Here is a 144,179-nt window from a genome sequence, read left to right on the forward strand (position 1 = left end):
TTGAACTCTTTTCCATTGAGATTTGTACAAGTCTTTTGTAGTAAACTCTCCGGAAGTTGGCATACTCACATTAAACTTCTGGGTGAGGAGAGTTGAAGGGGTGAGCAGAGATAGGTCATCAGGGTCATTGGATATGGGAAACAGTGGTCTGGCGTTCATTATGGCTACTACCTCGGCCATGAAAGTTGTTAGAGTCTCATGAGTGAGCTTCGAAGGACCAAGTTGCAGAAAGATGGAATCGAGGATTCTGCGAGCGATGCCGATCATGCGCTCCCACACGCCTCCCATATGAGATGAGTGCGGTGGGTTAAAGGTCCACGTACAACCTAGTTCTGAAAGATGTCTTTCTACTTGGTTAATGTCCAGATTCGAGGGAATCTTTAGTTCACCACATGCTCCTACAAAGTTAGATCCTCTGTCAGAGCGTATATGCTTTACATGTCCTCTGAGAGAAATGAATCGTCTGAAGGCATTTATGAAGCTGGATGTGTCCATTGTCTCAATGACTTCTATGTGTACGGCTCTAATTCTCAAACATGTGAACAAGACAGCCCAGCGCTTGCTGTTTGCATGTCCTCCCCTAGTCTGACATGTGACAACTGACCAGGGACCAAACACGTCGAGGCCCACGTTGGTAAAAGAAGGTTCGGTACTCAAACGGTCTGCTGGTAGGTCTGCCACTTTTTGGGATTGAGATGAACCATGGAGTTTCCTGCAGAAGATACATTTGAAGATGACTCTACTCACAAGTCGCTTAACTCCTGTTATCCAGAATCCCGCTTCTTGTAAGGCTCCTTCAGTTATCAAGCATCCTTGATGTCTAACCTGTGCGTGATAATACTCAACCAGCAGGAAGCAACATGGCCGTGAGGAACAATGATTGGAGTACACTCGTTATTTTCAAGCTTTGCATTTGAAATTCGTCCCCCGACTCTCAGCAATCCTTGAGTATCTACAAACGGGTCCAGTATTTTAAGGAAACTATCTTTTGGGACACCTCTGTGGTTCTGGAGGGACTCTAGAGTCTGGGTATACGCTTCATGCTGTACACAACAGATGATTGCGTGTTTGGCTTGCGTGAGCTCTTCCACTGAGTAAGCTTTATGACAACGATGCCAGCCTTTTCATGGAGCTGGTCTCGACTGTCTGTTTTTAAAGGATCTAATGACATGGATCAGGCAAGTCAAGGCTCTGTAGGCCGATCTCCAGGTAGAGAATCTGAGGAAGCGGCTTAAATCAAGGTGTCTGTTGGTGATCGTTGTGCTAAGTGTGGAAACTTGAGGCCGTATCTCTACATCTGATTCGTGTTCGAAGAGTTCATGTGTATGTGTCTCGTGAGCAGTGGGTACTGGTTGACACAGAAGTGCAGGTCCGACTAGCCAGTTAGTGTCTTTGAGGCGTGATGCCGGTACCGCACTGGTCACATGGTCTGCAGGATTTTGGTCGGTTGGTACAGATCTCCACTGAGAAGGCTGTGAAGACTTCCTAATTCTAAGTACTCGGTTATTTACGTATACATAGAATCTCCTAGTGTCATTATGAATGTAGCCCAATACTACTTTGCTATCGGTGAAGAATTCTGCATCTTCAAGCTGTAGATCGAGTTCTGATGTGATAAGTTCCGCTAGTTCTGTGGCAAGAACAGCAGCGCAGAGTTCCAGTCTGGGTATTGTGGATTCTGGACATGGAGTCAACTTGGCCTTTCCCATGACGAACCCTATGTGGACATTACCCGTGACATCTATTGTTTTCAAATAGGCGGCTGCGGCTATGGCTTTAACTGAGGAGTCGCTGTATATGCACAGCTTCCTAGAGAGAACTTTCTCTGAGGGAATACACGTGTATGGCCTGTGTATATGCAGGTCAGATAATGTCTTTAGAGAGTCCCTCCAGGTTACCCATGCAATTTCTTTCCCAGGAGAAAGTGGGGTGTCCCAATCAACAGAGCCTACCATTAATTCTCTTAGCAAGGTCTTACTTTGGATGGTCACCGGTGCAGCCAATCCGAGGGGGTCATACAGACTGTTGATTGTGGACAAGACTCCTCGTCGTGTGAAGGATTTTTGCTCTAGGTCGACCTTAAATGTGAAGGTATCAGACTTTAAGTCCCAATTGAGCCCTAGACTGCGTTGTACAGGAAGAGAGTCTGTGGATAAGTCTAGGTCTTTCAGATCGGTGGCATAGTCTTCAGCAGAAAAGGCTTCCATCACTGTTTTGCTATTAGAAGCTATCTTATGCAATCTGAGATTAGAACAAGCAAGAGCATTCTGAGTTCTCTTGAGTAGGCTGACTGCAGCCTGAGGCGATGGAAGAGACTTTAGGCCGTCATCTACGTAGAAGTCTCTTTCAATGAACTGTTTAACATCGTCATCAAAGTATTTGGGGATGGGCTATTGCCAAAAACATGCACCTTCATATGATACTCTACAATGTCTTTAGTAGGTTCGTTATCTCTGAACCAAAGGAACCGTAGGAAGTCTCTATGTTCCTCATCGACTAAAAAGTAATGAAACATTTGTTGTATATCTGCAGTGATGGCAACTGCTTCTTTCTGAAATTTGATGAGCACACCAATGAGCGAATTGTTGAGGTCGGGACCTGTCAAAAGGACATCATTCAAGGAGAGTCCTTGGTATCTTAAGCTGGAGTCGAACACTATGCATATCTGTCCAGGCTTTTTGGGGTGATATACACCAAACATCGGGAGATACCAGCATTCATTGTTCTCTTTCAGAGGTGGAGCTACCTCTGCGTGACCATTTTTGAATATTTTGTCCATGAAAGCAAAGAAATGTACCTCCATTTCTGGCTTCTTTGAGAAACTGCGCTTTAAGTAGGTAAGGCGCTTTAGTGACAGCTCTTTGTTGTTAGGAAGACGGGGACTCTGTGGCTTGAATGGTAGTGGAGCCACCCAGCTGTCGTTTTCATCCTTGTGAAATCCTTGATCCATTATCTCCAGGAATGTCTCATCTTCAATGGAATGGGCTAGTTTATAATCTTCTTTGGTCTTTTGAAAGATAGCGCACCCTAGATGATCTTTGTCTCCGTCGCACAATTCATCCATGGCGTATCTGTCTTTCCCACCATTTAAGTATGCTGAATTGGTGAGATTCTCCTTCACTAGGAATTTGTTGGGACAGGGTAGGAAAAAGGATGGACGGCCACTCCACAATGTGTTCATGTAGAGAGAGTGGACGTTGTTCGGCTTGTGAGCATTTCCGAGGCAGACGTCCCCTATAACTACCCATCCTAGATCTAGCTTCTGAGTGTAGGGCGAGTTATGAGGACTGTTTATCTGTTTCCTCACCTTGTGAACTCTGATAATGTCTCTCCCCAGCAAAAGGACCAACTTGGCTTGAGAATTAAGTGCAGGAATGAGATGCGCTATGTTTCTCAAATGGGGACGGTGTAGTGCCGCTTCTGGAGTGGGTATTTCTTCTCTATTGTTCGGGATGGAATTGCACTCGATTAATGTAGGGATGGGTAAGGATGTCTTCCCATCTAGGGATTCGATTTGATAACCTGTCAGATTCTTCACTCACTCCTGTACATGTTTTCAGTGAGTAGGAGCAGCTAAGTCCCTTGATTCCAAAGATGTCAAAGAAAGCTGAACTAGCGAGTGATCTATTACTCTGATCGTCGAGTATAGCATAGAGTTTAACCGCTTTTTCTCTATAGCCTATAGGGTAAACTGTAACCAGACAGATCTTTGAGCAGGATTTGTTAGCAAGACCTTCTCCACAAACTTGAGTGCACTGGGGTGACACTTCAGGAGGTATACTGTCTGTCTCCTCCCCGCCGTGCTCTGTAAGTCGGTCTATGTTCGTAGGGTTCTGTGGGTTTGGCTCTGGGTGTAGAGCTGTGCTGTGCTCTTGACTATTACACTCCGAACAAGTGATACTGGCTTTGCAGTCTCTAGCTAAATGAGATGTGGATGCACAACATCTGTAACATATGTTTTCTCTGAGGAAGATTCTACGGTCTTTAAGAGATTTTCCTCTAAAACTCCTGCACTGTTGCAGTGGGTGAGGCCTTTTGTGTAGGGGGCACTCTTTGTCTGGGTCAAGGTCAATTGTTAGTGACCCTTCAGGTTCTGTTGTACTGTGGGTCTTGCGTTATGAATCTGTAGCAAACACATTCGTTTTGTGTACAGTGATAGGAGCCTCGAGGGTTGCGGACTGGAGCAGGCTTACCTGTTCGTGGGTTGATGGGATCTGCGGTGGAAAGGTCAAAGCTGGGATCATTCCTGATCTTGGCTTGCTGGCGTACAAAATCTACGAAGACGTGGAATGGAGGAAACGGAACGTTGTGACGTTGTTTGTAATCTGAAATCCGGTTCAACCATTTCTCTTGCAGATTGTAAGGCAGTTTATTCACTATGGGTTTAATACCTCTGGCTGTATCTAAGGATGCGAGGCCTGGCAGGTCTCCTTCAAACTTGGCGACTACCAAGAGGTCGCTCAATTCTCTTAGCATGTGAAAGCTCTTATTAGAGATCTTGGGAAAGTCCTCCAATCTTTTGAAGAGGGATTCTTCTATCCTCTCTGAAGAGCCATGGCACTCTTCAAGTCTCTCCCATAACAGGCACAAACCTTTGCTCGGGTGGTTGATGCTGATATCCCTGATGCGTTTTGCATGTTCTACTGATTCGTTTCCTAGCCACTTGACCAAGAGATCGATCTCTTCATTGGCAGAGATGTCCAGGCCGGCCGTGGCGTTTCTGCAGGAAGCTCTCCATGCTCTGTAACTTTCAGGACGGTCGTTAAACTTTAAGAGACCTTTGGTGAGTAACTCACGGTGTGCGAAGAACTTGAGGAAAGCTGGTAGCTCTTGATTTCTGAGAGGGTGGTCCGGATACATGTCGCTATGACGTCCCAGTGAGTTATTGTTGCCGTCAAATACGTTGTCACCATGATAGTCACCATCGGGGTCCTCCATCTTGTGGCGGTTCGCTGTGTAGTAGGAATCTACAAACTTGGGTGCAGGTGGCACTGATGGTGTTAAGTGGACGGAATTACCTTCATGCTTAACGTGGGATGTTTGTTGAATGAAGGTTGATGGCTGAATGGCAGGATTAAGTCTCTCTCTTGGAGCTGAATGTAGACGGTCGTCTGATGCGGTATGCTGTAGCACGTAGTCCGAAGTGCGTTGTGAGATATCCCGATGACTAAGTTCGGGTACGAGCTTTAACCTGAAACTTTTACTGTCGCTGCGTGCTGCTTCTTCTAAAGCTTGTACTTCAGCTTCTGCTGCTTCTGTGTCTACAGCAAGTTTTGCAAGGTCGGCTTCTATACATGCTTTTTCTGTCTTTAATTTCAACTCTTGTTCAGCGAAGGCAGCTTCTAGACGTGCTTTTTCTGTCTTTAATTTCAACTCTTGTTCAGCGAAGGCAGCTCTTACTTTGGTGGCTTCCGCCTTCGCCCTGGTGGTGGCAATTGCAGCGCTGCTCACAGACTTCCTTGAAGCTGACGAGCTTACATAGGAGCGTGTTACTTAAACTTCAGATCCTCTATCTGACATGGTGTCTGTATGGAGCTTGACTGCTCTCTGATAGAAGTCGGCGTCTATGCTTCAACCCCGTTTATAGTAGTCGTTTTACTATTCTGGCACCGTCAATCTGTGCTTTGGAAGACGAGTTGACAGACAGATAAACTCTTTCCCATCAGTGCATTGACTCGGACGCTGGGGGTCCTTTACAACTTTTATTAATGAGATCAGTGTAAAACTACAAGAAATAAATGAAAATACTAAGTACAACATACAACATATCTGAGTTACATAGCATTCCATTTGATACAGGACATGCAGGTTAAATGCACCACATGGTGAATACATATTAGCTATAATGACAGAATAATACTTGCAGAACAGAGCAACTACATTATAATTTGATGAGCCCTAACCAGGGGATCATAACTCACCGACTGTGCTATGTAGAGGCAAACAAAAGGAGCAGAGATCTGGAGAGATGATCAGCATGCAAATGTCTGTGTCCATGTAACTGAAATGGCTGCTGAAGAAGAAGAAGGGGCAGAGCCCATGCAAGGTCTGATGGGTAACTACATAAGCCTTGGTGGGACAATTTTCATTGCACTCCACAAACTACTCATCTACAAAAATTCCCTTCCAGAAGTTGTACTTCTTTGTGATCTCGACAGCAAGTCAATCTGGAGTACTAAGCACATCTATGATGCCATAAATGATGATACTAAATTACACAATACTAGTTTTATGCTGAAATGGGAGAAGGATCTTAAGAAAAGTTTTACTGAAGACAATTGGTGATCTAGCCTTAAAGCGACATACTCTTCTACTCTTTCAGCAACTCTACATGAATCTTTTTATAAGATTTTGACAAAATGGCATTATACGCCACTGAGATTAAGTAAATTTGACACAAAACACTCTGATCTGTGCTGGCGAGACTGCAATGAAAAAGGTACCTTGCTCCATATTATGTGGGAATGTCCAAAAATAAGAACAATATGGAAGGAAGTAACTGATTTGATATCACGTATTACCAAATCTAAATTAGTAATCTCTCCACAAATGGTTCTATTATCTTTAGACCTCGAAGATATAAATCTATTACATAAATCAATAATGATTCATATATTCCTAACCACTAAACAACTGATCTTGGCCAACTGGAAAACCGGAAATGTTCTAACAATATCTGACGTTATTCATTCCGTATCAACTCATCACGATTATGAAAGAACACATGCCATATATAATAATCTCTTCCACTCCTGTTATAAAAGAGGGAGCACTTGGAGATCTTTTATCAACCAAGACTAATTACCTCATGTATTCCTGATTTATTGATATAAAATCACATAACTCTACTCTAACAGGTCTTCGACATTAGAAACAATGAATCACCTTCCCTTTCCCTTCGTTCTCCCTTTTCTAATTTCCTTCCCCCTCTTCTCTCCCATTAAAGTTTTTTGTTTTTTTTTGTTTTTTTCACACTTATGAACTCTTCTGTTTTTAATTACTCTGAGCTACTGTGAGTTATTACTAAGCTATTACTAATATAGCCATATTTGTTTAATAATTTTGTAATATTTTGATCAAGATGGTTCTCCTCCTACCCTTCTCTTCCCGCCCCATCTTACCTCCCTTGTTCCTATATTACCCCTAATAAGTTGCTCTTTTCCCTAATCCTATCCTTGTCCCCCAATCTTCCATACGCCACCCCCCAACACACAATTTGTTAATTGATATATTAGTTCTAATGCTTTGTTATTATTATCATTATATACACAAAATGCACAAGCTTTTGTTACAACTTGTTTACTTTCAGAGACCAATAAAACATTTTGAAAACCAGGAAGGCTTATAGGTCTAAGATGAGTGTTGGACAGCAAAGAGGGGACCTTGTCACCAAGAGGTAGAGCCAAGCTGTGGATACTGTAATAGGGATATTGGCTAAAAGTGCGGTCCTTAGGACGAAGATAAGTAACTGTATAGGAGCCAAAGCAACACACATGGACCTGTGTGGCTCTATATATCCAGAGATATGCGAGTAACCCAGCTTTCTCTCTATTTTCATTTAATTTCTGTCACCAAAAATAAAATGTTATCTGTAACTCTATGGAAGGAGCTTGTATTGTAAAGAATGTGTAACATGTCACTTCCTGCTCACCAGTCTGGCAGTACATAAAAAAGGCACTGTTTGTAAAAGTAGACTTGGTTTCCTCATCAAATGACAGAAACGGAACCGTACCACACTAAGTGCAACTGATTGAGAGATGGAGATCTCTGATCCCGAGTTACAGCAACACATTCACACCCCAAACACTTGATGTTCTGTAGCATGCCCAGGTGTGGAGAATGAAGTTCTACTGCCTACTGCCTTGGGCCAAGTTACAGTTGCATAACTTTTGGCATAAGTATTGGTAAAGACAATCGTGTGGCAGAAATACTGATTTATAATATGATGGAATGTCTTTATGGTGCCTATGTGGCGCCTAAATTACATCCCAAAAAACTCCATAAATAACTTGGACAACTTAGAAATTTGGACAACTCTGGACTTTCCCATCATTTCATATTACAAGGGGATATTTATCTCCACTTGAGAAGCAAAACTCCCATCCGGTCAAGGCATATCGCTGCCCGTGTCGCACAACATCGTTTACTCCCGTCACAGGCACTTACCTGTCCTGCGACGTCACTCTGGCCGGTGACCCGCCTCCTTCCTAAGGGGGCGAGTCATGCAGCGTCAAAGCGACGTCACACTGCAGGCAGCACAATAGAAGCAGAGGGGCAGAGATGAGCGGGACGTAAACATCCCGCCCACCTCCTTCCTTCCGCATTGCCAGTGGAGGCAGGTAAGGAGATGGTCGTCGCGGTGTCACACACAGCGATGTGTGCTGCCGCAGGAACGAGGAACAACATCGCTAATGAGAAATAAAAGATTTTTTGTTTTAGGACGACCTCTCCACGGCAAATGATTTTTGCCGCTTTTGCGATTGTTTTAGATCGCACAAAACTGTTACACACTGCGATATCGTCAATGACGCCGTATGTGTGTCACAAAGAACGTGACCCCGACGATAAAACATTAACGATATCGTAGCGTGTAAAGCCCCTTTTAGCGTTAATTAATTACCTATCTAATGCAAACAGTTTAATTTCACTGTTTAAGTCCATTAGTTTGAGAGTGTTTAATTGGAAAATCCATCGTCTTTCCTCTAGTTACATGATGTATATAATTAACCCCTCTCCAATATTTTTTTATGAGTTCTATGCCCTCAGCAGAACTGCCCTTAAAATTGCCATTATGTACATGTTTGTAATGTTTTGACAAAGTACCTGTTTTTAAATATTATAGTCGTGTTCTTTTATTCTTATTTTTAATTCACGTTTAATATGTCCGACATATATTTTCCGACACAGACATCTAATACAATAAGTGACTCCTTTACTATGGCATGTTATCTGATTCTTTGTATTAAAATGTCCTTCCATGGTTTTAAAGGTATATGTTGGATTTTGGTTACCAATGGACCTGACTTGCACATGTGGCATTTTTTCATTTGAATGGACGATCTATTTTGTTGTTAACTGTTTTACTACTATTGTGGCTATATAATTAGCTAGGTTTTTACATAGTTAGGCGGGCTTTACACGCTGCGATCTCTCTAGCGAGATCACAAGCGATCGTACCTGCCCCCATCAGTTGTGCGACACGGGCAAATCGCTGCCCGTCGCGCACCACCTCGCTTACCCCCGTCACACGGACTTACCTGTCCTGCGACGTCGCTCTGGCCGGCGATCCGCCTCCTTTCTAAGGGGGCGGGTTGTTTGGTGTCACAGCGACGTCACACGGCAGGCGTCCAATAGAAGCAGAGGGGCGGAGATGAGCGGGACGTCACATCCCGCCCACCTACTTCCTTCCACATTGCCGGTAGAGGCAGGTAAGAAGATGTTCCTCGCTCCTGCAGTGTCACACATAGCGATTTGTGCTGCCGCAGGAACGAGGAACAACATTGCTAATTAGAAAAGAACGATTTTTTGTTTTAGGACGACCTCTCCGTGGCCAACGATTTTGGCCACTTTTGCGATCGTTTTAGGTCGCACATGACTGTCACACGCTGCGATATCGTTAATGACGCCGGATGTGCGTCACAAACAACGTGACCCTGACGTTAAATCATTAATGATATCGTAGCGTGTAAAGCCCGCTTTACATAGTTACCAATTCTACATTTTGTCCCTAAGTCACTTATAACCAACAATGTTGTGTGTACTGAGGAGATCATCCAGCCCTTTTTTAAAAGCTGTTATAGTATCCGCCATTACCACCTTTTATGGTAGGGCATTCCACAGTCTGACTGCTCAAACTGTAAAGAACCCTTTCCTATTTAGCTGCCGGAATCGCTTTTCTTCCACTCGCAGTGTATGCCCCCTGGGTCCTTAGTATTGTGTTTGGAAGAAATAAGTCATGTGCCAGTCCTTTATATTGACCACACATGTATTTATACATATACATGAGATCTCCTCTGAGACGTTTTTTTTCTAAGCTAAACATAGCTAACTTTTTCAACCTGTCATCATATGGGAGGCCTTCCATTCCTTGTAGTAGTCTAGTTAGCCACCTTTGAACTGACTCTAACGTCTGAATGTCCTTTTTAAAATGTGGAGCCCAAAACTGTGTAACACCTGCCTGGATCCACAGACTCAGACAGGCTGTAATGGACAGGATAGAGGGAAGCCACTCACCAAGCAGGACCCCCAGAACCCTGAAACCCTTTAACCCTTATACAGGGATTTGGATTTACACAGGGCCCTGGAGATCACTACCTGTGGAAGGCTGCAGTCTGAGAGAGTAGTCGTCAGGGTCAAACCAGGAATTGCAGAACAGGCACAGAATCGGCAGGCAAGGACATAATCAGAAACAAGCAAAGGTCAAAACTGGATTGGGCAGCAAGGTACAAAAACAGCAAGCAGGAGAGTAGTCAGGAAATAAGCGGTAATCAGCACACAAGATCACAGGACGAAACAGGAGCCAGAATTCTCAGAACTATCTCTGGCAGGGGTTAGCAGACAGGAGGGGTATTAAAAAGGGTGTGGTATCTTCCCACAGGCTGTAGCTGAATGATGGTACTTCAGTTGGGAGACACCCACCACCTACAGTCAACCAGTGGCACTGCAGATCCCCAGGAAATCCAGACCAGTGGATGAGTGGAGCCTGTGCCCACCGCTGGCCGCTGGCATCGACTCCTCTCCCATCACGAGCACTATCCACGGCAGAAACACGGCATCGCCTGGCGATCGGAGTAGAAGTCGATGCAGCGGACTCCGGTGGTGACGTAACAAACTGGATTCCAGATGTGGCCTTACAAGTGATTTATAGAGGGGTAACAATACGTTGGGATCACGGGATTTAATCTCTCTTTTTATTCACCCTAAAATCTTGTTTGATTTAGCAGCTGCTGCTTGACATTGAGTACTGCTGCTCAGCTTATTTGTAATAAGAATACCCAAGTCCTTCTCCTGTTCTGTAGTCCCGAGTTTACTTCCATTTAATGTATACGCAGTTATAGAATTACTCCGTCCTAGGTGCATTACTTTACATTTATCAACATTAAATCTCATTTGTCAAGTATTTGCCCATTCTGACATCTTATCCAGATCTTTTTGTAATATTGTACTATCAAGGTCAGTTTTTAATATCCTACATAGTTTGGTGTCATCAGGAAAGACTGACACTTTACTATCAATCCCATCCACAGGGTCATTAATAAAGAGATTAAAAAGAATCGGTCCTAGCACAGATCCCTGCGGCACCCCACTGCTGACTATAGGGCATTTAGTTTTTCTGCACACAAAACTGGGGTTATCGGGGATAAGATCACCTATGACCTTATCCTGTTGTAAAAATAAAACTCCATTGTTAACCGACAATCCTTGGTGTACTGAGTTATAAGTTATGTACTGAGATATAATGGGAATATGAACCTATGGATAGTTCCTGATTTTCATGTTTATTTATATTGTCAATGAGTAGACCTTTACATATTGTTTCTACTTTCCTATTTCTTTCAATGTGCCTTCTCTGTATCCCCTCTGTATGATTTGTTTTTAATCATATTTTGGAATTCTTCTCTTCTAATTTGGTATAGTTTCTCCTTACACATAAAGAATGTGTCCTATGGATTCTATTAAGCCAAATAGGCAAGTGGCAACGATCTGTTAAGATATAGCTGTTGGCATCTATTTGCCATAGGATTTTGTGGCTATAGGGTCTTCATCTGGATGAAAATATCTAAAAAATTACTAGATGTACTACTAAAATTTGACAAAATGTAGATTGACATCATTTTTATTAATATTCTTAGGGCGGCTTTGCACATTGCAACATTGCACGTGCGATGTCGATGGGGTCAAATCGAAAGTGACGCACATCCGGCGTCGCAGTCGATATCGCAACGTGTAAATCCTTTTTGATACGATGAACGAGCGTAAAAGCGTCGTTATCGTATCATCGCTGCAGCCTCCGACATTTCCATAATGCCGGTGCAGCGACAGGTGCGATGTTGTTCCTCGCTCCTGCGGCAGCACACATCGCTGTGTATGAAGCCGCAGGAGCAAGGATCATCACCTTACCTGCCTCCCGGCTGCAATGAGAAGGACGGAGGTGGGCGGGATGTTTACATCCTGCTCATCTCCGCCCCTCCACTTCAATTGAGTGACGTCGCTGTGACGCCGCACGACCCGCCCCCTTAGGAAGGAGGTGGGTTGCCGGCCAGAGGGACGTCGCACGGCAGGTATGTGCGTGTGAAACTGCCGTAGCGATAATAATCGCTACGGCAGCTTTCACTAAATATTGCACATGCACGTGCGACGGGGGCGGGACTATCGCTGCAGTATCGGTAACACATTGTTACCGATGTCGCAGCGTGCAAAGCCCGCCTTAGATAATTCTAAAAGGGATTATTGGCCACCCAACCAAATTAAAAGGACATCATCTATGAAGCATTTCCAGTGGACTAGGTTCACACTATAATGGCTAGTTTTTAGGTACAATGTTCCTACCAACCAATGTATAAATTAGCAAATCTTGGTGCGAATTTTGCCCTCATTGTGGTCCCCCATGATTGTATATAAAGAAATCCTTGTACTTAAAATAATTATGGTTTAAAATATATGGTTTTAATCATAGCCTCCACATAACCACAACATGTCTCACCTCATGTCATCACCAGCATCATTCAAGCACCCACCCACAATCTCGCGCCTGCGCAATACGATCACCGATTCTCGGAATTTGAACTGTGCTCAGTCCCACGATACTGCCACTGGGCATGCACGAAACTTCAGGAGCACTGAGTAACAGGAGAGCGGCAGCGTCATCTGTCAATCAACACTGGGGGATGGCAAACAGCGGCAGGAGGTGGGATAACGGACGTGTGGCACCCCAGGACCTGGTCGCCACAACAGTATTGCCCCTCCAAAGGGTTAATGCTGAGCCTGGAGGTAATTGGGGGGTCTATTGGCCAGTAAGTTTAACATCCAACGCAGTTCTCCCTCAGACCAGCAGGGGGATCTCTGAACCTGGAGTTCCAGGGAGCATTCCCTAAATCTGGCTTGAGGGAGGAGTTAGTGGTCAGTCTGTAGAGAGAAGTCAGAGCAAGCAGACGCAGAGTAGTGCTGTCTTGTGGAACTGGGGCCTGGAGCTGGAGTAGCTTGGCCCAGTGAAGCAAGATTTGCAGAGAGGCACAGAAGAGACTCAGACATCGGAGTCTGTGGTTGCCAGGGTATAAAATCCTTCCCTGGTGGCCGAATCCGGAGGGCAGGACAGCTGCAAGCCCCCCTGGCCCAGAAGCAATTTGAAGGTACAGCTGCATCCCAAGGGCCCGGTGTGGACTCCTGCAGAGAAGCACCAGAGAGGGCCTGCGCATCCTACCACACAGAAAAAGGGACGAACCACTGGTCCCAGCAGCAAGAGGGCCATTGCTAAATTCAGAGTGCAGGGTCCTATAGAAGAAAAGGAAAGATCAGGGAGCAGGCCTCATACTCAACAGGCCAGAGAGATCACCCCCAGGCACTTCCAGGCCGGCCGGATCATCTTCACCCTCTGTGACAGTCTCCCTGGACTAAACTTCTGCCAAGTAAAAGAGGAGAAGGTAAAGAGACTACTGTTTGTGCTTGTTTCTTTCACTGCCTGTCGGCCCTGCACCGTATTATTCACACATCACACCATAGACTCTCACGAGCACCAAGAGTGCCCCGGGGTACCACTCCACCTGTGGGGAGCAGTACCACCACTGCTGCCATTTCATCACCCCGGAGGCCTCATACAGCAGCGGCGGCTTAATAGCCGCATACCACAGGTGGTGTCACGAACACAAACCCCAAGTCACCAGCCATATTTAACTGACACCCACCAGGGCCACGGAGTCGGGCCCCGCCACCACTGACTACCCCCGGACTAGTCCGGCCCGGCACCGGGTGTCCCATAGCCCTGGGGTGGGCGAGTCAGATGCATTACAGCCCGCCCTCGTGACCATAAAACCTCATTAGCATACCAAAAGGTAAGATTTTATAAAGTGTTTATTTAGGTCTGAAAGGGGAGCCAGTAGCAAGATGAACCTTTCTAGAATGCAGCCCAGGAGCTTCCAAAGGGGATTCTTTTAGTTTAATAGCGAAATTTCAGGTGACAGGTTCCCCTTAAAGAAAACCTGTCAGCAGGATTTAGCAATATAAAGAAAAGGCATGGCCATAATGGCACTGTTGTACTGATTAAATTGATACATTTAGTGAAGGAATGTGATCATATGTTCTGGATTAATCAGTGACTGAAGTTTTCTTCTGAAGGGTACTTTACATGCTGCGATATCGGTACCGACATCACTAGCGAGCGTACCCGCCCCTGTCGGCTATGCGTCATGGGCAAATCGCTGCCTGTGGCGCACAACATTGCTTACACCCGTCACACTACTTACCTGCCTTTCGACGTCGCAGTGATCGGCGAACCGCCTTCCTTTCTAAGGAGGCAGTTCGTTCTGCGTCATAGCGACGTCACTAAGTGGCTGCCCAATAGCAGAGGAGGGGCGGAGATGAGCGGGCCACACATCCCGCCCACCTCCTTCCTTCCTCATTGCCGGCGGGACGCTGGTACGGTGAGTTTCCTCGTTCCTGCGGTGTCACACATAGCGATGTGTGCTGCCGCAGGAACGACAAACAATCACGCTACTCACCTTTCAACGATTTTTGGTGTTGAAGCGACCTCTCCAATACCAACGATTTTTACCTCTTTTGAGATCGTTTTAGGTCGCTCAGAGGTGTTACATGCTGCGATGTCGCTAACGACGCCGGATGTGCGTCACAAACACCGTGACCCCGACGATATATCATTAGCGATGTTGCAGCGTGTAAAGCACCCTTAAGAATTTTTCTGTGCATTGGGGAAAGACTTTGAGTAGAGTCTTCTCAGCTTTTCAGCCTCTCTGCTTGCCTCCTGTATTTCTTTGATAAGTCACTTATTATTCAATGACTTGCCTCCTTTATGAAATTTTGCGCTGCTGCCACAGTCATTGGCATGAGTGGCGCATGCACAGTTGATTCCACAGCCAGTCTTCTCGCCTTCAATAAGATGGCGCCAGAGGTGGTACATGCGCAGATCAAGATCTTGGTTCAGTGATTAAGTGACTGTCATGTTGTGACTGTAAGATATTGAGGAACAGGGGACTCCTTTACTGTCCCTCACGCTGGGGGCCCTAGGCTATGCCTGACCTATGGATAACCCCTGAAGGTAGAGACGTCAGAGTCCATTGCCAATTCTCCTGACCAGATGTAATCTGTTACCAGGGAAGGAAGGGGCAGGAGTTTGATGGAAACACAGATTTAAGACAGACAGGGGAAAACCAAGATTTAGACACACTGCAAACTCCCAGGAATAAACAGTAAGAGACGAAGTAGAAAAGCAAAAGCAGCAAGGCAGCAACAAAAAGACAACAAGGGTAACACCACAACCACTCACAGCAGTAGTGCACAACAACCACCAGTAAGTTTGTATTACAACACCTCACCAGACCAGTATAGGTAAGCTATAGCTGGCATTATTGGAATAGTCCAGCAAGCATATGTGACGCCCCTGACTCTATCAGGGTGTCACAGGGCACTGCACTCCTTTCTCTTATGGTGCAGAACTTATCCTCCATGGTTCTGGGATCCTAACTACTGGTTTTGCTTCCATCAGCACTCAAATCCTAACCACACCTCACACCACACCCTGTCAGGCACACCAGTGGGTGACCTAGCTGGAAAAGGGCCACCCACCTAGGGGTCAGGCAGACTAGTGGGAGGGACATAGTCAGTCGAGTAGTAGCCCTCAAAGCGTGAGGAGCTGAGGGAGTTGTAGCTCCCTGGGTGACTTTGGTTGGGACGCAGACGGTGGTCTGGGACCGGAGGAGTTGGTGACCCGGTCGCAGGATATTGGAGAAGGGTGCCCAGACTTAGTTTTGGAGAATGCTTGGCAACGGAAAGTCCAGTAACCGGACCGGTACCGAGCATGGTGGGGTACAGGACCCTAGATCAGGGAGTAGCTTCATGCAACCTGGTAATTCACCTGTGGAGGATAGTCTCTTTATGAACTTTCCCCAAGAGCTCAGAGATCGAAGGCAACAACACAACGAGGGGAATAGGGCTTTCCAGCTTATGCGGCCCACTGAAATCCCAAGTGTCAGCCATCGAGAGCACAGCTCCCCTATTTAAATATAGGGAGCGGGACCCTGACCACTTCAGGACGAGGGCTCACTCAGAAACATCTATCTACATGTGCATGGAGGCAGGCTCCGGACCACTAAGCAAATCCAGCGGGGACAGATTCCCGGACGAGCTCCCCAGAGTAGCAGCGGCACCCAGAGACTTGGTGTGACGCCCTGGCAAAACCAGGTAGTCACAGAGGTTGTATAAATCTCTCAGGTACAATGCTCCATCCTCCTTGGCATACCAACACAAAAACCCACACCCAGGTACACCACACAGTCAGTAAAGCCTAGTTACCCAATCATTACAATAGGGACACACCAGTGGGCAGGACCAGGCGGATGGGAACGCCCACTTAGGGGTCCTGAGGTGTCAGGGGAGGGAACAGAGGAGTTGAGTTCTGACAGTTGACAGTGGAGGAGTGTGGAAGTCCAGTAGAGTCAGCGGTTGGGGCCCCTGGACTACCGGACTAGGTGGCAGACGGCAAGCAGGACCACAGGCGACGGAGATCTGGTCACGGGAGAACTGGAGTGGACCGGAGAAGAGTTGTAGCCCCGCTGGTGCCGACAATGGGAATCTGGTCCGGAGGCCGTACACAGTCGGGGTACCTGGACCCTAGGACGAGGACGGTTGCAAGCCCCCTTGTTAATTGACTAGCTGGGGACAAGGTTTCAGGCCTTGTTCCACAGAATCCACAGAAGCCCAGAGAGCGAAACGGCAGCCCAACGCGGGGATAGGGTGTCCGTCAGAACCAGGGTCAGACTGGGGTGTGAGGGGCCTACCAGGGAAATTGCCTCTAGGGGCCCACACTATGGCTACCATAAACGTTTTTATTTACTTGATCATTTTGGGCTTCTCTCAGTATAACGTGCGCCTTTTAGCAAACTCTACAGTGCGCAGAAGAGACCTGTGCTGTGCCCTGCATATAGCACAGGATCTCTTGTAGCCTCTTATTTATTGTAGTTAATAATGGAATCTGTTATTTACAGTCAGTCGCAGTTTTCTTACACACGGACATTCCTTGTCCTAGGAAAACCACCGAGTCCATCGGCCAAACAATAATCAAAGAGAAGCAGAATGTTATCCAGCATCTTCACATGGAAACATTTACTAACATTAATCCCCCTCTGCCGCCATCTATCTGGGAAATCCCCTGTAAGGTGCGTGCCCAGCCGTCCACGATCAGTGTTTGCAGCATGTTGGCTGTAGCATGGTTCAGCTGCATCCAAAATGCTGTGTTGTAAGTACAAGCACAGTGGATGGATTTCTAGAAATCCCGTGCGCAATGTGATTCTTTTTTTTGCAGCAAACACTGACCTGCGGATCTTCTTTCTAGACCGCAGCATGTAAATTGTTTGCTGCGTAATCGCATGCTCCTCCGTAGGGAGAACACAAGCCAGAGACCGCAGCGCACTGAAGCCTGATTGTGGGTACACACAGCTGCGGTCTTCTGCGGAGGAGACGCGCGGCCCGCAGGTCAGGAACCGCTGTGGGGAGTCCTGATCGTGGGCACATACCCTAAGGCGGGCTTTGCACGTTGCGACATCACAAGCCGATGCTGCGATGTCGCACGCGATAGTCCCCGCCCCCGTCGCAGGTACGATATCGTGTGATAGCTGGCATAGAAAAAATTATCGCTACGCCAGCTTCACATGCACTCACCTGCCCTGCGACTGTTGCTCTGGCCGGCGACCCGCCTCCTTCCTAAGGGGGCTTGTCGTGCGGCGTCATAGTGACGTTACACGGCAGGCGGCCAATAGCGGCGGAGGGGCGGAGATGAGCAGGATGTAAACATCCCGCCCACCTCCTTCCTTCCCCATATCCTACGGAAGCCGCGGTGACGCCGGTAGGAGATGTTCCTCCCTCCTGCGGCTTCACACACAGCGATGTGTGCTGCCGCAGGAGCGAGGAACAACATCGGACCGTCGCGTCAGCGTAATTATGGATTACGCCGACGCTGCACCGATGATACGATTACGACTATTTTGCGCTCGTTAATCGTATCATCTAGGCTTTACACACTACGATGTCGCATGCGATGCCGGATGTGCGTCACTTTCAATTTGACCCCACCGACATCGCACCTGCGATATCGTAGTGTTCAAAGCCCGCCTAAGAGTCAGTATGTGGTGGTGTGAAGCATTACCGCCCAATACACTTTACCATTTGGAGACTCTGGTGAATATTTGTCTTCACTATAGTTTCCAAATTAGTGTTACATGCTGGATAAACCCTTCACTAGTCCTGGGGGTACAGGATAATGACACTGACACTGGGGGTACAGGATAATGACACTGACACTGGGGTACAGGATAATGACACTGACACTGGGGTACAGGATAATGACACTGACACTGGAGTACAGGATAATGACACTGACACTGGGGGTACAGGATAATGACACTGACACTGGGGTACAGGATAATGACACTGACACTGGGGGTACAGGATAATGACACTGACACTGGGGTACAGGATAATGACACTGACACTGGAGTACAGGATAATGACACTGACACTGGGGGTACAGGATAATGACACTGGGGGTACAGGATAATGACACTGACACTGGGGGTACAGGATAATGACACTGGGGGTACAGGATAATGACACTGGGGGTACAGGATAATGACACTGACACTGGGGGTACAGGATAATGACACTGGGGGTACAGGATAATGACACTGACACTAGGGGAACAGGGTAATGACAATATCCTGTACTGGGGTACAGGATAAGACAATTGATATCAAAGAATGGGAAAGCTGAAAGCTGAGGACAAGATGGATATCTATCCGACCATAGAAAAGATGGATGATGATGAGGAAAAGAGCTTCTTTCCCTGAGCACCCAGCTTTCCCAATCCCATCCCATGCTGTGACTGCTGCTATCACTCTTTCCCTAATCTCTACTACTGATATATGGCTACTGTGTGGACTTAACTCACATCATGCAGCAGGGGCTCACACACGCCCAGCACCCCCCAAATTACACACACCATTGCTGCACCCCCCAAATCACACGGCACACACCCTTTTCCGTATAATATTATTATTATTATTATTATTATATTACCCCTCTCTCAAACACACTGAAATCGCAAGTGCCACACACCCTGTAACCCTTAACACCCCTCTGTCACAGTGTGGACCCCCATATGCCACTCACCCTGCACACACACCCACCCTCCACATGACCCACTCACCCTGCACACACACACCCCCATGTCCCACTCATCCTGCACACACCCCCTCCCCATGTCCCACTCACCCTGCACACACCCCCTCCCCATGTCCCACTCACCCTGCACACCCCCCCTCCCCATGTCCCACTCATCCTGCACACCCCCCTCCCCATGTCCCACTCATCCTGCACACCACTCCTCCCCATGTTCCACTCACCCTGCACACCCCCCATCCCCATGTCCCACTCATCCTGCACACACACCCTCCCCATGTCCCACTCACCCTGCACACCCCCCCTCCCCATGTCCCACTCATCCTGCACACCCACCCTCCCCATGTCCCACTAATCCTGTACACCCCCCCTCCCCATGTCCCACTCATCCTGCACACCCCCCTCCCCATGTCCCACTCATCCTGCACACACCCCCTCCCCCACTCATCCCCCCCTCACCGGACACTTCTTCCTCCGGCACATCATCCCTGAACGGCAGCTCCTGCCTGGCTCCTCCCACACGGTCACATGGGCATGAGTCATCGCAGGTTCTGCTGATGCACCACTAGAATGCATCTTCTTCCTCTCGGATGGATCCTGCTCTGCCCCTGCCGCGCTGCAGCTAATGACCTCCGGGTGCCTCCAGGTCAGGAGCGCCCCTCCCACGCTGTCATCTGACTGCTGCATGCAGCCTGCATACAATATTATCACCTGCGGTGGCGTCTGGCGAGCCGCGGCTGCAGGTCATAATACACCCGGCGGGGGGCTCTGCAGGCTGCCGGAGACAGCTGCGGTCTGGAAGGAGCAGCTGGACAATTTCTTTTTCTTCGGCTCCTCCTGAGCGCTTACCTTTTCTCTGCAGCCCTGCGCGTCCTCTCCTCTGCTGCTCCGGCGGCAGTGTGATGACGGCCACTGTGTCGGTGCGGGGCTGAGCACCTCCTCCGCCTCAGTCCTGTCACCGGCCGCACTGTTCACGTGTACGCGCGTCTGAAAGATGCGCGTACATTTGAATAGCGGCGCGGTCTGGGACCTCCGCAGTGCAGGATCTACGGTGATATCACATGACTGTGATGTCACCACAGGTCCTTCTGCAGCCGCACAAACTACAGCGATGGTACGGAACTTGTGCTATCGCTGCAGCTTGTGATTAAAAGGCTGGGGGCCCTCAGAGGGTGGGAGGGGGGGCCCTCAGAGCGTGGGGGCCCTTCCCAGTCTGTCGCACATAACGCCGGCCCCGAAAAACCGGCGGCACCACAGCACTATAAAGCGCCCCGCACTATGTAAGGCACAGGGGCCCACTGAGGGCCCGGGGCCTACCGGGGGATTCCCCGGTACTACAGAGGGCCAGACCGAGCCTGGTCAGAAACCACAGAAATCCCAAGGGTCAGATTTTGCGGGCCACAGTACCAGGAGTGGACTTCCCCGTTCCAAGCGGAGTTGTCCCAGTGAAGACACAAACACTGAGTGCAGGAGGAAGGGAATCCTGTTTGCTACACCCAGGTGTGGGACCCGAATACACCCGCTGGAGGCGACCGGTCACTGGCAATTTAGTTTACCACTGGACTTGTGTGCGATTCTTTGAACTGTGAGTACACCATTTACCCCCAGTCCAACCCGGCACGTCACCTCCAGCAGCCAATGCTCCCATGTACCTGGGCCCCGGAACTACACCTCCCCTGCCCGTGGAGGGGGTTCCATCCTTTTGTCCCGCTCCATCAGCCCCGGGCACCCCATCACCAGGCAGTGGCGTTGCTACCAACTCTCACCGCAACCCACGGGTGATGCCACAGACAAAACCATCCCCTGCAAATACTCCCTTCCTACAGTTGTGAGGACGGACGGCTGTGCGAGCCCGGGTCCGGCCACCACTCGAGCCGCAGTAATGAACCCGGATCCGAGCAGCCCCTGCAGCGGCCCAGCCCCCGTCCGCAACAATTGCACCAATGTCTACACCACCTGAGTGAGTACACTTCACTCCCTGTGCCCTGCTTGCCCGCATAGCCTGCACAACGCTATCCGCCACCTAAAACTCTACAGTCCCAGGGTCTCTCCTACCCGTGGATGGATCACCATCTGGCTGCCCGACTCCATCTACCCCGGGCACTCCCATCGGCAGCAGCGATACTCCCCTTACCGCGAACCACGGGTGGCGTCACAAACTATCCCTTGTAAATAACCCCCCCTTTTACATTTGAAGTGGCCGCAAGCCCCAGGTCCGGAGACCTTTGAGCCATGGCAACCCCGGACCCAAGCAATTAGTCTGCTCCATATATAGGAGGGAGCAAACATGACTAGCTCCCCCACAGCATGTGATGAAAGAGACTACCGACCAACCCAGCAGAGAATATCTCTTGCTAGCCTACCTAATTCTGTGGGTTGACGCACGTGTCTCCCTGCACTGATCACAGGCATCAGAAAAGTTAACAGGCATAGTGCCAGAATTTGTAGTTTCCACAGATCCTGGCACTGCCATGGCAGTTGGCGATGTCTGCAAAAACTCTACTTGTGACGGTGACTTGTCATGGAAACACAAGAGGCAAGCGGAGGACCAGGGAACAGAGAAAGACCTGACCCCCAGTCTCACCCCGACGCACAGAAATATCATTAGCAGACAAGTTCAGAAGCTGATTAAATACCTTCAATTTAATCAGTATGACAGTGCAATCGTGGTCATGCCGTTACTTTATATTGCTAAATCCTGCTGACAGGCTATATATAACAACATTTAACACAGCACCACATGCTGTTTTTATAAGATAATCCCTCTACAGCATAAGCCTGCAGATGCTGTATGTTCTCAACAATCACAAGTGTGCATGGCAGTATTGAAATTCTACTCTGCGACTGCATATGCGTAAAAGAATAAAACACCATTTTAGTTATACAAGTGACAAACTAAACAAAAAGCTTAAAAAGCATAATGGAAAGCTACTACCTCATGGCCTATTGAAATTTACCGAAAATTAAAAAAAATTGTAGAAGAAATGTTGTAATAGTGAAATATAAGCTATTGTTATGTTTTTATTAGAATGCAATTAAATTATTAGTTTAATTCAGTCTATTTCTCATGTTTCTCCTTCATATTTGAGGACAATATGATATGGAATTTACAGCTGAATTATCTCCTTTGTGTTTATTCCATTCATTAGTGTCAATGTATATAATCTATCAGAATTCTGCTTATTATTTCTACTATTATCATTGTTGCAGTTTTACACTCATTATGCTTCTGTAGTACATACTAATAGCGTGTTAGACAACAGCATTACTAAAACATTAGCAAAATCCTCCAAGCATTTTATTTTAGAAATCTGCATTATAAAATCAATTCATTAAAATTTAATTACATACAAGGGTCCGTGTTTGCAATCCGAACATTATCTATTTGAAAGACAACAATTAATTGTATCTTCCTTTGCGTCTTTGTAAAAAGGAACATATTGTAGATTCTTGGGTTACAAATCCAGAGGTGTCTCCAGATCAACGGTTGCCTTAGTCGTTTCACCCTTGTGACATAATTATTTAAACAAAATGCTCTAATATTCATGTCAAAGTACAGCAATATAAAAACACAAATACATCTTTCCCTATGACACCTCACATCATGGCTTTAATCACGCTGCGGCAGCGGCTGCGGAACGGCAGCATGTGCACTGGTCAATACTTGTGTCACTTTTTGTGAAGCAGGACTTGTAGAATGGGGGAGAAATGGGCTCTCGATGCATTCTGGGTAAGAGCTAATTACATTAATGTCCTGTCAATCATATTTAAATGAGGAGACCAAACTGCCGCTGTTGTGGCGTTAGACTTGGAAAACAATTGGAACTTATTTGTGTGCCATCCTTTTTCTGTACACACGAGATAGCTAATGATGATTGTTTATGGAAAGATGCCTGTCCAATTATTTTTGAAGAAACACAAGAATGCAGGATGACTGGAAGCATCAGGTTTTTGCCAGAGAATGCCTCAGGTAAGAGGAGAATGGCTAGAGGCTATAAGGAATCACAAGAGACAAGTCAGAGTTGTAAATTGGAAAACTGACATATCTCATCTAATATACTTGCTAACTAGGCCTTTAAATTCCTTGACATTTAACTAAGTTTGTGCAGAAGTTGAATATTTTCTTTATTGCTTATTGCCTGATGTATCTTATAACCATCATTCACACATTACGCTGATTATGCCTTATTATGCCTTTTGATGGAGGAAAGTGCACATTAGATGGTCACTATTCGACTCAGCCTAATGTTTAGAAAACATATTAATGAGAGAATTGGGTAACATGTATGTGCATTCATAAAATATAACATTCCTATACAATATGGACATTCCTATCAAAATAGTATATTGAAAGCGATAAACAATTACTAATTTAGCCTGGATGGAATTGCCACTAAAAACCTGTCACATGAGATTATTATTATTATTTTTTTTTATTTTCAGAATTTAGTGAAATTTCAATATTTATACTGTAAATTTATATTGACTATGATAGAACGGTTTCAATGATAGCCGTGACTATAAAACACACACAACACACAATAATATAACCAATTTGTTACTGAGGAAAACACATCCATTATGTATTATATAGGTTAAGTTATCCTCATAGTATGGTTACATTAATCATGTGGCAATGTTGTAGTAAACAGGCTTAATAATCAGTAAATACATGTATTTTAACATTATGTAATAATTATAATAATAATAATATCAAACAATAACTTATTATTTGTATAATTATTATTATTATTATTATTATTATTATTATTATTATTATTATTATTATTATTATCACATACCATTCAAAATAATAATAATAATAATAATAATAATAATAATTAGTATTTGCATTTATATTATTATTATTATTACAAGTTAAATTACGATTGGTAAACCAAACTTGTAGTCACAGCTCACTTAGAGATCAATGGCTTTTTTCCTCTCTGTGGCTTATAGGCAAATAGTGATGCCCCAGGAGATATATGTCATTCCTAAAGGAGATGACCAGTCGCTGCACTGCTTTACATTTTTAGTCATCCCTTATAATGGAGACTTTGCCCACCTTGTTGGAGCTTAGTGAATCAATCATGCTATTAGGTGACAAGCCCTGAGGCACCCAAGACCTAATGCACTTGTTTACCCATAGCTCATACATGGCTGCTTAGATTCACTTGCGCCAAAGTAGAATCCTTTACTTCTGACATTATGCAGTAAATGGAAAGTTTATGACATATTTAATGCTGTGATCCACAAAAATCACCATTAGACTTCTTTAATTTACTGGATGAATAATAAACGGCAAAGATGTGGCTTAATCCTGGACCTTAAATGAAATACCCTATAGAGAAAAGAATTTATATGTATAGTAAAGGTAATTGTCAATACTGAGTATGATATTATCAAAGTACAATCGCCTCTTATTAGCATAGCCTCACTGACATAATATATAATCCTAAACTAAATGGAGCAATGCAGAGAAATAAAATTGTATGATCTTGAATATAGATGAGCATATCTGTCGAAGGTCAGGTTTGCTGGGTTCAAAAGGACATTAGTTAAAAGTTCAGATTGGGACCAGGACTTAACCTGAACTTGACCCCAGACCCCATATATATCAATGGAGACTGAAACTCCTGTGCTCTAATATGGCCCTATTGTTAATGACCAGCTAAGGTAAAGCAGACAGCTGGGGGCTGGTATTATCAGGGTGGGAACGGTCATGGTTATTTGTCCCTTTCCGGTCTAAATAGAGCAGCCCACAGCAGCCCGAGAAGTGACGCATCCATTAGATGCACCAATTCTCGCACTTTACCCCGCTCTTCCTAATTGCCCTGGTGTGGTGGCAATCGGGGTAATACTTTTGGGGGTTAAGGTCAGCTATGAATTGACAGCTGACATCAAGTCCAGGGGTTAGTAATGAAGAGACGTCTATCAGACATCCTCATTACTAACCTGGTAAGTATAGAGTTAAAAAAAACACACAGAAAAAAAAGGTTACTTAATAAAGACTCTTCCACTCACCCTCATTCACCAGTTTATTACTTCAAAATAAATCCTAAAAGTTCCAATGAGTAATGTCTCACGACGTCCATTCATTCCTATGGTGCTTTGTTCAGAGAACTGTCTCTGAACGATGTTCCATAGGTCACTGGAATTTCTGATGATCGCGTGAAATTTCAGGCCTGCCGCTGACCAGCGGTGACCTCTGGATCCTCATTATGTGAAAGTCTTCAGAACGATTCTCCAGAGGTCACTCCCAGTCAGTAGTACGTATTGAATTTCTCTATAAATTTATTTAATAGATGCACCACTTCTGGGGTAGCTGCAGGCTGCTATTTTTAGGCTGTGAAGGGCCAAATAACCCTGGGCCTTCCCACACTGATAATACCAGCTCCCATCAGTCTGCTTTACCTTGGCTTGTTTTCAAAAATAAAGGGAACCTCAAGTTATTTTATTTTATCATTGAAAAAAATAATTAAAAAAAAAATGGCATTGTAAGCCCTCTATTTTAGATAACCAGCCAAAGTAAAGAAGACAGCTGAAGGTAGTTTTAGCCACGCTGGATTTCAAAAATAGGTGGAAGCTTATCAACAAGCTTTACTAACATTAGAACAGTACTCAAGCACTAAACTCGGATACAGTTTGTATGTTTGGTTTTTTTTATTTCTTTTTTTCTTTAAGTCAATGTTCATGTCTGGTACAACCCTGAACGTTACAGTTCGGGTTTGTTCATCCATAATTTTGAGCATAACATACCGTATTTTTTGGCTATAAGATGCACCGCACCATAAGATGCAACCTGGTTTTAGAGGAAAAAAATAGGAAAATAAAATTTTAAGCAAAAAATGTGGTCATGACACACTGCTATGGGGCGAGGATCTGCTGCTGACACTCTTATGGGAATAATGTCCCCAAATTCTCTACTAAGATACCCCATCCTGCTATATACCCCCATCCTGCTATATACCCCCACCCTGATAAATACCCCAATCCTGATAAATAACCCCATCCTGCTATATATCCCAATCCTGATAAATACCCCATCCTGCTATATACCCCCATTCTGCTATATACCCCCATCCTGCTATATACCCCATCTTGCTATATACCCCTATCCTGATAAATACCCCATCCTGATAAATACCCCCATCCTGATAAATACCCACATCCTGCTATATACCCCCACGCTGATAAATACCCCCATCCTGATAAATAACCCCATCCTGCTATATACCCCAATCCTGATAAATACCCAATCCTGCTATATACCCCCATCCTGCTATATACCCCCATCTTGCTATATACCCCATCTTGCTATATACCCCTATCCTGATAAATACCCCCATCCTGCTATATACCCCTATCCTGATAAATACCCCCATCCTGCTATATACCCCTATCCTGATAAATACCCTCATCCTGCTATGTACCCCCATCCTGGTATATAGCCTGCATCCTGTGTCACACAAAAAAATAAACGTTTATACTCACCCTTCTTCGCTCCACGGAGCATCGCTCATCTTCCTGTCTGTGCCAGCAGCAGCGCCGCTGACCTGTGTGGAGACGGTCACCGTTCCCTGCAGCATCACGAAGACCTCCTGTCTGTCTGCCCGCTGATGTGTGTGGAGAGCGATACGCACAGGGATGATGTCATCGCTGTGCGCATTGCTCTCCACACACATCAGCGGTCCGGCAGACCGGAAGACACTGCAATGCTGTAGGAAATGGTCATCAGTGAGTATACCGTACTTAATCACTGCCCCCCGCGCTGATGATTATGCACGGGGGGCAGTGAATATAGCCACACATGATCACTCCAGGCTGCAGTTGCCAGGGTTGATCACGCGGGCGGCTGTTAATTATGCGCGCATCCCCCGCCCACCATCCCGTAAACCTGTCAGCGCCGGCTTCAGGGCTGAGAGATGATAGGTGGGAGGATGCATGCATATGAAATGAGCAGGCCCACGTGGTCACGGTAGGCGCTGCTACAGCCTGCGCATGCTGCCGATGACCCGCTCCACCGCAGCACCCTCATTCCAACATTTGGGGGGAAAAAAGTGTGTCTTATAGTTCGAAAAATACGGTAGTTACTACTGCTTTTGTGAAGTCAGAACTGTTCAAGAAACAAAACGGTGATAGCTAAATGTAATATTGATTTATAAAATGTAAAGTAAGTTAAGTTACAATAAAAAAAATAATAAAACACAGTATTACATTAAGGTAGTTAAAATAACATCCAATGTCTACTGAACCCCCATATGAACCATTTATATCTTACATAAATATTATCAAATGATTAAAGGTTAGTAGGTAACATTGTTTAGGTCAAATTCCTAATTTTCGGGGGTTTAAAGTCACTTTTTTTACTTGTGGTTGTCATTGACATTTTTAAACAAAATTCATCAGAATAGCGCATGCGAATAATAATTTTTCCGCAAAGCTAAAAATTGTAATTTTTTTTCTTTCTTTAACTGTTTTTTGTGACCTCCTAGTAGGAAGAGTCACACAATTGAAAAATGTGACAAAATATTCAAAAAAATAACTGGCATATATAACATCACTTCAAGGGGAGACTGGAATAAAGTTACATTTGATGAATCTGTCTAAAATATCTGTAAGGCCTCCCTCACACGTCCGTATCTCCGGTATGTGTTTGGTCCATTTCCTCACGTGCCAGAGACACAGGCACACGTAGACCCATTAACACTAGAAGTCCCAGAGAGGGGTCATTTAACATTTCTACCTTTGGAACCCAGAGAGCTCGAAATTTCTGGGACTTCTAGTGTTAAGATCAATGGGTCTGCGCTCACGTGCGTGTTTTGCCATGGACCGTGTGTCCATGTGGATCATACGTGTGCCCGTGTGATCCACACATAGAGATGTCCGCTTTTCTCCGGCATCACGGGTGTCACATGGACCACACACGGACCGCACGGATGTGATCCGTGTGACACGCACCGGAGAAAACACACATGTCTGTGAAATAAAAAGAATTTCTATACTCAACTTCTCCAGCACTGCTGTCTCTGCCACTGCTGTCATTCGCTTCCGACCCCCACTCATTATGCTCATCGCATATTCACTCCACTGCGGGCCGGAAGCAGCAGCAGCGGAGAGTGGGCAGGACCGGAGACCAAAGATCAGCACCACGGACCGCAACGCCAGGGACAGGTGAGCATAAATTTCCTGTTCTCCATGTGATATCACGGATAACACACGTGTGCCATGAACACGGCACACGGAAGGCAATACGCAACTTTGACATGTCCGTGAAAAACATTCATGATTTTCATGGATGTGTGAAAGAGGCCTAAAAGCCACACTGACCTAAAAACTAACTAAACCACAAGACAACTTGATAAAAAGGTGCAAATTGTTTGATAAATTTGTTGCAAATTTGCAAATCAAAAAAATCACAAATTGAGAGGTAGTCACTCCAAAAAACTTGCAGAAATGCAATGATAAATCTGACCTCTTATTTTTAAATCAATATCATTACATTCTATCAATTGTTTAGTCTTTTTCGTTGTGTTCTGTTGGATTTTGAAGGCAAAAATAACATAGATGTGCCGCCCCCGCGACAGCCGACAGGCTGCTCGGATCTGGATCTGCAGTCGCTCGAGGGGTCTCCGGACCCAAGGCGGGGTCGCGCGGCCGCCCGAAATGAAAAAGGGGGCGGGAAGATATTTACAAAAGGGGTGAAAAATGAAATAATGTTCGTGATGCCACCCACGGGTCTTGGTAAAGTGGGATACCACCGCTGCCGCATTTGGGGGAGAGTGCCCGGGAGTGATTGGATGGCAGTTTGTGATGTTAACCCCTCCATGGGCAGGGGGAAGGTGTCCCGGGGCTCGGTGATGGGAGGCTGGGGACCCGTTGGGAGAAAAGGGGCACAACGTACTCACACAGTCCAGAGATTCTGACACCGACACCGGGTAAACCAAAGTCCTGAATGCCCTGTAGCCTTTGTTTGAACACGCTGGGTCCGTGCCCTTTTGGCGTTGCTGGTTGGTCTGAAGCCTTGTCCCTTGGCACTGTGTTTACTCTTTGTTGATCCCTTTTGCCTGAAACTACTCGGGTCCCACTCACCTGCGTGGCTAGCAGGGTGAGCTTTCTCTCAGGGTTCATGCTTGGGATTTTCTGGACGGTTTTGGCAAGTCCTATCCCCCTCATTGCATTAGTACCCCGATTTTGGAGCGGGTGGAGAACGGCTCGTGAAGACTCCGTCCTCGTCAGGTGAATTACTGGGCTGCATAAAGTTACTTCCCAGCCTAGGGTCCGCATACCCCGTCGTGCCCTGGCCCTGCCTGGTTGTAGCACAATTCAATAGAAATAGCTCTGGCACACTATAGTGATCAATAATGTAAGAAAGGAACTCTTGGGATGCTGAAAATTCTTTATTTGTGCAAAAGGATAATTCATCCAACGTTTCGACCTTGTTTTTAGGTCTTTATCGAGGATAAAGTTTATCTATATGGATAACAGGATGATATGTGTTCAATTGTATAGCGTCATTGCCATTAAGGTACAAATGGAAAACTTGCAATCCTTATGCACTTGAGAATTCTAGTGAGTAGATGATGAAAGCCTATTCCAGAACTGGAATCGGTAAAAAATTCTGTAACATTACGTGATAGTCACTGGTAAGTGTCACTTGACAATTCAGGTGAGAAAGGATTCCTTTATTAAAGGGTTCTCAGTCGCCTCAGGATCATGAAATACTTTATGTAGCCTAAGGAACTGACCATTAAGGCACTGGAGACATGAATAGGGGAACAAATTGTCCCAAAAGGGCTCTATAGGGAACCCTGGTATATACTGGTGGGAAACAAGGAGCAGACAGAGCGCTGTATAAGGAATCTTTCAGTGGTGATACAGGGTATAGGCCCCAGGGAGGAGTGCACTCCAGAATTTTTTACCGATTCCAGTTCTGGAATAGGCTTTCATCATCTACTCACTAGAGTGAGGTCGAAACATTGGATGAATTATCCTTTTGCACAAATAAAGAATTTTCAGCATCCCAAGAGTTCCTTTCTTACATTATTGATCACTATAGTGTGCCAGAGCTATTTCTATTGAATTGACTCTTATTTTTTCTGAGCACCTGCTATATACACAGTGAGCCAGACATATTCAATTTTTATTGGTTGTAGCACAAGGCCGCCGAACTGCCCTCTATGGCAGTACCGTACCCCCTGTCACTACTACCTGCGACCAGGGTTCCAGCTCCTTCGAGGCCAGGCCAATGTCTGGCACCTGGGACAGGTACAGGAGCCCAGCTCCGCAGCGTGACCTTTTCCTGTCACGGCTCACTGACTACTCTCTGACTACTCCTGACACTTCTGGCCCTCCTTCTACCATCCCTCCATCTGGGTGGCCCTATTCCCCTCAGGCCGCCCAATGGGTGTCTGGTGGGTGTGGTGCAGAGTGTTCCTCAGGATTTGTGTATACCTGTTCTTAGTAACACCAAAGGGACAGGACCCGTAACCAAGGAGGAGCGGGTACCATGCAGAAGGGCAGGTTGCACAGCACCCTTGTGACGACCTGATAGGCCAGGGCATCACACATAAGGTTTATCTTACCTTAAAAAAGATGAAAGCTTACAAAGCCCTTTATAAGTTACTGTAGTATGTTAGTATTTGATAAAAAAAGAAACCTTGATAATATTGGATTATAAAGGATCTGTTGTAAGGAAGCCGTGAATAGAATGTTAATATGAAACAAAAACTTAAATCACAACTCCAGCATTTTTTTATTTTACGACTGGAGCGGTGTTTTAAATGTAAGTCCCCTGCCCCCTGCCTGATACTTAACTACCGGCAGCTTCACCTGCTATCGGTTGCTCTCTGGCAATTTGTGACCTGCCGGCAGCTTTAGTGTTTCAAATCAATACAACTCTATGAGAGCCTCGTTCTGGCGTTTTTCTGGTTCTCAAAGAGATGCTTTGAGAGCTTGTGATGTAACTTCTAAATCCCAAGTCCAAAGGCCATTCAATAGTTACAGTCACAAGAGGGCACCGTGAGAAAGGAGAGGTGTTGGTAAAGACACTGGAAGGTGAGTATATGACAGGGGCTTAGATTTAAAGCGCCACTCCAGCGATGAAAAAAACCCTTGGGGTTTCCAGTACTTTTATAAAGATTGGTGGTCATCCAAAACCCAGCACCCCCACTAATCATCTCTGGTAGATGCAATTGCAGCTCTAAGCACTTAGTGGCCACAGCCAGTGACTATAGATCAGCTCCTTACCTCCTATTCTTTTCTATAGGAGTTGATCTGTAGTATATGACAATAGCACTAAACAGTGTAAGGAGCTGCAGTGATCCACTCTATCCAAAGCGGTAATAAACAAATGGCTGGCATTTTAGAGCAATTGTCTGTTTTTCACATCAGATTTTCTGAAAGTACAATGACTAACTTTGCCTAAGATTTGGGGGGCATCTGATGAAACCATGTGAACCATATTTTACATAATTTTTCAAAGCTATAAATGCATTTAATCTACTTAATCAGCAGCAATAGACCTTCGCCGGCACAAATTTGAGCAATATTTTGAGGTTGTGATGTCTGTTCTTTTTTTCACAATACCATACTTCAGTGACTGAATAACCTCCATGCTAAAGAGAAAGACATGCTATGCTCTTTTACCTGCATAGGGATAATTTTCTTATTTGAGTCCCACCGCATTTACATCATTGTGTCTGAACAAAACAATGTGTCAGAAATATTACTGCCATCAATTATATGGAAGAAAAGATGGCAACACATATTTTGTTTGTGAATATATTTGTTTTTTTCATATACAAACACAATTGGGCATTGCCGTTCACCTGGGAACCGATCTTCTTCTTCATCAGGTCAAGATAACGGGTACATACATTCCTATATTCTCATTACATATGTACATACTCATTCTCTTTGACCTAATGAAGGCAATGCTTAGGTCCCAAAAGTGTACTAATAAAAAATTAATTAGGGCTCACAGGCAATGATGTGATGTGCTTCTATTCTAACTAGTGTGTTTGAAATTGTATTATAAAGAAAAGTATACCATTTTATAATGAGACCCTTTCATAAGTGATCCCGGTATGCATTTTGAAAAATACTGAAAATTCAATGCCTCTTCTGACCTGATGGACGTTGTGTGCATGAGCTCGGCAGCACTCAGTAAGGGTCTCCCTATGCATCTCATTAGTGATAAAGCCAAGATGTGTCTGTCAGTAACAGTTTCTGTTCTGCTGCTCACTGGGTAACATCACAAATCACAAGTCCAAAGAGGCCTTGCCTCATAATGCTTGACCAACAAAAGGTTAACATAGAACATGGGAGGATCATTTACATTATGCAAAAATAGCATGGGTTAAAAAAAATGTGCCAAATGATCAAATAGGTTAAGTCACTGATCAACAAAGATTTTGTAAAATGACTACTGTTAGTTGCTCTTAAAGTATTTTTGTTTTTTTTGTGTGTGTTGATTCCGAATCTGCAATCAGAATTTTCCTATCGGGCACTAATTTTCCATAATTTCGGTTTATCAAATAAATTTAGCCTATGTTACCCCTTCATCAATTACTTTTCCTTTTTAGGTGCTGGGATTGTTATAGTTTTGCTCTGTTCTTATGAAGTCAGTCTGTTTTCATACTTTGGTAACAAACAGAGCTCCAGGTTTTTCCCAAGGTTGACTAATTTTAGGGATTTGCACGATTTGGGGTTTCACAGGTTACATACCAAAAAGCTTCATTATCTCACTGTCCTTTGTGAATATCAGTTGTATTTTTAGCCCTAAGTTTTCTTTAACATTAAACAGTTATTAGAGTAATATTAATTTTGGTGTTGCTCTTGTGATTCTGATAAATATGTCGCCCAATCGTTTAACCACCCCAACAACTTTTACTATATCGGTGACGAAGTGACCTTAAAATCACAGAGAAGCATAACGTCACTGGTGAAGAAAAGTTATATCCTGTATTTTCAGTATAAAATTGGAAATCGAGACAAACTTTGGGCCTCCATATTTGTTGCTCATCTTGTGTTACACTTCTAACAACATTGGCTCAATGATAAAGAATGGGACATTGCATTTGCTGCTCCAATGGTGTAGAGGAAGCCAAGGGGCCATTCTACAGATTGTTATTTATGTATCACAAAAATAGCTGAAATTACAAGTAAAACAAGATATTCAGTGAAATATTCAAAAATCCCTTCAGTAGTAAGACCGGTCTCACATAGCTACGAACTGCCAGTCTCCATTCCACCTATTTTCGGACCTTGGATCCAGACGAACACATAGACGCTATTTTGGATAAAGAAGATGCTGATAGAGAAGATCCTGATTTTCTTGGCCATGAGTCTGGGGAGCCTCTCAAACTAAACCAGGTTGATCTAAATGATTTAGTTTGTGATCTGAATCTATCAAAAAGTCAGGCCGAGCTTTTGGCTTCAAAGCTCAAAGGCTGGCTCTTGCTGGAGCTGGAGCACAAAATATGTTTTTTCAGCCGTAGGCAGCAGGAGCTTGAAAATTGATTTTCCATGGAAGGGGATGTCGTTTTCTACAAGAATGCAAACTCGCTGCTAAATACAATGGAACAAGAGCATGGGCCTCAAGAATGAAGGTTTTTGATAGACTTTTCAAAAACTAGTTTAAAAGCGGTACTTCTGCATAACGACAAGGAAATTCCATCTTTTCGTCTTGTTTATGAAGCAAATCTGAAAGAAAGATGAAAATATGGGCCTTCGGCTGTCACAAAAATGGTTGCAAAAACTATGAGTGGAATATTTGTGGTGATCTGAAGGTAATAGACTTGGGTAACAGCTCGGCTTTACATAGTATTATTGTTTTCTATGCAAATGAGACCACAACAACCATTTCATGAAAAACAGTGGCCACCAAAAAACAGTATGACTCTTTGAAGAAAGAATGTCCTGCATCAGCCTCTAGTAACTCCAGAAAATGTTTTCCTTCCTCCGCTACATATAAAACTTTGGCTGATGAAGAACTTTGTCAAGGTGATGGATCTTAATAAAAAATATTGCATACCTTACAAACAGGTTTCCACAAATCAGCTAGGCCAAGATCAAGGAAGTAATTTTCATGAGGTCACAAATAACAGATATAATGAAGGACACTGATTTTGACACAAAACTAAGTGAGACTGAGGTACCATCGTGGAATACATTAAAAAATATAGTGGTGAACTTCCTTGGAAAACATAAAGCACCAAACTATAGAGTTATTATAATGCTACAAAGAATTGGGACGAAATATGATCTCTCAAGATACATTTCCTGGTTTCTCATTTAGATTTTTCCAACCAGAACCTTGGAGATGTCAGTGATGAACAAACCTAAGTTGATGGAAAGGATGAACAGCCATGAGCAAATATGTAGAGTGAAGCAAGACATCCAGTGAAATGAACCTTTCATTAACCCATGCCATATTTAAGTTCCGATGAGTTTCTCTCAACATACTTGAGAAAAGCTCATTGGAGCTAAAATGTAACATGGTTAATGAAAGGTTCATTTCACTGGATGTGTTGCCTCAAGGCCCTGTCACACACAGAGATAAATCTTTGGCAGATCTATGGTTGCAGTGAAATCATGGACATACAGTTAGGTCCAGAAATATTTGGACAGTGACACAATTTTCGCGAGTTGGGCTCTGCATGCCACCACATTGGATTTGAAATGAAACCTCTACAACAGAATTCAAGTGCAGATTGTAACATTTAATTTGAAGGTTTGAACAAAATTATCTGATAGAAATTGTAGGAATTGTACACATTTCTTTACAAACACTCCACATTTTAGGAGGTCAAAAGTAATTGGACAAATAAACCAAACCCAAAAAAAATATTTTTATTTTCAATATTTTGTTGCGAATCCTTTGGAGGCAATCACTGCCTTAAGTCTGGAACCCATGGACATCACCAAACGCTAGGTTTCCTCCTTCTTAATGCTTTGCCAGGCCTTTACAGCTGCAGCCTTCAGGTCTTGCTTGTTTGTGGGTCTTTCCGTCTTAAGTCTGGATTTGAGCAAGTGAAATGCATGCTCAATTGGGTTAAGATCTGGTGATTGACTTGGCCATTGCAGAATGTTCCACTTTTTTGAACTCATGAACTCCTGGGTAGCTTTGGCTGTATGCTTGGGGTCATTGTCCATCTGTACTATGAAGCGCCGTCCGATCAACTTTGTGGCATTTGGCTGAATCTGGGCTGAAAGTATATCCCGGTACACTTCAGAATTCATCCGGCTACTCTTGTCTGCTGTTATGTCATCAATAAACACAAATGACCCAGTGCCATTGAAAGCCATGCATGCCCATGCCATCACGTTGCCTCCACCATGTTTTACAGAGGATGTGGTGTGCCTTGGATCATGTGCCGTTCCCTTTCTTCTCCAAACTTTTTTCTTCCCATCATTCTGGTACAGGTTGATCTTGGTCTCATCTGTCCATAGAATACTTTTCCAGAACTGAGCTGGCTTCATGAGGTGTTTTTCAGCAAATTTAACTCTGGCCTGTCTATTTTTGGAATTGATGAATGGTTTGCATCTAGATGTGAACCCTTTGTATTTACTTTCATGGAGTCTTCTCTTTACTGTTGACTTAGAGACAGATACACCTACTTCACTGAGAGTGTTCTGGACTTCAATTGATGTTGTGAACGGGTTCTTCTTCACCAAAGAAAGTATGCGGCGATCATCCACCACTGTTGTCATCCGTGGACGCCCAGGCCTTTTTGAGTTCCCAAGCTCACCAGTCAATTCCTTTTTTCTCAGAATGTACCCGACTGTTGATTTTGCTACTCCAAGCATGTCTGCTATCTCTCTGATGGATTTTTTCTTTTTTTTCAGCCTCAGGATGTTCTGCTTCACCTCAATTGAGAGTTCCTTAGACCGCATGTTGTCTGGTCACAGCAACAGCTTCCAAATGCAAAACCACACACCTGTAATCAACCCCAGACCTTTTAACTACTTCATTGATTACAGGTTAACGAGGGAGACGTCTTCAGAGTTAATTGCAGCCCTTAGAGTCCCTTGTCCAATTACTTTTGGTCCCTTGAAAAAGAGGAGGCTATGCATTACAGAGCTATGATTCCTAAACCCTTTCTCCGATTTGGATGTGAAAACTCTCATATTGCAGCTGGGAGTGTGCACTTTCAGCCCATATTATATATATAATTGTATTTCTGAACATGTTTTTGTAAACAGCTAAAATAACAAAACTTGTGTCACTGTCCAAATATTTCTGGACCTAACTGTATTGTTCCATTTGTACACAGCCACAAACCTGGCACTGATTTCCACAATTTCGCTGCAACCACAGATCTGCCACAGATTTATCTCTGTGTGTGACAGGGCCTTCACTCTACACAATTGTTGAGTGCTGGTGACTGCTGAATAAAGTCCATGGAAGCGTGTAATTCCTCTTTTAAATTGACAGTGCTGCTTTTTTTTTTTTTTTTAGAAACTCATAAGTTAAAACAAAACACTATAAGCCTGATCCACAAAGTTTTAACACCAGAATTCTGGCATAAAATTCTTTTGAAAAGTCACAAAATTTTTGCACAATGCAAGACTGACTGAAACTTCTCACGCCATTTTTGCCCAGTTCCAACAAAGTGGGTTGAGGTAGGGTGAGACCATGGAAATTCCCACTTGTCAAATTCATGAAGGGGTTTGTTATGCCACACATCTTACAATAGTACCAAAATGGAGTAAGATTTGTGCTGAGACACACACGGAAGCACAGACCACTTTACATAAGCACCAGATTGATTATAAGGTGTGAGCCTCTTAATGAATCAGGAGCGTCTGAATCCAGCATGCCCCATCAGGAAGACTAGCGGGAGTTTGATGAGCGGGAGTGGCCATGCCCCCGTCCTCTCCCCAGTTCTGCAAAACAGCCTCGCATTGCATTGTACCAAATTTCTACAACATTTCAAAGCAGTTTACTCTAGAACTCTGGCTCAAAAGCTTTGTTGAACCAAGTCGTTGTTTTTGAGAGTCAATGTACGCTACACATGCACAGTCCCTGCCTACCTTAATCGTGGCTGCCTCCTTCCTCCTTTCCTCAGTGCCCATATGAAGTTGAAAAAACAATGCAAATTAAATTTCCATAAGGCTAGGGCTACATTGCAAATTGTGTAATGTGGCACATTGGATGTAGTGATCTCCTGTGGTGTCACATTGCAACCTAGAGTCGCAAATGTTTTGAAATGCATTGAATTTTTCATCCCTGCACAATTTCCATAGATATAAAATCCACAATGTGTCAATTTCTCTTGTTGGTACGCTGAGTTTTATGTGCAGGTTTTCCCCATTGAACTGCATTAGATGCTGAAAATCCACAAGTAAAATGGGCATATATCCAATTTTAGTGTGTTTCTGCTATGGAAACACATGAACTAAGCATGTACTACGTACATGACTGTATCAGTAAAGTTTTGTCAAAGCCAAATACCAGAAAGTATCAAAAAGAAAGCAGGTTAACCCTAGAACGTGTCACGCTCCCCGTGTCCCAGCACCACTCCTTACCCACTGATCCAGTCCATGTGTCCACCAGTCATGGCTGCCGCTCCCGCTCTTGCTCCCCTGAGTCCTGTTCCTGGTCTCAGGAGTCTGACTGAGTCTTGGCCACATGGTTCTGTATAGGACCAGGCCGCGCCCACTCTCCTGGTCTTATAGGCCCAGCACACCTGAAGCAGGAAATGACATAGGGCTGTGCTGGGTATATAAGACTTGCCTTTCCATGTGGACGGGGCCTGATCAACGTGTCCTGAAGCTTGTCTTTTGAGCTAGGTGCTCAGGTCCCCTTGTGCTGTGTCCTGTTACCTGGAGTACTGTTTGTCTTTGCTACCTGGTACCTGTGTCTGTTTCCTGTATTGTCCTAAAGAGCTCCGTGACCCTGGTGACCTGGTTATACCTGTCCCTGCCACGCCAGTGCTCCGGCAGCCGTGTACCCTGCCCTCCGGTGGGGTGCATGGTCCAGTGGATCCACCTCCTGGGCCCACCACTCCTCCCGGCCCTGACAGATTGATCAGGCCATGGATTCCGCCGGAGCACAAACGTCTGAACTGGCTGAACTACGCCAGGAACTGGTGCAACAGCGTGACACCTTACACCGCATACTGAAGTTCCTGACGTCTGTGGACCACCGGTTGTACACGCTACAGACCGCCGCCTCATCTCCGTCGACGCAGCAGACAGCGTCTAAGACCGAACCTGTTGTCCCCTTGGCGTCGCAACTCTGCCTCGCTGCTCCGCCTCGCTATGCGGGAGATCCCAAGACCTGCAGAGGCTTCTTGAACCAGTGCTCCCTGCATTTCAAGTTGCTTCCCCATTTGTTTGTTTCAGACCAAGCTAAGGTGGCCTTTCTAATGTCCCATCTGGAAGGCGAAGCATTGGCCTGGATGAATCCTTTGTGGGAGAATGAGGACCCAGTGACCACCGACCTCCTGGAATTCCTGCAGGCCTTCCGTGATACCTTTGATGAACCGGGACGCACCACCGTGGTTACCTCCTCGCTCCTCCGGCTACGCCAAGGAACCCTGACGGTGGGCCAGTACGCCATCCAGTTCCGCACGCTTGCCTCCGAGCTAGGCTGGAACAACGAGGCATTGACAGCAGCCTTTTGGGAGGGCCTGTCGGGCCGCATTAAGGACGAACTAGCCGTCTGTGACGTTCCACGGACTTTGGACGCTTTGATATCCTTAGCCACCCGGATTGACCTCCGTTTCCAGGAGCGAACCAAAGAGGTATTCCGGGAGAAGCGACCACCCCGTCACACCTTGTCCCTGCAGAGGCCTACCGCTCCCTCGCCCTTGCCTTCCTGTGATGTGTTTCCTGAACCAATGCAAATTGACAGACTGAGCCAAGCTGAGCAACGCCGTGCAGAGCGACTCGCCCAGGGCCTGTGTTTCTATTGTGGAAGCGGTTCACATCTGCTCCGCTCATGCCCTGAGAGACCAGGAAGACCCAGAGTCCAAGGGATGGTGGGAACCGCCACCCTTGGCACCGGAATCCCCTCCGTTCCAGTTACGCAGACTGTCCAGGTGATGACGGAGAAGATTAGGTTCACAGCAGAGGCCCACATTGATTCTGGGGCAGCGGGTAATTTCATACACCAGTCTGCAGTGAACCGATACCAGGTACCGGTGATCCCGCTTGCCAAGCCCCTCTGGTTTGCCTCCGTGGATGGTAAACCACTATACGAACCTGTCCGGTTTACCACCGAACCCGTGAACCTCCAGGTTGGCGCTTCGCATACCGAGACTATAGCCTTCTATGTAATCCCAAGAATGGCTCCTGAGCTCCTGCTGGGTCTGCCCTGGCTTCAACTCCATGACCCTGCCATTAGTTGGCGCTCTGGCGCTATTTCTCGCTGGGGACCGTTGTGTCATGACCACTGCCTACAGCCTGTTCCTCAGTCCCTGTCACCTGAACCGTTGGAACCATCGACCCCTGAAGAGGTGACGACGCAGTCCAGTGCCGTACCACAACTCCTGTCACTTGTGCCTGTGGTGCCACCGGAACCAGAGGAGACGACGCACTCCAGCGTCGTTCCACCGTCCCTGACAATTGAGACTTTGATGCCACCGGCTACCGAGGATGAGACACTGTCCTGTACCCGGTCCGAGACGCCCGGTCCGGTCGTCCACGACCCCAGTCCTGCTTCTGTCTTCCCCCCGCTTCCCGTTGCCCCCGTTGCCTCTGCTGGTAGATCGGCTAAGCGTCGTGCGGCCAAGAAGGCGGTACGGGGTCAGCGGTCCTTCCCCGCCTTTGCGTTGGGTCCTGGTCTGGTGACTCGATCTGGGGTGCCCCTGGGGTACTGTGCACGGAGGGGGGGGCATAGAGGGGGGGGACTGTCATGCTCCCCGTGTCCCAGCACCACTCCTTACCCACTGATCCAGTCCATGTGTCCACCAGTCATGGCTGCCGCTCCCGCTCTTGCTCCCCTGAGTCCTGTTCCTGGTCTCAGGAGTCTGACTCTGAGTCTTGGCCACATGGTTCTGTATAGGACCAGGCCGCGCCCACTCTCCTGGTCTTATAGGCCCAGCACACCTGAAGCAGGAAATGACATAGGGCTGTGCTGGGTATATAAGACTTGCCTTCCCATGTGGACGGGGCCTGATCAACGTGTCCTGAAGCTTGTCTTTTGAGCTAGGTGCTCAGGTCCCCTTGTGCTGTGTCCTGTTACCTGGAGTACTGTTTGTCTTTGCTACCTGGTACCTGTGCCTGTTTCCTGTATTGTCCTAAAGAACTCCGTGACCCTGGTGACCTGGTTATACCTGTCCCTGCCACGCCAGTGCTCCGGCAGCCGTGTACCCTGCCCTCCGGTGGGGTGCATGGTCCAGTGGATCCACCTCCTGGGCCCACCAGTCCTCCCGGCCCTGACAGAACGCATAGCCGGGGCCTCGCAGGCCAGCTAATGCTGCTTTCACACTACGTTTTTTTAACATGCGTCCTGAACGTTTTTTTGCTGCAAAAGTGGATCCAGTACAAATGCGTTTTCATTTCAATGCATTTGCAATGGACTTGCGTCAACATGCGTTCACATGCGTTTGTGTGCAGTTTTGTCAGAATCCAGCGACTTGCAGTTTTTTAACATTGTTTAAAAACGCTACTTGTAACGTTTTTGAGCTGCGTCCAAATACTGCAAGTCGCTGGATTCTGACAAAACAGCACGCAAACGCATGTGAACGGTGGTGATAGACAGGATCCTGTTTGGTGTACTGAGCATGCCCAGAAACCACAGAGAGTGAGTTTGTTTCTTTCTTTCTCACTCTCTCTTTCTCTCTTTCTTCTCTCTTTCTCTCTCTCTCTCTTTCTCTGTCTCTCTTTTTCTCTCTTTATTTCTCTCTCTTTCTTTCTCTCTCTTTCTCTCTTTCTCCCTCTCTCTTTCTCTCTCTTTCTCTCTTTCTCTTTCTCTCTCTTTCTCCCTCTCTCTTTCTCTTTCTCTCTTTATTTCTCTCTCTCTTCCTCTCTCTCTCTTTCTCTCCCTCTTTCTCTCTTTCTTTCTCTCTTTCTTTCACTCTCTCCTCTTTTTTTTCCCCAGCGGCATCTGAATTTCCAGTCTGTCACGTTCAATTCCACTGACTCCCGATCACATGACTCCAATGCCCGCCCATAAACTTCAAGTGGCAGGATCCTGTAAAATAACACTTGCGTTTGCATGCGTTTTTCTTTAGAAAAACAGGATCCGCTTTTGCAGCAAAAAAATGTTCATAACGTATGTTAAAAAAACGTAGTGTGAAAGCAGCCTAAGTTACTTGTTTTCTATTGTAGATTTCTATGATTGAGCATTCTAGGGTTAATGACATAGTAAAAAGAGGCGAAAACCACAGCAAAATGCAGTGAAAACACATGTAAGAAAAGGCACTCAAAAATGCAATGAAAAAGCAAAAGTAATCTAATTTATTTAATAGGTGCAGAATTGCTGCAGAAAATCTGAAACATCAAAAACTCACCAAAAAGAGAGAACTTTTTTTACCTCAATACTTGTAGCCAAAACCAGGAGTGGGTAAAAAATACAGAAGTGGTACACGGGTTTCTATTATACTTTTCCTCTGATTGTCCCACTCCTAGTTTTGGATTACAAATACAGAGGCAAAATACTCACCAAATACTCAGTGTGAACATGGCCTTAGGGTTAAGCTCCCTCCATAAGTTTTTGATGCTGTTTAAAAAATTCAGCATCTTACAGTTCTATCAAAGTGGAAGTGTAAGGGCCCAGGGACAGAGGACCTCAAATGTTCTATATGTCACAGTTGCTGTTCTGGCACGAGGTTGCAGGGGCCGTGTTCCCTGGGTGGTCTACAAGGCCCTGATGTTCCCTGCTATCCACCCCCACACAGTATCCACAGCTGATGGAAAGTCCACAGTTGCTTTAATATAGCAGGAACAAAGCAAATCAATACGGAATATACTATATGTTTCAGTCTTTTGTGGGTAGGCCACGGCAAATACAGCTTGGAGTTGAATGCTGAAGTGCAATTAGGGTTCTGGAGTTTTAAGAGCACGATTTGTTTCAGATGTAATACTGGTATGCTTTTAGAAGCAGGTTCAGAGTCTCTTGAGCTTAGAGGGTAGATATAATAAGATTGTACAGACCTGGAGTCCTGCGGTTAATTTCACTGCTAGTTCAGACACGTGCAGTACTTGTAAGCAAATGTAGATAGTTGCCCAGCGCACTACGGGGACCGGATGGCTGGTGCGTGGACAATGGCATGAAAGCCACTAATATTGCAATGGGGCGGGAGACCCTCAAACTTCCCCAATCTGCGTGCAGTAGGGTCTTGTATATAATCAGTATGCCCTACTGTCTGAAGAGATGCACAGTGTATATCTGGCCAGTGAGGATTCAGGATAGGAAGCCTTCAGTATATTGGCTGTAAAAGTCAGGAAATTATGAAATTTTAGGCCTCGCAGGAGTCTTGTGGTGAAGAGAAACTCCACATAATGTCTTCCCTCAGAGGAGACTCAGCCAGAACCAGAACATTCCAGTTCTTTCCAGACAGAGGCTGGAGAATAGCTCCACCTATTGAGCCATGTGACCAAGAACTGGCCAATAGGATAACACCCAATGCACACTTCAGATTCTTACAGTTTTCACCAGTAGATGGTGTTAGAACACAACAAATGAGAAATGCTTTACTTATAACATATAGCATAATATTACATATAAGTAAAGGTACTTAAAGAAACAGACACAATCTAGACCGGGCCACTACAGATGGATCTAGAAATGTCATGCCCACTGTTCTTTGTTTAAGGTGCATAAACTGGCCTGCCACAGCAACATGTCAATTTCTCTTGTGGTTATGCTGAGCTTTGGGCCAAGTTCACACTAGCTTATAGTTTCTGATTATTTACTCATGCAAGAGCATTGGATGCGATATGTTAATGACACTTGGCTCAAACTCTGCTGCGAGCGTGAGCGGAGGGTCATTTATTGTGCTCTGATTCTCTCGCATGTGAGAATTGGAGCACAGTTGAGGAGAAGGAGAAATTAATTTCTCCAGTTTCTCTATCGTCTGTCTTGGCGTATATAGTACTGCCCTCGGATGACATGAATGGGTGAGCGATGTCTGAGACATGCTGCAATTGTTTTCTCATGTCATTTTTCATTTTCACCAGGGAAAAAAATTGCAGATCTGCACTGCACCATACTGTAGCATTATACTGAATGCTATAAAAGATTGGATAACACTCAGCTGTGTTAAACACTCATGTGAGCAAACTGGACACTTTTGACCTAGAGAAACCTCTCATCAAGCACTGTCACTTCTGCTGTACTGCCTGTGGTTTCAACCACTCCTGTCACAACCCTCTCGTGGAGTGAAGGAGAAGGGTTATTAGATCAGGGCTGTTCAGGGCAAGAAAGTTGCCCCAACCATCGACAACATTAGACCTATCTCTGGGATTAGGGACACCTAGGGTCAGTTTAGGAGCCCTCGTTCTTGGTTATCCCATCACACCCCGTGATATTATGTCCACTGTTTTCATGGAAACTTGTAATTGCTCTACAGAGAGATCAGAACTGTCTTGACTACTCATGGCTGAGCACAAATGTAATCAGGTGTTCGGAGCTCAAATCGAGCAAATTGGAATGCTTGGGTACTTGACTCGAGCACTAAGCACAATAGGAGACAATGAGGGACTTGAGCATATTTGTTTTCTTGAGTCCCCCATTCTTTTACTTGCTCTAGAGACAGCTCACAGCCATCACAGTCTCGGCAGAAGCAGACATCGGTCGTCAGCCTCCATGCCTCCTTCCCAGCCTAGTCTCCATCATCCAGCGTGCAGCCGGAATCGTCCAGAACTTCCATTCCATGTTCCCTCCCAGCCTAAGTAACTGTGTGGTTAGTTCTGCTTGAGTCTCCATTCCTCTCTTTTCCAGAAAGGAAACTCAAGCTGAACTAACCATAGTTACTTTATCTGGGGGCAGCATTTAGACGGCACACACGGAACGGAAGTTGCTGGATGATGCTGAATGTACTTGCATGATGGAGACTGATGGAGGCTGGGAAGACTAAACAGATTTTTCTAGGCCATGTCTGCTGCTGTGGGGACAGTGGTGGCTGGGGCTGTGTCCAGAGCTGGTAAGAGAACAGGGTTGAGCATTTAGCTTGAGCACCTATAGCACTCGATTGATTACTGAATGTCTCAAGCACTTCGCCCATCACTAGTCATTACATCTCACACAGAAGCATGCCTGTTCTGGGCCATGCCTGTGTGAGAAATATAATTACATCTGCTCTGATCTCATTGTAAAGGAAGTCTAAATTGTTCTGAGCATAGCAGACATAAGTGTGATAACTGACCTCTTTGAAATCTTGGGAGGTGCCATATAGCAGAGGTGAAAGTGATATGAGCAGAGGATCGCTGAAGGCAGAGTTTGTAATGTGACACAGCTAAACTCAGCTGTTCTGCCCATCAACACATGGACTTCTGAGACTTTTTCTGAAAGAATCTAGTCATCTGTGCTCTATTCCCACGATTTTCTTATCTTTCTTATCATGCAGGAAGTTACAGTAGGAGATCAGCGCTGTTTGACATCATTCCTCTCACACGCTAAAAAACCTTGTCTAAAGCCCCAGTCACACACAACGACTTACCAGCGATCCCGAAAGCGATGCGACCTGATAGGGATCGCAGGTAAGTCGCTGGGAGGTCGCAGATGAGATGTCACACAGTCAGATCTTACCAGCGATGCAGGAACAATACAGGTCGCAGTAGCGACCTGTATAACGATCTCAGCAGTCACTGGGACTCTATTACACAGTGTCAAACACAGCGATGGGTCCTGCCCAGCAAGACATCGCCTTTGAAGAAAATAGCCTGGACCATTCTGCAATGACTAGAGATCTCACAGCAGGGGCCTAATCGCTGGTAGGTGTCACTCATAACAAAATCGCTAACGGGATCACTACTGCGTCACGAAAACCGTGACTCAGCTGCGATCACGCTAGCGATCTCGTTATGTGTGACAGTATATTTAGTTTTTGTGAGGGCGAATTCTTTTGCTGCTGTGTGTTGCTGTCTGCTTTTGTTTGGGCAACGTCATTCAAGAAGTACACAATCCCCAGTGAAAACTATCTGATAACACCTGCTTGGACTTAGGGGTGCTTCACACACAGCGAGCTCGCTGCCGAGATCGCTGCTGAGTCACGCTTTTTGTGACGCAGCAGTGACCTCATTAGCGATCTCGCTGTGTGTGACAATGAGCAGCGATCTGGCCCCTGCTGCGAGATCGCTGCTCGTTACACACAGCCCTGGTTCGTTTTCTTCAAAGCCGCTCTCCTGCTGTGACGCACAGATCGCTGTGTGTGACAGCGAGAGAGCGACAAATGAAGCGAGCAGGGGAGCAGGAGCCGGCGTCTGACAGCTGAGGTAAGCTTGTAACCAAGATAAACATCGGGTAACCAAGGTGGTTACCCGATATTTACCTTAGTTACCAGCATCTGCAGCTCTCACGCTGCCTGTGCTGCCGGCTCCGGCTCTCTGCACATGTAGCTGCTGTACACATCGGGTTAATTAACCCGATGTGTACAGCAGCTAGGAGAGCAAGGAGCCAGCGCTAAGCAGTGTGCGCGGCTCCCTGCTCTCTGCACATGTAGCTGCATTACACATCGGGTTAATTAACCCGATGTGTACTGTAGCTATGGTAGGAGAGCAAGGAGCCAGCGCTCAGTGTGCGCGGCTCCCTGCTCCCTGCACACACAGCTGTGCGCTGGTAACTAATGTAAACATCGGGTAACCATACCCGATGTTTACCTTAGTTACCAGTCTCCGCAGCTTCCAGACGGCAGCTCCGTGCAAGCGCAGCGTCGCTTGCACGTCGCTGCTGGCTGGGGGCTGTTCACTGGTCGCTGGTGAGATCTGCCTGTTTGACAGCTCACCAGCGACCATGTAGCGATGCAGCAGCGATCCTGACCAGGTCAGATCGCTGGTCGGATCGCTGCTGCATCGCTAAGTGTGAAGGTACCCTTAATGACAATTCATTTGCGAGGAAAACTTTGATTGCTAATATGTGCTCAACAGAAAGGTCAGAATGAAAAAAAGTGCTTTTTTTCCCATTGCAGTCACTACTGCACAGTGTTCAGCTCAAGAATTCAAGCAATTTGGTGAAAAGTCCTCGTTAAGTAATCTACAGTTCTCAGAGTTCTAAAATATAAATATGCTAGTACAAAATACCATTTGAAGCTCTTTGTGTATTTTATATCAATAAAACTTTATCGTAGATGTTCAAAACGCTGTTAGAATAATGCTGGGAAACAGTATTTATCTAGTAATTGTCCATGGGTTGTATTTCATTGATTGAATTATTGAATTCTCCATATGGCACCCTTTTACTACTGTACACAAAGAACCTGTATAGTTGTAAACACACACTTTTGTGGTAGTAGTTTTATTTTTTATACATATTTTCTACTTTTTCATCAAAAGAAACTATTATTGTAAATTTTCCCTTAATTATGGAATAAGTACAGCTCCATACGGAGATGTCACAAGTGACAAGATTGTGTGGAATTAAGTGGTTGTTAATCCAACATGTTTTCAATGGCCAGAAGCATTGAAGATAGGACACGTAGAAGACGGGCAATAATAATTGCTGTGTGCCCTGAGAGATGCCAGCAAGGCCAAAGCATTTCTGGCTCCATGCTAGCATATATTCTAATTATTAGAGAGAAAAAAACACGTGTAGAGTCGGAGTGTTAATCAGTCTCTCTGAGACTTTGGTTTTATGATCTTAGCAATGATTTACGGAATATCTCCTTTTCCTCTTCTTAAAGCTGTTATCTTGAAATAAAAAGAAATGATTGAAAACTGTTATTATGCAAGATTTCTGTAGAAAATCAAGCTGTGACCTGATTCCCAAAGCCCATCACCGGGGACAAAAAGAATACATAGCTCAAAGATTAACCATCAACATAAAGAAAACAAAGGCAGACTCAGACCCGTGCTCTCTACTCTAATTGTGCATCACCACATCAAACATGAACAATGAGTATAAATATATGATAGTATTATACCCTGCATATGATTATTATGTTGGAGCAGCATCCTGTATCCTGAAAAGTATGCAAACAATTATTCGACAATTTAAGGTCTTATTCAGACATGAGTGATTTTTCTCGTGCACAGTAAGCTGAGTGTAGAAGTCCTGACCCATAGAAGCGTGCCGCCGTCGTCCACCTTCTACCCCGCATCCACCTCTCCCATCCAATTCACTTTTATGGGATTAAATAAAGGAATAGATTTCAAGTACATGGGTGATTGCCAACCTTTCTTTTGCACTGTTAGGCCTCTGCCACATTCACGTGAAAATCACGCACGTGCCGAGAGACACGTATTTCCCCTGCGTGTTGCGTGCAGGTAAGTATGTGTCTCTGGTACGTGCGGGACACGTGTGTTCTACGTGTGCTATCCGCGATAGCACACGTAGAACCGGTAATTAACATACTCACCTGGTCCTTCCTGCTGTCCACGCTGCTGTCCGTGGTGCTGATCCTCGGTCTCCAGCCCTCCCGTCTCCCCGCTGCTGCTGCTGCCAGGCAGTGAAGTGAATATTCTATGAGATTAATGAGCGGCGGTCGGCAGCAAGAGGCAGCAGCGGCAGAGACAGGAGGGCTGGAGAAGGTGAGTAAATGTTGTTTTTTTGTACACTGACACGTGTGTTTTCTCCGGCGCGTGTCACACGGGACCGCATCCACACTACACCCGTGTGGTACGGGTGCGGGCCGTGTGACACCCGTGCTGCGGGAGAAAACACTGACATGTCAGCGCTTTGAAAAACGCACACACGTACAAACGCACATGGACACACGTTCTGTGTGGTTTTACATGTGTGTGCCTGCTACAATACGGTAGCATTGCTTAACGTGTCTCCGTGCCGCCGGTACGTGTAAAAAATGACAAACACGTGCCGGCGGCACGGATGTGTGTCGCAGGCCTTACATAGTTTGGTTAAATCTTCTATTTGGCTGAGCACCCCATGGCTTCCAACCCGCTCCAGAACTCCATTGGCCCTGTTTTAATGGCTGCAGCTGAATGTCTCTATTGCTGGACACTCTCCACACTCAGATACTGAACTATAAATTACTTTTCATCCTGAATCCCTGTCCATTTAATGCCATATACTAAACTAATTTCTAATATACCTAAATGTTAAAAAAACCCTCTCCTTCCCTAACTACACTAATTGCTTTTTTCTCCTACTTCCTTTTTGATGACGCTTCTTTTGAAAACCTCCAGTGCATGCTGGGATTTTCAAATGAAGCATCATCGGGGAGCAGAGACTGCAGTCACTGTCGCAGCCTTTGCCCCTTCCATGAAACAAAGCATCATCAGTGACCTCTGTTTCAGGAGCTGGGCTGCTCCGTGCGTGATGAACACTATGCAGTGTGCACAATGACAGTATGGTCAATTGGTGGCACAGATCAGCTGTAACGAGCCTTGTTGCCAGCTCGTTACTGCTGAACTGAGCTGGCAAGAGACCATGCTGTCTTTTTGCACACTTAATAGTGCTCATTGCACAGGGAGTAGCCCAGCTCCTGAAACAGAAATCACTGATGATGCTTCATTGCAGGGAGGGGACAGAGGTTGTCCACAATCTACATTATGTCTACACTATGGCCACAGTTTCTAGAGTGCCCTAAAAACACTTTCTTTAGGCTGGCCTGTCACCTCACTAAATGATCTATCCCCTGTTCTCTCTTCCACACACTGAGTAGCTTGTTCTATCTGTACACATACTGGCTGGTGACTGGTTCATGCAGCGTTTTTTGAATTTTTCTATTTATTATACTGATGGATGGACCTTACAAAACAAGCAATTTAGTTTTACCTTTTTGTGTCTTCCTTGTTTCCTCATAGATTGAAAGCTTGCGAGCAGGGCTCTCACTCCTCTTGGTAAACTGAATGAACCCTTACAAACATTTATCTCCAGTGATTCTCCATAAACATAGCAAAGATCATCCTTGATGTGTTCTGTAGCAGATTTACAATAAAAATGTCTGTTTGTGTTGTATAGAACAATCACCATACTGTTCAGCACCAGGCCGCTTCTCTAACCCTCAGTGATTGGACATAATGACAAAGGTTTACATTGATGGTTTCTAAAACTGTAATACATCGTTATTAGAAAGTGGTTTACTTACTTCTGTGTTGTCTTCAGTGGGAGGACAAATATTATTAGCCTATAATTCTCTGGTGAAAAACCAATCACTTTCCCTGTAACACTATCTACATAATATTGATGTGCTTTGAAATGTTTCTTGATTCTTACTTTATGGACCATTCTTAGTTCATTACACCCAGGATCATTGAGAAATAGGCGTTATAATTGGAGATTAATGGACCCAAACTTTAAAGTTCAGTGTTCTAACCAAACACAGACTACAAAAAAAATCAGTGTTTGAGTTCGGAGTTCAGGCGCTTTACTTGTGCTGACCACTAGATCGAGCATTGCTGTTATCGGGCATGTTCCGTGCCTGTCCAGTGCAAGCCGCTTGCAGTGTTTGAATGGCTCGCAGTGGTGGTAAATACAGCTTTATCGGATGTAGTGTGTTCAACAAAAATAAAATAATGAAAAACCCAGTCCACCCTTGGAAGTGTTCTGTTTATGGTTGCTGCATGTGGGCAGAGGGCCGAACTGCCCAATCAGTGACCTCCAATGAGGATCGGGTCCAAAATAGAACTTTAAAGTCGGGCTGAATCCACAGACCCCGAACTTCAACGGGTCCACTTATCTCATAATAGACTAGTGTGTGATGCATTATGGCAGCCCTTTTACACTTCTGTCCCCATATTTCACAATGACAGTGTTTAAAATCTCATTCAGAAGTTCGTTGTTTTTTGAATGTGAGGAAAACAGATTTGTCCCTATGTTGCTTTTGCAGACATTTGGTACTTAAAAAATACAAACATGTGACTGACTCCATAGACTATAATGGATAAATGTTTTATCCATTAAAATTGCAGATAGGACATGTACGTGAAAAATGTATGAATTTTGCGTAATCTTAAGCACTTTAAACCCCCCACTTAGGGGCGAAAATATAATTAGTGCAACCTGTGTGGCCGTATAGGGGCCCAAGATGTAATTGGGTGCATTACTACCTCCAAAACAGGTGGAATTGTGCATTATGATGAACACTTGGGATACAAACGGCCCATATACTGTTCTTGCACAAGTGCTTTCTTCTCTCTGTGTTCGCCAGGGACTCCACTGATGGTTAAAACAAAGGGATATATTAATTCCACAACATTTTCAATATACTTGCTTGCTGCCCAACGTTCATAGAAAGTAAACTATACATACCTTGTCCTAGTCCAGACGAGAAGCCGATACAACTAAATCCAGTGTAGACAATATTTAGTAAGGCTAGCTTTACACATCCATGTTTTGTAGTCCAAGAACGGACCGCTATGCACAGACTGACTGCAGGAATCTGTCACGAACTCAAAAGACTCATTGGCATAAATGTTTGGAAGGTCGGAAGACCTGAAACTAGATGTGTGAAACTGGATTGTGATAAACAACCATGACTCCAAACTGATACATTGCAGCAAAATACCAGCGAGATTGGTGCTGCTAATGTATTTACCTTATGACCTTTGATATTATTATGATTTATTTTTAAAGCACCATTGATTCCATGGTGATATACATGGAAAGACAATTTACATACAAAATACAATTAGAAACTACAATGAACAAACTAAAAATTACAGACTGGCACAAAGGGGCAGAAGACCCTGCCCTCTCAGGTTTAAAATCTACACGGCAACAGGGAAGGAAATAGTAGGTTGCATCAGCTCCATGGTAGTGAGGTGGCAGAAGGGTCATTGTAGGCTGTGGTGAGGTGTAAATGGGGTTATTCTAGGCTATAAGTTTTCCTGAAGCGATGAGTTTTCTAGGTACATCTGAAAGTTCCAAATATGAGAGTCAATTGGATGTGTTGGGGTACAGACGTCCAGAGGATTGGGGATGTTTAGTAGAAGTCTTGGAGGGGATTGATTGAAACACATATAAGTGCAGGATGGAGGTCCGTGAGGACCTAGTTGACGCGCCCACGGGGGTCTGGGGGATTACTTGTCACCAGGCCGGTGTAAGGGGTTTGGGATGTCACAAGTTCTGTGACCCCGGCGGTTTCAATAAAGACGTAGGGGTTATTTACAGGGTAGAGTAGTTTGTATTCATGATGCCACCTGTGCTAGTATAGGAGCCGCCGCTGCGGGAGTTGTCCCCTGGGGCAGATGGTAGTGCAGCTCGGATGGTACAGCTCTCCACAGGCAGAGCTCAGGCCTCGGGGATGTTGGGAGTAGTAGTCTCCTGCTGCTGTGCAGCTAAGGTGCAGGAAGGATTGGATGACACAGGGGTTGCAGTTAAAGTTCTTTACTCACTGAGATGTCACCGCCTCTAGAGTGCCGGACTCCACTGTCATGGGCTCCAGCCGATCCCGAATAGTTCGGAGGTCAGAACCGGTGCTTCGCTCTGTGAGTCCTTCCTACTTTCACTGTGTTGTGTGAGTCCCTGCGGTTTGAAGCTACGCTGGGAAACAAGTCCTTGGATTCGCTCCGTTCCTGTCCCATATGGCAGGCAGCGCAAGTCCTTTATTGGTGCTGCTCTTGTATCACGGCTCATGGCTCTAGTATGCTGCTGTGCCCCGGGCACTTTGTGTGGACCAGAAGACTTGAAATCCTCTGCCCAGCAGATTTTGCTGGTGGGACCTGAAGTACCCACCCAACTTAGGGTTCCGCACCCTGCTGTCTGCGCTTGGTCCTGAGGGAGCTATGGCGCAGCTCTCTCCTCAGCGATCATATTCTCTCCACGTCTCACTTTTTCCTTGTCGCTGACTGTTTGTGTGTATGTGTGTCGCCTTACTCCCCTTTGTGTCGCTCCATCACCCGGGTTGCTGAACTAGTGGGTGGGAGGTCCCATACCTTGTGGTGACCGTCCAAGTGACCCTAACCTAACCCAGTCCCGGTGGAAGGGCAATTAACTGTGTGTTTTGGTGGATGGTGGGGGTTTACCGGCAATGACCTCCTCCATACACGGGATGAATATTGCACCTCTGGTGAGGTGCAGTGGCCGGTGGCGACTGAAGCCTCAGGGGTGCCACACTCCCCTACAGCGAATCCCAGCACGTCCGCTGGCTGGAAGGAAAACAATACAATGGTTATGACTGCAATATTTTGTGATGCTGTAAAACATTAACATTTCTTCCCTTTATGGGAGGCATGGTTTCTTAAACATAACAAACTCTTACATTTTCTACATTAAGACAGAAAAACCTCTTGGTACCATAAAATACAATAAAACTTTTGCACCTTGCATTGCCCTAATGAAGTGCAACAATTTTAGAAGAAGACAACAATATGGGGGACCTGCCTCAAACTCTCAACATAGGCTCTGGGCATGCTTCAGAGCGTTCCAGACCACTCTTTGTTATTTATGCATGTGCGCCAGGTTTTGGGGTCCTGTGGTCGTATTAATTCTGGTAGGTAGCACAACAGGTGCTAATTATTTACAGTGTAGTCCAGGCCACACCTAATCTAGTGGCCCAGATGTACATTTTAAATCACACTTATTACTTTAAGAAAAACACTTATGCAGCATTATTAATATTCAGATCAACTATTTACAGGGCCCAGGTGGACCCATTACTCTGCGGCTGTGTCCCACTTTGAGACCCTCTGGGGTCTCAGGTAGGCCATTGATATGACAGTCTGGGTACCCTGGTCACAAGGTCCCTCAGTGGCACTGCCTGGGTCTGGTACAGAAGCAGAGTCCCCCCGCAACCGGTTTGCCCGCACATCCAGGGCATACCACCCCCTCTCCCCCTTCTGGCGGGTGTAGGTGACGCGGTTGCCAGGGTATAGGTCTCAGTCCGAGTGTCCCTTGCTGAGGTGGGATTCAATGTCCCGCCGGGAGACAAATACGTCCTTTGTCATCCCAGACTCCCCGATGAACCCCCACCCCTGCTCCAAGTCAAACCTGACCACGATGCCATGCCTCACTGGTCCTCGCTCTGTGTGTCTCTTTTTCGGCATCGCTGCTTGGCGGACAAGTTTCGGGATTCCAGGGCGTCATGCCGAGCCTGGCGCATCTTCTGCTCAGTGAGCAGTTTTCAGAGCTGCTGGTCGCAGGCCACATGAATAGCGCCCGTTGTCAAGGTGGGTTCCAGGGGGGCCACCAGATCTCTCCCCCTGTCAGCCATCGCGTCCCAGGCCAGGCTCTGTCTGCCGTGGCTGGGTGTAAGGGCTGGGGGTGCTGCCAGCGATTCCACTAGGTTATCACCTCCGGTTTCCAGGGTGCCAGGTGTCGGTGCTTGGGATACCTTGTAGGTGCAAACATTCCCCTCCAGGTTTGGAGGTGTCGCTGCCTCATGGACGCGGTCCTCCGCCACTTCTCCCAGCAGGGTCACCTGCCACCTCCACACAGCTTCCACTTGTGGCTTCAGAAGTTGAGCTCCCAGTCCCAGGTGCCTCCACTTCTTCCTCCAAGAACTCTGGGGCGATGACAGGTCGCGGCACCAGTATAGCCGCGGGATAGCCAGAGTAGCTGGTTGCTTCAACCCTGCACTCCTGGGTGCTCGGGTTGCTGCTCGCCATATTGTCTCCAGAATCTGTCTGTGCAATCAGCCCATCCTCCTGCACTTCCCGAGGAGGTGGGCCCTTCCCCTTGGGTAAGTTTTGTTTTTGGTCACTTGCTGCAGGCGATGGGTGCAGCTCTTGGCGCCAAACTGCCACCCAGCCCATGAAGGGCGGATACACCCATACCACCTGATGACACATGGCGCCTTTTGTTCTTTAATGGCTGCCAGTGTACTATGGTTGCAACATACAGACTGTAGGTGCACAGTACCCATGGTTGCGGGCACGACATCCTGATTACTCATCACCGTGCCTGCGTAAGGGGTTTGGGATGTCACAGTGGCTAGGACGGGTCCGTGACCTTGGCGATGTCAATAAAGACGAAGGGGTTTTTTACAGGAAAGAGTAGAGTTTGTATTGGTGATGCCACCTGTAGTTTGCGGCTAGTATAGGAGCCGCCGCTGCGGGACGTGTCCCCTGGGGCAGATGGTAGCGCAACTTGGATGGTACAGCTCGCCACAGGCAGAGCTCAGGCCTCAAGGATGTTGGGAGTAGTAGTCTGCTGCTGCTGTGCAGCCAAGGTGCGGGAAGGATTTGATGAAACAGGGGTTGCAGTTAAAGTTCTTTACTTACTGAGATCTCACCGCCTCTGGAGTGCGGGACTCTGCTGTCATGGGCTCCAGACGATCTCGGATAGTTCGGAGGTCAGAACCTGTGCTGCGCTCTGTGAGTCCTTCCTACTTTCACTGTGTTGTGTGAGTCTCTGTGGCTTGAAGCTACGCTGGGATCCGAGTCCTTGGATTGGCTACGTTCCTGTCCCATATGGCAGGCAGAGCGAGTCCTTTACTGGTGCCGCTCTTGTATCACAGCTCCTGGCTCTAGTATGCTGCTGTGCCCTGGGCACTTTGTGTGGGCCAGAAGACTTGAAATCCTCTGCCTGGCGGATTCTGCTGGCGAGACCTGAAGTACCCACCCAGCCTAGAGTTCCGCACCGTACTTTGTGCGCTCGGTCCTGAGGGAGCTAATGCACAGCTCTCTCCTCAGCGACCATGTTCTCCCCACATCTCACTTGTTCCTTGCAGCTGATTAACTGTTTGCATCTATGTGTGTCACCTTACTCCCCTTTGTGTCGCTCCACCCCCTGGGTTGCTGAACTAGTGGATGGGAGGTCCCATACTTTGTGGTAACCATCCAACTGACCCTACCCTAGCCCAGTCCCGGTGGAAGAACACTTACTGTGTGTTTTGCTGGATGTTAGTGGTTTACCGGCAATGACCTCCTCCTTACCCGGGATGAATACTGCACCTCTGGTGAAGCCTCAGGGGCGCCACATATGCATACGTCACCTCCCATGATATTATGTACCATGTCCTGTGGGGAGGTCCACTGTGATAAACACTCAGTGAATATCCCTTGTGTGGGCTTGAAGATGCTATATTCGGAGATATTGTCTTCTACTTCCAGGAGTGCGATCTATTATGACACACATGCTGTGTTTACCAGTTGTACAGACTCGAGGGATTAAATCTACTTCTCCTTCTCCTTATATTTGAGCTTATAATTATTGACACCTGTGCCCATAGGTAAATATACATATATTACTTTTCAAATCTGAATACTAATTGATTATTTAAATTTATTTCTAAGTTGACCTTAGTGAACAACAGACACATCCCTGAAGAAGCCACTGTAACTGATGTAACGTGTGGGGCCCATACCTTACCCCTTCAAATTTTCTCTGGGTGGCACCATCAGGTCATATGCCTTATAGAACGTGCAATTTGTATTAACTTCCATATTGATTTATTTTTGTGATTTTTGTTTTGTTTATTATAGCCATTACATAGTTTTTGTCATCTTTTTGCATTTTATTATTCTACCAATGTATTTTGACATTTTGTTTCATATTGGCTTGTGAGGGAGATGGTTTGGATCTCCACATGTGAACAAAGGAATGATCCAGCGTCACGTTTCCATAAAAACACACCCGACGTGTTTCGAGCAAATGGCTCTTAGACCTTGGTCCTTAGCTCCAAAGTCTAAGAGCCATGTGCTCGAAATGCGTCTGGTATGCGGTTTAAAGAACCTTTGGATTTTTCCTGACTGAGAGATGGTATACTTTTGTGGCTTAGCTTTAGTACAAGAAAAATATTGTTTGTATTTTAAAAACGTTTTTCATTAAAGCTGTGTTTTTATGGAAACGTGAAGCTGGATCATTCCTTTGTTCACCTGCGCCTCAAGCGCTGAACAGCAGTGGAATCGCATGCTTCAACACCGCCAGTAGTGCGGACGTCTCGGGGTGAGCTAGATATTTGTTTCTTTGCACTTATTTGGATCTCCACCTAATTCCTTTGTGGAGACCAAGTTTGTCATTGCTCTTTTAAATGTTTTTATGCTTTGTTTGTTCATTTCGATTATACAATACAATATTTAATATTTTTTCTATTCAGGCTGTTTGTGATAGTACAGGGTTACTTGTGCCTATTCCACACCTTCTTTCTTGTGTTCTTCTTATGTTTCTTTGGAGTGTATGGCACAGTTGCTCAATATTTAGGAAGTGCTGGTCCATTTCTCTTTTTCAGTCTTGTGAGGACTGGAGATAATATGTGGGAAGATATTGGGAGATTAGTTTGGAGATATATGGAGAAAACAGTTTATGGTTATCCTTGTAAATAATTGTTAGTAGATTAATATGGCTTTGTTAGGAAATTAGAAGCCAGTATAGGGATTGGTGGAGGTGGAGAAGTAGCAAGGGTGGAGATGAATTAATCAGGAGGCAGAGTTAAAGCTGGATTAGAGCGGTGCGAATGATAGTTTGGAGGCCGCAGAGGAGGATATTGCAGTAGTCAAGGGGGGAGATGATGAGGACATGCACTAACATGTTAGTAAATTTGGGGTTGAGGAAAGGCAAGTTCTAAAAATATTTTTGAGTTGGAAGGGGCAGGAGTACTTAGATGTATCATTTGAATGACAACGAAGATCCAAGAGTTACACCAAGGCAGCAGTCGTGTGATATACAGAAATTGTGATGTTACGATGTTACTTATTGTGATAAATAAATCGGTTCTGGGTAGGTTGAGTGAGATGGAGGAAAAAAAATATTATTTCAGTTTTGTTCATATTGAGTCAGCTTTTTTTTTCCCTTAGGTTTTTCTTAACTTATAGTAGAATAATTGGTGTATTTACCAATAATGGACCAAAATATTATACAGATATGTGTATGCCCAGCTTCAGAAAAATAAAAAAATGCCACCACGATTTTATGAACATTTCTAACATTGTTAAAAATGAAAAATGATCAATATAATACTCTTGACAAAATGAAAAAGACTATTCATGTTATCTGTTTTAGAATAAGTAGGTGAAAATGGGTCAGTGTAACATGGCTCTATTGAGTGTATGATAAATTGCAGTATGGGTATGTCTGGAAGGAGTTATTGTAATGTAGTGATGGTCAGCTATGTCCATTGAGTGCAGTGAGACATGTCGTAAGGGCTAAGGATATGTTCTATGCAATGTCCCTAATCTAATCACACATCGTTTTTATCTATCCTTTTTAAGGCGCATATCATCTCACGATTTGTATTATATTTCTACACCTATCTCTTCTCTTTTTTTGTGCAATTCTTCCTTTGTGTGTAGGATTTGCCTGAGGCAGCGTAGATCTGTATGTACCTCATACTCCTATAAATGCAGAAGAACACTTAGTCTAGTGGGAAATGGTAGCCTGTTTTACAGTGATCTCTGCTATTATGCACACTGTAAAATGTCAACTTGATGGATTGGTAATTCTATGATCAACATATTTCCAACAAAAATGCTTGTCATGTCATCAGGTAAGGTATAAGAAAAAATATTGTATGCCAGATAAAGAAATCAAATTGCAAATCTTTCTCTAAAACTAGTTAAATGTGAAGGTATAGAAATACAAGTAAAAGTCTAATTTATTGAAATCAATGCAATGCAAATGCAAAATGAAGCTCTGGTTCTCAATAATATATTAATCACAGTGCTCTTAAACCTGGATTAAAATTATCTATTTTTCTCCTTAAGAATGAATGCATAAAGAAGATGCTGGAAAAAAATATAAAAAAAAGATATATGAACACACAAGTGACCAAAGAATAATGATTAATTAAAATTATATGGAATACAAATGTTCTTTTGCTCATTTTTGCTTTAACTTTGCCGGTTACAAAGGAAGGTTAAGAAAAAAACAAGGGAAGATGTATCAAGAAACCTATGGTGAACAGATGCTTAGAGACTGAGCTCTCCGAATAATGGGCAATAATAATAAGTTAAAAAAGCATCACCCATGACACAAATGGGGAAGAATTTTTTTAAAAGATTCCCAAACAGTTTATCTTTTCTTTTCCCATTTCCATTTTTCATTCCTAAATAGCTCCTATCCCATCTCAATTTTCCATTCCTATTCAGGTCCTATCCCATTTCAATTTTCCATTCTAAAACAGCTGGTATAACAGCTCCATTTCTAAACAGCTCTTATCACAGCTCCATTTCAAATTTTCCATTCTTAAATGGCTTTTATCCCATCTCCATTTCTCATTTTCTATTCTTAAATAGCTCCCAATTCCTATCCTCATTACTTACCTAGAATTCAATATTCTTTAAAGACAATGACAGCTCAGGTTGCACTCAATGTGGTGCTATTTGTCACGCTCCCCGGGTCCTCGGCTCCCCTTCCCGGGTCCCCTGCCCCGCTCCCCGGCTCACCTGCCACGCTCCCCGCGTCCCAGTCCCTTGTGCCCGTCCTTCCTGGGCTTCCTGGCCGCCGATCCCGGCGCCCGACGGCCTCCCAGGCTCTGCTCGGCTCCCCTGCGTCCTCCTCTCAGCCTCCTTCCCTGGCTTCTGGCACCCGGGCCGCGCGCATGCGCATTAGGGCGCGCGCGCGGTCACTGACCCTTCTTAAAGGGCCAGCGCCCATTAACAGGAAATGAGGTTAGACAGGTACGGGGTATAAAGGGGGTTTTTGTCCAAGGGGGCGGGGCCTGATCTTCGTGTTTTCTGAGCTAGGAGTCAGGTCTCCTTGTGTTTTCCTGCCATACTTACGTATCTCTCTTCTAGAGCTGATCCCGCCTCGCCATCCAGTCCTGCTGAATCCCGAGCCCCGCACGCTGTCCGTCTGCCATCTGACAGTCCGTACCATCTCGGATCCCTGCGGTGACCTGTCATCTCGCTCCCAAGGTTCCGGACCCCGCCTGACATCATCTCGGCCTCCGAACCTGAGCTACGTCACCCGGACTACCATCTGTGACTCCGTGGTCCCAGGGACTCCTTCGCTACCTTCACTTGCACGGACTGTTCTGCTGCCCATCAGTGCTTCAGCTACCGGACTCCCTACCACCATCTTAGAGTTCGGTCCAGTGGATCCACCTCCTGGGTCTGCCCGACCGCCCGGCCCTGACAGTAAGATCAGGCCATGGATCCCGCTGCAGCACTATTGGCCCTGCAAGAGGAACTCCAACGCCAGCGTGAAGTCCAGACCCGCATGCTGCAATTTATGACCTCCGTGGACACTCGCCTGTACACATTACAAGCATCAATGACGCCTGCAGCACCCAGGTCTCCCACTAGGCAATCCACGGCTCCCGCACCAGTGGCAGCCGCGTCGGATGCTTCCCGACTCCGTTTGGCGTCACCTCCTCGTTATGCTGGAGATCCCAAGACCTGCAGGGGCTTCATAAACCAATGCTCCCTTCACTTCACGCAGCTGCCCCATCTGTTCGCCTCCGACCAAGCCAAGGTCGCCTTTATAATGTCTCACCTGGAGGGCGAGGCACTGGCGTGGATGAACCCCTTGTGGGAGAAGGAGGACCCCATGACCAAGGATCTTCAAGAGTTCCTGCAGGCCTTTCGCAGTACCTTTGACGAGCCGGGACGCGCCTCTGCGTCTGCTTCATCACTTCTCCGCCTACGTCAAGGAACACTGACGGTGGGCCAATACGCCATCCGTTTCCGCACTTTGGCTTCTGAACTCGGGTGGAATAATGAGGCCCTGACAGCCGCCTTCTGGGAAGGACTGTCAAGTCGCATCAAAGATGAGTTGGCGGGTCGTGACATGCCCTCCACCCTAGATGCCCTGATTGCCCTAGCCACGCGAGTGGACATTCGTTTTCAGGAGCGCTCCAAAGAGCTGGTTCGTGAGCGACGTGCGGTACGGCACTCCTCTCCGCCACAGAAGTCCTCTGTGCCACAGTCATCTACAGCTGGGATTCCTGTCCACGAACCCATGCAGGTTGATCGAGTACGACAGTCTGACCAACGTCGAGCAGAGCGGCTCGCCAAGGGCCTCTGCTTTTACTGCGGAGGGGACACACATCTCCTACGCTCCTGTCCGGAAAGGCCGGGAAACTCCAAAGCCTAGGGTTGGTAGGAGAGGCCACCCTAGGTGCTGGGACTCTCTCCGACCCAGTTATGTGGACGGTACAAGTATCAACAGGAGAGACGCGCTTCACGGCTGAGGCATACCTCGACTCCGGAGCAGCAGGCAATTTTATCCAGCAGGCCACGGTGGACAAATACCAGCTGCCTGTTACTCTACTCGAGAAGCCCCTACTGATTGCCTCGGTGGATGGGAGACCCCTCTCTGATACCATCTCCTGGATCACGAAGCCGGTGGAACTGCGTATCGGTGCTCTGCACACCGAGAACATCGCTCTCTACGTCCTTCCACACATGTCCCACCAAGTCCTGCTGGGACTTCCTTGGTTGCGAACACACGAACCCTCAGTCAACTGGGGTACTGGCGAAATCACCCGTTGGGGCTCTGCCTGTCATGAGAGATGTCTAAAGTCTATACAACCAGTCCGACGACCTCCGGTTCCTGAGAACCTACCGGGTCTGCCCTCGGCCTATTGGTCCTTCACGGACGTTTTTGACAAGAAGGAGTCTGAGGTACTTCCGCCACACCGTCCCTACGATTGCGCCATCGACCTGCTCCCAGGAACAACACCACCTCGAGGACGGATATATCCGTTGTCTCCAGCCGAAACCAGGGCCATGTCCACCTACATCATGGAAAGCCTGGCAAAGGGATTCATCCGGAGATCCTCCTCTCCTGCGGGAGCAGGCTTCTTCTTCGTTAAGAAGAAAGAGGGTGACCTTCGCCCATGCATTGACTACCGGGGCTTGAATCAGATTACTATAAAAAACAAGTACCCCCTACCGCTCATCCCCGAACTGTTCGATCGGCTCAGAGGAGCCCGTGTGTTCACCAAACTGGATCTTCGGGGTGCCTACAACCTAGTTCGTATCCGCTCTGGGGACGAATGGAAGACCGCGTTTAATACTCGCGATGGGCACTATGAATACTGTGTGATGCCCTTCGGACTGTGTAACGCTCCTGCCGTATTCCAAGAACTGGTGAACGACATTTTCCGGGACCTCCTATACGTATGTGTAGTAGTTTATCTGGATGACATTCTTGTTTTCTCTCCGGACCTCCAGACCCACAGAGAGAACGTAAAGCTGGTTCTACAAAGACTGAGAGAGAATCGTCTCTACGCCAAATATGAGAAGTGCGTCTTTGAGCAGTCTTCTCTTCCTTTCCTGGGATACATCATCTCGGGGACTGGGCTGCAGATGGATCCCAAGAAGGTCTCCGCCATTCTCAACTGGCCTCCCCCTTCTGGACTGAAGGCAATCCAACGGTTCCTGGGATTTGCCAACTACTACCGCCAGTTTATTCCTCACTTCTCCGCCCTGACTGCTCCTCTCTCCGCTCTGACCAAAAAGGAGGCTAATCCAAAGGACTGGTCACCTGCGGCCGACGCCGCATTTTGCTCCCTGAAGCGAGCATTCGCCTCCTCTCCTGTACTCCACCGACCAGAGTTAAACCGCCAGTTCACCTTAGAGGTGGATGCTTCCTCCTCAGGAGCCGGAGCAGTGCTCATGCAAAAATCCTCCTCCGGGAAGATGGTGACTTGCGGTTTCTTCTCTAAAAGCTTCTCAGCACCTGAACGTAATTACACCATCGGTGACCGAGAGCTATTAGCGGTCAAACTGGCTCTGGAGGAGTGGCGCTACCTCCTGGAAGGAGCAGTGTACCCCGTGATTATCTACACGGACCACAAGAACCTGGAATACCTGCGGTCCGCTCAGCGACTGAACCCACGGCAAGCCAGGTGGTCCTTATTCTTTGCCAGGTTTGACTTCCAGCTTCATTTCCGACCCGCGGACAAGAATATACGCGCTGATGCCTTGTCTAGGTCTCTCATGCCCCTGGAGCAGGAGGAAGAGACTATCCAACCTATCATCTCTCCTAACAAGATTGTTCCGGTGGCTCCTGTCACTCTGGCCCAGATACCACCCGGGAAGACCTATGTCTCTGAGACCGACAGGGAAAAAGTGTTACACTGGGGTCATGCCTCGAAAACAGCCGGCCATGCAGGCCAGAAGAGAACATGGGGTGCGATTGTACGCCATTACTGGTGGCCATCCCTTCGCACGGACGTTGCCGCCTTTGTCTCTGCCTGCCCCTCTTGTGCCAGGAACAAGACGCCCAAACACCTGCCCTATGGCCGTCTTCTGCCTCTGCCGATACCCTCAGTTCCATGGCAACACATAGCGATGGACTTTATTACGGACTTGCCAGTATCCTCCGGACACACAGTCATATGGGTCGTGGTGGATCGGTTCTCCAAAATGGCTCACTTCGTCCCTATGCCCGGACTGCCCTCTGCTCAGGAACTTGCGGAAGCCTATATACAACACATCTTTCGCTTACATGGCTTTCCTTCCCACATCGTGTCCGACAGAGGAACTCAGTTCACCTCCCGCTTCTGGAGGGCTCTCTGCAAACATCTGGGAGTGACTCTGGACTTTTCTTCCGCTTACCATCCTCAGTCTAATGGCCAAGTGGAGAGGGTCAATCAAATCTTGACATCCTTCTTACGTCACTATGTCAACGGCCATCACGACGACTGGTCCACGCTTCTGCCTTGGGCTGAGTTCTCCCATAACCACCACGTCAGTGAGTCATCCTCCAAATCTCCCTTCCATGTCGTTTACGGACTACAGCCATCCGTCCCGTTGCCTATATCCCCTTCTTCGGATGTCCCTGCTGCTGATACTGTGGCCCGTGACTTCGCTACCATTTGGGACTCTGTCAAGGCGTCCCTTGGGCGCGCTTCCCAGCGGATGAAGAAACACGCTGACAAAAGGCGTCTAGACCCTCCGTGTTTCTCTCCTGGTGACCTGGTCTGGCTTGCTTCCCAGTACATCCGACTGAAGATTCCTTCCTACAAGCTGGGTCCTCGCTACATCGGGCCGTTTAAGGTCCTCAGCAAGATCAATGAGGTCTCCTACAAACTGAAGCTTCCGGCCACGATGAGAATACCCAACTCCTTCCACGTCTCTCTCCTCAAGCCGGTGTTCCTTGGTCCCTTCTCCGCTGCTGCCAGCCCGGCTCCTCCTCCTATTGCTGAGGACGATATCTACGCGGTAAGAGATATCGTGGCCATGAAGACTGTTCGTGGCCGGCAGTTCTTCCTGGTGGACTGGGAGGGGTATGGTCCTGAGGATAGATCCTGGGAACCCAGGGAGAATGTGGGCACTCCTCTGATCCGTGCCTTCATGTCTCGGTTGCGGGGAGGGGGGCGTGGGGGGGGGGGGTACTGTCACGCTCCCCGGGTCCTCGGCTCCCCTTCCCGGGTCCCCTGCCCCGCTCCCCGGCTCACCTGCCACGCTCCCCGCGTCCCAGTCCCTTGTGCCCGTCCTTCCTGGGCTTCCTGGCCGCCGATCCCGGCGCCCGACGGCCTCCCAGGCTCTGCTCGGCTCCCCTGCGTCCTCCTCTCAGCCTCCTTCCCTGGCTTCTGGCACCCGGGCCGCGCGCATGCGCATTAGGGCGCGCGCGCGGTCACTGACCCTTCTTAAAGGGCCAGCGCCCATTAACAGGAAATGAGGTTAGACAGGTACGGGGTATAAAGGGGGTTCTTGTCCAAGGGGGCGGGGCCTGATCTTCGTGTTTTCTGAGCTAGGAGTCAGGTCTCCTTGTGTTTTCCTGCCATACTTACGTATCTCTCTTCTAGAGCTGATCCCGCCTCGCCATCCAGTCCTGCTGAATCCCGAGCCCCACACGCTGTCCGTCTGCCATCTGACAGTCCGTACCATCTCGGATCCCTGCGGTGACCTGTCATCTCGCTCCCAAGGTTCCGGACCCCGCCTGACATCATCTCGGCCTCCGAACCTGAGCTACGTCACCCGGACTACCATCTGTGACTCCGTGGTCCCAGGGACTCCTTCGCTACCTTCACTTGCACGGACTGTTCTGCTGCCCATCAGTGCTTCAGCTACCGGACTCCCTACCACCATCTTAGAGTTCGGTCCAGTGGATCCACCTCCTGGGTCTGCCCGACCGCCCGGCCCTGACACTATTCCACATCACAATCTTATCTCTTGGTCAGTTTGGGAACAGTGAACTAAAATGGTAACGATCAAGGTTTGTACTGGACATCTGGAGTTCGGGTTAAGTTCGTATGCTAAAGAAGTTTGGTGAAAGGCTGCGGTGTAGTCTCCACTCAAGAAGACTCGGTACTGCAACAGCTGACCCAAGGGGTATGGACACTTGACAGTCTCTGATGAAGCATGTGCAACCAGGACAGCTGATGAGGCAGGTTTGGTCGGAATGTTATGATGTAGCATTGTCTGGTGCAGCACGCTAGGCCTATATGATACAATGCAGCAGCGGGTGGTAGAGCAGGCTTGGCCGATATGGTACAATGCAGCAGTGGCAGCCAGAGCTATGAAACAGACAGGTGTAACTAACACACCAGCACATAGGTAAAGGACCTGAACAACTAGCAATGAGTCTCTAGGAATAGACCACATTGCCCAGACACCTTCCATAAGGTCTGAGAGACACTTCTGGGTAAGGGCGCGCTGGCCCATTAAGAAAAGGTGCACACTAGAGATGAGCGAACCGGTCGCGGTTCGGCTCGAGGTTGGTTCGCCGAACGGACCTCCCGTTCGAGTTCGGTTCGTCGAACGTTCGACGAACCGAACTCGAACTGCATAGGAAACAATGGCAGGCAATCACAAACACAGAAAAACACCTAGAAAACACCCTCAAAGGTGTCCTAAAGGTGACAAACAACTCAAACACATTGGAAAGTGACAAGGACATATACTCATGCGAAAACAAAACAGCTGGACAAGGAAAAAGAGGAGGACACACAGATATAGGCATGGCACGCCCTTCTAAAATCATGTAAAACACCGCAAGGTGACTCCAAGCGGAGTCTCCATTTTTTCCAAAAATTGGGCCACACACACACCCACCCCTTCAGTGGCAGCAGTTGTGCCCCAGTTGTACACTTCACAGCTACATTTGCATCAAGCACATTCAAAAATACGCCATTCTTATCCATCCCCAGGATGACACCGGGGTAGGTAGCAAAGTCTTTGCTGACCCATGACTTGTTCATCTTGGCTTCTTTTAAAAACAATGTAAGCAAGGGTTACTCCAAGCGGAGTCTCCCTTTTTTCCAAAAATTGGGCCACACAGACACCCACCCCATCAGTGGCAGCACTTGGGCCCTAGTTGCAAACAGGATGTTTTGATTTGCATCAAGCACATTCAAAAATACGCCATTCTTATCCGTCCCCAGGATGACACCGGGGTAGGTAGCAAAGTCTTTCCTGATCCCAGCTCTGTTCATCTTGGCTTCTTTTAAAAACACATCAAGCAAGGGTTACTCCAAGCGGAGTCTCCCTTTTTTTCCAAAAATTGGGCCACACAGACACCCACCCCATCAGTGGCAGCACTTGGGCCCTAGTTGCAAACAGGATGTTTTGATTTGCATCAAGCACATTCAAAAATACGCCATTCTTATCCGTCCCCAGGATGACACCGGGGTAGGTAGCAAAGTCTTTCCTGATCCCAGCTCTGTTCATCTTGGCTTCTTTTAAAAACACAGCAAGCAAGGGTTACTCCAAGCGGAGTCTCCCTTTTTTTCCAAAAATTGGGCCACACAGACACCCACCCCATCAGTGGCAGCACTTGGGCCCTAGTTGAAAACAGGATGTTTTGATTTGCATCAAGCACATTCAAAAATACGCCATTCTTATCCGTCCCCAGGATGACATCGGGGTAGGTAGCAAAGTCTTTCCTGATCCCAGCTCTGTTCATCTTGGCTTCTTTTAAAAACACATCAAGCAAGGGTTACTCCAAGCGGAGTCTCCCCTTTTTCCAAAAATTGGGCCACACAGACACCCACCCCATCAGTGGCAGCACTTGGGCCCTAGTTGCAAACAGGATGTTTTGATTTGCATCAAGCACATTCAAAAATACGCCATTCTTATCCGTCCCCAGGATGACACCGGGGTAGGTAGCAAAGTCTTTCCTGATCCCAGCTCTGTTCATCTTGGCTTCTTTTAAAAACACAGCAAGCAAGGGTTACTCCAAGCGGAGTCTCCCTTTTTTTCCAAAAATTGGGCCACACAGACACCCACCCCATCAGTGGCAGCACTTGAGCCCTAGTTGAAAACAGGATGTTTTGATTTGCATCAAGCACATTCAAAAATACGCCATTCTTATCCGTCCCCAGGATGACACCGGGGTAGGTAGCAAAGTATTTCCTGATCCCAGCTCTGTTCATCTTGGCTTCTTTTAAAAACACATCAAGCAAGGGTTACTCCAAGCGGAGTCTCCCTTTTTTTCCAAAAATTGGGCCCCACACACCCACCCATTCAGTGGCAGCAGTTGTGCCCCAGTTGTACACTTCACAGCTAGATTTGCATCAAGCACATTCCAAAATACGCCATTCTTATCCGTCCCCAGGATGACACCGGGGTAGGTAGATAAAGTCTTTCCTGATCCCAGCTCTGTTCATCTTGGCTTCTTTTAAAAACACAGCAAGCAAGGGTTACTCCAAGCGGAGTCTCCCTTTTTTTTCCAAAAATTGGGCCACACAGACACCCACCCCATCAGTGGCAGCACTTGGGCCCTAGTTGCAAACAGGATGTTTTGATTTGCATCAAGCACATTCAAAAATACGCCATTCTTATCCGTCCCCATGATGACACCGGGGTAGGTAGCAAAGTATTTCCTGATCCCAGCTCTGTTCATCTTGTCTTCTTTTAAAAACAATGTAAGCAAGGGTTACTCCAAGCGGAGTCTCCCTTTTTTCCAAAAATTGGGCCACACAGACACCCACCCCATCAGTGGCAGCACTTGGGCCCTAGTTGCAAACAGGATGTTTTGATTTGCATCAAGCACATTCCAAAATACGCCATTCTTATCCGTCCCCAGGATGACACCGGGGTAGGTAGCAAAGTATTTCCTGATCCCAGCTCTGTTCATCTTGGCTTCTTTTAAAAACACAGCAAGCAAGGGTTACTCCAAGCGGAGTCTCCCTTTTTTCCAAAAATTGGGCCACACAGACACCCACCCCATCAGTGGCAGCACTTGGGCCCTAGTTGCAAACAGGATGTTTTGATTTGCATCAAGCACATTCAAAAATACGCCATTCTTATCCGTCCCCAGGATGACACCGGGGTAGGTAGCAAAGTCTTTCCTGATCCCAGCTCTGTTCATCTTGGCTTCTTTTAAAAACACAGCAAACAAGGGTTACTCCAAGCGGAGTCTCCCTTTTTTTCCAAAAATTGGGCCACACAGACACCCACCCCATCAGTGGCAGCACTTGGGCCCTAGTTGAAAACAGGATGTTTTGATTTGCATCAAGCACATTCAAAAATACGCCATTCTTATCCGTTCCCAAAATGACACCGGGGTAGGTAGCAAAGTCTTTCCTGATACCAGCTCTGTTCATCTTGGCTTCTTTTAAAAACACATCAAGCAAGGGTTACTCCAAGCGGAGTCTCCCTTTTTTCCAAAAATTGGGCCACACAGACACCCACCCCATCAGTGGCAGCACTTGGGCCCTAGTTGAAAACAGGATGTTTTGATTTGCATCAAGCACATTCCAAAATACGCCATTCTTATCCGTCCCCAGGATGACACCGGGGTAGGTAGCAAAGTATTTCCTGATCCCAGCTCTGTTCATCTTGTCTTCTTTTAAAAACAATGTAAGCAAGGGTTACTCCAAGCGGAGTCTCCCTTTTTTCCAAAAATTGGGCCACACAGACACCCACCCCATCAGTGGCAGCACTTGGGCCCTAGTTGAAAACAGGATGTTTTGATTTGCATCAAGCACATTCAAAAATACGCCATTCTTATCCGTCCCCAGGATGACACCGGGGTAGGTAGCAAAGTCTTTCCTGATCCCAGCTCTGTTCATCTTGGCTTCTTTTAAAAACACAGCAAGCAAGGGTTACTCCAAGCGGAGTCTCCCTTTTTTTCCAAAAATTGGGCCACACAGACACCCACCCCATCAGTGGCAGCACTTGGGCCCTAGTTGAAAACAGGATGTTTTGATTTGCATCAAGCACATTCAAAAATACGCCATTCTTATCCGTCCCCAGGATGACACCGGGGTAGGTAGCAAAGTATTTCCTGATCCCAGCTCTGTTCATCTTGGCTTCTTTTAAAAACACATCAAGCAAGGGTTACTCCAAGCGGAGTCTCCCTTTTTTCCAAAAATTGGGCCACACAGACACCCACCCCATCAGTGGCAGCACTTGGGCCCTAGTTGAAAACAGGATGTTTTGATTTGCATCAAGCACATTCAAAAATACGCCATTCTTATCCGTCCCCAGGATGACACCGGGGTAGGTAGCAAAGTATTTCCTGATCCCAGCTCTGTTCATCTTGTCTTCTTTTAAAAACAATGTAAGCAAGGGTTACTCCAAGCGGAGTCTCCCTTTTTTCCAAAAATTGGGCCACACAGACACCCACCCCATCAGTGGCAGCACTTGGGCCCTAGTTGCAAACAGGATGTTTTGATTTGCATCAAGCACATTCCAAATCCACAAGCATTTACTCTCCCCAGGATGACACAGGGGTAGTAAATTCCTTCTGGATCCATGACTTGTTCATTTTGATGAACGTCAGTCTGTCCACATTGTCACTGGACAGACGCGTGCACTTATCTGTCAGCACACACCCAGCAGCACTGAATACACGTTCAGAGACAACGCTGGCAGCTGGACACGACAAAATCTCCAAGGCGTAACTGGAGAGCTCTGGCCATTTTTCTATGTTTGAAGCCCAAAAGGAGCAAGGCTCCAGTTGCACAGTCATGGCATCGATGTTCATTTGGAGATACTCCTGTATCATCCTCTCCAGCCGTTGAGTATGTGTCAGACTTGTTGTCTCTGGTGGCCTTGCAAAAGAGGGTCTAAAAAAATTATGAAAAGATTCCATAAAATTGCTGTTACCGGCACCAGATACGGTCCTACTGGTACGGGTAGACTGGTGAAGATGACGAGACCGTCCCATGTTTGTCAAGTTACAACTGGGAGATTCCCTCCCTGCACCTGCACGGTTGTTTGGTGGAAAAGCCGAGCTAAGATCGAGTAACAGCTTCTGCTGATACTCCTGCATACGTGCGTCCCTTTCTATGGCTGGAATTATGTCACAAAATTTGGACTTGTACCGGGGATCTAATAGTGTGGCAATCCAGTAGTCATCATCACTTCTAATTTTGACAATACGACTGTCATGTTGGAGGTAGTGCAACAAGAAGGCACTCATGTGTCTTGCGCAGCCATGCGGACCAAGTCCACGCTGTGTTTGTGGCATAGAGGTGCTACCCGTTCTTTCTTCCTCTGACATCTCCCCCCAACCTCTTTCAACTGAAATTTGACCAAGGTCTCCCTCATCCGCTGAGTCTTCCATGTCCATGGACAGTTCGTCCTCCATTTCTTCATGTTCTCCTGCACCTTGCTCAACATTTCGCCTGCTACTATGCGCCCTTGTCGATCCCTGTTCCCCATGGTCCCATGCCTGCTGCGTTGGTGATGATGAACGTCTGGACCTTGGTGATGTTGTTGTCCCTTGCGCATATGAATCCTCCTGTAGTTCCTCCCCTTCATGTTGTCCCACCCCCTGACTCCGAATAGTGTTTAGCGTGTGCTCCAGCATGTAAATGACTGGAATCGTCATGCTGATAATGGCATTGTCAGAGCTAAACATATTCGTCGCCATGTCGAAACTGTGCAGAAGGGTGCATAGGTCCTTGATCTGAGACCACTCCATCAGGGTGATCTGCCCCACCTCTGCATCTCGTTGGCCCAGGCTATACGTCATGACGTATTGCACCAGGGCTCTGCGGTGCTGCCACAGTCGCTGTAACATGTGGAGAGTTGAATTCCAGCGTGTCGCCACATCGCATTTCAGGCGATGAACCGGCAGGCCGAAAGACTTCTGGAGCGATGCAAGTCGCTCAGCTGCGGCGCTTGAACGCCGGAAGTGAGCAGACAGTTTTCGTGCCCTGTTCAGAAGGCCATCTAGGCCGGGATAGTGTGTTAAAAATTGCTGCACGACAAGGTTCAACACGTGAGCCATACAAGGTACGTGTGTCACCTTGCCCAGGCGAAGGGCCGCACCCAGGTTTGCAGCATTGTCGCACACGGCCTTACCAGGCTGCAGGTTGAGTGGAGACAACCATTTATTAAACTCGGACCGCAGAGCTGACCACAACTCCTCAGCTGTGTGACTCTTATTACCAAGACATGTCAAGCTAAAGACCGCCTGATGCCGTTGCGCTCGGCTGCCAGCATAGTAATGAGGCGTGCGTGATTCCTTCTGTGCAGTGAGAACGCTGGTGGCCTGACCAGGCAGGCTTGGGGCGGAGGTGGAGGACCCAGATGAGGTGGAGGATGCAGAAGCTGTGGCGGAACTTGGACAGACAGAGGATTGACACACAAGTCGTGGGGACGGCAAGACTTGTGCAGCAGACCCTTCACCATCTATCACCATAGTTACCCAGTGCCCAGTCAGCGACATGTAACGTCCCTGTCCATGCTTACTGGTCCAAGTATCGGTGGTGAAATGCACCCGTTGACACACAGAGTTTCTCAAGGAAGCGGTGATGTTGTGTGCGACATGCTGGTGTAGCGCGGGCACACCTTTCTTAGAGAAGTAGTGGCGACTAGGCATCTGGTACTGGGGCACAGCGACAGACATAAGCTCTCTAAAATCATGTGTGTCCACTAGGCGGAAAGGCAGCATTTCGGTAGCCAACAGCTTACAGAGGGATAGAGTCAACCTCTTAGCTTTGTCATGGGTCGGAGGAAGTGGCCTTTTATTTGACCACATCTGAGGGACAGAGATCTGGCTGCTGTGTGTAGACGGTGTTGAGTAGGGTGTCCCTGGAAAAATGCAGGTTTGTGAGGAAAGTTCAGGCGGAGACATGATGTTGCCTTCATCCAACGTTGGTGCTATCGATGTCTGAGAGAGCTGTACACACTCACTTGTTTCCCCTTCCAAACCAACTGACGACCTTACAAGCAAACTGCCTGTTGCGGTTACAGTGGTGGAAGTTTTGCGTGGAAAAACAGGTGTGACAGCTGTCCCCACAGTCCTAGAAGATGAAGAGCGCGCGGATGCACTGGAAGGGGCGGGCGGTGGATGGTTCGCTCCGCTAGCCGGCATTGCAGCACGGTGAGCTTCCCACCGGGACTTATGATATTTATTCATGTGACGATTCATGGAAGAAGTTGTCAAACTGCTGAGGTTTTGACCTCTACTAACAGAATCATGACAAATGTTACATATCACATGAGTTGGGCGATCTTTTTCGATGTGAAAAAAGGCCCAGGCTAGGCAAGGCTTAGAGGCCATGCGACCTGTTGATCCACCCCGAATAATGCTCATAGGCAGAGTGGTGGCTGAGGATGCAGTTGTAGACGTGCTACCAGTGCTCCGACTCTGTCCAGGAAGGCGCAAGGTAACTTCGTCGTCGGTTGCATCCTCCTCCACCGCCTCTGTTGACCTCCTCGAGTGCCTGACTGGGGGTTGACAGTAGGTGGGATCTAGAACGTCATCATCAATTGTTGTGTTTGCACTCCCCTCCCCCTCAGACCGAGCCTCTTCTTGCCCTGACCGAATATTTAAGTTGTCATCCCAATCGGGTATCTGAGTCTCATCTTCATCAGTATGTTCCTCATTGTCTATAACCACAGGTGTTACAGTTTGTGACAAAGGGTCAACATTATGCTCAGAAACTTGGTCCTCACGGCCTGAATCTGAGTCACAAAGGTTCTGGGCATCACTGCAGACCATTTCCTGTTCTGTACTCACTGTAGCTTGGGAGCAGACCTCTGATTCCCAGGCTATAGTGTGACTGAACAGCTCTGCAGACTCAGCCATCTCAGTTCCACCATACTGTGCAGGGCTGATGGAGACTTCAGAGCTGGGAGAAATCAAGTGTGATTGGGATGACAACTCAGAGGAATGGTGTTTTTTGGATGCGGTACTTGAAGTGGCTGAGAGGGCACTTGTTGGACCACTTGAGATCCATTCAAGCATTTTCCTTTTTTGCCCATCATCTACCTTTGTTCCTCTTGTTCGTGTCCGTAATAAAGGGAGCACATCGGATTGTCCACAATAAGTAGTAGACATCTTACTTTTGCTAGTAGATGGTCTATCTTCAGCAGATGATAATGGAGCTTTGCCACCTTCCCCACTGACAAAACCTTTTTTGCCTTTTCCACCACGCCTCTTCCCCTTTCCACCAGCATCTGTCATTTTGCCACTCATGTTGATTGCGACAAGATTGTGGACTGAAAATGTGGTAGTAAAAATTGAGAGGTGGTGAAGATTGCAGTGGTGGTCTAGCTTTATTAACAGCAGAATAATAAAGAATAAATATCCCTGACAATGTAACTTAGTTATAATGAGTTGGAGTGTGCAACGCAGGCAGACGTGCTGCAAATGTCTTTGCACTAGTGGGACTATAGCAAAGTCCAATAGCCACGTATAGGATGCCACTAGGTACACTGAGTGTGTGCTAGTATAATGGCTTAGTTATAATTAGTTGGAGTGTGCAACGCAGGCAGATGCGCTCTGCAAATGTCTTGGCACTAGTGGGACTATAGCAAAGTCCAATAGCCACGTATAGGATGCCACTAGGTACACTGAGTGTTTGCTAGTATAATGGCTTAGTTATAATTAGTTGGAGTGTGCAACGCAGGCAGACGTGCTGCAAATGTCTTGGCACTAGTGGGACTATAGCAAAGTCCAATAGCCACGTATAGGATGCCACTAGGTACACTGAGTGTTTGCTAGTATAATGGCTTAGTTATAATTAGTTGGAGTGTGCAACGCAGGCAGACGTGCTGCAAATGTCTTTGCACTAGTGGGACTATAGCAAAGTCCAATAGCCACGTATAGGATGCCACTAGGTACACTGAGTGTGTGCTAGTATAATGGCTTAGTTATAATTAGTTGGAGTGTGCAACGCAGGCAGATGCGCTCTGCAAATGTCTTGGCACTAGTGGGACTATAGCAAAGTCCAATAGCCACGTATAGGATGCCACTAGGTACACTGAGTGTGTGCTAGTATAATGGCTTAGTTATAATTAGTTGGAGTGTGCAACGCAGGCAGATGCGCTCTGCAAATGTCTTGGCACTAGTGGGACTATAGCAAAGTCCAATAGCCACGTATAGGATGCCACTAGGTACACTGAGTGTGTGCTAGTATAATGGCTTAGTTATAATTAGTTGGAGTGTGCAACGCAGGCAGACGTGCTGCAAATGTCTTGGCACTAGTGGGACTATAGCAAAGTCCAATAGCCACGTATAGGATGCCACTAGGTACACTGAGTGTTTGCTAGTATAATGGCTTAGTTATAATTAGTTGGAGTGTGCAACGCAGGCAGACGTGCTGCAAATGTCTTTGCACTAGTGGGACTATAGCAAAGTCCAATAGCCACGTATAGGATGCCACTAGGTACACTGAGTGTGTGCTAGTATAATGGCTTAGTTATAATTAGTTGGAGTGTGCAACGCAGGCAGACGTGCTGCAAATGTCTTGGCACTAGTGGGACTATAGCAAAGTCCAATAGCCACGTATAGGATGCCACTAGGTACACTGAGTGTGTGCTAGTATAATGGCTTAGTTATAATTAGTTGGAGTGTGCAACGCAGGCAGACGTGCTGCAAATGTCTTGGCACTAGTGGGACTATAGCAAAGTCCAATAGCCACGTATAGGATGCCACTAGGTACACTGAGTGTGTGCTAGTATAATGGCTTAGTTATAATTAGTTGGAGTGTGCAACGCAGGCAGATGCGCTCTGCAAATGTCTTGGCACTAGTGGGACTATAGCAAAGTCCAATAGCCACGTATAGGATGCCACTAGGTACACTGAGTGTGTGCTAGTATAATGGCTTAGTTATAATTAGTTGGAGTGTGCAACGCAGGCAGATGCGCTCTGCAAATGTCTTGGCACTAGTGGGACTATAGCAAAGTCCAATAGCCACGTATAGGATGCCACTAGGTACACTGAGTGTGTGCTAGTATAATGGCTTAGTTATAATTAGTTGGAGTGTGCAACGCAGGCAGACGTGCTGCAAATGTCTTGGCACTAGTGGGACTATAGCAAAGTCCAATAGCCACGTATAGGATGCCACTAGGTACACTGAGTGTTTGCTAGTATAATGGCTTAGTTATAATTAGTTGGAGTGTGCAACGCAGGCAGACGTGCTGCAAATGTCTTTGCACTAGTGGGACTATAGCAAAGTCCAATAGCCACGTATAGGATGCCACTAGGTACACTGAGTGTGTGCTAGTATAATGGCTTAGTTATAATTAGTTGGAGTGTGCAACGCAGGCAGACGTGCTGCAAATGTCTTGGCACTAGTGGGACTATAGCAAAGTCCAATAGCCACGTATAGGATGCCACTAGGTACACTGAGTGTGTGCTAGTATAATGGCTTAGTTATAATTAGTTGGAGTGTGCAACGCAGGCAGACGTGCTGCAAATGTCTTGGCACTAGTGGGACTATAGCAAAGTCCAATAGCCACGTATAGGATGCCACTAGGTACACTGAGTGTGTGCTAGTATAATGGCTTAGTTATAATTAGTTGGAGTGTGCAACGCAGGCAGACGTGCTGCAAATGTCTTGGCACCAGTGGGACTATAGCAAAGTCCAATAGCCACGTATAGGATGCCACTAGGTACACTGAGTGTGTGCTAGTATAATGGCTTAGTTATAATTAGTTGGAGTGTGCAACGCAGGCAGACGTGCTGCAAATGTCTTGGCACTAGTGGGACTATAGCAAAGTCCAATAGCCACGTATAGGATGCCACTAGGTACACTGAGTGTGTGCTAGTATAATGGCTTAGTTATAATTAGTTGGAGTGTGCAACGCAGGCAGACGTGCTGCAAATGTCTTGGCACTAGTGGGACTATAGCAAAGTCCAATAGCCACGTATAGGATGCCACTAGGTACACTGAGTGTGTGCTAGTATAATGGCTTAGTTATAATTAGTTGGAGTGTGCAACGCAGGCAGACGTGCTGCAAATGTCTTGGCACTAGTGGGACTATAGCAAAGTCCAATAGCCACGTATAGGATGCCACTAGGTACACTGAGTGTGTGCTAGTATAATGGCTTAGTTATAATTAGTTGGAGTGTGCAACGCAGGCAGACGTGCTGCAAATGTCTTGGCACCAGTGGGACTATAGCAAAGTCCAATAGCCACGTATAGGATGCCACTAGGTACACTGAGTGTTTCTAGTAAAATTGCTTAGTTTAAAAAAGTTGTAGTGTGCAATGCAGGCAGACGTGCTCTGCAAATGTCTTTGCACTAGTGGGACTATAGCAAAGTCCAATAGCCACGTATAGGATGCCACTAGGTACACTGAGTGTTTGCTAGTATAATGGCTTAGTTAGAATGAGTTGGAGTGTGCAGAGGACAAGAGGGTACAGAGTCAGGATTGTGGTGCTCTGGGTAGAGGAATGGAAGCCTGCCTTTCTATTCCCTCCTAATGGTGAAATGCAGGGAGGAAATCCCTGACCTGGGCTACACAGACGCTGTTGCTGTTTGCAGGACCTGTCACTTATGGCTCTCTGACCCTGCCGCTTTGAGCCCTTAAAAGGACTGCTAGAATGTGCTCTCCCTAAGCTGTCTAACGCTGTGTATGCAGCGCATACAGCTGTATCGGCTATAGGACTCAGGAGGACGGAGCTGCGACACTGATGTCTGACACCAAAGACGCAGAAGGCAGATAATGGCGTTCGTGAAGAAAATGTCCGGTTTTATAATGCAGGGACATGTGACATGCAGATCCTATCACACATGCCGTTGCTTCTCTGGCTCAAAGTCCACTTAGGTGTGTGTGTGTCTGTGATTGGCTGACATGCTGGCCCGCCCCACAAGACGCGCGCGCTTAGGGAAGGAAGACAAGAAAAAAAAAAAAAAAAAAATGGCGATCGCCATTATAGAAACAGCAGTGATCTGAAGGCGCTGTTCACGCACACTATACACTGAAATGTGATAATAGTTTGATTCACAGAGTGACTTACACTATTACAGCAGAAACCAAGCTAGGATTTAGCTGTTTTTTGGCTGCTAGAACCGTTCTCGAACGTTTCTAGAACTATCGAGCTTTTGCAAAAAGCTCGAGTTCTAGTTCGATCTAGAACATGCCCCAAAATCACTCGAGCCGCGAACTGGAGAACCACGAACCACGAACCGCGCTCAACTCTAGTGCACACACACCCTAAGAGTGCTCCCAGGTGGCCTGTGTGCATGGGAGTTGGCAGCAGAGACTAGGGATGGAGAAGCCACTGCTGAGCAGCCAGGAGGGAGAGTGTGGTGGCATCGTCACCGGAGGCAGGAGCAGGACAGTAAGGGAGTTACAGGGGACATTGATTGAGGACTACTGCTTGGAGTTTAGATGCTGGGCAACTCATAAGATGGCCCTGCTCTTCAGACTCAGTTCTGTCATTGTCTTTCAGATCAGATAAAGAACATGATGGTTTACAATCCCTGCCCATAGTCCTTGGAGGAAGCTATGACACTCCATGTTCATTTAGATGCCTCAGAGATAAAAACCTATGCAGATTGGTGCTAGCAGAAATCCCACAGAGAGTACTGCACTCGAAGCATCAGCTCATTTTTGTTTATACTATGGACATTCTGGTCACACCATTAATCAATGTTTCAAATATAATAAGTTCTTTTAAAAAAGGCACTCTGAGGTGTAAGGATGCAGCTTCAACGAGTCTGAGATTGTCTCCTGTACATACATTTTGTTTTTTCTTACAGATGTCCCTGGTGACTAAATCTGGTTTTATTTTTACTCCAGCATCTGTGAATTCAGGCTCTGCCTTGAACCTTATTGTTTATGACTTTGCTGTAAACTGTGGTTATAGTTAGGGATGAACGAATAGTTCGATTATTTTGCTTCGCGAATATTTTCCGAATACCTCGCCGCTATTCAACTATTCGATGCGAAATGTAAGTCTATAGGAAGCCCGAATAGTTGTAATTCGGGTTTCCCATAGACTTACATTGCACATCGAATATTCGCGAATAGTCGAATAGCGGCGAGGTATTCGGAAAATATTCACGAAGCCGAATAATCGAAGTATTCGATCATCCCTAGTTATAATGTCTCTACTCTCAGCCTTCCCATTCAAAATTCAGCGATTGATAATTTTACACTTTCATAAAGTCAGGTTACTTCAAAGGTTGAGAATCTATGTTTGAAGGTACAAATTTAACACTCATAATGCATTTTATTTATGTTTTTCCTTCTTTACCTGCTAAATTAGTGTTAGGCTTGCCCTGGTTAGTTAAGCACAATCCTTCACAATCAGTTGGGAGAATCATTGGGTTCTGTGAGATCAAACCTTCCAGAATTCATTTAGGTTTTTGGATGGATCCCATTAAGGTACAAACATGTGAAGTTTTCCAGTGCTGTATGCTGAAAACCAACCCCACATCATGATGTTCCAACCTGCAAACTTCACTGTTAGTATTGTGTTTTTGGGATGATATGCAGTGTCTTTTGCCATTTAAACATGATGTGTATTATGGCATCCAAAAGTTTCAAAAGTCCAAGAAAATGGAGTGTATTACTTATTTCTTTCTTTTAAACAATTGTACCTGCTAATTCCAGGTCTTTCTGTAGCTCTCCTCAGGTGGTCCTTGGCTCTTGGACGACTCTTCTGATTTTCTTTTCACTGTCTGAAATCATGTGAGGAACACCTGGTCATGGCTGAGTTATGGTGAAATTAAGTTCTTTCCGTTTTCAGATTAAGGCCCCAACAGTGCTCACAGGAACCTTCAGTAGTTTAGAAATTATTCTGTAACTAATGCTATCAGTATGTTTTCCAACAATAAGGTTGTGAAGGTCTTGAGACAGCTCACTAATTTACCCATCATTAGATGTTTCTTGTGTGGCTCTTTGTTAGTGAGACTCCTTTTTATGGGCCATCATTTGAACCAGCTGATATTATTTTTCACTAAGTGGCAGGATTGCTTTTTAATTACTGATATATTTCAGCTGGTGCCATGACTTTTCATGGCCTTTTGCACCTCTCTTTCTTCATGTGTTCAATACTTTTTCCTTGTGTCTTTTCCCATGAAACATCACTAAATTTATTGACATCTTTCTTTTGTTTCTTTGCCTGTGTGGATTTGATGGATGCTTATCGATATCTGATGAGAAATTCATATCAATAGCACCTTTAAATATATTTACTTACAAACTGTGACACATTCAGTGTGTTGTTGTGCAGTATCCACACTTATAAATACTTACAGTACAGATGAGAATCCATAGGTGTAAACATGTTGCAATCAGTGAACAAATGAGCAAACTCATGCTCTTTCATTGGTGATTGGATTCTTTATGGCAGAACAAAAAGTCATTATTCTCAGCAGCACATCACTGATAACATGATATGTTTGGGTACAGAATGATATATTAGTGATTGCTCTGTCTCCATCATTCTTCTTCTTCCTGTGTAAAGAGGTTGGTAAACAAATGCCGAACAATTTTAATATAGTTGATTGTGCTCATTTAATGGTCTGAAATCATCTAGTGTAAATGCAACCGAAATGTTTCTGTGTGATGGTGAAATATGTTATAATTTGGGGAGCTACTGTTAAGTTTTGCCGAGGGCCCCACTTTGTCTAAACCGGCCTTGGTCCTGAAAAAAACTTTATTTTGTCTCTCGGTGGCCGAACGTTCAGCTGAGCGCCCAGCCGCCGGCATGTGAGAGCTCTCAGCTGAGCGCCCAGCTGCCGGCATGTGAGAGCTCTCAGCTGAGCGCTCGGCCGCCAGCATGTGAGAGCTCTCAGCTGAACGCCCGGCCGCCGGCATGTGAGGGCGCTCAGCTGATCGCTCGGCCACCGGCATGTGAGAGCTCTCAGCTGAGCACCCGGCCATCAGCATGTGAGAGGGCTCAGCTGAGTGCCCGGCCACCGGCATGTGAGAGCTCTCAGCTGAGCGCCCGGCCGCCGGCATGTGAGAGCGCTCAGCTGAGCACCCGGCCGCCGGCATGTGAGAGTGCTCAGTTGAGCGCCTGGCCGCCGGCATGTGAGAGCGTTCAGCTGAGTGCCCAGCCGCTGGCATGTGAGAGCCCTCAGCTGAGCGCCCGGCCGCCGGCATGTGAGAGCGCTCAGCTGAGCGCCCGGCCGCCGGCATGTGAGAACGTTCAGCTGAGCGCCCATCTGCCGGCATGTGAGAGCACTCAGCTGAGCACCCAGTTGCCGGCATGTGAGAGCGTTCAGCTGAGCGCCCAGCCGCCGGCATGTGAGAGCGTTCAGCTGAGCGCCCAGCCACCGGCATGTGAGAGCGTTCAGCTGAGCGCCCAGCCGCTGGCATGTGAGAGCGTTCAGCTGAACGCCCATCCGCTAGCATGTGAGAGCTCTCAGCTGAGCGCTCGGCCGCCGGATGATCAACTGATCGTTCATAATAGTCTGCTGCCGGTAAAACTGTAAAGAAGACAAAAAAAAAATAAAAAAAAAGATTTCCGTTGTTTTGTACGATCCGTTGTGCCATTATATGCAACGCATCCGTTGCATCCGTCACACAACGCAATACAACGGATGCCGTTCAACGCAAGTGTGAAACTAGCCTAAGCTACTGAACATCCAAACAATGACTTTGAGATTGTTCAATTTTCTCAATCTTTAACTCTTTATTCAGCTCCTGTTTGTGTAAGCGTTCACAGACTTCTTCCTAATACACGATATTATAGTTTCTTTACAAACTGGTATAAAGACCATGACGTAAATTACCCTGAGGTTCGTAATAGACATTTCAAGATTGAGAAAGCCCAAAGGCATTTTCCCCTTTTCGCTCTATTTTTAATCCAGTACTTCCTAAATAATAATGCTACTGCACAATAATAACGTCAGCAATAGTGTAAACTGCGATATATTCATACAATCCAACAAATCAAAGTTATGACAATTTGTTGCAAAAAAGAACATAGTCAGGCAGTCATTTTTTGTAGATTACTGATAATGTGTGTAATTAGTCACAATGGCTTGCACAAAACTTGAAAATTTGCAGAATGTCCTAAAAATCTGCAGAATCTTGATTTGGTTTAGTTAAAAGATCATCATACTGAATTTTTGTGCTGAGACATTCACAACTTATCCACTGCATAAGAACAACGATTCCATGGGAACTTTGTCACACTGGTGCATGACTTACATGTGTAGGTTTCAAGAACCTACTGTATATTAACCCCTTTACCCCGAGCCCATTTTCATCTTCCTTACCAGGCCATTTTTTAAAAATCTTACCAGTGTCACTTTGACAGTTTATAACTCTGGAACGCTTCAACGGATCCCGGCGATTCTGCCATTGTTTTTTCCTAATTCTTTTCTCATAGTGAGCGAAGCACAGGGCAGCGGGGAGCACAGCACCAGGTAGTGAAGGACCCAGGTGGGTAGCGTGCATCAGCTGGTTGCTTAAAAAAGCCGGCGGATTTTTACCCCCTGGCTTTTAAACAATCATGCATCCATGTCAGCCTTTTACTCAGCCCCCAGACCGCTTTGTAGGGTCCAGCAGACAATTACTTGTATTTGCTATTGACTTGCATTGGACTTGCTACTCGTAACGAGTACCCGAGTATTAGGACCTACTCGTTACGAGTATAGCGAGTCCGAGTATTTCACTACTCGCTCATCCCTATTGATGACTGCATTTTTGTGCACGCCTAAAAAGAGGCGTAGAAAGATGGACACCCCCGGACTACAGGCCAGACGTGAGGTCAAAGTGAAATCCTCTGTCTCCATTAGGAATTTTGTCTGAAACACGTTTTTCAGAGATTTAGGATATGTGCCCAAGTTCCGCACACGCTTTGTCCTGGACGCAGGGTGTATTCCCCTGCGGAGAAGGAAGTGTTCTACCAAGGAGACCTCAGCTACCCATGGACACGATCAGGGTTTGGGGCACTGTGGACTTTCGTTCTGTTTTCCCAAATGAGGACACTGACATCTCTGCATCATAAATTGACATGCTGCATCTAGGGAAGTCGCACTGCATGTCAGTTTACATTGCAGAGAACAGAAGCAGAGTGGGCAGGAGATTTCTATAAATCCTAGCCACTGTACAGCACAGCATTTTGGAATCAGCTAAAACACACTTTGTCCAAAACGCTGCTATTCCTGATTGTAGGCACGTACCCTTCACATAATCCTGGTGCAAGCGCTCAGCGTAGAGCACAGGATAAATAGGAGCCATGCTGTACTGCGATTTTTGAGAGGCAGAAAAAACAAACCAATAGCGATTGAAGAGTTGGCTTTATTTACTTTTTACGCGATTTACATGCGGTATAGGTAATTAGGTGGCTTTATGTCTCCAGTCCGTACAATTACATAAAAGATTTATATACTTTTTTAGGTTTGGCGACTATCACACTAAAATGCTTTTTACAAAATAAAGGGGTTTTGCACCACCAGATTTTGAAGGCTATATTTGTTATTTTTCTGCCAACAGAGTCATTTGAGGGCTTGTTTTTTGCGGCATGAGTTGGAGTTGTTATTGGCTACATTTTTGGCCATATAATTTTTGATAGCTTTATATTCCACTTTGTGAGGCAGAGTCAAGAAGAAACAGCAACTCAGGAATAGTTTGTTGTTTTTTTTACGCAATTCACTGTGGAAAACTGATCAGACAGTTTTATTCTTCAGGTCAGTACGATTACAGCGATATCACATTTATCCTATTTTTTTTGTTTTGCTGCTTTTACGCCATAAAAACTATTTAATAGAAAAAAAAACAGTTTTTGCATTCCTTTATTCTGAGTGATATAACTTTTTTTATTTTTCCACTGACAGAGCTGTATGGCATCTTGTTTTTTGCAGGACAAGATGACATTTTCAGAGGTAAGTGACGCGATCAGTATTCATCGTGGCAATTAAGGGGTTAAACAGCCAGAGACCAGCTGTCCTGGGGCTTGGCTGTCGGGTAAGCTGAGTCCCCACCTGTGATCACAGTGATCACAGGTGCACAGCCCCCTGTGTTCCGGTGATTGCCAGGACGTACCGATATGTCCTTGGTCGTTAACTCACCTAAAAATAGAACGTACTTGATCAGTACGTCCTTGGTAGGAAAGAGGTTAAAACATATATTATTGTTCATGGGCCTGCAGTTAAATCAAATACAATGCTAAGTAGAAACTGCTCAAAAGACCAAGGATATATATAAAAGTTATAGTTTATTTGCATCTAGGCCAGCCTTTGTAAGGGGGATCTCTTAAACATCAATACCATCATTGTGTTTTGGTATTTCTTTTCATGATATGAAGGAACCCTGTAAATGTTATTCTGCGTTTGGTACAATTTTAGCAATACTAAATTTATATATTTTTCTTGAATTTCTTTTTTTTATGTGATGTTTATCTTGTACTAAAAATAGAATAATATCTTAGCAATAGGAACTTATATGGATGTGGAAACACCAGTATATTTCATGTTTATTATTTTTTAATTAAAGGCATTGTCCAATGAAAATAAGTTATCATCCATCTGCAAGGAAGGTGATAACTTGTTGATCGGTTGGGATCCAACCACTGGGACCCACAATGACTAGCAGAATGGAGAACTTTTATTCCCATGAGAATGGAGTGGTAGTGCAATTGCTGGACCACTACTCCATTCATTCCCAAAAGGTGCACTGAGCGCTGGGCATAGCTTTTTATGGCAGTCTCATAGAGACTGCACAGAGCAGCAGTCAAGTGTCTGAACTGACTCTACATCTTGTAATTGGGTTAATAATAATTCTCTCCTTCAGACACAGGAGCAATAACAGGAAGTGATCAGCAGTTGCAGCGCTCACTACATGTTAATTACTTAAAGAGGTGGTCCACTACTCAGCATTAGTGGCCATATTGATATAAAGCTCATAGAGAAGGCTTTTCTCAATTACCTCGTGTAGTAAATTATGACTCTGAGCAGTGCTATTACGGTTCGCTCATCCCCGTCATGTGACTGTGACGCCCCTGGATTATTCATGTCGTCATAGGGTTCTGCACACTCTTTCTCTTCAGTGCAGGATTCAACCCCCCATGATTCTGTGTCTCTATCCTGCTGTATTGCCTCCACCAGCAAATAAAATCCTAGATACACCTTGCACCACACCCTGTCAGGTACACCAGTGGTCGGCTTAAGCTAGAATAGGGCCGCCCACCTAGGGGTCAGGCTTGGAGGTGGGAGGTGTCATTGCAGTTGAGTGGGAACCCTCGAGCTGTGAGGAGCTCAGTGGAAGCTGGGAGTTGTAGCTCCCAGGGCAGAAGCAGACTAGGTCGCAAACTGTGGTCTGGATCTAGAGGAGTCAGACCCCCAGTCGCAAGGTATTGAGACTAGGTGCCTGGGACCTGTCTTGGAGGACGGTCAGCAGCCTGCACCTAATCACCGGTCCGGGACCAAAGGCACGACCGGGTACATGGACCCTGGGTCAGGGAGAAGCTTCAGGCCTTCCGACAATTAACCTGCGGAGGACAGGGCCTCTATGGACTGTTCCCACGAAGCTCAGAGATCAGGGGCACTAGCGCAACAAAGGGGATAGGGCTTTCCAAACAAGCAGCCCACTGAAATCCCAAGCGTGAGCTCCTGAGAGCAAGCTCTTCTACTTAGCCACAGTGGGGAGCGGGGCCCGGAAAGCTCCAAGCTGACGGGCCACAAAGGACACTTTAAAACTAATGTGCCAGGAGGCAGGTTACAGACCACCAGGCAGTGCTGCAGGGGACGGGACCTGGACGAGCTCCCCAAGAGGGCAGTGGCACCCAGAGACTTGGTTTACCACGTTGTCAGCGTCTGCTTTATTGCTGAGTGAGTACCTGATTAACCCCTGCAACCAGCGAGCCTGTGGTCCCCCCTGCATCCCATCACATCATCCAGAGTCCCGGGGCCTTCCCCTACCCGTGGAGGGTAACCACACCTAGCTGCCCCACTCCATCACCCCGGGTACTCCCAACGGCAGCAGCAGTACTCCCAATTACCGTACATCACAGGTGGTGTCACGAACTATATCTCCCCTGTAAATACCCCCTTTTCCATTTGAGTGTGGCCCCTAGCCCCCGAGTCCGGAGACCCTCGAGCCACGAGTAATCACCCCCACAGATCCGATCGGTTCGACCGCTGCAGGGGCTGCACATGACCCCCCCCCAGCTCTGTGACCTCTGAGATCTGGTGATGGCACATCAACTTCCAGTTGACCCGACATCACCAATGTGGTCCCAGTCTCCCTGAGTGACTGGGCTGTTGTCGGAGTTTCATTGCTCGCACAGCCTAGCATCGCCTCTGCTTGCGGCACTCTGCATCCTAGTCACTCAGGAAGACTGGATCTTGCCTCGGTGATGTCGAGTCAACTGGAAGGTGATGTGACATCACCTGATCTCAGAGGTTATGGAGCCAAGGGGTCAAGTGATGGGGATGAACAGATCGCAATAGCACTGCTAAGAGTCAGAATTTTCTAAACTAGGTACTTGCGAAAAGCCATCTCTATGAGCTTTACATCGATGTGGCCACTAATGCTGAGTAGTGAACCACATGTACATACATGTAAGTGACATAGCTAAACAGGAGAACTATACTAAATTTCTAATTGGAGGTATTTGCTAATATTATTGTTATTACACCTACTACATGTTAGGATAGAATCTTGGATATGGGAATAACCCTTTAACCGACCAAAGGATGGGAGAAGGAAGCCGGTGGTGATTGGTAGCGGGGATCATGTATCATAGCAATGTCATGTGGGTCCCAAAAACACAAGTTCTGACATCACTGGAACCGTGCAGGTGACGTAGGTGAGTATGCTTTCTTTTATTTCTATGGGGGCTCACATGGGTTAATGAAAAGGGGTTGTCCACTTAGTGGACAACCCCTTTAATAAGACTACAAAGATAGCAGGCCCCAAGGTTCCATGACAACTCATTGGCACTCCATGAGTGTGTGCTGGGGAGGCAGATGAGATTGCAAAAGGGCCCACATTTTCTAATCATTTAGACGCTACAGTTGCTAAGGACAGTGGAATCTAAAAGGTAAAATGCATTAATAAGACTTAGGGGTACTTTGCACGCTGCGACATCGCTAGCCGATGATAGCGATGCCGAGCGCGATAGTATCCACCCCTGTCGCACATGCGATTTCTTGTGATGGCTGCTGTAGCGAACATAATCGCTACAGCAGCTTCACATGCACATACCTGGTTGGCGACTTCGCTGTGACTGCCGAAGAATCCCTCCTTCAAGGAGGTGGTGCGTTCGGCGTCACAGCGACGTCACCGCGACGTCACTAATCGGCCGGCCAATAGAAGCGGAGGGGCGGAGATGAGTGGGATGTAAACATCCCACCGACCTTCTCCCTTCCGCATTGCCGATGGACGGAAGGCGCAGGTAAGGAGATGTTTGTCGCTCCTGTGGCTTCACAGACAGCGATGTGTGGAGCTGCAGGAACGACAAACAACATCGTACCTGCGGACGCACCGACATTATGAAAATGAACGACGTGACACAGATCACCGATTTTTGACTCTTTCACGCTCGTTCATCTTCTCTCCTAGGCTTTACATGTTGCGACGTCGTTACCGGCGTACGTCACTTTCGATTTGACCCCGACGATATCGCAGTAGCGATGTCACAACATGCAAAGTACCCCTTAGTTCTGATTTCTGCAGTATAACAGCAGGCTCCCACCATGTTTTTGAGCTCTAAACCTCTATTCACATTTGCCGGGCGTATACAGCGGATGTCGCTAATGGCAAAATAAAATGAAAAGTTTCTTTGCTGGAATGTTGCTGCCTACAAGTCCTAACCTCATTACTTAACATCTGCTTTTTACAACAGTATCTTCTACAGCAGGTAAATAATGGGGGTATTTGTCCTACAGTACATACAGCATTATACTTGCTTTTACTGGAGTAAACAGAACACGTAGACACATTTTTATGCTTCTGAATTTCAATGCTGTACTCGGTTCTCAAACGTGTCCCATCGCAGGCTATAGAAGGGTTTTAGTCTACCTGTTTGCTTTAATCTTTCACGGTGAATACATACTTCTTACTTTCATTTTAGATTTTTCCGTCTCACCAGAAGCCCAAATAGCTCTAGGCAAATTTCTTGTCACCGGCCTGAGGGTGCCATCAGATGAAGCAGCTTTTCTATCTTGCAGTAGAAATTGTTCCCTCCTTTCAGTATCTAAGTGACAGATTTCTAGTTATATGATCTTTTTTTTCTTTTTAGTTTTTTTTTTCATCTTAGTTCTTTTTCTTCTCTGCAAGCTATTTTACAAAGACAAAATATGGACAAAAGCTTCACTTATATTCATGAATGAAGAATAAATACTAATTGCAAATGTATTTATTTGAATTTATTTCTCTTATTAATGTTACTTATGAGCACGCACCATGGAAAATACTGCTGGCTTATATTATGCCTCCAGAACACGGCTTAAGACCACTAATCTAGTGATGGGAAGGGGGTCTTACAGTTAGAACCCTCATCATTTGTACATTTATCACCTACTGAATACTGTGGAGAGGTGATAAATTAAAATAGATTAAAGTGATAAACGGGATGTGGAATGCGTTGGGAGACGGCTGTTTCACAAAGTTGGACACTTCACAGACATGTTTACAGCAGGATACTATTTAACCATTGCCTCTCTATATGCCATGGTGACCTATATGCATAATGCATATAACAAACAATGTGGTAAAAAATTGAGAAAAATATCTAAAGTAGATACCAAATAATCAGCTTGAGGAACTAAAACACCACACTGCGAGTGCACCGTATGACACTCGGCTCCCGCTCTGCTGGAGTGTAAACCGTGTGTCATGCCACTGTGATGTGATCGGAGCATAGCTGCAGAGGAGAGGGAGGGACTAATCTTCCAATCTCCTCCATTGTCAGCTGATGCGTATATCGCAGTGTACTCTGCTGTAATGCGAGTGCAATACGACGTTTCTCTCGCACCCATAGACTTGTATGGGTGTGAGAGAAAACAAATCAGATTCTACCCGCAGCATGCTCTAATTGTTTTCTCGGTCCAGTTAGGGCTGAGAAAAAAAATCGCTCCCATAAAGTAACATTGGTCTGAGTGGAATGCGATTTGTTATCGCATTCCATTGGCTCCATTTTTCTCGCCGTGTGTTCTTACCCTTAAATTGCCATTAGGTTTGTAACTAATGAGCGTTTTTTGTGTAGCTATTACTATATTTTAATCTCCTTCTGAGTGATACTCTCATACATTGTAAAAAATTAAGCATAGAGCATTTTTCTTTTCTCTTGGATGCTACGTGTTTGTACCTTTTCTTAGGGATCACTCACACTTGCGCTATTTTGACGGAAATGGAATCCGTCACTAATGTAGTACAGTTCATTTATTTACAGTGGAAGCGCGACATCGTGTGGACACAAGCGGGTACTGCATGACACACACACGCGCCATAGTAACGCGCTTCCACTGTAAATAAATGAATTGTACTACATTAGTGACGGATTCCGTTTGCGTCAAAATAGCGCAAGTGTGAAACTAGCCTCACAAAATATCTTACTTGATCTTCTTCTCCAATATCTCATTGTAACTGCTATTGAGAAACCTATCTTTTAAATCATTAGCTTGAGCCAGAGACACTTCATTGGAATTAACTTTAAACACCTCTAGAAATTGATTTAAGAGTACATATATTTTAATCCCTTCACCACCCAGCGATTTTCAATTTTTTAATTTAATTTTTTCCTCCTTTTCTTCCAAGAGCCATCACTTTTTTATTTATCCTCCAATATAGCCATATAAAAGCTTGCTTTTTTGTGGGAAAAGTTGTACTTTTGAATGACATCATCCATTCTGCCATATATAGTACTTGAAAACAGGAAAAAAAATCCAAATGTAATGAAATTGCAAAAAAAGGGCGATAGCACAATTACTTTTTGGATTTTTTATTTACCATATTCACTATATGATAAAATTGACCTGGTAATATAAGTCCCCTGGTCAGTACAGGTTTGTAGATACCAAACATGTATAGTTTTACTTTAATCTAACTGGTGAAAAAAAATTCAGAAATTTGTAAAAAAAAAAAAAAAGAAACGTAATTCTGGCATATTGATTTTTTATTCTTGCTATGCCCTTCATCGATCAGATTAATTTCTTTTCTATTTTGATAGATCTAGCACTTCTGAAGGTGACAATACAAAATATGTGTTTTTCTGTTTTATTTTCAATGGAGCAAAATGGGGGGTGATTTTAATTTTTTTTTTTTAAATTGATATTTAAAACTTTTTTTCATTTTTTATTGATTTTACTAGAGTCCTTAGGGGACTTTATGACTGCACTGTCCGAACACTTTTGGTCATCAGAGCGATGCTTAAGTGCTGCTCTGATCAGCATAAATGCTGATCTACTGTTAATGTCGGCTCTCTGTGAGTCATTACAGCGACAGGAGTCATCAAATGACCGTGCGCTGTCAATACAACTTACTGGAGCCCCGTGATTGTGCCATGGGGCCGCGGATGGCGGAGGGGAACAGTGCGATCCCTGCTGGAGCATGTTAGAACATGCTGTAAGGCTATGTGCGCACTTTGCTTTTTACCTGCTTTTTTGCTGCTTTTTCAACTGCAGCGTTTAATGCCAAAATGGTTGTGTTCTGCTTTTCAAGCAAAGTCTATGGGAATTTGGTTTTCTTGTCCGCACTATGCAGTTCAAACTGCAGCCTTTTTGTTGCAGAACTTTGGTCAAAAACTCAGCTTTGCAGGGCAAAACCCAAATGGCAAAAACAAAAACATGACAATTGTTTTTGCCATTTGGGTTTTGCACTGCAAAGCTGAGTTTTTGACCAAAGTTCTGCAACAAAAAGGCTGCAGTTTGAACTGCATAGTGCGGACAAGAAAACCAAATTCCCATAGACTTTGCTAGAAAAGCAGAACACAACCATTTTGGCATTAAACGCTGCAGTTGAAAAAGCAGGTAAAAAGCAAAGTGCGCACATAGCCTTAGGCTATGTTCGCACGTTGCGTTTTTTACCGCGTTTCTGCAGCATTTTGGCAGCAGCGTTTTTGTGCAAAAACGCATGCGTTTTTGATTTCCAGCAAAGTCTATGGGAAAAGCAGAAATCCTGTCTGCACTTTGCTTTTTTTTCTGCAGCGTTTAATTTGCATATTTGTGGTCAAAAACCATGCTGAAAAAGAAGCAGCATGTCAGTTGTTTTTGCCATTTCTGCAGCGTTTCCTTAACATTGGAGTCAATGAGAAATGGCAAAAAGCAACCAAAAGCACAATTCCTGCGTTTTTCATGCTTTTTACCTGCTTTTCAACTGCGTTTTTGGCTCCAAAAACGCATGCTTTTCTGGCCAAAAATTAATGGGTTCTAATGTTCCTTTACACACACACAATAACCGAAAATTAAAATGTAAAAAAATAATAAACTTTAGCTATTTTTCTGTTAAAATGTGCATTACCACTATTATTACATTAAAATTGATAATTTCCCATATAATTTTATTAAAACTTAATTTTATACTTTTTTTCTCTTTTTTCATTCTTTTTGACTAATTCAACTTTATTTCTCAGTGTCTTGATCTCAAAAACGCATCTGCAGAAACGCAGGTGAAAACGCAGGTAAAAAGCGCTAAAAACGCACTAAAAACGCATGCGTTTTTAGCGCTAAAAAATGGTCAAAAACCATTTGGTCAAAAACCAAGGGAAGGAAAACGTGCAGAATAAACTGCAGGTACTCCGACGCAACGTGCGGACATAGCCTTAGGCTATGTTCACACTTTGCGTTTTCACCTGCGTTTCCGCTGCTTTTAGAGTCAGTTTTGAACTGCAGCGTTTTTGTGCCCAAATGCATGCGTTTTGATTTTCCATTAAAGTCAATGAGAAATCATGAATTCTTGTACACACTTTGCGTTTACAAACGCATCACAAAATTTGCATAAGTTTGGTCAAAAACCATGCGTTCAGAAAAGGACCCTGTCAATTGTTTTTGCCATTTGTGGTGCGTTTTGTTAACATTGAAGTCAATGAGAAGTTGCAAAAAGCAAGAAATATCAAAATTCCTGCGTTTTACCTGCTTTTTCATTGCAGAAAACATGCGTTTTGGACTACCAAAACGCATGCTTTTTGGACATCAAAATAATGAATTGATATGTTCCTTTACACACACACATAATCCGACAATTAAATTTAAGAAAAATATGCATTTATTGTTATTTTACCGATAAAATGTATCTTAACGCTATAATTTTATTAAATATATCTTTTTCCATTATTTTTCCCATTAATATAAATTTGTCCCTTTTTTTTCTACTTTTTCATTCCGTCTGAATGTTTCAACTTTATTTAGTAGTGTCTTGATGTTCAAAACGCATCTGTCAAAACGCAGGTGAAAAAGCATGCAAAAAGCGCTGAAAACGCATCTGAAACGCGGTAAATACGCATGCGTTTTCAGCGCTAAATTTCTTAAAAAGGCAACTTTGGCTAAATCAATTAAGCCCAAAACGTGCGTTTACAACTGCATGTAGGATGACGGAAAGTGCGCACATAGCCTTAGGGTATGTGCGCACGTTGCTTTTTACCTGCTTTTTACCTGCTTTTTTGCTGCTTTTTCTTCTGCGCTGTTTAATGCCAAAATGGATGTGTTCTTCTATTCAAGCAAAGTCTATGGGAATTTGGGTTTCTTGTTCACACTATGTTGTTCAAAATGCTGCCTTTTTGTGGCAGAACTTTGGTCAAAAACTCAGCTTTTCAAAGAAGCAACATGTCAATTGTTTTTGCCATTTGGGTTTTGCACTGCAAAGCTGAGTTTTTGACCAAAGTTCTGCCACAAAAAGGCAGCATTTTGAACAACATAGTGTGAACAAGAAACCCAAATTCCCATAGACTTTGCTTGAATAGAAGAACACATCCATTTTGGCATTAAACAGCGCAGAAGAAAAAGCAGCAAAAAAGCAGGTAAAAAGCAGGTAAAAAGCAACATGCGCACATACCCTAAGGCTATGTTCACACTTTGCGTTTTCACCTGCGTTTCCGCTGCTTTTAGAGTCAGTTTTGAACTGCAGCGTTTTTGTGCCCAAATGCATGCGTTTTGATTTTCCATTAAAGTCAATGAGAAATCATGAATTCTCGTACACACTTTGCGTTTACAAACGCATCACAAAATTTGCATAAGTTTGGTCAAAAACCATGCGTTCAGAAAAGGACCCTGTCAATTGTTTTTGCCATTTGTGGTGCGTTTTGTTAACATTGAAGTCAATGAGAAGTTGCAAAAAGCAAGAAATATCAAAATTCCTGCGTTTTACCTGCTTTTTCATTGCAGAAAACATGCGTTTTGGACTACCAAAACGCATGCTTTTTGGACATCAAAATAATGAATTGATATGTTCCTTTACACACACACATAATCCGACAATTAAATTTAAGAAAAATATGCATTTATTGTTATTTTACCGATAAAATGTATCTTAACGCTATAATTTTATTAAATATATCTTTTTCCATTATTTTTCCCATTAATATAAATTTGTCCCTTTTTTTTCTACTTTTTCATTCCGTCTGAATGTTTCAACTTTATTTAGTAGTGTCTTGATGTTCAAAACGCATCTGTCAAAACGCAGGTGAAAAAGCATGCAAAAAGCGCTGAAAACGCATCTGAAACGCGGTAAATACGCATGCGTTTTCAGCGCTAAATTTCTTAAAAAGGCAACTTTGGCTAAATCAATTAAGCCCAAAACGTGCGTTTACAACTGCATGTAGGATGACGGAAAGTGCGCACATAGCCTTAGAGTTTCCAATCATCCCGACCTTGTTAGCTGCATATGTCAGCTGATTAGATCAGATGGCATGTACTGGGAAAGATGTGTGCTCAATGTGTGAGCCCACATCAAAGGCAGGGAGACAAGGGTGTATATATACTGGTAAAAAAAATAAAGGGAACACTTAAACAACACAATGGTATTTTAGTGTTTCCTTTATTTTTTTGAGCAGTATATATTTCCTAGGTCCTTAAGTGGTTAATATGATACGCATTTGTACTATTAAAATGTAATAAAGATTTTGTAGATATTAGTTTCCTAAAGGACTGTGTTTGTATACTATTCTCTACTATTTGAACTTTAAAGAATCGTTCTCATGAATTTTTTTTTTAACAAATCTTTGTACATCCAGTGTAGTGTCAGCGCGTTAATATACTCACCCAATAGCGCTTTCTCCAGGATTTAGCACTGTCCTGTTCCTCTTCTCAGTGATGTCACTGCACTCCAGACTATCTAGCTCACTCAATGCTTTGTATGTGAGCACTGATGCACCAAAGAATTACATTGTAAAAGTCACTTTCGGATCACAATGAGTGCAGCATGACTCAGAAGACTGCACAGGGGTGACGTCACTGAGAATGTGAAAAAAAACATTACTGGATATGGAGAAAGTGGCGGTAAATGAGTGTATTAACACACATACTACACTACATACACATGTACAAGGATTTAGTAAAAAATAATCTTCATGAGTGTGCATCTTTAAAGCGTTACTGTAGTTTTAATTTTTATTTCATAAATGAATAGTGCACATGAAAATAAGAAACTTTGTAATATATATTATCAGACAAATCTGCTTCTTTCTCTGCCAGAATAGATCAATCATTATGAAAATTCTTAATTCTAAGGTAAAATCTATACTCAGTGAAGACTTTCCCATTACTGAGATGGAAGATAGCAGTTGTTACTGATGAGATTCTATGATGACAGCAGCAGGGAGGAGTTAGAGGAAAAGGTGGAGCTCAAGAAAGAGGGTGGAGTTAGAGGCAAAGGGAGGAGCTAAAGGCAGAGCTCTGACCCCTCTTCTATCTACATAGAATCTCATCAGTAACAGCTACCATCTCCTATCTCAGTAATGGGAAAGTCTTCACTAAATACCAATTTTGTCTCAGAACTGAGAATTCTAACCCCGTTTACCCCCAGCCTGGTTTTCGCCTTCCTGACCACGCCATTTTTTTTAAAATTCTGACCAGTATCACTTTGACAGGTTATGTAGCACCCAACGAGGCAGGTAGTTAACCTACTCGTTGCCGGACAGTCGCGGGTCGGGTTAGCGATGTCACGGGTGGCCTTGCCCTCTTTCATTGCCCCAAGGAGTACAGGAAAAGGGATGGTTTGTGGGGTGTTTGGTGAGAGTTTGTCGTGACGCGACCTGTGGTATGCAGCCAGGAGTAGCCGCCGCTGCAGAATTCCTCGCCGGGGCAGGTTTTATGGCAGCCGGGATGGTGCTGGGTGGCAGCAGCGGTAAGGACAAGCCAACACAGTCTCCGAGGGTTAAAAGGTGTTGTTTACTGACAACTTCAGTTGCCAGCCCGGTCGCACTGGTCACCGCCATTATGGGCTCTGGTCGATCCCGGATCCGTGGGAAGTCAGAACCAGTGCGGTAGTTTGTGGGCCCTTCGTCACTGTGATTTGTAGTGCGGGTCCCTGCGGCTTGAAGCACTTAGAGTCCCTTCTGTAATAGGTAGAGTACTGTTCCCTATGCCAATTGCGTGGATCCGCTTGAGTCCGACCGTGATTGAGGCCCGGGAGTCCTGTGTGCCACTTGGCTCTGGAAACTTGGGTGGTCGAAGAAGCATAGAACCTCTCCGTCCAGCAGAATCTGGTGACGCAACGTGGAATTGCACCACCCTAGGGTGCTGCACCCTGAGCAACACTGGTCCCAGGGGAACTGACACGGTATCCTCCACAGCGACCGTTAAACTCCTATGTCCCACAGGAGCTACCAGGAAAGACATCCGCTCACTGTCACTCCTGCTGGAGAACTCTCTAATTGCTGTGTGTGTGACTCCTAACTCCCCCTTGTGGCTGCCCCTCCCTCTAACCAAGTCCTAAGCTAGTGGATTGGGGCCCCAGTTGTGATGGCATCCTGTAAATACCACACTGTTGACTACCCGTTTGATACCCGACACATGCCCAGTCCCCAGTGGGCAAGGGGCAACCCATGTGTGTATGTAGTTGTGTATGTTAAAACCAGTACCGACCTCCCTTGGATCCATGATCAGTACTACACCGCAAGTGGAGTGCAGTACCCTGTGGTGACCCAAGCCTCAGGGGTGCCACAGTTAAAACTCTGAAATGCTTCAACTTATCCTAGTGATTCTGAGATTGTTTTTTTGTGACTTATTGTACCTCATGTTCATGGTAAATTTAAGACCATATTTTTTTGCTTTTAATTGTGAAAAAATCTGAAATGTGGAGAACATTTTGAAAATTTTCAAACTTTGAATTTTTATGCCCTTAAACCAGAGAGTTATGACACACAAAATAGCTAATAAATAACATTTCCCACATATCTACTTTACATCAGCGCAATTTTTGAAATATGTTTTTTTTGTTAGCGGTTAGAAGGGTTCAAAGTTAATCAGTAATTTCTCATTTTTCCAACAAAATTTACGAAACCATTATTTTTAGGGACCACATCACATTTGAAGTGAATTTTACATGACTATATGACAGTAAATACCCAAAATTGACACCATTCTGAAACTGCACCCCTTAAACTGCTAAAAAATACATCCAAGAAGTTTATTAACCCCTTAAGTTCTTCACAAGAACTAAAGCAATGTGGAGGGAAAAAATAAAAAACTTACTTTTTCACACCAAAAATTTACTTTCACCACATTTTTTTTATTTTCTCATAGGTAGCAAGAGTAAATGCAATGTACAATTTATTTTGGAATTTCTCTTGAGTACACCGATACCACACCATATGTGGTGGAAATCTACTCGTTTGGCGCACAGCAGGGATCGAAAAGGAAGGAGCGCCATTTTAATGTTAGAGCACAAGAAAAAGCACAAAAAAAATCACATTGTATGATTTTAAAAAATTATTTTGCATTTTATTGCATGAAGTACAGTAGGTATTTGATCATCTACCAGCTGGCAAAAATTCCTGCTCTCACAGACCTGTTCTTTTTTCTTTAAGCAGCCCCCCTATTCTGCACTCGTTACCTGTATTAATTGCACATGTTTGAACTTGTTACCTGTATAAAAAAAGACCACAATCAATTGCACTCCAACCTCTCCAACATTGTCAAGACCAAAAAGCTGTCAAAGGACACCAGGGGTAAAATTGTAGACTTGCAAATGGCTGGGATGGGCTACAGGACAATAGGCAAACAGCTTGGTGATTAGGTAACAACTGTTGGTGCAATTATTAGAAAATGGAAGAAACATAAGATGACTGTTAATCATTCCCGGTCTGGGGGTTCATGCGGGATCTTGCCTCATGGGATAAGGATTATTCTGAGAAAGGTCAGAAATCAGCCCAGAACTACACAGGAGAACCTGGAATATGAGCTGAAGACCACAGTCTCAATGATTACTGTTAGTAAAACACTACGACATTATGGATTAAATCCTGCAGGCCACACAAGGGGCTGTGTACTACATGAGGATGCCTAATGCTATCTGTGTCTGCATTGTGCTATATAGGGGCTTAGTACTACGTGAGGATGCCTAATGTTATCTGGTTCTGCATTGTGCTATACATAAGGGCTGTGTACTACGGCTGGTCGTCGTCGTCGCTGTGACTGCCGAACAATCCCTCCCTCAAGGGGGAGGGACGTTCGGCATCACAGCGATGTCACCGCGACGTCACTAAGCGGCCGGCCAATCAAAGCGGAGGGGCGGAGATGAGCGGGACGAACATCCTGCCCACCTCCTTCCTTCCTCATTGCTGGCGTGTGGCAGGTAAGGAGAGGTTCCTTGTTCCTGCGGCATCACACGCTGCCGCAGGGACGAGGATCAACTTCGCCCACATGACAGCAGCGATATTTGAGAATGGACCCCCATGTCAACGAGGAGCGATTTTGGACGCTTTTGCAACGATCCAAAATCGCTCCTAGAAGTCACACACAACGAGATCGCTACAGCGGCCGGATGTGCATCACACAATCTGTGACCCCCAACGAGATCGCTGTAGCGATCTCGTAGCGTGTAAAGCCCGCTTAATGCTATCTGGGTCTGCACTGTGGCATATAGGGGCTGTGTACTACATGAGGATGCCAAATGCTAACTGGGTCTGCACTGTGCTATATGCTGGCTGTATACAACATGAGGGTGCCTAATGCTATTTGGGTCTGCATTGTGCTGTATGCGGGCTGTATACTACGTGAGTGCGCCTAATATTATATAGATCTGCATTGTGCTATATGTGGGCTGCTTAATGTTATATGGGGGCTTCTTAATGTTATATGGGGGCTGCATAGTGCCATATGGGGGCTGCATAGTGCCCTATGGGGGCTGCATAGTGCCATATGGGGGCTGCATAGTGCCATATGGGGGCTGCATAATGCCATATGTGGGCTGCATAATGCCATATGGGGGCTGCATAATTCAATATGGGGGCTGCATAATGCTATATGGGGGCTACATAATACTATATGAAGGACTAGGGGGCTTCATAACAATATATGGAGGAATATGGGGCTGCATACTACTATACTCCCAGAGTTTTATGTCCCCTCCACCCCGGTGCTGTATACCCCCTCAGAGCTGTATGTCCCCCCACAACAGTGATGTATACTCCCCAGAGCTGTATGCCCCCCCCACCCCAGAGCTGCATGTCACCTCCCCCACCTCAGAGCTTATTGTCTCCACCTCAGAGCCACTGCCCCCCTCTAGAGCTGTATGCCCCCCATTGCTGTATACCCATTTCCTTAGTAATATGTATGCCCCCCAGTAATGTCTATGACCATGTAGACCATTTCCGGTGACTACCTCTTGAAACTCATCAAGAGAATGCCAAGAGTGTGCAAAGCATTAATCAAAGAAAAAGGTGGCTACTTTGAAGAACCTAGAATATTGTAATGTCCTGGTGGTGGATTCACTAGACCGTGCACCGGACTCCCCCAGTGAGGCAACCTGGAGCTAACCCCTATACAGGGACTGTCCGATCACCCCACCAGAGGGCCTAGATGCACAGCAGCCGGAACACTAGAGGTAAGAGTCCTTCAGGGATTTGCAGGGAATGACTCTGAGCCCAAAGGCACCGTAGGCAGGATGGATGGCGGGAACCGGTTTCAGGTGCCGGGTAGGAACAGCAGACGGGGTCCAGTGAGCCGTGCAGGCGGATGTACCAGGTGGAGCTGGGGATCGGTGATGGGAATAGGCTGACGGAAGATGATGGGATCCTCAGCAGACGGTCACCGGGACACTTCCTGGAGAACCGGTAGTCAGGACCAGCGGATAGAGTCTGTGGATGAGACAGGGTTAACAAAGAGACAAAGCACAAGGGGACCTGAGCACCTAGCTTGGGGAACACGTTGATCAGGCACCACCCACCAGAAAAGGGAATTCTTATATACCCTGTACCTGTATCTTGTCATATCCTGTTCCCGGGATGCTGGCCCAAGGTGACAAGGAGACAAGGTGAGTGAGCGCGCACGCGCCCTAATGCACATGCGCGAAGCTCGGGTGCCGGAGGCCAGTACAGGACGCTGTGAAGGAGATGCAGGGGAGCCAGACAGCGTGTCCTGGATCGCAGGAGGGCGCGGGAGGCGGGCGGGAGGCATGGAGGACGCAGAGGAGGGGGAGTGAGAGGAGCAGCCGCAGGCAGAGAGACAGAGGGCCGGAGCGGTGAGTGGCAGGCGGCGCCAGGGCCTGGGAAGCCTGACAGTACCGCCTCCCTCACGCCCCCCTCCCCGCAACCGGGACAAGAAGTCTCATCTGCAGCGGGAACCTCCGAAGTCAAGGATACCGGTAACGGAACGGAAGGCTGAAGATCGTAGACAATATAGAAGGGAGAGCTAGAGGAGGATTCACTGACGTGATGGTTATGGGAGAACTCAGCCCAAGGGAATAGCGTGGACCAGTCGTCATGATGGACATTGACGTAGTGTCGAAGGAAGAAAGTCAGGACCTGGTTGACTCGTTCCAATTGGCCATTAGACTGGGGATGGTAGGCCGAGGAAAAGTCCAGAGACACTCCCAGATGTTTGCAGAGCGCTCTCCAGAAACACGAGGTGAACTGAGTCCACCTGTCGGACACAATATGCAAGGGAAAGCCGTGCAGCTGGAAGATATGTTGTATGAAGGCATCGGCGAGTTCCTGTGCAGAGGGTAGGCCGGCCATAGAGACGAAATGGGCTATCTTTGAGAATCGGTCCACTATGACCCAAATGACGGTATTTCCAGAGGACAATGGCAAGTCCGTGATAAAATCCATGGCTATATGTTGCCATGGAACAGAGGGGATCGGTAGATGAAGGAGACGGCCATAGGGCAGGTGTTTGGGCGTCTTGTTCCGAGCACACATGGACAAGCAGAGACGAAGGAGACGACATCCTTACTGAGAGACGGCCACCAATAGTGGCGGACAATAGCGCTCCAGGTTTTCTTCTGACCAGCGTGTCCAGCCACTTTCGAAGAATGCCCCCACTGAAGAACCTTGAGTCTGTCGGCCTCCGTGACGAAGGTCTTCCCAGGGGGTATCTGTGCCAGGGTGATGGGAGCCACTGGAATGACCTTACTAGGACAAACGATGGACTGGTTTGTCTCTTCTTCTTGCTCCACCGGATCGAAGGACCGGGACAAGGCATCAGCCCGCACGTTTTTGTCTGCGAGTCGGAAATGTAGCTGAAAGTCAAACCGGGCAAAGAACAAGGACCAACGGGCTTGTCGTGGGTTCAGCCTACGAGCAGATCGCAGATACCCCAGGTTTTTATGGTCTGTGTAAATGATAACCAGGTATACCGCACCCGCCATTAGGTAACGCCATTCCTCCAAAGCCAGCTTGACCGCCAGGAGCTCTCGATCGCCAATGGTATAGTTGCGTTCGGGTGCCGAGAAGATTTTGGAGAAGAAGCCGCAGGTGACCAGCTTCCCGGTAGATGACTTCTGCATGAGCACGGGCCCGGCTCCTGAGGAGGAGGCGTCCACCTCCAAGGTGAATTGTCGGTTCAACTCCGGTCTATGGAGAACGGGAGTGGAGGCAAACGCCCGTTTCAGGGAACCAAAAGCGGCGTCGGGCTCAGGCGACCAGAATTTCGGGTTGGCCCCCTTCTTGGTCAAGTCGGAGAGAGGTGCTGTCAGAGCAGAAAAGTGAGGGATAAACTGACGATAATAATTGGCAAAGCCTAGGAAGCATTGGATGGCTTTCAGTCTGGAGGGAGGAGGCCACTTGAGGATAGAAGACACCTTCCCGAGATCCATCTGCAGGCCTGTGTCGGAGATCACGTAGCCCAGGAAGGGAAGGGACGTCCGTTCAAACACGCATTTTTCGTACTTAGCGTACAGACGGTTCTCCCTAAGTCTTTGCAGCATGGGTCGTATGTCTTTTCTGTGGGTCGGCAAGTCCGGGGAATAGACCAGGATATCATCCAAATATACGACCACACAGACGTAGAGAAGATCCCTGAAGACGTCGTTCATCAGTTCCTGGAAGACAGCCGGGGCATTGCAGAGACCGAAGGGCATCACACAGTATTCGTAGTGCCCGTCACGGGTGTTGAATGCCGTCTTCCATTCGTCTCCCAAACGAATACGGACCAGGTTATAGGCTCCGCGAAGATCTAGCTTGGTGAAGTTACGGGCCCCTCTGAGCTGATCGAACAGCTCCGGGATCAGAGGTAGAGGATATTTGTTTTTCACGGTGATCTGGTTCAAGCCCCGGTAGTCGATGCAAGGGCGTAAGTCACCTTCTTTCTTCTTAACGAAGAATAACCCTGCTCCCGCAGGAGACGTCAATCTCCTGATGAACCCCCTTGCCAGGTTATCTGCTATGTAGTCAGTCTTGGCCTGGATCTCGGCAGGGGACAAGGGATAGATCTGTCCACGAGGTGGGGTAGTGCCTGGCAGCAAGTCGGTGGCACAGTCGTAGGGCCGATGTGGCGGTAATACCTCTGCCTCTTTCTTGTCGAACACGTCCACAAAAGACCAATATGCAGAAGGTAGTCCTGGTAGAGACTCCGGTGCTGGAGGCTGATGGACTGGCCATACAGACTGCAGACAGTTCTCGTGACAAGCCGGGCCCCAACGGGTAATGTCTCCAGAGCGACAACTGACAACAGGTTCATGTACTCATAACCAGGGTAGACCCAGCAAGAGCGGGTGAGCCAGTTTCGGGGGGACATATAGAGCAATCTGTTCAGTATGTAGAGCACTAATATGGAGTTCCACAGGCTTGGTAATGAACAACACTGGTTCAGAGAGGGGTTTCCCATCCTCGGATGCGATCACAAGAGGTTTAGACAGCGGAACCACAGGTACCCGGTATTTGTCCACCGTAGCCTGATGGATGAAATTGCCCACTGCCCCTGAGTCAAGGTATGCTTCTGCAGTGAACCGGGTCTCCTTCGTCATCACTTGGACGGTCAGCGTCACCGGGTCCAGCAGGAGCAGGTGTGCACTGCTTCTACAGTAGAAGCACAGACCCTTGGTGAGCCGCTCTGTTCGGCGTTGTGCGGCTTGTTCTAGACAGTCCATTTACATGGGTTCGGGAGTAGAGGTGCCGGGTAGCACTGACTGAGGGACGGTGAACCTCTGCAGAGTAGAGGCGTGACGTATCGGTCTTCTCTCCCGAGATACCTCCTTGGACCGTTCCTGGAAACGGAGATCAATCCGGGTTGCTAGAAAGACCAGACCATCCAGGGTAGGAGGGACATCACGACCGGCTAACTCATCCTTGATGGGGCCGGAGAGGCCCTCCCAGAAGGCTGCTGTTAATGCCTCACTGTTCCATCCTAGCTCAGAGGCAAGCGTATGGAACTGGATGGCGTACTGGCCCACCGTTAGGGTTCCTTGGCGTAGCCGGAGGAGTGAAGAAGCGGCCGAAGTGGTGCGTCCCGGTTCATCAAAGGTGTTACGGAAGGCCTCAAGGAATACCCGGATGTCGGTAGTCACTAGATCTTCTTTCTCCCATAAGGGGTTAATCCAGGCCAGGGCTTCGCCCTCCAGATGGGACATCAGAAAGGCCACCTTTGCTTGATCAGAGACAAAGAGGTGCGGAAGCAACTTGAAATGCAGGGAGCATTGATTTAAGAAACCTCTACAGGTCTTGGGATCCCCGGCGTACCTGGGCGGAGACGCCAGATGGAGTTTCGGGGGTGAAGAGGGAGCCACTATGGAAGCCGCTGCCGTGTTGTGATCCGACAGGGTGGTGGCTATAGCTTGAAGGTTATTCAGACGGGTGTCCACCAATGACATGAAGGCCAGCATGCGAGATTGGGTCTCGCGTTGTCGTACCAGTTCTTGCTGTAATCCGGCCAACTGGGATGCTAGTGCACCGGCGGAATCCATGGCCTGATCAATCTGTAATGTCCTGGTGGTGGATTCACTAGACCGTGCACCGGACTCTCCGAGTGAGGCAACTCGGAGCTAACCCCTATACAGGGACTGTCCGATCACCCCACCAGAGGGCCTAGATGCACGGCAGCCGGAACACTAGGGGTAAGAGTCCTTCAGGGATTTGCAGGGAATGACTCCGAGTCCAAAGGCACCATGGGCAGGATGGATGGCGGGAACCGGGTTCAGGTGCCGGGTAGGAACAGCAGACAGGGTCCGGGTCCAGTGAGCCATGCAGGCGGATGTACCAGGTGGAGACGGGGATCCGTGATGGGAATAGGCTGACGGAAGATGACGGGATCCTCAGCAGATGGGACACTTCCTGGAGAACCGGTAGTCAGGACCAGTGGACGGAGTCTGTGGACGAGACAGGGTTAACGGAGAGACAAAGCACAAGGGGACCTAAGCACCTAGCTTGGGGAACACGTTGTTCAGGCACCGCCCACCAGAAAAGGGAATTCTTATATACCCTGTACCTGTATCTTGTCATATCCTGTTCCCAGGACGCTGGCCCTTTAAGACAAGGTGAGTGAGCGTGCGCGCACCCTAATGCGCATGCGCGAAGCTTGGGTGCCGGAGGCCAGTACAGGACTCTGTGAAGGAGATGCAGGGGAGCCAGACAGCGTGTCCTGGATCGCAGGAGGACGCCGAAGCCTGTGGGCGGGAGGCATGGAGGACGCAGAGGAGGGAGAGTGAGAGGAGCAGCCGCGGGCAGAGGGACCGAGGGCCGGAGCGGTGAGTGGCAGGCGGCACTGGGGACCGGGAAGCGTGACAAATATAAGACATATTTTCAGTTGTTTCACAATTTTTCGTTAAGTATTTCATTCCACATGTGTTAATTTATAGTTTTGATGCCTTCAATGTGAATGTACAATTTTCAGAGACATGAAAGTAAAGAAAACTCTTTCAATGTGAAGGTGTGTCCAAACGTTTGGTCTGTACTATATAAAAATGTGTCTGTGTGTGCATGTATGATGGGTATCTATGTATGTCTATCTATGTATGTCAGTGTATATAACTGTGTCTAGATTTATGTCTATGTATATGTGTTTTTGTAAATTTCTCTTTAAACATACAGTATATGTGTACGTATGCCTGTATGCGTATGTATCTCCGCATGTCTGTGTGTGGATGGGGCCCACTGAGACTTTTTCGCCCAGGGCCCACAAAAACCTGGAGCCGGCCCTGCCTAGAATAATTTGCGGACTCCATTTGCAGAGCCTCTAAGTGCCAGAACAGCAAAAAAAATCCCTCTAATGACCACATTTTTAAAATTACACCCCTCTGGAAGTTCAACTATGGGTATAGTGACAATTTAGTCTCTTGAAAACAACAATTGAGTGAAATGCAGTGAATGTTGCAGAAATAAAAATTCCAAATAAGCCCTTGTAATGCACAGTACATTGTAGTACCTATAGGTTGTGCAAAGCTCATGCTTCTGGAGACACACAACCCGAAAATTAAGTAGACTATCCTCACTAGAGAAATTCCAAGTACCCATGCCATCGATCGAGCTTTTGCGATGACATCGCGGGGGCACCTATCGGACGGGAGAGAGAGCGCAGATCTATTCCCAGCCTCCTAAATGCTGTGACCACTACATTTAGAGAGTTAAACAGCCAGGGGCGGTGCGGGGATCGTCCCTGGCTGTGAGAGCCAGGGCTCAATTGTCATGTAAGCCGAGCTCCCATCGGCAATCGCACAGCACAGCTTTTGTGCTAGCACAATTGCCAGGAAGTACTGGTATGTCCAAGGTCGGCAAGTCACCAAATAGGACATACTAGTACTTCTAGGGTTGTGAAGGGGTTAATAATGACTGATCAATTCTGACAGGGAAAGAAATAAATTTGCCTAATAAGAGTTGCTTACATTGTTGTGTACTATTGATTTATGAAATAAAAATTGAAACAACGGTTATCCTTTAACAGCCATGAATTCCATATGCTGCTCTCCATATTATGAAATTAAGAGCATATTCGTAAATCACATTCATTTAAGTTTGTTATAAAAATCATGAAACGTCCTGATATACTGAATAAAATTATTATTGACAGTAAACACATAAGTATCATCAAAAACTGCCAAAAGGAGATTGGCAAAAGTGCAAACTACTGGGGTTACCATAGCGGTCCCTGTTTTTTGTATTTTTTTTTAAACAAACAAAAAAAAAAAATATCAGAGCATCACAAATAAAATGAAAGTATTCAACACGATAACCGGTTGTTGAGTTATACAGATGTACAGGCTTTCCACATTGATAGATGTCAATTTAAAACCTTCTAGCCAATCGAATTCTCCCAATACCCTCAGTATTTTGTCTACAGGTAGGTCCATAAATATTTGCATCTCACCTTGAGCTACCCACCCCCTTGGACACCCCCTCATCATGGCCTTTATCATTACTTCATGTGAGCAATCTTGCCAGGCGTATTAGGGATCCTACCTTGCTGCTACCCAATCATATTTCTATACCAACTTTGCGGGGTAAATGGGTCCCCTTCTATTGTTGCATGGTGTATATCGGCTCATACATACAGTATATACAGCCCATTGTCAGGTGGTTTTTTACTTCTGTGCACATTGTATTATGGACAGAGGTGTCCACATTACTATATGCATTCTTATTCAGAGTATTTAGTTCACGTCCTCTATTAATTGTGTTCTGTTATGGGGATTTTTTGCTCTTGGGTTTGTTGTCTGTCCTGTTTTAATTGGTTTTAATCTTTAATACTGAGTAAAGGTTTTCATTTCAATATTCATTCTATTCATTGGGTGTGCTCCTCTGTCCATGTGCAGTGCCTGTTTGCTCCTTTTTGTCTTTTGTTTAATTAAAGGGGTTGAATAATGATATCCTATGAAACATTTAAGAATTGCAACCATTTTCCTCTTCATTTCAGGGGCTCAAAAGTAATTGGACAAATTTACCTTACCATGAATAAAATGTTTATCTGTAATAATTTGTAGGGAATCCTTTGCAGGCAATGACTGCCTGAAGTCTGGAAGCCATGGATGTCACCAAACGCAGGGTTTCCTCCTTTGTGATGCTTTGCCAGAAATTTACTGTAGTTGCTGGTTTGTGGGTCTTTTTCTGTTAAGTTTTGTCTTAAGCATGTGAAATGCATACTCAATGGGGTTGATATCTGGTGACTGACGCGGCCATTGTAAAATATTTCACTTATTTGCCTTAAAAAAACTCCTGGGTTGATTTTGCAGTATGTTTTGGGTCATTGTCCATCTGTACTGTGAAGCGCTGTCCAATATACCTTGCTGCATTTGGTTGAATCTGAACAGAAGGTATAGCTCTGTACACTTCAAAATTCATCCGCCTGCTTCTGTCTTCAGTCACATCATCAATAAACACTAGTGACCCACTGCCATTGGAAACCATGCATGCTCATGCCATCACTCTGCCTCCACCATGTTTTACAGTGGATGTAGTGTGCTTTGAATCATGAGTCATCCCAAGCCTTCACTATACTTTCTTGTTCTCATCGTTCTGGTACAGATTTATCTTGGTTTCAACTGTCAAAAGAATGTTTTTCCAGAACTGAGCGGCTTCTTTAGATGTTTTTTTGCAAAGTCTAATCTGTTTTTTCTATTTTTTATGGCTGATTAATGGTTTGCACCTTCTGTTGAATGCTCTATTGCTCTCATGGAGTCTTTTCTTTATGGTAGACTTACATACTGAAACACCTTCTTCCTGGAGAGTGTTCTTGATTTAGGGCGGTGTCACATGCTACGATATATCGGGCGATATGTCGTCAGGGTCACGGATTCCGTGACGCACATCCGGCATCGTTAGACATATCGTAGCGTGTGACAGCTACAAACGACTGTGAACAAGCAAAAATACTCACCTTATCGTTGCTCGTTGACACGTCGTTCATTTTCAAAATGTCGGTCCTCCTTCTGTGCTCCGGTTGTTCATCATTCCCGAGGCAGCACACATCGCTCCGTGTGACACCCCGGGAACGACGAACACAGCTTACCTGCGTCCCACCGGCAATGCAGAAGGAAGGAGGTGGGCGGGATGTTACGTCCCGCTCATCTCCGTCCCTCCTCTTCTATTGGGCGGCCGCTGTGTGACGTCGCTGTGACACCAAACGTCCCTCCCCCTTCAGGAAGAGGATGTTCGCCGCCCACAGCGACGTCGTCCGGGAGGTAAGTACATGTGACGGGGGAAAACGACTTTCTGCGCCACGGGCAACAAATTGCCCGTGACGCACAAACGACGGGGGTGGGTACAATCGCTCATGCGATTGCCCAATAGATCATCCGTGTGACGCCGCCCTTAGGTGTATGTTGAAGGGGGTTTTCTTCACCATGTAAAGGATTCTGTGATCATCCATCACTGTTGTCTTCTGTGGATATCAAGGCTTTTTTGCGTTTCCCAGCTCACCAGTGCACTCTTTTTTTCTGCAGAATGTACCAAGTTATTGATTTGGTCACTCCTAACATTTCTGCTATCTCTCTGATGAATGTCTTCTTTTTTTTCACAATGGTCTATTTTTCCTCCATTGAGAGCTCCTTTGACCGCATGATGTGGGTTTACAACAACAGCTTCCAAATGCAAATGCCACATCTAGAATCAGCTCCAGACCTTTTACCTGCTTAATTGATCATGGATTAATGAGAGAATAGGCCATTAAGCCCATTAAAGAGCTTTTGAGATAATTGTCCAATTACGTTTGGTCCCTTGAAAAAGAGACCCTAAATATTAAAGCACTGTAATTGCTAAACCCTTACTCCAATTAGGATATGGATACCCTCAAAATCTAAAGGTACCGTTACACCTAACGAGATCGCTAGCGAGATCGCAGCTGAGTCACGGTTTCCGTGACGCAGTAGCGATCCCGTTAGCGATCTTGTTATGTGTGACACCTACCAGCGATCAGGCTCCTGCTGTGAGATCTCTAGTCGTTGCAGAATGGTCCAGGCCATTTTCTTCAAAGGCGATGTCCTGCTGGGCAGGACACATCGCTGTGTTTGACACTGTGTGACAGGGTCACAATGACTGCTAAGATCGTTATACAGGTCGCTACTGCGACCTGTATTGTTCCTGCCTTGCTGGTAAGATCTGACTGTGACATCTCACCTGCGACCTCCCAGCGACTTAGCTGCGATCCCTATCAGGTCGCATCGTTTTCGGGATCGCTGGTAAGTCGTTGTGTGTGACTGGGCCTTAAGAGTCTGTACTTTAAGCCCATATTTTTTTATCTAACTGTATATATATATATATATATATATATTTTTTTTTTTAAGAAAAAAGACTGAACATTATTGAGAAAGGCTCTTAACAACCAATCTATGTATTAAGCGTAGACTTCAGTCCTCGGACAGAATAAAAGTAAAATATGTAGTCCAATTCAACTGTTGTGGACAGTTAATTCATTAAAATCTTATGATGAGTGCAATCAGATGCAAGGGTCCCCCATTCTTTTATGGAAGTATCTCAATATCAAAACAATGCCATATTTCTAACCAATGGGCTTCCATTTGTTTAAGGATGGGTCACAATATCAAGACAATGCCAAATGTCTAACAACCTGGAAACAAGCTCATTTACAACATTGTCCAATTTAATGAAAAAGAGTATCAAAACATACTTGAAGAATTGGGCAGAGTAAGAATGGAACTGCATACAAGGCTCATTGAAAATCAAACACAAATGTTTAATAGAAAGCTTAAAAAACGTTTAATTCTAATACAGGCGGAGATAAAACAGCATAAGAAGAGAGTTTTTACACGTCAAACAAAATTATGACATGGGTCTAATTTCTGAGTGGAGCAAACGCAGATTGAAATGCCGCAAGCATTTGAAGAAGAAAGGCAATGAATATTTGACTACTGATTCCGATTCTAATATGTCTGAAGACTCAAAAATTTGAACATTTGAATGCAAGCAATAATTCAAGAGCATACAGAAGATACAGATACAGTTGTCCCTTTAGGATAGCAACTCGATGTGGATGTCAGAAGAAAACAGTGACAACTAAGACAAAAAAGAAAAAAGTGCCATGAGAAATGATAAGTATAAATGATCCAATTAATGCTGTGAATGTGGTGAATCTAAGGGTAACGTCACACTTTAGCAACGCTCCAGCGATCCCACCAGCGATCTGACCTGGTCAGGATTGCTGGTGCGTTGCTACATGGTTGCTGGTGAGCTGTCAATCAGGCAGATCTCACCAGCAACCAGTGACCAGCCCCCAGCCAGCAGCAACACGTGGAAGTGATGCTGCGCTTGGTAACTAAGGTAAATATCGGGTAACCAAGCGCTTGGTTACCCGATATTTACCTTGGTTACCAGCGCACACCGCTTAGCGCTGGCTCCCTGCACTCCTAGCCAGAGTACACATCGGGTTAATAAGCAAACCGCTTTGCTTATTTACCCAATTTGTACTCTAGCTACGTGTGCAGGGAGCCGGCACTGACAGCGTGAGAGTGGCGGATGCTAGTAACCAAGGTAAATATCGGGTAACCAAGCAAAGGGCTTTGCTTGGTTACCCGATATTTACCTTGGTTACAGCTTACCGCAGGCTGCCAGAAGCCGGCTCCCTGCACATTCAGATCGTTTCTCTCTCGCTGTCAAACACAGCGATGTGTGCTTCACAGCGGGAGAGCAACGTCCAAAAAATGAACCAGCACTGTGTGTAACGAGCAGCGATCTCACAGCAGGGGCCAGATCGCTGCTCAGTGTTACACACAGCGAGATCGCTAATGAGGTCACTGGTGCGCCACAAAAAACGTGACTCAGCAGCGATCTCGCTAGCGATCTCGCTATGTGAGAAGTACCCCTTACGGACTTATATCTGGATAGTGACTGGGTTTCGCGTATATCCCAAGCGTTAATCTTTAGCACCAATAGGTGAATAGGAGTAGAGGAGGAACTTTGGGATGTAAAATTTTCATATCCTTAGATGTTTATGTGCCGCCCCTGCAGCGGATCGAACCGCTCGGATCCGGGGGTGGTGATTACTCGTGACTCGAGGGTCTCTGGACCCGGGGGCTAGGGGCCACACTCAAATGGAAAATGGGGTTATTTACAGGGTATATGTATAGTTCGTGATGCCACCCGTGGTGAACGATAATTGGGAGTACCGCCGCGGTGATGGAGTGGGGCAGCAAGATGACGTTACCCTCCACGGGTAGGGATAGGCCCCTTGACTCTGGATGGTGATGCGGGGATGCAGTGCAGGGGTTAGTCCAGGTCCCGTCCCCTGCAGCACTGCCTGTGGTCGGTAACCTGCATCCTGGCACACAATTTAGATTGTCCGTAGTAGCCCGGTAGCTTGGAGCTTTCCGTGCCCCGCTCCCCACTGTGGCTCAGTGAAGGAGTCTGCTCTCAGGAGCGCACGCTTGGGATTTCAGTGAGCCGGTTGCTAGAAAAGCCCTATTCCCCTCGTTGCGCTAGTCCATAAAGACCCTGTCCTCCGCGGGTTAATTGCCGGGTCGCCTGAAACGTCTCCCCTACCTAGGGTCCGTGTACCCCGATGTGCCTTCGGTCCCGGACTGGTGATAGGACCAGGTTGCTGACCGTCCTCCTTGATGGGTTCCAGGCACTTAGCCTCAATCCCCTGCGACCGGGGGTCCAACACCTCTAGGTCCAGACCACTATCTGCGACCTAGTCTACTTCTCCCCTGGGAGCTTAAACTCCCAGCTTCCGCAGAACTCCTCACAGCTCGAGGGCTACCACTCAGCTGACTTGACACCTCCCACCTCCCTGCCTGACCCCTAGGTGGGTGGCCCTATTCCTGCTTAAGCAGCCCACTGGTGTGCCTGACAGGTGTGGTGCAAAGTGTATCTAGTATTTGTGAATGCTGGTGGAGGCAGTACTGCAGGATGGAGACCCAGAACCATGGGGGTTTGAGTCCTGCACGGGGAGGGCAGATTGTGCAGAAACCTGTGATGACCCGAATAGTCCAGGGCATCACATTCACCCTTGGTTAAAGGTAGCTTGTCCTCGAGCTACAGGACATCCAGAGGTTTATTTTGTAACTTTCCATCCCTCACAGGGGAGGCACAATACTTAAACGTTTCATTAACTCTTAGGGGCACTTTGCACACTACGACATCGCAAGCCGATGCTTGCGATGCCGAGCGCGATAGTCCCCGCCCCCATCGCAGCTGCGATATCATGGTGATAGCTGGCATAGCAAATATTATCGCTACGCCAGCTTCACATGCACTCACCTGCCCTGCCCTGCTTATTAAGGGGGCAGGTCGTGCGGCATCATAGCGACGTAACACGGCAGGCGGCCAATAGAAGCGGAGGGGCGGAGATGAGCGGGACGTAAACATCCCGCCCACCTCCGTCCTTCCGCATAGCTGGCGTAAGCCACAGGACGCAGGTAGATGTTCCTCGCTCCTGCGGCTTCACACACAGCGATGTGTGATGCCGCTGGAACGAGGAACAACATCGTAACATCGGTCCTTTCCAAATTATGGAAATGACCGACGCTACACCGATGATACGATTATGACGATTTTGCGCTCGTTAATCGTATCAGAAAGGCTTTACGCACTACGATATCGCCGGCGACGCCGGATGTGAGTCACTTTCAATTTGACCCCACCGACATTGCACCTGCGATGTCGTAGTGTGCAAAGTGCCCCTTAGAGTTCATCAAAACTGTGGAACGCTACCGGTTGCATTGATGGCGGGGGCTCAACCTGCTCCGTTGCAGCCCCTTCCTGCGACAGTCCAGTTCCAACATCCTGGATCCCATTAACCCGCCACCCAAACAAACCTGACCCACTGTATTCCTACTTTGGGTCCGTGACAGGGTTAAAGTCACGGATTTTAAAGGGACAACTCTGGTAGGCACAGGAGGTGCAACCTATTTCCAATGAGCACAAGTTCGTGCTGGCCGCAACCAGTCCCGCAGTCATGGTCCATTTTTACTACTAAAATATATGGGCAAAAGGAAAACGGAGTCCATGCACCAGGTGCAAACATCATGTAAACTCAATCAGGAAAGGTACTCATTGATTAAAACCCGGTAATCATCAATTTTCATATCATAACATCACTTATAATTTTTTTCAAGAAAATAACAAACTAAGAAAAATAATAAAAGAAAACACAGATTTTTTTTAACATAAACTTTTGGATAGCCTGGTACCACTACCATCAGTGCTTGTAACCTACAGCAGAGGCTGGCATGACCTGTTTGTCGATCATAACAAGCCTGTTCACATCCAAGGCATACCAGCCCCGCTCTCCACAGTGCCGGGTGTATAAAACGACCTCTCCCGGCTCCAGGTTACGGCCCGGGTGCCCCATTGGGAGATGCTCTTCTACATCTCTCCAGGAGACAAACACCTCAACTGTGAGGCCTGCTTCCATTATGAACCCCATCCTTTATCGGAGTCAAAACGCCTCACATGGCCCCGGTGGAAGGTGGCTTTTCTCAAATGCTCCTTCTCCCTTTGGGTACAGGCAGCAATCTCCCATTGTCACTGATCTTGTGTTCTCATCTCTAGGTGCAGCTTGTGTTGTTGTCGTTCCCAGTAGGGGGCATCAGCGTCCGGCCACGCCTCCCTTACTGGCATGGGTCGTAGATATACTTCTGCGGCCCCAGCAGCCGCTGGGACACCGCGCGGCGGCGAAGCTAGCATCTCCACAGACTCCGCCCTGGCAGATAACAGAACCGACTACTCCGCAGCCGTGGGTGCAGAGTCCAGGTGCTCCGTATCAGGATACGGGCCCGGTGACGTGGCAGTCTAGTCGAGCCAGTGTTGGGGTAGCCGCTGTCGTGGCCTGGTCGGGTGGTTGGGTCTGAGACTCTGCAGCTTGCTCTTTACAAATGGGGACTGGAGGTTCCGCTGCTGGTGTTGGGGCAGGCAGCTCGGCAAACGCCGAGGACGAGGGTGACTGTGTCGGAGCGTTTGTGATGGGCGGGGGCAGAATGGACACCGCAGCCATATAGGCCAAGTCAAGCGGGGCTGGGTAGCTGCTTCCCGCTCCTCACGTGGGAATTTGATCTCACGGGCTCGCACCGCCATTGCCAGGCTCCTCATCTCTTCCCTCCAATGGTCCAGGATAAAGAGGAACTGCGTCCGCATCCTCCTGCAGAGTTGTTCAGTCTCTTGCTCGATCCAGGTCGTGGTCCAAGGAGCAGCATGCTCTGTTGAACAGTCTCGTGCCGCCGCCATCTTGCCTCTGCGGTACCCAGGACCGTTATGGCAGAGTCCTGGCATAACGTGGTGAACGATAATTGGGACCTTATAGAGTAGAATAGAGGAGAAACTTTGGGATGGAAAATTTTCATATCCTTAGATGTTTATGTGCCGCCCCTGCAGCGGATCGAACCGCTCGGATCCGGGGGTGGTGATTACTGAGTCGTGACTCGAGGGTCTCTGGACCCGGGGGCTAGGGGCCACACTCAAATGGAAAATGGGGTTATTTACAGGGTATATGTATAGTTCGTGATGCCACCCGTGGTGAACGATAATTGGGAGTACCGCCGCGGTGATGGAGTGGGGCAGCAAGATGACGTTACCCTCCACGGGTAGGGATGGGCCCCGGGACTCTGAATGGTGATGCAGGGATGCAGTGCAGGGGTCAGTCGGGTACTCACTCAGTAATGAAGCAGACGCTGACAACAGGGTAAACCAAATCTCTGACTGCCGTTGCCTCTTGAGGGGAGTTCGTCCGGGTCCCGTCCCCTGCAGCACTGCCAGTGGCCTCCTGGCACACAATTTAGATTGTCCATAGTGGCCCGGTAGCTTGGAGCTTTCCGGGCCCCGCTCCCCACTGTGGCTAAGTGAAGGAGCCTGCTCTCAAGAGCTCACGCTTGGGATTTCAGTCCCTCCGATCTCTGAGCTTGGTGGGAACAGTCTATAAAGGCCCTGTCCTCCGCAGTTTAATTGTCAGGTCGCCTTAAGCTTCTCCCCGACCCAGGGTTCGTGTACCCAGATGTGCCTTCGGTCCCGGACCAGTGATAGGACCAGGCTGTTCACCGTCCTCCTTGATGGGTTCCAGGCATTTAGCCTCAATCCCCTGCGACCGGGGGTCCAACACCTCTAGGTCCAGACCACCGTCTGCGACCTAGTCTACTTCTCCCCTGGGAGCTTCAACTCCCTGCTTCTTCAGAACTCCTCACAGCTTGAGGGCTACCACTCAACTGACTTGACACCTCCCACCTCCCTGCCTGCCCCCTAGGTGGGCGGCCCTATTCCTGCTTAAGAAGCCCACTGGTGTGCCTGACAGGTGTGGTGCAAAGTGTATCTAGGATTTGTGAATGCTGGTGGAGGCAGTACTGCAGGATGGAGACCCAGAAACATGGGGGTTTGAGTCCTGCAAGGGGAGGGTAGATTGGACAGAACCCAGTGACGACCCGAATAGTCCAGGGCGTCACATTTGTGAAACAGCATTTTTCACTTTTTGACACATAATATACAAAATATATTCTGAATTTCACCAAGCTACTAATCTAATTGTCGTTTTTACAGCATTTTTAGTCAAATTTGTTTAATTAGCCACCATCTCATTTCCCTTGATTGCTGGGGGATTCGAGAAGCCGTCAGTGGTCAGTCACCATCAAACGATGTTCTTTTTATCAGACAACGACATAACTATTAATGACTTGTTTTAGTTATTAATGTAGTTAACAGCAGATAATTACTTTTTAATATATCAGTGTTATGCCAGGTAATACTATTGACAAAAATAAACAATTTTAAACTTTGTTGTCTTTCTCAGTGATCACAAAGCTTCTTCTACCTTCTACACCTTTATCTGCTTGGCAAGACTGGACTTGCCAATATGAGTTAATAATAAGCACCGTGAAGAGGCACACGAGGTGTAGGTTTAGTGGCCTTCAGTATTATAGGGTAATAGTGAAACATCTAGCGATTGTGTCCCATTGCAAACCTACTTCAAACTCTGCTGAGAGATATTTATTTTGTTTGCCAAAGGCATAAAAAGCCTTGGTTTATCTGTGGGAATACACACAATGCATTATTGAAGTCTAAACGTAGTTTGGACCTAGTTTTTGGAACTATCTGTATCAAGAACTGCCGTGATCAAGGGAGATACCTGAAGGTAACACTGTCACATTACATATGTATGTATTTTGAGTTATCTACTTCAATAACAGGATTAAAGATTCCTAGGATATTAAATTCAGATATAAAAAGGTGTGTGAGAAAGGGCACACAAGGAAAGACAGCACAACTACACTCTAAAAAGTTCTACTATACTTTGTCTTAACTTCTTTTACCCTGCGAGACCTGAATGCCGTAGTGTGGTGCAGCATATTTCAAAGGTCATATCCTCTACTGAGAACCAGGAGTTTATGATTTGTCTTGTAGGCAAGAATTTGTGCATCTGTGTGGTGCTTTAACAAGAGCAAACATAAAAAATAGCATAGAAGCTAAAACTAGTGAAAAGCCAAACTATCATCAAAGCATAAGATACAAATAAGGGTAATCTGAGTATTAAAATGTATAACAAAAGGCTACACTACTGTTTTTTTTGCTATATCTTCTGTATTGTACATATTTGGACCATATATAAATCCATTGTTTTCTTATTTGGAAGACAACCATTGTATTCCCTTGAGTACCAGGGTCTGGATGTGGCTGCTACCTCTGCACGCCATAAAATTACACTTGTATTGTCTATATAAACTTTTTTCAGGTATCTAAGGTCAGGCAATTCATAGTTCTAAAGCTGCCAAAACACATAAGATAAAAGTTTACTTAAATGGCAATGTTTACTATTTCAGCCAAACTTCAGTTAAAGTTATATGTGAACTATGGTTCATGGTGACTGATAGATCACATTTTGGAAAGGAAAAAAAAATTGCTATCAGATTTGATTTTTTTTCTTTGACTCTAGTTACCTGAAAATACTACTATATGGCAGCTCTCGATGTTAGAGAAGTGGCTGAATAGTCCGTACATTGCAACATCAGCTTTAGAAAGGGAATGAGACCGGTGCACTTATTCTAGAGTGCTGTAAAGTTAGAGGGGAAAATAGAAGAGGGTTAAACTGGACAATCATTAACAAGGGGGTTACGAGGCTTAAAGGGAACTCATGAGATTCATGCTGTCCAAACCACAGACAGCATGAATTAGACACTGGCAGGTAGATATGTTTTACTTTAAAATGCTACTGCATTTCAAAGAAAAGATTTTAAAAAAAGTCTAGGTACTCTGTATCTCTACTGTTTAATCAGAGGCAGGTCCCTAGTGGCTTCTCTCCTCCCTGATAATTTTTGAGAGATATACACACGTGGTCAAAATTGTTGGTACCTCTCGTTTAATGAAAGAAAAACCCACAATGGTCACAGAAATAACTTGAATCTGTCAAAAGTAATAATAAATAAAAATATATGAAAATGAACAAATGAAAGTCAGTAATTGGTTTTCAACCATGCTTCCACAGAATTTAAAAAAATAAAACTCATGAAATAGTCATGGACAGAAATGATGGTACCCCTGGAAATAATCTGACAAAAGGGACATATTAAATCAAGGTGTGTCCACTAATTAGCAGCTCAGGTGACTACAATCTTGTAATCAGTCAGTTGGCCTGTATATAGGGCTACAGATACTCACTGTGCTGTTTGGTGACATGGTGTGTACCACACTCAACTTAGACCAGAGGAAGCAAAGGAAAGAGTTGTCTCAGGAGATTCGAAAGAAAATTATAGACAAGCATGTTCAAGGTAAAGGTTATAAGACCATCTACAAGCAGCTTGATGTTCCTGTAACTCAGAAATTTATGATCCATGGTACTGTAGCCAACCTCCCTGGAAGTGGCCGCAGGAGGAAAATTCATGGCAAATCAAACATACGAATGGTAACAAAAGAGCCCAGAACAACTTCTAAATAGAATAAAGGTGAACTTCAAGCTCAAGGAACATCAGTGTCAGATCGCACCATCTGTCATTGTTTGATCCAAAATGGACTTCATGGAAGATGACCAAGAAGGACACCATTGTTGAAAAAAAATTATAAAAATGCCAGACTGGAATTTGCCAAACTACTGTACATGTTGACAAGCCATTAAGCTTCTGGGAGAATGTCCTATGGACAGATGAGACAAAAATGGAACATTTTGGCAAGGCGCATCAGTTCTATGTTCACAGATGGAAAAATGAAGCATATCAAGAAAAGAACACTGTCCCTACTCTGAAACATGGAGGAGACTCTGTTATGTTCTGGGGCTGTTTCGCTGCATCTGGCACAGGGTGTCTTGAATTTGTGCAGGGTACAATGAAATCTCAAGGCTATCAAGGGTTTCTAGAGAGAAATGGGCTGCCAAGTGTCAGAAAGCTTGGTCTCAGTTGCAGGTCATGGGTCTTGCAACAGGATAATGACCCAAAACACACAGCTAAAAACACCCAAGAAGGGCTAAGAGAAAAACATTGGACTATTCTGAAGTGGCCTTCTATGAGCCCTGGCCTAAATCCTATTGAGCATCTCTGGAAAGAGCTGAAACATGTAGTTTGGAAAAGGCAACCTTCAAACACTAGACAACTGGAGCAGTTTGCTCTTGAGGAGTGGCCAAAATACCTGTCGAGTGGTGCAGAAGTCTCATTGACAGTTACAGGAATCATTTGATTGCAGTGATTGCCTCAAAAGGTTGTGCAATAAAATATTAAGTTAAGGGTACCATCATTTCTGTCCAGGCCTGTTTCATGAGTTTTATTTTTTTTTTAAATTCTGTGGAAGCATAGTTGAAAAGCAATGTATGACTTTCATTGGTTCGTTTTCATAGATTTTTTTATTCATTATTACTTTTGTCAGATTCAAGTTATTTCTGTGACCATTGTGGGTTTTTCTTTCATTAAACGTGGGGTACCAACAATTTTGACCAGATGTGTATATCTCTAGGGAGGTAGGGCAGGGCAAAAACACCAAAGACCAGCCTTGGTCAGAACATTTCAGAATAAAACATACATGATTGCAATAACACAGCTGAACTTTGATTCGTACCGGCCGACATTCCAGCAACATAAATCAAATGACAGGTTTCCTTTAAAACAGGAGTCCTCAGCCTGTCTACATGATCTCCAGAGGGAGACGTTTGTGAGGTTGTCCACACTGTTCAGGATGTCTCCACCTTCAAATGATAGATTAATCTCTATATAAGCATGCCTCTTCATGAATTTAGATGTATACATCTTTTTTTCTCTCAATTATACCTGAAGAAGGCTGAAGGATAAAACATCTGAGCCAAAACGCGTTGTATAATTAATCATATTTTAATTTACAAATAAAAATGTTTTTTCACTTATTCATACATTGGTCTAGTCATATGACCGAAAATCTTCCAATATGTTCCATCATTGGTAGCAGGAGCGCCGCAAGACTGGTAATTGCTTTTGGAACTTACTCACTAAAGTGGACCTGCTGGAGGGCTCCTCTATAGCATCCAGTGCGATTGCTGCATACTGCACCATAATCCTATTGGAAAGTGGATCGACTCCTCTTGGATTACTCCAGGCTTATTAACCTCTGAACCAGGTGAGAATTCCTACTATTTCAACTTTTTCATCATAAAAAACTCACTACACTCAGATTGGTGCCGCGTTTGTCTCTTTCTGATTTTCCCTGTTCCCAGGGTATTTTATAAACTGGATATAGGATGATACAATTAGTTAGAGTGGTGTTACACCAGGATGCGATAGTATGGTGGGAATGCATCAAGCGAGACTTCCAAATAAGCATAAAGTGGGAACCCCTGGATGTAAGTATACTGCCGTTATGGGAGGGTGACATAATGCGCTTTCTGTGGGGAACCTTTGGCTGTCATATTACTGGTAATGGGGTGATCTGGGTTACACTATAATTTGGGAGGGAGGCTGTACTGTATATGGCTCGCCACTATTTCTCAGAACTGAATGTGGATCTCAAGGTAAGAAAGGTTGGGTACCACTACTTTAAAGAGTAACAGTCATTTTAATATTTATTTTATAAATGAAAATAATCAACTTTGTAATATATCCTATTGGTACCAGGACTTGAAGCAAAAGTAAAGGCACAAGGGGTAGCTTTGACCTCACACTCTTATAAGTTGTAGTGTCTAAGATTTGGTGGATGAAGCCGAAAACAGAGGACGGAGAAACAAGATAAGAGTAAAGGCTACTTTACACACTGCGATATCGGTCCCGATATCGCTAGTGTGGGTACCCGCCCCCATCTGTTGCGCGACACGGGCATATCGCTGCCCGTGCCGCACAACATCGCCCAGACCCGTCACACGTACTTACCTGTCCGGCGACGTCGCTGTGACCGGCGAACCGCCTCCTTTCTAAGGGGGCGGTCCGTGCGGTGTCACAGCGACGTCACTGAAACGTCACTGAACCGCCGCCCAATAGCAGCGGAGGGGCGGAGATGAGCGGGACGTAACATCCCGCCCACCTCCTTCCTTCCGCATAGCGGCCGGGAGGCAGGTAGGGAGAGCTTCCTCGTTCCTGCGGCGTCACACGGAGCGATGTGTGCTGCCGCAGGAACGAGGAACAACCTCGTTACTGCTGCAGTAACGAGATTTGAGAATGGACCCCCGTGTCGCCGATGAGCGATTTTGCACGTTTTTGCAACGATGCAAAATCGCTTATCGATGTCACACGCAACGGCATCGCTAATGCGGCCGGATGTGCGTCACGAATTCTGTGACCCCAACGAATCCGCATTAGCGATGTCGTAGCGTGTAAAGCCCGCTTAAGAGTACTTCCTGAGTCAGTGGGGCAGGATCAATTCGATTCTACACTTAGAAAAGTGTTTAAAGGGAACCTGTCAGGTGCAATATACACCTAGAACCACAAGCGGTTTTGGGTGCCTTTTTTCACCATTTACATATCATTACCAAGTCTGTCGATCCTGTGATTTTCATATTTGCACACCTTTTCCTTCTTCATGTTGATTCTTTAATGTTAAGTAGGGATGATCGAATACCTCAAATATTCGGCTTCGCAAATATTTGCCGAATATGTCGCCACTATTCGCGAATATTCGATGCGCAATGTAAGTCTTTGGGAAACCCGAATGACAATTATTTGGAACTATTAGGGCTTCCCATAGACTTACATTGCACATTACACACAAGAAAGAAGCGATCAGACTTCCAGTACCAATGATAAATATTTATTGTGAGCAAATACATAAGGCACAGTGACAAGCATACACAGAGGTGCACAATCCGGTGAGACCAATGTGGATTGTTGGAAAGGAAGGAAGAATAGTAAACAACCCCCAGTCAATATCACAGTGGTTACTCAGAACCTAATGTAATGGTAATATAGTCCAGGAGTATTCAATAGGCTGATCTCCATATCACATTGGTTACTATGAACCTAATATGCCAGTTAGAACTCCAAGAGTATACCATGATCAGAAGCTCCCATGTGAGACAATACCACTATAAAACACCAATGGTAGTATGGATTGTTGTATAAGGAGTTGTGAACAACTTACCAAGGAAGGTATCACAGGTCACACCGGATGGCACCCCCACCCGACGAACGTCCGTTTCGGCGGATGCCTACGTCAGGGGTGGTGTCATGCCAGAGATTGTGCGTGTGTTAAAAGGACCCGCCGACCAATCAAATGCGTGATGTATCTCCGTGACGCAGGCGAGCCCAGAGCAGCTGATCATCCACTTCCGCCGCCGCGTCAAGAGCTAAGCTCCGCCCACCAGATCAAGGAGTCACATGATCGGATAGGTAGAGCCGCCCCCAGAGACACGGCCAGGGAAGGGAGGAACATGACGGCGCTGGGCGCGCATGCGTCTGAGTGAACACAGCGATACTTAGTGAATCAAGCATATAAACAGCAGGCAATATATACGCAATACGACCATATCAATAATAATAACAAGCGCAACATACGGTATTGATCTAGGCCTAGAGCAATATTAGTGACAACTGTCACCAATGTCACAACCTCTTAAAATCAATATTGATAATACATTATATCACAACACAAAAAGATCACAAAAGTATAACGCTGTGTGGTCCATATGACAAGGATTTCATGTCGGTAGAAAGGATGGAAGTCGCATATCATGTCGGCCATGGATTGGAATTCCAGAAGGATGAATTCCAGGGCGGGCAAGGACTAAAATAATAACCAAAATTAAGAAGAGTTAAAAACACATAAAAAACACATAAAAGAGACATGACATAGAAAGTGATCATAATGAATGATCATAGAAAAGCAGAAAAACCACTATTTTCATTTAGGCCCATAGGTTGTAGGGTTTTTAAACGCCAAATCCACTTGGCCTCAAGGCGCGCCAAATTAATACCAACTCTCCCTCCTCTAATGTTAGTCTCAATGGAATCAATCCCGCGAAATCTCAAAAGAGTCCCATCAGACTGATGATGTAACTTAAAATGTTTAGGCAACGTTTTAAGACTGGAGATGTCCACTTCACTTAATGCGGAATTGATTCCATTGACATGTTCCCTAATCCGAATTTTAAATGGACGTGTGGTCAAACCAACATATATTTTCTGGCAAGGGCAAACCGCATAATACACCACCGCACAAGTGGTGCAGGTGATGGATTTTTTTATCTTAAAGGTTTTTGTCCCTAATGAATCAACAAAATGATCGTGTCGGTCCATATTAGCACAAGCCAGACATTGTCCACAAGGTCTGGAACCAGGCGGTCGTTTACTGACATCAAGAAAAGATGAAATAGATTCCTGAGTTTCATAGTGACTTGTAACTAAAATATCACGTAAATTTTGGGATCTTCGAATAGAGATAAGTGGTCTATCAGGTAAAATTTTCGACAGTACTGGGTCCGTCAACAAGATAGGCCATGCCTTCTCTAAGCATTTCCTCATCTGAGAAAATCTGGAATGGTATGTAGTAACAAACCTGAGTGGTTCCGGACCCACGGATTTTTTAGGGGTGTAAAGGAGGGTATCCCTGGACGCATGTTTTGCTTTATTATAGGCGCGTTTGATAGAACGCCTACTATATCCACGTTCCAAAAACCTGTTTTTTAGTTCCTGTGCACGATGATTGAAGTCAGAATCAACCGAACAAATCCTTCGCAACCGAAGGAACTGTCCGGTCGGAACCGAGTCAATCATATATCGGGGATGAGCAGAAGAGGCATGGAGCAACATATTACATGATGTGGCCTTCCTAAATATGTCTGTTTGAACAATATTTTGATCATCCCTCCGAACGGCAACATCCAAAAAGTCCAAAGAGTTAGCGCTAAATTGATATGTAATCTTAATATTCCTATCATTGATGTTAAGTGTCCCCATAAACTCATTTAATTGACCCTCAGACCCCCGCCAGATCAGGAAGATGTCGTCAATGTACCGCGTCCAAAGGAGGACACGGCCCATTGACGACTCCAGATCAGGCAGGGGGAGGTCCCTCTCCCACAGCCCCAGGAACAGGTTGGCATAGGAGGGGGCAAAAGAGGCCCCCATCACTGTTCCCTGGAGCTGCAGATAGAAGGACCCCTTAAACACAAAATAATTATGGGTCAATGAAAATTCCAAGAGTTGCATGACCAATGATATGAACCCTGAGGACAGGTTGGAGCCCCGGAGAAAATATTGTACAGCTAAAAGACCGTCGGCGTGGCGAATACTGGTATACAGTGATTCAATGTCACCCGCAACCATCAAAGCATCATCCTCAATGAAGAGTCCATCCATTCTCCTCAGGAAGTCACTTGTATCTTTGATAAATGAAGGCAGTCCTTCCACAAAAGGGTGTAGTACCGATTCTATCCATTTGTTAATGTTTTCCAAAAAGCTCCCTCTACCCGAAACAATGGGTCTTCCAGGAGGTGTTTGTAAGTTTTTGTGAACTTTTGGTAATAAATACAGGGTGGGGGCTACGGGCTCAGCCACCAACAGTGCCGAAGCCAGATCTTTCGTGATCACATTATTGGATACAGCAGAATCTAAAATCGTTCTTAACTGGGCCGAGAATGTGGTGAGAGGGTTGAAGGTTATCTTCTTATAACATGATTTATTGTTAAGTTGTTTAAAGGCTTCCCTCTCATACAACACTCTCGGCCAAATGACCACATTTCCTCCTTTATCTGCGGGCTTCAGTACTATATCCGGCAGAGACCGCAGCTCCCTCAACCTTGCACGTTCAGTTCGAGACAAATTGTCGTTGACAATGGAGGTGGAAATCTTCTCAAAATCACTGCTAACTATTTTGACAAATAAATCAACACAAGAGCAGGTAGAGAGAGGAGGGAACTTTTTGGATTTAGGACGAATGGACAGAGGGATCTTACCTCCTTCCGTGGAATTGTGCTCAACCGCCAGTTCTTCTAATTCGCGTAATGCTGCTTGTTCCTCCTCTGTAGGGAAGAGGATTTCAATATTAGGATCAAAGAAGTGCCTCCTAAAGATCATGGATCGAGCAAATAAATTAAGATCCTTCACTGCTGAGAATACATCAAATCTAGCAGCCGGGGAAAAGGTAAAACCCCTTTCCAACAGAGCAAGATCAGCTGAAGATAATTGATGGTTGCTCAGATTGATTACCTTGTTATTGTTTCCACGCGGACGGTCAAATAATTTATAATTCCGATTTTTCACAGAGGGGGATGTCATCCCCCTATGGACTTGGCGACCAGATCTCATGGAGAGTGATGATAGATTGGAATCAGATACATCACTTACTGAGGACCCTGATGTGATAGATGCAGAATTATCCATAGTGGGTTTCCTCCAAAAATATACCAGTTTTTGTTGGTAGTCCCGTTGGTCACGGCCAAATTTACTTGTCTGAGTCTGTTGAATTTTCTTTACCACAGAGTCTAAGACTTTTTCCAATTGGTTCTCATACGAGGACAATTTTTCACTAGGACAATCAGACCTAAATTTGGCCTGTATGGTGTCTAATTCTTTATCTAAATCAGCAATCGTTTTAGAATTTAACTCCATAAGTAGCTCCAAAAATATTTTAGAACATTTGTCACATGCCTCTTCCCATTTGTTCATGAATTCCTCATCTGCAACAGGAAACGTAGGAATAACCCGTACTCTGAGATCTCTGGGTACGAGGTTCTTGGATAGATACTTACTGAGGAACGCCCTGTTCCACCATAGTTTAGTGCGTTTAACTAAAAGGCGCTGCATATTTTTGAATATGTCATCAATTCTCAGATCACTTTCAATAAGTATGCCTGAATCATCCGTGCCAAACACCTGCTCAATTTGACCAAGCCAAGTTTGTTCTTTGGCCCGGTAGTCCATGTCCGTTAGAAAGGAGAAACCTGTGCAGAACACAGCAATAAGAATGAGAAAATTCCTTTCCAGCACATACACCACCATGATAACCCAATTGCACCATCAATTATATCAGTGACATGGTGTGTGACACGATAGGACCATGGAAAAATCGCCAGTCAACAACACACACAAGAAAGAAGCGATCAGACTTCCAGTACCAATGATAAATATTTATTGTGAGCAAATACATAAGGCACAGTGACAAGCATACACAGAGGTGCACAATCCGGTGAGACCAATGTGGATTGTTGGAAAGGAAGGAAGAATAGTAAACAACCCCCAGTCAATATCACAGTGGTTACTCAGAACCTAATGTAATGGTAATATACTCCAGGAGTATTCAATAGGCTGATCTCCATATCACATTGGTTACTATGAACCTAATATGCCAGTTAGAACTCCAAGAGTATACCATGATCAGAAGCTCCCATGTGAGACAATACCACTATAAAACACCAATGGTAGTATGGATTGTTGTATAAGGAGTTGTGAACAACTTACCAAGGAAGGTATCACAGGTCACACCGGATGGCACCCCCACCCGACGAACGTCCGTTTCGGCGGATGCCTACGTCAGGGGTGGTGTCATGCCAGAGATTGTGCGTGTGTTAAAAGGACCCGCCGACCAATCAAATGCGTGATGTATCTCCGTGACGCAGGCGAGCCCAGAGCAGCTGATCATCCACTTCCGCCGCCGCGTCAAGAGCTAAGCTCCGCCCACCAGATCAAGGAGTCACATGATCGGATAGGTAGAGCCGCCCCCAGAGACACGGCCAGGGAAGGGAGGAACATGACGGCGCTGGGCGCGCATGCGTCTGAGTGAACACAGCGATACTTAGTGAATCAAGCATATAAACAGCAGGCAATATATACGCAATACGACCATATCAATAATAATAACAAGCGCAACATACGGTATTGATCTAGGCCTAGAGCAATATTAGTGACAACTGTCACCAATGTCACAACCTCTTAAAATCAATATTGATAATACATTATATCACAACACAAAAAGATCACAAAAGTATAACGCTGTGTGGTCCATATGACAAGGATTTCATGTCGGTAGAAAGGATGGAAGTCGCATATCATGTCGGCCATGGATTGGAATTCCAGAAGGATGAATTCCAGGGCGGGCAAGGACTAAAATAATAACCAAAATTAAGAAGAGTTAAAAACACATAAAAAACATAAAAGAGACATGACATAGAAAGTGATCATAATGAATGATCATAGAAATATTCGATGCGCAATGTAAGTCTTTGGGAAACCCGAATGACAATTATTTGGAACTATTAGGGCTTCCCATAGACTTACATTGCACATTGAATATTCGCAGAGCGGCGACCTATTCGTCGGATATTCGCGAAGCTGAATATTTGAAGTATTCGATCATCCCTAATGTTAAGGAGTGTATATTTGAGTATTGTAATTTATTCAATGGCAAATTTAGAGATGCCAGTGAAAACTTTTCACAGTTATTTTCATCTGCAGAATGTCCTGTAGATGGGTATTTTTCTAACATATTGACTTTTAATTTTATTCTTGCAATGTTGATTTAAAAGTGCCCCGCGGGAGTTAAGCTGTAGGGTATTATGTGATGAGCTGTACATATGAAAACAAAAAAAAACACACTTCGGGGCATATCCTTTCTAGCTTTGAAGATTTCATTCAGCATTTCATCTATTTTACACTGACCCTGCCAATCTTCTGTGTAGTTTCTCTTAGATCTTGCCAAGAAAAAATAAGTGGCATAAGAAAGCATAGAGCTCATTCCTTGTTTTCCTCCTTGAGAGTTAGCCAATATGCATCATGTTTATCAGTAACCAAGGATGGACAGCAACAGATAAGTAACTTCATCATCAATGTGCACATTGCATACACACTGTAGGTGACACATTTTCATTGCTACAGAAGACTGTAAAAATGTATTCTTACTATATATCAAGGCACCAGGGCAATGTGTTTAATTTGTAAAGAAGGGTAGTCTGTTTAATTTGTGAAATGAGAAATCCATCTAAGCTATAACAAGATGGATATTACTTCTGATGTTGAGCTATGGCATGAACATCCTGCATAGACCACAAGGAACAATAATCCCATGGCTATGAACTCATGTGCAACAGTATGCATGTCTATTGAACGGAATGTGAGCTTTAAAGGGATTGTCCGGTCTTGGGGTACAAGTCTGGAATAACTATGCGACTACAAACTAGTGAATACTCACATCCTCAGGATTCTCCAGTGCTACAACTGAGAGAGGGTGGTCATGTGACTGGAAGCATGCGATATGCATATTTACGGCCACATTCCGCCAAGACATTTGCGGCTTCTCAGTTCACTTGAATTGAGCAAGGCAATGCATGTCTGGTCAGCACATGACCATTGTGAGGATTCACAAGTATGCAGTCACATGGAGTGATGGCTGATTTGTAGACATGAGCGAACCCGAACTTTAAAGTTTAGTGGTCATGCCGACACAGCTTTACGTATGCATACCACTCGAGCAAGCAGCGCTATGCTCGGGTAACCTTGGTGCTCGGCACAGTGCGAGCCTCTTGCAGTATTTTAACGGCTCGCACAGGTAGTAAAATCTAATCCGGGTCCCAAACCGAACTTTAGCTAAAGTCTGGCTGAACCCACCGAACCGAAGTTCCACGGGCCCGCTCATCTCTACTGACCTGTAACCAAAACAAGTTTTGAATGATAGCTATTTGGCAATATAAATTAAAACTCCTTTAAGGAGTATTCTCGTTTGTTTAACCCTTTGAAGCCACAGATTTCCTTTCATGATGTGGTAATTTTTTATATTTTATTATCTTTGATTTTCAAAATACAGAACTTTCATTTTTTTTGTAATATAGCTGTTTAGAGAAATTATTGCAGTTTTTCCAAAGCATCATGTTTGAGTACAGCTAATGTATAGAAAAATTTAGTGGCATGAGTTGACATTTTCCTCAGTACCATTAGGGGGCATATACAGTTACAGTACATCACAAAAGTGAGTACACCCCTCACATTTTTGTATATATTTTATTATATTTTTTCATGGGACAACACTGAAGATCTGACATTATGATACAATGTAAAGTAGTCAGTGTACAGCTTGTCTAACAGTGTAAATTTTGTGTGCCCTCTACATAGCGCAACACACAGTGTATAATGTCTAAACCTCTGGCAACAAAAGTGAGTACATCCTTAAGTGAAAATGGACAAATTGTGCCAATTAGTCATTTTGCCTCCCTGGTGTTATGTGGCTCATTAATGTTACAAGGTCTCAAGTGTGAAGTTAAGGCTATGTGCGCACTAGGCGTTTTTGCCGCGTTTTTAGCGGCGTTTTTTACCGCGTTTTTGTGCTGAAAACGCAGTGACATTGCTTCCCCAGCAATGTCAATGGGTTTTCAGAAGTGCTGTCCTCACACAGCGTTTTTTTTTTAGCTGCGTTTTTGTGGTGACCACAAAAACGCAGCATGTCAATTATTTCTGCGTTTTCCACTGCGTTTTTCACTCATTGAATTCAATGAGATGTTAAAAACGCAATGAATAACGCATATAGCCGCGTTTCTATGACTAAAAACGCAGCTATAAACGCAAGGGGTGGGCACTACAGTGACGTGTACAGGAAGAGGATTCCTTCTGTTGGTAAACACAGAAGCATGAATCCTCCCGGTACCGTCACCACTGCGTCCACCTCCCGTCCTGTGCATGTCAGCTCCGTGCGGCGCCATGTCTGGGCGGGAGGTGGAGGCAGCGGCGAAAAACAAAGTGAACAGTAGAAAAAAAAAAATGTCATATACTCACCTGTCCGCAGGGTCCCGGTGCCATGCCCGCTCCCAGCTCCTCCCGGTCCCGCCGCTCTGGCTGTGTGCAGTCTCCCCGGGGCAGGACCTTGCTTGCAGGACCTGGCGCTGATCACCTGATGCAGTCACCTGACGCATCAGCTGATCGCGGTGTCGCCGGCTTTTTCGCGCCCGGCCGGCTATCAGCTGATCCTGCCGTCAGGGGACTTCATCAGCTGATTACCGGCAGCTCTTGCAGCGATCGGACGGGATCAGACTCCTGTCCAATCGATCGCTCCAGGAGCTGCCGGTAATCACCACAGCACATAAGTGAGTATTATTTTTTTTTTTTTTTCTACTGATGCATCAGCTGATTGTATAATCGGCTTTTATACAATCAGCTGATGTGTGATGTGATTCAGGCACTTGATCCTGACACATCATCTGATCGCTTTGCCTTCCAGCAAACCGATCAGATGATATTGGATCCGGATTGGACGGCGCGGGACCCTGACCCAGGATTACTGCGGAGGGGGGTTTATTTCAATAAAGATGGAGTCACTAATTGTGTTGTGTTTTATTTCTAATAAAAATATTTTTCTCTGTGTTGTGTTTTTTTTTTATCATTACTAGAAATTCATGGTGGCCATGTCTAATATTGGCGTGACACCATGAATTTCGGGCTTAGGGCCAGCTATACAGCTAGCCCTAACCCCATTATTACCTAGCTCGCCACCCGGCTTCAGGGCAGCTGGAAGAGTTGGATACAGCGCCAGAAGATGGCGCTTCTATGAAAGCGCCATTTTCTGGGGTGGCTGCGGACTGCAATTCGCAGTGGGGGTGCCCAGAAAGCATGGGCACCCTGCACTGTGGATTCTAATCCCCAGCTGCCTAGTTGTACCCGGCTGGACTCAAAAATTAAGCGAAGCCCACGTCATTTTTTTTTTTAATTATTTCATGAAATAATTAAAAAAAAAGGGCTTCTCTATATTTTTGGTTCCCAGCCGGGTACAAATAGGCAGCTGGGGGTTGGGGGCAGCCCGTACCTGCCTGCTGTACCCGGCTAGCATACAAAAATATGGCGAAGCCCACGTCATTTTTTTTTTCTTTTTGGGCAAAAAACTGCATACAGTCCTGGAAGGAGGATGCTGAGACTTGTAGTTCTGCAGCTGCTGTCTGCTCTCCTGCATACACTAGTGAATGGAGGATGCTGAGACTTGTAGTTCTGCAGCTGCTGTCTGCTCTCCTGCATACACTAGTGAATGGAGGATGCTGAGACTTGTAGTTCTGCAGCTGCTGTCTGCTCTCCTCCATACACTAGTGAATGGAGGATGCTGAGACTTGTAGTTCTGCAGCTGCTGTCTGCTCTCCTGCATACACTAGTGAATGGAGGATGCTGAGACTTGTAGTTCTGCAGCTGCTGTCTGCTCTCCTCCATACACTAGTGAATGGAGGATGCTGAGACTTGTAGTTCTGCAGCTGCTGTCTGCTCTCCTGCATACACTAGTGAATGGAGGATGCTGAGACTTGTAGTTCTGCAGCTGCTGTCTGCTCTCCTGCATACACTAGTGAATGGAGGATGCTGAGACTTGTAGTTCTGCAGCTGCTGTCTGCTCTCCTCCATACACTAGTGAATGGAGGATGCTGAGACTTGTAGTTCTGCAGCTGCTGTCTGCTCTCCTGCATACACTAGTTCTGCAGCTGTCTGCTCTCCTGCATACAATGAACATTTTGAAGAAGGAAATGACATCAGACCTTTTTTTTTTTTTTTTTTCATCAACAATCTTTAATGGCATTGTGCACTGATTAAAAACGCAGTGAGCAAAAACGCAGCAAAAAACGCACCAAATCGCGGCAAAAACGCATGCGTTTTTGCCGCGTTTTTTTAGCCGCGGGTGCGTTTTTTAGACAAAAACGCACATCAAAACTCAGCGTGAAAAAAACGCCTAGTGCGCACATAGCCTAAGTGTGTTAAATTTGGTGTTATCGCTCACACACTCTCTCATATTGGTCACTGGAAGTTCAACATGACACCTCATGGCAAAAAAATTTGCTGCGGATCAGAAAAAAAGAATTGTTGCTCTACATGAAGATGACCAAGGCTATAAGAAGATTGCCAACACCCTGAAACTGAGCTGCAGCACGGTGGCTAAGACCGTACAGTGGTTTAACAAAACAGTTTCCACTCAGAACAAACCTCACCATGGTTAAACAAAGAAGTTGACTGCAAGTGCTCAGACTGATATCCGGAAGTTGTCTTTTCAAAATAGACGTATGAGTGCTGCCAGCATTGCTGCAGAGGTTAAAGAGAATCTGTCATCAGGTTTTTGCAACTCCATCTGAGAGCAGCATGATATAGAGACAAATATCCTAAATCCAGTGATGTGTCACTTACTGAGCAGTTAGCTGTCATTTTGATAAAATCAATGTTTACTCTGCTGCAGATCTAGCACTTATACAGAGCTTATGAATATGCTGGACTACCTACAGCATGCCAAGTAGTCCACTAATGATACTCTACTGCTGATTAAACAGAAATTTTATCAAAACTACACTAAGCAGCCTAGTAAGTGACACATCACTGGAATCAGGATCTCTGACCTACATTTTGTTGCTCTCAGATTAGATGCTAAAAACCTGGAGACAGATTCCCTTTAAAGGGTTGTATGGGTCAGCCTGTCAGTGCTCCCACCATGCGTTGCACACTGCATCAAATTAGTCTGCATGGCTGTCGTCTCAGAAGGAAGCCTTTTCTAAAAATGATGCCCAAGAAAACCTGCAAACAGTTTGCTGAAGACAAGTAGACTAAGGACATGGATTACTGGAAATGAAACCATGTCCTGTGGTCTGATGTGTCCAAGACAAACATTTTTGATTCACATGGTGTTAAGCGTATGTGGCGGCAACCAAGTGAGGAGTACAAAGATGAGTGTGCCTTGTATACAGTCAAGCGGCGGTGGTGGGATTGTCATGGTTTGGGGCCGCATGAGTGTTGCCAGCTGGGGGAAGCTGCAGTTCATTGAGGGAACCATGAATGCCAACATGTACTGTGATATAATGAAGCAGAGTATGATCCCCCTCCCTTTGTATTCCAATATGATAATGACCCCAAACACACCTCTAAGATGACCACTGCTTTGCTAAAGAAAGTGAAGGTAAAGGTAATGGACTGGACAAGCATGTCTCCAAACCCTAAACTCTACTGAGCATCTGTAGGGCATCCTCAAACAGAAGTTGGAGGAGCACAAGGTCTGTAACATTCACCAGCTTTGTGATGTAATTATGGAGGATGGAAGATGATTCCAGCTCCTGTGAAGCTCTAGTGAACTCCATGCCCAAGAGAGTTAAGGCAGTGCCTAAAAATAATGGTGGCCCCACAAAATATTGATACTTTGGGCATAATTTGGCTATTTTCACTTAGGTGTGTACTCAGTTTTGTTGATAGCGGGTTAGCCTTTAATTGCTGTGTGTTGAGTTATTTAGCTGGCACACCAAATGTACCCTGTTATACAAGCTGTACACTGACTACTTGTATCATAGTATCACATCTTCAGTGTTGCGCCATAAAAAGATATAGTAAAATATTTAAACAAATGTGGGTAGTTTATTCACTCTTGTGATATACTGTATATTTTTCTGGCAGGTTTCTATGTAAAAAAATGTTTGCATGTAAAAATGCATCAAAACCATGGCAAAAATGCATGGCAAAAGATGCAGAAATCTTGCACAAATTTCTGCACCAAATACTTATCGTGTGCACATACCCTTAGGTGGCTTATTGACAGTATTGACAAATGATGAGGTAGAAATGTCTATGGAAGATGAAGGGACAAAGATGAAGGATAGAAGTAACAGGTTAATCCTCTTTCCAGCCCTGATGCACATTTCTGCTAAGATGGCAGTGACCAGAACGAACAGGATATGAGGAAACAAGGTAAAAGGAGTTACCTAGAGAGAAGCTTTATGGGAAATTACACTACAATACATGAAAACATATTATAACAATGGCCAATTGATGGCAACTAAGGAATACAAATAATACACACCCAGCAAGGAATAGAAATAAAACATTTTAAAGGGAACCTGTCACCAGATTTGGCGATTATAACCTGCAGACACCACCACTAAACAATTATGTGCATTATCGTTATGAAATCTCATTGCTTTTGCTGAGACTCTAAAATCAGCTTTTAATTTGCATCAAACTCATTAAAAACGCTGCAAAAATGCAACATGTGAAAATAGCCTGAGTAGCCGGGCCCATCGATCACTGGATTTCTCCAACATCTATGATTACAGTAGACGGCATAGTATATGAGTAACTAAAACTACACCCACAGATAGTCACAGGTAAATGTAATTTTAACATTTTATTACCTTAGCTGGGCATGTGGTATGTGACATGGTCAGACACATCCTGTTTAATTTATGAAGAAGGAACTCACAAAGTCTATGCGAACTGCAAGAACTGGCAAAATTTAGAAGGAAGAAGGAGTAGGCATAAAGGAGGGCCTCATAGACATGTTTTTAAAATGGTTAGGTAGTGGGACTGCTACACTCATAAAGGCAGCTAAGTGCAAGGGCTGCCAGAAATTAGGAGGAATTGCAATACCCCCTTGAGACACTTAGTGGAGGGCCTCTGACAACATTTCTTGACCATTTTTCATGTAACTGTTTATTTAAACAAAGTATGTATCTGTTCATAACTAGGAAGTTAGTACAAAGCAAAATGCAAAGGACATTAGACACCACTGGCAGGAAAGAAACATGCGGTAGGGTAAGAGGGGAAAGGGAAGTGCATACATTATATTTACGGTATATTTGACAGCAAAAGGACCCACTAGCTTTGGCCTTTTTCCTTCAGCCTTCTGTGTATAAGTCCCATGGGATCCATACTTTTTGGAAAGAGTCCAATCGATTATTAATGGAGGCAGTGAGGTATTCTATCTTTCTTGTGTCACGAATCCTTGTCTCCAGATCTTGAAGGGAGGGAGGAGTGGTTTTTTTCCAATGCATGACTATGAGACATTTCGCCGATGTACAAATGTGAAGGATCAACCTGGCTTCATCTTTAGCTACTCCTTTCAGAGGCATGTTAAGTATATAAGTTAGCGGATCTAAACAAACCCTGAAGTTTAGAACCCTAAAACTTAGGTCTCCCACTCCCTTCCAAAAAATGTGAGGTAGAGTCTTTACCCCTCTCGTACACCTCCAGCAGGAATCCGACACTGTAGGGAAAAGTATATGTAAGATATTCGGGGTGTGGTACCAGTGCATCAGGATCTTATACTGATTTTCCTTATGAGCCGTGCACACCAACATCTTTGATGCTTTTTCCCATACTGTATAATCTGCCAAATAGAGTTTGGGAGTTCCCTCCCCAGAAACGTCTCCCATCTAACGATGTACGAATGCTGGATTTCCGCATGTGAGGTGAGTATACCATAAATCCCTGATATCACTCCCCTCGTCTGGATGCCCAGCCTGCAGAGGCACTCAACCGGGTGGGCTTTCAGAACATCATAGACTATATGGAATATAGAGCTAGATGTCTTATCTGCACATACGTAAAATAGGCTATAGCTGGGATCCTAGGTCTCTCCCTCAAAACAGAAAAGGTTAAAATCATGATTGAAAAAGGGTCAATTATGTCTGCATACCGGAATATCCCACCTATGACCCATGGGTTGGTTGTCCGCCTACTCATACTGTCTGGTAACGCGGGGATAATGAGAAATGGCGCTAATGAGAGATTGGACGAAGCTAAGGAAAAGGTCCCTGCAGCCATCATCCATCCATTCATCCACACCTGCCTGGTGAACTTCATAGGCCCCAACAGAACCGGTATTGACGCGAGTTGGAATGTAGGCCATAGTAAAGCACTAGGATGGATCGAAGCCAACCAGATATGTTCCACCTCAATCTACTTACTGGAGAAGATTAAAGCAGTCCATGGGTGAATACATCTCATGGCAAGGTAATACTTCCATATGTCTGGGAAAGCTAGTCCCCTCAAACTTTAAGGGGCCAAAAAAACCGAATGAGCAAACCAATGGCGTTTGTAGGTCCATATAAAGTTAAGTAATGTCTGGAATTTACAGATTACTGGTCTTTGCATAGTCACAGGGAGGGTCTCTAAGAGGTAGAAAAACTTTGTCAGGATTGTCATTTTAATGGCAGCCATTTGCCCAAAGAAAGTTAAATGTAGTTTCTCCCATTTACGTACCGTGGTTTTCATTTCATCAAGAAGACTGGGAAGTTGTGTTTATAGAGGGAATCATAAAAGGGGGTTAAGTATACACACAAATATTTTAATTTATCTTCCTTCCAGTTGAACTTAAATGTGGATTTTAGCAGGGAGAGTACCACGGGCTTTAAATTTAGTGATAAGGTTTTTGACTTTTGACTTTGGTGTAGCTGAGAGCCAAAAGTTCTCCAGGGTGTTTGTGACTTTTGTAGGGATCCTGTTAGCCTGAGGAGCTGCTGTTCCTTGGGGTCTCCCTGTGCCTGATGCAGCTGGAGGTTCCTGGTTACAGGCCAGACCGGAGGCTTTGGTGTGAGGAGACTCCTGCTCTGCTCCCTCATGGTCACCTCCCCTGCCAGACGCATGGGGGATGCTTCACCTCTCTCCCTGGTGCCTGCAGACCCACTTCTGGGATAATTTTAAAAACATTATTTTACATCCAACCAACAACCTGTTAGCACTGTTTGGCCTTCAGGAGTGTTGTCTTGTGCCCTGAACAGTAAGGCTACTTTCACACATCAGTTTTTTGCAATCAGGCACAATCCGGTTTGTGCCTGATGCAACAGATCCGTGTCAGAGTGTGTAAAAACTGATGCAACAAATCAGGTAAAAAACGGATCCGGGTTTTTTTTTTTTTTTTAAAGCTGAGAGGGAGAGACCCCGTCATCACCGCACATGCAGGCACTCCCGCACGCATCATCCCCGCACACACCCCGGCACTCCCGCACGCATCATCCCCGCACACACCACGGCACTCCCGCACGCATCATCACCGCACACACCCTGGCACTCCCGCACGCATCATCACCGCACACACCCCGGCACTCCCGCACGCATCATCACCGCACACACCCCGGCACTCCCGCACGCATCATCACCGCACACACCCCGGCACTCTCGCATGCATCATCCCCGCACACCCCCCCCGGCACTCCCGCACGCATCATCCCCGCACACACACCCCGGCACTCCCGCACAGATCACCGCACACACCCCGACACTCCCGCACGCATCATCATCACCGCACACCCCAACACTACCTCAGTGACGTCACCACTGACAGCGCGACTCCCTCAGTTGCTGCGTGGAACTGATAGAGAGCGGCGGTGTTCCACGGCCGCTCCTGTCAGCTTCATGTAGCAGAGCTGACAGGAGCGGGACCTCTGTGGATTACGTCGGACCAGGAGGGATATTTGGGGATTTTAATAAAATGGTGAAAGAGGGTGTTTTTTTGTCCTTTATTCCTAATAAAGTATTTTTTTGGGTGTATGTGTTTATTTACTTTCACTTACAGGTTAATCATTGGGGGTGTCTCATAGACACCTCCCATGATTAACCCCTTATTACCACGATTGCCACCGCACCAGGGCAATTCGGGATGAGCCGGGTAGAGTCCCGGGACTGTCGCATCTAATGCATGCCGGGCGGCAGCTGGCTGATATTGTTAGGCTGGGGGGCTCCTCATAACGTGGAGCTCCCCATCCTGAGAATACCAGCCTTCAGCCATGTGGCTTTACCCTGGCTGGTATCAAAATTGGGGGGACCGCACGCTGTTTTTTTTTATTATTTATTTATTTATTTTACTGCAAGATATAGACCTGCCCACTGGCGGCTGTGATTGGTTGCAGTGAGACAGATGTCACTCAGCGTGGGGGCGTGTCTGACTGCAACCAATGATAGGCGCCGGTGGGCGGGGAAAGCAGGGAATACGAGATTGAATAATGGGCGGCTGGCATTTTCAAATCAGGAGAAGCCGCCAGCAGTGTGACAGCCGTGCAGCACCATGCCCGTGATCGGTGAGTGGGTGAGAGTGAGTGAATGAGTCAGTGAGTGAGTCAGTGAGTGTGAGTGTGAGAGAGAGAGAGGCTGGGGCCACACAGGGCACTACTGCGATGCTCGCATGACACTCGGCTCGTGCTGGCAGCACAGCAGGAGCAGAGTGTCATGCTAGTGTCCCTGCATCTGCGGTCCAACCGTGCGAGCGGAACACAGCTGCGGGGGGCGGGCAGGCTCTCAGGAGGGGTGGGCTGGCACGGAGGAGGGGAAGGTGGGATTTAACTCCTTCTCTCCTCCGTAGCCGGCTATTGTGACTCTCGCTCTGCATGCATGGTACACCGGTGTACCGCGAGTGCAGTTCGATTTTTCTCTCGCCCCATTCACTGGGGTGCAAGAGAAAAGAGTCTCGCATTACAGTTGCACCATGCTGCGATTGTTTTCTCGGTCCGATTAGGGCTGAGAAAATAATCGCTCATGTGTGCTGACATACAGGCTAGAATTGGTCCGAGTGGAATGCGATGTTTTATCGCACTCCACTCGCACCGATTTTCTTAGGCCAGAGAATCACTGCTGGGTATGCTCAGAAGTAAAAACCTAATCCAGTACATGCTTCCGGCATTTGATGCATGCCACCGGATTCGGTGTGCATAGACTTTCATTATGCAACATGCCGCACAGCGCCGCACCCGGCGCTGTGCGGTTTTTTTTATGAGACAAAAAACGTTGCATGAAACGTTCCATGCAGCCACTGCATTCATTAATTAAGCCGCATCCGGAAAAAGCCGGATGCAACGCAAGGTCATCAGGAACAATCCGGAGACAGTACAAATCAATGGGGATAAAACGGATGCGGTACCGGATCCGTTTTAACCGTTTTTTTCCGGATTGTGCCTGGTGGGAAAAACCTGATGTGTGAAAGTAGCCTAAGGAACAGTAAGGTAGGTCTCATGGATTTTTGTTGTGCTCAAGCAGCTGGCACAGTTTCACCTTCCCCACGATCTCAAACTGTGAGTGCACCCTCACCAGTTCCCCATCCATTACTGCATGGCTGGCGCGTATTAAATTACGAAGGCAGTTAACAGCGATATTAATAGGTAATAGAATATAATACATTTAGGTCAGAAAATGTCTTTCTGTTTTAAGTTGCAGGAGCAAGGGCTGTAAGAAATGAAACTTTGCCTATATGCCAATAATGGTAAACTATCCCTTCTTCAGCAACTAGCCTAACAGTAATAAATCCTATGCACTAAGTGCAAGGGCTGCCAAAACGTAGAAGGAGGCACTCGGATAATCGTTGGAAGAGACATAGAGGACAGCCTCTGAATACATTTTGGTTTCATTTGGTTTCTTTTTGAAAACATTCTTAATCTCTGGCTCTCAAACTGGGAAAGTACCTGTAGTCAGTGTGAAGCCTAGGACGCATGGCAATACAGCCAGCAACAAACGTACAGAAGAAACTGATTCCATTTTGGGTTCAATTGTGAACACACTCTTAATTCATGACTCAAATGATCTACAGCCAAAATGAGCAGGAGGCATGGCAATACAGCCAGCAATAGGAAAAACTCTGCATAAATGTTGGCTAATTTTGAACACCCTATTAATTCATGACTTTCAAACTGGGAAAGTATCTGCAGTCAGTGCAAGGCCTACCCAAAATGGCTTTGAGGCACTGGTCATGTTATGGGACACAAGATTGTGTAAGGCGAGGACGGCACACTGGGAAAAAAATAGTGACAGCCTTTATACATTGGGATGGCAAAAAAAGGTTAGATCTGGTTCAACCGTGATGTAATTGGTGCTCTGAAGTAAATATAGTAGAACAGAAAAAGAAATAACTTCGGCACTTATACAGGAAAAAAATACTGAAGATATAGAAGAATCTGTTGACTTTGCTTTATTGTGATGGAAAATAAATGGATAATGTCCCGTTTTACCGACATTTCGGCCCAAGCATGGACCTTTTTCAAGGTAGTAGGGATCTATCTAAAACAATGAAAATATACGGTTTTGCTCGTATTGTCAATCGTGGAGGATAAACGTCTGCTTGGTATAACCATGTGACCTCAAACCATATAAATATCCTTGTAAAGGGACTGTATGTCACTGTCAATATATGGTACTTGGTCCAGGATCTGAATAATGAAAGAACCACCCATGCACATGCTGGATATTTGTATAGAAGGTGGTCACTAGGGTTAATAGTCATGAACCATAGGTGTGGGCCGATGGCCAGAGGTAAGGACCAGGATCTAGAATAAAAGGAATGAGCCCTGCAGTGGTGATTCAAATAGAGGTGGTGTTACGGGGGGACCGGCAGATTAGGACCAGGGGGTATATATCCCAATCGCCTGTCGGGGCCCACCGTGCTCCAGATGGCAATGGAGCTGCTGGCACCCTGTGGGTTAGGCAGAGACTGTAGGACTGATGACTCAGAGATAACCCAGGAGACCTAGGAACCAGTCACATGTGTAGAGACACGTCAGACCGGACAACAACCCAGCTACCGTTTCGGTGGAATTGGCGCAACCCCGACCACGTGTGCAGGGAACACGTCAGACCGGATGGTGACCAAGTAGCGTTGACCAAGAAGACCGCTGCGACAGCGCCCTGTCGGCCACGTGTGTCAGACACGACAGGCCGAGCGGTCCTTCGATTAGCGTTTCTGGTCACTACGCGAATGGCCACGTGTGTAGAGGACACGTCAGGCCAAGGGATCACACCAGTAGCGTGGACTGGGAAGCCAAGGAGGATAATAGGTTCACACACCCAATCCTTGAACACCCTGTTAGCTCCACAGGGGTCCTGGGGTATGCTGTCCGTGCGCGTAGGAGGCACAACCAGACAGGTGACGCAGCAGGTGCGTTGTCCATGTGCGTAGAGGGCACTCTCGGACAGGTGACGCAGCAGGTGCATTGTCCATGTGCGTAGAGGGCACTCTCGGACAGGTGACGCAGCAGGTATGCTGTCCGTGTGCGTAGGAGGCACAACTGGACAGGTGACGCTGCAGCCGCAGCTCAGTTAACACCACTGGACTGCTATAGCACAACAGGAATGGTAGCAAGGAAACACGGCGCCTGACCCTCATGTGCTGAGCCACGAATCTTGGCGAGACAGGCACCGTTCGCCTAGCCCTACCTACCGCTTCCAACAAGGCTTAGGCCACCATGAATTTTAAGTGAATATGAGTGAAGACTGCGCACCTCCATGTTGTCTCCAGCCCCTCTTATAACCTAGATCCGCCCCAAACCCAGGTTGGAACCACCAAGGTCCAATGGCAGAGTGCCATATCATCAGCGACGTCACCAGCGGCCTATCCGGAACCGCCACGCCACTGATGACCTCATGGCAGCCACGCCCCAAACACTTCACAGTCATCGTCTGACGACCAATGGTGAGGTGCCAGATCATAGGGGCGGGCCTCTTGAGCCAGTCCGGAATGGCCACGTCATCAGGACATCTGACACCCTCTGCCCTATCAGGGCCTGCCACCTCACAGACATGCTCAGTGAGGTCCTTACCGGACGTAGCCTCTGATGCACTAAGTGCCTGAGCATGCTCAGTAGCCTGAACAACAGACTCAGAAATCAGACTATCTGCCTGAGCATGCTCAGTAGGTACATCCCAGAACTTAGACACAGCACGAAGTCCAAGTACCTGTGCAAAGAGGCTGTTAGGATTAATTGTGGGAGCATGCTCAGTAGCCTGAACTGAGGACTTAAGCCTGCTTTACATGTTACGATTCTGCATACGATATCGTATGCGATCGTAACCGCCCCCATCGTATGTGCGGCACGTTCAATTTTGTTGAATGTGCCGCACAAACGATTAACCCCGTCACACGTACTTACCCGTCCATGCGACCTCGATGTGGGCGGCGGACGTTTACTTCCTGGAGTGGGAGGGACGTTCGGCGTCACATCGACGTCAGCCGGCCAATAGAAGCGGAGGGGCGGAGATGAGCAGGACGTAAACATCCCGCCCACCTCCTTCCTTCCGCATTGCTGGCCGGGAGCCGCAGGACGCAGGTAAGATCTTTTCATCGTTCCCGGGGTGTCACACACTGCGATGTGTGCTACCCCGGGTATGATGAACAACCTGACATTCAATCCATGAGGAATGAACGACGTGCGCGCGATGAACGTTTTACCGTTCAATCGCAATCGCACATAGCTGTTACACACTACAATGTACCTTACGATGCCGGATGTGTGTCACTTACGACGTGACCCCGCCGACACATCGTAAGATATATTGTAGTGTGTAAAGCGGGCTTAAGTCTCAGAAATGACACAATAAGGCTGGGCATGCTCACTAGGCAAAACACCGGGCTTAGACTCTGGCTGGGGTAAATCGGGGCGCGCATGCGCACTAGCTGCCTCTCCACACTTAGACGTGGTGGAAGGAGCAGCCAACTGGACGACCCGAGGCACGGCCAAGAACGGCAGCCGGCGCCTGGGCGCAACAGGAACCGCAGCAGGCTGCTTGCAGCTATGGAGACGCCGGTTCGTAAAAGGTGGTGTCCGCTACTTAAACTGGGAAAGCATCTGCAGTCAGTGCGAGACCTAGCCAATATGACTTTGAGGCATGGGTGATGTTATGGAACACAAGATTGCGGAAGGTGGGGACTGCACTCTGGGAAAAATATAGTGACGGCTGAGTACCGAGAGATGGCTGCCATCATGAAGTTGCAGAATTCCTCAGTGTCCACAAGCCTAAATGGAAACATTTTCCGGGCAAGCAGTCTAGAAATGAGGCCATTTAGTGTTTGGGCCTGTAGGTGACTGACTGTGTGTTTCTGATTGCGTTCCAAGGCCTAGGGTAGAGATAGCTGGACACTGCGCTGCAACAAGGAAGTGGACGTGCTTGCTGATGGTATTTGCAAATCTGCAAAGACAGCTTCAGAACAGGAGGCATACGCACTGTGTCCTGGACAGGAGATTGACCAGCATGTAGCACAGGGGAAGAGGCAGTGGGGCCCGCAGACAATGATTGTCAGGTGTTTGAATTAAATATACCTGAGCAAGCTGGTGGTGGTCAGGATAGTAGTGGTGTAGCCTCTATTGGGCTTGGTATGGCACAGATTTAAAATGACTGTTTTCTTGTCTTCTGTAAAAAAGTGACAGACTGGGGAACACCTAACCCTTGGCCTTAGATCTTGACATGTGTAGGTGTTCTGGGGAACAGTTGTCCGCCTTCTTCCTCACACTCCCCCACTGCGTTTTGCATGGCTGCGGATTTCGGTCCCTATGAACTGTTGTCCTCGCTCTGCATACCCCCTCGCCATGTTGGGTCAGTGACTTCATTGTCCACAATCTCGTCTTTCACTTCCGCACTCTGTTCCTCCTCTTTACTTCTAGACTCCATCTGACTTACAGGCAACTTAGTCTCATCATTATGCACCTCTTTATTGCCGTTCCCCACGGTCACGTTCTTCTTTCTGTGGCTGCTCAAATATTTGAGCATCACTGTACATGATCTCCTCCTTTCCTCTTGAAGCATGCACATTGAGAGACCAGAAGAAGCCATAACTGGAAAGGTAAAGAGGTCCTCAGAGTCATTTGTCTCCTTAGACTCGCCATGATGATAGGAAGGAGGATCAGGGTGAGGAATATCATACTAATAGTAAGAATGACAGCGTTCCTCTGGGTGAAAAAACATGCAATTCTTTATTCCATCAATTGTTTTACTGCAAGGTTTCGACCTGGTTGTCTTTGATGGAATAAAGAATTGCATATTTTTTCACCCAGAGGAACGCTGTCATCCTTACTATTGGTATGTTATTTCATGTGATCCCTTGATCTTGGACATGCGCTCCTAAAGTGCTGATTGTGCTGTTGCACAGGCACATAGGTCTTTTAACCAAGGTGCTGTGGACTTTTCTTTTTTGGACAGGGTGAGGAATATGTCATCCTGACTCTTAACTATTAAGTCTGAACCGTGTGGAAATGTGTCGCCCAGGGAATGGGGTACTCAGTCCCGGGCAGTGTATCACTGGGGAATGTCACTTTGGTGGCCGTTGCCCGGTCCCGTGCCCTGGGTGCTTTTTAATGGGGAGTATTTACAGGAGAGATTAAAGTCATTTGTGTGACGCCACCTGTGAGTTGCGGTTAAGATGGTGGAACCGCCGCTGCTGAGTCGATTATCCCCCAGGGCTGGTGGTAATGGCAGCTGTGGTGGTAGGCCCTCCACAGTTAGGGCTGAGCCTAGGAGATGTCTGATGGAGTAATAAGGGAGGCCACACCGTGGGTTGTAGTTAACAGTCTCTAATCACTCTGGACCCTTGGACCGCTGGTTCAGGTCCCTGTATTTCCAGTAACAGTTGATGACTCAGTTGCACTGTCCACGGCACTCTCAGTGTGGTTGGGTGCCCGTAGCGTGGAGCGTTTGGGGCCTGATTGTCCCTTTTCAGTGGCAGTCTCCTTCTCTGTACGGCAGGCAGTGTGGACCCTGTAGGGCTGGTCTGTGTCCCGAACCCTGATCCTTGCTTTACTGCTGAAGCCCCCGGATTTGTGCGTCAGTGAGGTTCGTGAAGGTCCCCTCACTGTGCAGGTATTTGCCAGGCTGTCTGAAACTGTCGCCTGACCAAGGGCTCTTTGCCCCTTGCGTGCTCTGGTCCCAGCGGTACTCAGGTGTACCCGCCCTGGCGACCACTCTCCTGTGCCCCCGGGTCACCGTTTACATGACCCAGCTCTCAGGCATATCTTTCCACTTTCACTTCCTACTACTCAACTGACTGCTGCCCCCTCCCACCAGGCTGTCTAGTTCCCTGGTCAGGCTCCGCCCTCTAGGTGGCCTTTGTCTGACTAGGCAGTGCCCCCTGGTGTGGAGTGGTAACTAGGATTTTAGTGTGTGTTGGTGTTGCTGGCACTGGTGTTCCAGGTTCCTGGGGGTAGCTCCTGCATCCCCGTGAGGAAGCAGTTCCCTGTAGTGCCCTGAGTGGTTAAGGGGCGCTAGAGAAGACTGGGTGGCACTGGGAAATAGACTAGAAGCATTATCTGCTATAAAGCCCACAACTTACTCGCACTGTTTTAGCTTTAACAGTGGTTTCCTGCGCCCTTCTGCAAAGTGAGATAAGAATCTAGGTCTAGATGATTAGTGTCCTTGTTGTGCTCCTATACACACTATGCACAGAGAATACTGTTTATAACACAGGCTACTATACACGAAGAACACTGTATATAACACAGGCTCCTATACACACTATACACGAAGAACATTGTATATAACACAGATTCCTATACACACTATACACGAAGAACACTGTATATAACACAGGCTCCTATACACATTATACACGGAGAACACTGTATATAACACAGGCTCCTATACACATTATACACTGTATATAACACAGGCTCCTATACACATTATACACGAAGAAAACTGTATATAACACTGGCTCCTATACACATTATACCAGGGGCAGAGTGGCCCACCAGGAGGTCGGGAGAACCCCTGGTGGGCCCCTGCTATTGATAACCACGCCCCCTAGGCCCCACCCCCCCTACCCCTCCCTGGGCCCCTATGGATATGTGTGAGAGACCCTCCTGGCCGGTAATTTTACTAATCATATCGGCACATTGCCGATATGATTAGTGACAATCCCATTCCCTCTGCAGCGGCAAGCAGGGAGAGAGATCTCCCTGCTGTCACTGTCAGTGCCAGCACCCGGCAAACCCGGTCAAATGCCGGGGCCCTGAGCTGCCGGGGGGGCCCACTCGCGGTGGCAGGAGTGGCGCACCGCTACTTAGGGGGGCCCGGTGGCCGCGCTGTCACCACCACCCCCCGCCGAGGATCGCGCTTTCAATTATATCGGCATAGCAGGTGCCGATACAATTGAGAGCAATGATGAGCGAGTGAGCGGCGTGCTCCCTCTCATATCATTCTCCCCGCTGTAACTGTCGGCGCTCTTACAGCTCTGCAGCAGAGCGCGGTGACATCATCACTGCGCGCCTGCTGAGGGGTCAGAGCGAGCGACAGCAATGGACGCGCCGAGGAGACCGGATCAGCGGGGGAACGAGGAGAAGTGAGTATTAATCACTGTATACTACATGAGGGTGCCTACTGCTATCCGGCTCTCCACTGTGCTGTATACAGGCTTTGCTATATTATATAGCACAGCTTATATATTGCACAGTGCACAGCCAGATAGCAATAGGCAGCCTCATGTAGCATACAGCTTGTATATAGCCTATATACAAGCTGTATGCTACATGAGGGTGCCTATTGCTATCTGGCTCTGCACTGTGCTATATACAGGCTGTGCTATATACAAGCTGTATGCTACATGAGGGTGCCTACTGCTATCTGGCTCTGCACTGTGCTATATACAGGATGTAATATATACAAGCTGTATACTACATAAGGGTGCCTAATGCTACTGGCTCTGCACTGTGCTGTCTGGGTCTGCACTGTACTATATATGGCTGTGTACTACATGAGGATACCTAATGCTATTGACTCTGCACAGTGCTATATAGGGGCTCTGCACTATATGAGGGTGCTTAATGCTATCTGGCTCTGCACTGTGGTATATAGGGGCTGTATACTACGTGAGGGTGCCTAATGCTATCTGTGTCTGTATTGTGCTATATGTGGGCTGTATACTACATGAGCGTACCTAATGCTATATGTGTCTGCATTGTGCTATATGTGGGCTGTATACTACATGAGGATGCCTAATGCTATTGTGGCGCCCCTGAGGCTTCCGTCGCCACAGGTCATTGCACCCCATCCAGCGGTGTGATGCCCCATTCTGGGAGAGGAAGAGAGTGAACTCCGGTCCCCTGGTAAATCCACACTACACCCATTGCTAGGAACACACTGGGACCAGGGAAAGTGGCAGACAACCCTCCCATGCTGCATGCTGGGAGGGGTCGTAAGACCCATCCCTGCTCCTATAGGGTAGAACAGGGCAACTGGGGAGGTGGGAGGAGCCATCTGAGAGCAGACACAGAAAGGAAGGTCAAGTTAGTTTCAGTTTACCTCAGAGAGTGAGAGAGTGAGGAGCCAGCATGTAGCTGTGAAAGAGAAAGGAGCTCTGTGAGCTCAGAGTGTCCGCACAGAGAAAGCAACAGAAGTCTGAGAGAGAGTGCGGAAGGAGGAAGAGGTCTGCAGGAGGCAGGCAAGGAGGAGAAGTAGAAAGAGAGCTCCAAGTCAGTCAGGAGCTGAGAAGAGGAAATAGACGCTTCCTGGTGAAGATCCTGGGACTCAGAGGGTCCAGTTGACACCAAGCAGAGAACAGAAGGGATCCCAGGGCCACGGGTAGCTGTAGAGCTGCGGTGGCCTGTTCCACAGGAACATCGGTGGAGGGATCAAGCTGCAGCAGGGGACGGTCCCTAGAAACCGGAGGAGTGCAAAATCATCTCCAAACAGTAAAAACCGAGGCCCAGGGAATGTTGTAAACTCCCCGGGCCACAGCCCACAGCAGAACTTCTAGAAAAGGGGTAATCAGCCGACAGGTG

The sequence above is a fragment of the Anomaloglossus baeobatrachus genome, chromosome 1 (genome assembly GCF_048569485.1).
Source record: "Anomaloglossus baeobatrachus isolate aAnoBae1 chromosome 1, aAnoBae1.hap1, whole genome shotgun sequence".
NCBI lineage: Eukaryota > Metazoa > Chordata > Amphibia > Anura > Aromobatidae > Anomaloglossus > Anomaloglossus baeobatrachus.